This window comes from Bidens hawaiensis, unplaced genomic scaffold (assembly GCF_021521415.1).
Source record: "Bidens hawaiensis isolate Kalapana, Puna unplaced genomic scaffold, B.hawaiensis_p1.1 tig00003356_1, whole genome shotgun sequence".
NCBI classification, from domain to species: Eukaryota; Viridiplantae; Streptophyta; class Magnoliopsida; order Asterales; family Asteraceae; genus Bidens; species Bidens hawaiensis.
Genome location: NW_027491185.1, coordinates 103,141 through 247,319, shown reverse-complemented (window position 1 = coordinate 247,319; position 144,179 = coordinate 103,141). Strand labels below are relative to the sequence as shown.

General features: G+C 38.7%; 13 protein-coding genes and 4 pseudogenes across 13 annotated transcripts; 10 read left to right on the top strand and 7 right to left on the bottom strand.

Annotated features, from left to right (window-relative positions):
- Window positions 1-1,500: 1,500 nt before the first annotated feature.
- On the top strand, window positions 1,501-3,578 carry LOC143623192 (ras-related protein RABA3-like). Its single transcript, XM_077094154.1, has 2 exons — window positions 1,501-1,939; window positions 2,995-3,578. The coding sequence occupies exons 1-2, from the start codon at window positions 1,671-1,673 to the stop codon at window positions 3,440-3,442; spliced, it is 717 nt and encodes a 238-aa protein (XP_076950269.1). The 5' UTR covers window positions 1,501-1,670; the 3' UTR covers window positions 3,443-3,578.
- An 808-nt stretch (window positions 3,579-4,386) lies between these two features.
- LOC143623150 (F-box protein At5g07610-like) lies at window positions 4,387-5,118 on the bottom strand. The gene has a single exon (XM_077094122.1). It carries the CDS (start codon window positions 5,116-5,118, stop codon window positions 4,387-4,389), a length of 732 nt encoding a protein of 243 aa, XP_076950237.1.
- A 12,018-nt stretch (window positions 5,119-17,136) lies between these two features.
- Window positions 17,137-18,645, bottom strand: LOC143623191 (F-box protein At5g07610-like; annotated as a pseudogene).
- A 20,176-nt stretch (window positions 18,646-38,821) lies between these two features.
- Window positions 38,822-40,084, bottom strand: LOC143623243 (F-box protein At5g07610-like). The gene has a single exon (XM_077094193.1). It carries the CDS (start codon window positions 40,039-40,041, stop codon window positions 38,941-38,943), a length of 1,101 nt encoding a protein of 366 aa, XP_076950308.1. The 5' UTR covers window positions 40,042-40,084; the 3' UTR covers window positions 38,822-38,940.
- A 3,872-nt stretch (window positions 40,085-43,956) lies between these two features.
- Window positions 43,957-45,177, bottom strand: LOC143623190 (F-box protein At5g07610-like). Its single transcript, XM_077094153.1, has one exon. It carries the CDS (start codon window positions 45,142-45,144, stop codon window positions 43,981-43,983), a length of 1,164 nt encoding a protein of 387 aa, XP_076950268.1. The 5' UTR covers window positions 45,145-45,177; the 3' UTR covers window positions 43,957-43,980.
- Window positions 45,178-46,970: 1,793 nt separating this feature from the next.
- LOC143623149 (F-box protein At5g07610-like) lies at window positions 46,971-47,711 on the bottom strand. Its single transcript, XM_077094121.1, has one exon. It carries the CDS (start codon window positions 47,709-47,711, stop codon window positions 46,971-46,973), a length of 741 nt encoding a protein of 246 aa, XP_076950236.1.
- Window positions 47,712-50,928: 3,217 nt separating this feature from the next.
- LOC143623148 (protein TILLER ANGLE CONTROL 1-like) lies at window positions 50,929-57,856 on the top strand. Its single transcript, XM_077094120.1, has 4 exons — window positions 50,929-50,934; window positions 51,047-51,652; window positions 51,943-52,032; window positions 57,782-57,856. Exons 1-4 carry the CDS (start codon window positions 50,929-50,931, stop codon window positions 57,854-57,856), a joined length of 777 nt encoding a protein of 258 aa, XP_076950235.1.
- LOC143623241 (SUPPRESSOR-OF-WHITE-APRICOT/SURP RNA-binding domain containing protein 1-like) lies at window positions 54,270-60,252 on the top strand. The gene is made up of 4 exons (XM_077094192.1): window positions 54,270-54,384; window positions 58,049-59,070; window positions 59,140-59,384; window positions 59,462-60,252. Exons 2-4 carry the CDS (start codon window positions 58,082-58,084, stop codon window positions 60,118-60,120), a joined length of 1,893 nt encoding a protein of 630 aa, XP_076950307.1. The 5' UTR covers window positions 54,270-54,384; window positions 58,049-58,081; the 3' UTR covers window positions 60,121-60,252.
- Window positions 60,253-60,586: 334 nt separating this feature from the next.
- LOC143623147 (putative xyloglucan endotransglucosylase/hydrolase protein 30 pseudogene) lies at window positions 60,587-61,362 on the bottom strand (annotated as a pseudogene).
- A 1,422-nt stretch (window positions 61,363-62,784) lies between these two features.
- Window positions 62,785-64,000, bottom strand: LOC143623146 (F-box protein At5g07610-like; annotated as a pseudogene).
- A 9,063-nt stretch (window positions 64,001-73,063) lies between these two features.
- LOC143623145 (F-box protein At5g07610-like) lies at window positions 73,064-74,329 on the top strand. Its single transcript, XM_077094119.1, has one exon. The coding sequence runs from the start codon at window positions 73,064-73,066 to the stop codon at window positions 74,204-74,206; it is 1,143 nt and encodes a 380-aa protein (XP_076950234.1). The 3' UTR covers window positions 74,207-74,329.
- A 7,075-nt stretch (window positions 74,330-81,404) lies between these two features.
- Window positions 81,405-82,010, top strand: LOC143623144 (F-box protein At5g07610-like). Its single transcript, XM_077094118.1, has one exon. The coding sequence runs from the start codon at window positions 81,405-81,407 to the stop codon at window positions 82,008-82,010; it is 606 nt and encodes a 201-aa protein (XP_076950233.1).
- A 16,885-nt stretch (window positions 82,011-98,895) lies between these two features.
- Window positions 98,896-99,615, top strand: LOC143623143 (F-box protein At5g07610-like). The gene has a single exon (XM_077094117.1). It carries the CDS (start codon window positions 98,896-98,898, stop codon window positions 99,613-99,615), a length of 720 nt encoding a protein of 239 aa, XP_076950232.1.
- A 3,659-nt stretch (window positions 99,616-103,274) lies between these two features.
- On the top strand, window positions 103,275-104,877 carry LOC143623142 (F-box protein At5g07610-like). The gene has a single exon (XM_077094116.1). It carries the CDS (start codon window positions 103,483-103,485, stop codon window positions 104,875-104,877), a length of 1,395 nt encoding a protein of 464 aa, XP_076950231.1. The 5' UTR covers window positions 103,275-103,482.
- Window positions 104,878-107,032: 2,155 nt separating this feature from the next.
- LOC143623141 (F-box protein At5g07610-like) lies at window positions 107,033-108,238 on the top strand. Its single transcript, XM_077094115.1, has one exon. The coding sequence runs from the start codon at window positions 107,057-107,059 to the stop codon at window positions 108,236-108,238; it is 1,182 nt and encodes a 393-aa protein (XP_076950230.1). The 5' UTR covers window positions 107,033-107,056.
- Window positions 108,239-110,407: 2,169 nt separating this feature from the next.
- On the top strand, window positions 110,408-111,199 carry LOC143623140 (F-box protein At5g07610-like). The gene has a single exon (XM_077094114.1). The coding sequence runs from the start codon at window positions 110,408-110,410 to the stop codon at window positions 111,197-111,199; it is 792 nt and encodes a 263-aa protein (XP_076950229.1).
- Window positions 111,200-125,591: 14,392 nt separating this feature from the next.
- On the top strand, window positions 125,592-126,865 carry LOC143623189 (F-box protein At5g07610-like; annotated as a pseudogene).
- The last annotated feature ends 17,314 nt before the right edge of the window (window positions 126,866-144,179 follow it).

Below are 144,179 nucleotides of genomic sequence, written 5' to 3'. Positions count from 1 at the left end.
TGCATGTGGCTTCAAAGAGAAACATAAATACTGATCACTTTTCAAAGGCTTTGGTTTATATTTGTTAATTTGAATGGGCAATTTTGTCTCATTATTCTTTTTTTACATTTCAATTCTTTTTACAAATGTATATCAAACACCATATGGGTATTCAACGAAATTCATTAAATTCCGATTTAAATTCCATTTCTCTTGTCAATTTCAGTTCTAATATAATCCACGACCCAAACGCTCCTTAAAAGTTATAATTGTATGATTTGTATCATTTGCCAAAACGATTTCAAGAGGAAGGAAATGGGCTGAAATGACCAATTGGGCTTGAGGAAGTGGGACCAAGACCAAGGACAGACACAAACTTGTGATTTGCCGGTATTTAATTACTTACGTACGAGTACGATTGCCGGACCTTACCACTTTTGTTTTTGTCCTTTTGGTTTTCCACCGATTAATATTTTGTCGGTGCTATATTTCCTTATATTTTAATATCAAAATTTCTTACATATATATATATTTTTACAAATATTGAAAATTGTACTATTCTAACTTTCATTTTCTAATTATACAGTTTTTAGACAATCGTTTCATTATATAGAAACATAGATATTACATCAACATAGCAGGTAAGCGGGCAACAAGCTGCGCCGTCACCCCTTTTCTGAATTGCAAACCCTAACCTGCTAAAGACATAACACTGCCCCTTTGGAGTCGACACATTGCTATGCACAACCCGTTGGACCCTGGTTAGGAAACGGATAGCTTCCGGTGCAAAGGAGCCAAAGGTATCAAAAGCCAGAGGGACAAAAACATGTTGGTTCTCTTCGCAGGCTTTAACATGTTTCTCCACCGTTTCAGCCCTTTTCATTGCTTGCCCAGCTACAAACCCATTATCTCTCAAACCAGCTAAGGGAGATACCCGTGTGAGATCAACACAAGCGTGTTTTCTCCTGGCCCAACCAAAGACGAGCAAAATTTGTTGTATACTTACCTTTTTATAGACAAGTTAACTCATAAATCTATCTTTTTCTAAACCTATATCTTGTATTCATCAACAGTCTAAAAATATCAACTAGTTAAGAGCGAAACATGAGGCTGTATCGATTCCGCACCTTGCTGATTGTGTTTTGCTGTATTTTTTTTTTCTGATAACAAAAGTTCGTTTTGCTGGTCAAAAGAAAGTTTAGAGTGAAACAAATGTTCACACACCTTTATACCGATAAGCTACAAACCCTTTTATTTGAAAACAAATAAAGTAAAAAAAATGATAGATAAAAGAAAAATAAATCTAAACCAGAATCCATTGGTACTTGTTTTTGAACTTCTAACCAATTTTGTATTTATGAAAAGTTAGTTCTTGTGCCTTGTTTTAAATTTCGGTTTTTTATTATTAAAGTTCTAAAAGAAATGATTAAACTCGGTTATGTGGTGGTTGTTTGTCATAACAAAAAAGCTGCACAACTGGAAATCTTTTTACCTTTAATAATAATAATTGATGCAAGTCATAATAATAAAATGAAATACCATAAAGGGTAGTTTGGTGAATTAATGTTGGCGGGTATTTCGCCTTGATCAGTGATATAAAGATATCAACACAACAAAGTGACACTTACCTTCTACCTTAAAAACAAAAGACACCAACAAAACATTCCAACCTCTTATTTGTTTTGCTACATATGAATGTAGAGATGAATGGCGACGGTGGTGTGGCGGCTGATAATGTGGTGAAGAGGAGTAATGGTGAAGAGAAGATAGATTATGTGTATAAGGTGGTGGTGATCGGTGATTCAGCGGTTGGGAAAACGCAAGTGTTGTCGAGATTTACTAGGAACGAGTTTTGTTTTGATTCGAAATCCACCATTGGAGTTGAATTTCAGACGAGGACTTTGACTATTAAGTCGAAAGTCGTCAAGGCTCAGATCTGGGACACCGCTGGCCAAGAAAGGTAAATTTTACACTTCTTTTTGTAAACTAGGAGGGTTAAACGGGTTGTGCTTTTGGATTGAATCCGAACACGAAAATCATGAGCATGGTGTTTTTATGTACATTTTTTATTTTTACATATTATTATTTTAAAATAATAAATTTACAACAAAAAGTAAAGTATGGTTGTGTTTATAAATAACTATCACACTTAACTTGTCCATTCCACTTTTAAATTTTGATATAGATAAAATACATATTCTAAATAAATATAAGCATAAACAGGTCAATCAGTGAAACAACAATTTGTGATAAATAGGACACGTTTAGTTTAGTTGAACGTGTTAACGAGTTTGAGCACCCCAACATATAAATTTCGTGTTAAGCATATTTCTGTCATGGCGCGATAGTTAAAAGAAATCACATGACTTAATTGGATCTAAGACATTTATTTATTTTTTAATCTAAGTACTTTCATTAATAATATGTCAAGTTAATTAAGGGTGTTCATATGTTCATTTTTTAGCTTATTTGTCGAAAACCAAACCTAACCGCATTCAGGAAGTTCAAAACTAAACCGGAAGTGGATTCGCTTTTTCGACCAAATTAATAAATCTGATTTTTTTTTTTAGTTTTTTTACTGTTGTTTAAACTTTTCTTTTACTATTCTTTGTTTTCAGATTGGGTTGTGCCAAATAACATTGGACCAAATCTATAATTGAGTTGAACTAAATTAAATAACGATGATATGATCTTAGTTTATTCGGTTTCAACCGAAAATCAAATATGTAACTCGGTTCGGTTTAATCATTTCTAAAATGAACACCCTATCAAATATATAAATAAATACTGTACTTCCATTAAGTGTGATAATATAAAACGTTGGTAGACAACACGAATGATGTAGCAATGTCCTTAGTACTTCCATGTGCATATTACTTCCAGGCCATCCTGGTTCAGCCCCACTAGAATTATATATTTTTCAATTATTTTTACTTTAATTCAGTTTTTTTTAAAACATCATGACTTTAAAATTTCTTTTTTACACAACTAACATAATTTATGGGTTAATTATAGATACCGAGCGGTAACAAGTGCATACTATAGAGGAGCATTAGGGGCAATTTTGGTGTATGACATAACCAAAAGAGAGTCATTTGATCATGTGGCAAGATGGGTCGACGAGCTTCGGGCCCACGCAGATAACTCGATTGAAATCGCTTTGATAGGCAACAAAGTTGATCTTGAAGATAAGAGGGCGGTTCCATCTGAAGACGCGATAGAGTTTGCAGAGAATCAAGGTTTATATTTCTTTGAGACCTCGGCCCTCACGGGTAACAATGTGGAAGCTGCTTTTTTTAAGTTACTAGAGGAAATTTATTCTGTGGTTTCTAAGAAGAGTTTGGATCATGATGCCCGGAATATTGGGGATTCGGTAACACTTAAAGGGTTAAAAATTGATGTCAATGGAGGTCAGGATTTGGAGATAAGTGAGATGAAAAAGTTGTCATCGTGCTCGTGTTGAATCCAGCCTTGATTATGTTTCGCCTAATATGTGTGCTTAAATCATTTATTTTGTGATTTGTTGGTTATATAGAGTTTGAAGTGAATCACCAAACTACCGGAATCACACATGTAAACTACATATATTGTAATGAAAAATGCATTTATATATTGTATACAGGTATTACATGAGTAGTGTAACCAGACAACTAGCCAAATGACCATTAAGCAAAGCAGTGATATGACTGACAATTTTTTAGCCTTGTCTATAGGTGCCAATCCCTGGATGCCATTAACCTAATAAGACCTATCTAGGCATCTACACATTTCTCTTTCTAATTCACAATTATGGCCCAAAAAGATCTCAAGAGGTGCACAAAACGAGTTTGGTCAACAAAGTCAAGAACCAGGACGGGTATGAACGAGTTCCTGGTATAAGTCGGGGTATGATCAATTTAATCGGTTTGTCCGGGATAGGTCCTGGTTTTGACAAGGTAGAGATGGAACCGGTTCCGGGTACGGTTTCTTTGAGGAACCGACACCTGGTTGGTACCCATGAGTCCAGTACACCCGGGCCTGGGTCCGAAAAACTGGGTATTTTATGTTGACTACAAGAGGTTTAGAAAATTGAATTTTGTATGATGTTATGTATTTTATTTCTCTTTTTTTGCCCCCTCAAATAAGAAATCTTGGAACCGCCACTGCTAATGTAATTGGTTTAATTAAGATAAGCAATAATGAACACACAATATATCCCCTGTTTTGACCCATAATCCCGCTACCTCGTCAAGAATAACAAAACTTAAATCATTTCTGTAACATGCGGATTAAGTGCAGCTACTGCACCAGATGCCATCACAATTCTAACAAGCGCCAACTTAATGAACCAAAACTTTACTAACAATTTAATTTAAAACACAATCCATCACCTTGATCAAGATAATCATAAACATACCTAATTATCTTCTAGATAGAAGACAAGGTTTCAATGTAACGATGAACACCTATGAAAAGGGAGACGTTATTGTTACTAACTAACTCCTTAAAACTTTTGTCGTGAACATTGTACCTTATCATCTTCTCGGTAGTTACCAGCACCAAGAATGTATCTTCTTCTTTACCTCTAACCACATCAACGACTTCAAAACTATAGCCGAATTGATTGACCATCTCTGGAAAAGCACTCAAAAGCTCATCAAGCTGTATTCGATACTTGACAAACCACCCTGAATGATCCATCAACATCTCGTAAACAATTAAACTAGTTTCTTCACGTTTGGTTTTTGATATTAAGTGTAGATGACCACTCGATTCCCCAAAATACATTGTCGATATTTCATTAGACATCAACCCCTCCTGCATGGACGACGTTTGCAACCGTTCAACATCTATTTTGAAGTAACAAAAATTGCGATAACAGGGAGCCCAATAAACAGCTCCATTCCAGTAAACCGGTTGGCGGAAGAGCAGGTTCTGTACAGAGAAAGACTCAACACAAATCTTCCATTTCCCGGTATCAGACGAGTAGACTTGAACCTGAATCAAGTTCCCGTTGGGCTGTAATACAAACAACTTTGTAGTGCACACAATGGGTTTGATGAAACGCCAGAGCCATAGAATAGATGCGTTTGGGGACTGATGGGATGAATGCCAATTGCTTGGTGGTGGGATTGTAAACATAACATTCACGAGCACCATTATTGTGAATGGTACAACAAAGTAATAAACCGTTACAAGAATGCATGATTTTGACACAGGAATGACTAAAGTGGAAATCGAGACTACGGGAAGGAGGAGGGCTGCGGTTTTCAACATCAAATGGATAATACATACCATAACGATCAAATACACCAACAGATTTAGAATTATTATTAATATTGTTATCATAGCGGTGGGTGAAGCGTGTGTGAGTCAAAAGCGATCGCCAGTGTTTACATAACGAAGGATGGAGGTAACAGGAAGCCGTATAAGGATCTCGGTTAAAAGGTCTTCGTTGGGACCGATAATTAGTGCTACAGATTGAGTCGATTGAAGATCCGAATCCTCCATGGAAGCAGTGTTAGGGTTTTGTTTGTTTTTTTAAGCACAAGTCAGTCTCAAAACATAACATAATCAGTTACATTACTTGCAGGTGGAGAAGAGGCGACAGCGATGAGGTTGGAGGAGATGGTGACTGCTTCAAGGTGGAGTAGAGGAGAGAATCGATAAATTATATTAACAATGAAATTAGTCAAACATCGTATTCTCCAACCCTAATTCCGACTCAATTGACGCCTTTAATGCTTCACAACCAGGAAAATGAATCGTAGATTCAAAACTTGCTTGAATCTTGAGATACAAGCTGTTATTTGGGTGGGCTTTTGATTCATATCTGAAAAACACAATTATGGTAGTGGTCGTCGGAGATTGTGGTGGATTGTGTGTGGTAGTGGGTGTATGTGTGGTTTGGCTAGAGAGAGAGATCGGAACTTGACCGAAGAAGATGACCTGTGTGAGGAGGCTGCCACTGACCAAAGTGCCACTTGAGATAACATGAACTGACGCACCAGACCATCCTAGTTAAAATCTAATTTCTATCTTTTTATATTGTTTTTTTTTAAATCAAGGGTAGAGTAGTCTATTAATCAATAAATTTTAATAAAATGGATATATATGTAATTTATATGTTTAATGAAGGGGAAATATGTAATTAATTTTTTAGATTGGGTATATATGTACTTAATGATATTAAGAATCTATACATACTATTAAAGTAAGAAACAATTTCCACATGTCACAATTCTAGGGTGTCCACATATGATGTCACCTCATTGTCATGTCACCCCTTACCTTTCTTAAGCATTCCAACTCACCAAGTAACATATATCTAACCCATTAACCCATTTAAGCTTATTTTCTCGCGGGTCTTGGATATCCATTTAACCCATTAACCCGTAAATTCAAATACTATATTTTAGTTTAAACTATAACATTTCTTAATTTTTTACCCTAATATATCATGTTTTTCTCTCTTTCTCTAATAGCCGGATCTTCTTTCATCCTCTCCAGTATTCCGGTCAATCCAAATCTATATTTTTATTAATCATTTTCCAGTAAGTTTCTATTATATATTAAACTTCCGATTCCGATTGTTTATATATGTATTTCCGACAATATTATATTTTCTTCCGGTTATTGTTTCCTCTAATCTTTTTATGTTTCATTTCATTGTTAACTGATTTTATTAAAATCAATTTAGATTGTAAATAAAGAACGGCGATGTCTATAATATTTGACCGTGTTTACGTTTTTCCGGTTAGTATTGCCGGTAATTTTTTCCGGTTATGTATTATACTTATAACAATGATTCTTTTATATTTGTTTGTAATTTTTTTTATTTTTCGTGTTCTTTTGTTTGACATGTTGTTAATCTATGTTGTAGGTTAATCAAAATCGAAGATTTCATGGTTAAAAACGATATTTGTTATTTTCCGGTAAGACATTCATTTTTTTCGGTTACAAATTAAAAATCAAATGTTCCATAATATCAACATTAATATTCTACTTTATAATTTCATGTCAATGCCAAGACTAAAAGATCCTCATTTCTCTTGAAATTATACAAAAAAAAATCCGACATTCTATGGTCATTCTCACAATATCGTTTTTCCGGTAACACCTTTTAAATTTTCTGGTTATTAATTATAATTCAAAAATCCATAAAATCAATATTGATATTCGATTTTATTATTTCAGGTTATTGTCCAACTCATATTATCTAATTTCAAGGATTGATAATGACTTTATAAGATTTATTTTTTTATATCGATGTATATTTATTTTTTGAATAGTCATGTATATTCATTTTCATTAATTTGTTCATGTATATCGGAGATGTATTTTTTTCCGGCGTGCGTTAAAATACATATTTAATTATCCCATTAATACAAATTATTTAGTTTGACATTCCTTAATTGTTTAAATAACCGAATTAATATCATAATTATCCCATAATTTGACTTTCCACAATTGTTTAAATAACTTTCCTTATTTTAATTTATATACTATAATACTTTAAATATTCCATAATAATTATCCCACAATTTATATACTTTAATTATACATAATTTACATAATAAAAAGTTCTCATAAATTTGAATTTCTAATTAATGTCCATAATAATGGTTTGACCAACATTTACATGGAATATATATCAACATGTTTCCAATTTACAAGTTACCGTTCATACTATTACAAATTCAAAATTCGTTCTAAGTGTTAAAACAACTCATAACTTCAATTCTTTATTTTTGTTTACCTTACTATTATATAATTTTGACATTTTATAAAAAATTAATTTGAAATTAGTTATCCATAATTTACATAATAATAAGTTCTCTAAAATTAATGGTCCATAATCGGTAGATAATAATAAGTTTACTAATTTACATAAGTAAGTAAATGAAGGTCTCGAATTTCTCTATGGTATTGGTCTACATTTTTGGTATATTATTTAAATTTGAATTTCTATTTATTCTCGATAATAATTGTTTGTCAAACATAATTGTTTCTATATATGTATGACTAACATAAGTAATTAATTTATACCAAATTCAATGCTTTGAATTTGGTAACTTTAAACATTTTTGGTATATGATTAACCATTAATTTATAATTATGGTCCATATTAATAATAATGATTTGACTAAAATATATTATTTTATATACATTTAAATTTTGACTATATTGTTACACTTAAACAACTTAACCTAATCGTGTTTATATAGGTTAATAAGTTAAGGACCGTATACAATATATACAATATACAATATACATTTAAGTTTTTACTATAGTGTTAAGGACCGTATTTTCATAAATTACAAAAATATCTCATTCACATTATGTTTAATTTAGACATTATTAAAATTATACTTTACAAGTTCGTTATTATTTATATTTATCTTATAGAGTTATATTCTAATATTATATTCTAACAAATTTGTTATTATTTACAATAATTTACAATAGTTGCCAAATGTTAGAGATTGGTTTATAATTTACAATATTTACAATAAGTAATTTCAATTTATTTCCCCCAATTAAAATTCAAATTAACTTTCTGGTAATTGTATACATTATGGTATATGATTTAGACTTTATTTTGTAATAATGATAATTAATAATGATTTGATTATAATTTTCAACATTTATATGAACTTTACCAAAATAAGTTATAGACTTTAAATTAGCAAATCGAAATTCAAAATTATCTTCCAATCTATTTCAAATTTAAATCCAATATTATAATCTCTACAACTACTACGAATTATTTCGTACTTACGTTTTAAATATTACACGGGTCTGAAATATATTGTTAGTTCAAATATTATCATTTGGAACCTTATTGAACTATTACCCGTGTTTGAAAAAATTAAGTATATATTTTGCAAGTTCTTATGTTATTTTTTTTATATTTTCAAACGTGTGTAACACGGGCTCTAATCTAGATATCAATAATAACGATTATTTATTCCCATAAGGAAAAATTAAGTATATATTTTACAAGTTCTTATGTTATTGTTTTTATATATTTTCTTTTCGTAAAATAACTATTTGTGAACATGGAATGTTTTCAAAATTTATACATACTATTCCCATAAGGAAAAAGAGTTTTCTAAATAATTCGGTCAGAAATTCACAACTTCTCAAAATATGGCATTAAAATTACAAAATATCACCAAATGTAATTAGGGTTGGCATTAACTTTTGTAATTATCTCTATATTATTTAGTAAAATAAATTATCTTTATTTTAATTTTTTTCAAATTAACTAATTTGATTTTAATTTTTGTAACTATTTCTAAATAAGTAGTATTAATCAGTAAAATTAAAACTGGTTTGATTTTAATTTTTGTGATATGTCATTAACCTTTGTAATTATCTCTATATTATTTAGTAAAAATAACAGAACACAAGTTTATTGTTTTGATATTTTTTTATTATTCATAAAATTCAGTCATAACCTTCAATTTAATATATGTAACTTCAAAGTTTAATTAGAAAAATTTAATAAGAAAATATACATTTATATATTTCCGTTTTTAAATAATATCCTTAATTTATGCTTAATATATATAACATATTTTAACCTATTTTAAATTCAGAATTTGACCAATCTTTCAACAAAGTTTTAAAGGTTTTAATATAATGTTACATATATATTATGTTTTTAAATATGTTCCCCCGTGTGTAACATGGGTACTATCCTAACTCGTGTTTAATATGTGTGTTAAATGACATTTGGAATCTGAAGATTAAATTTAAGGTAACACTTATTCAATAACTTAGTTATGTAGTTGATTACTCTAAATTTTTACTTTCATTGTTCACTTTGTGTTTTCTGTTTAAGTTATTAGTTTAGTTCATAACTAGAAACTTAAAAGAACGTACAATAAACTTCCATAATCGTTTATTTTGTTTGTCAGGTTGTGAATGTAATTTGTTTTTTTGGTGAAATTTTGAAGAAGTTGATGGTTGTAAATTTGACTCCGACATGTTTAGATCTTCTTTTGGTCCCTCCATTTTATGTGTTTATTTAGTTTGTTTTAGTATTAAGCTTGTATTAAGATAATCAGAATAATCAATAGTTTGGTTACTAAGTTATGTTTATTATGTGTGTTTTTTTAATATGACAGTGAAAAAATATTATGACTTTGATAACCAGTTTGTTGCATTCTTTTTAAAAAGCATATGAATTCTTAAGATCGCGGTTATAAAGTTATGTTAAATTTTATGATTTTCTAAATGTTTTCTTGTAACATTTTATGATTGTCTATATTTTTTATGGTAATAATTACATTCATATATTTTGTTTTTAGTTTTACATAATCTTCTAGATATTAATGTTAACGTAAACTCATTATGACATACATTAACATTTTAATTTAATACTTAATCAGGTTGGTATGTTAAACACTGGTTGAAATTAGATAATACAGTTTAATACAGTTTAAAAACGAATCGGGGACTCGATTAGACAGAAAATTTTGAAGTTCATACTAGGATAATATTGTTTAAATATTTTCATGACTTTGCTAATATAGACAAGTTTGCATAACTATTAACTTTTTATGTAAACAATGTTACTCTATAATATTTTGTTTAGGCCATTTTAATGTTAATATATGGTTATCTATTTATGAAAATTTATGGTTATCTATATTGATTTTGTTATTTATCTATTTTAACCCGTGTGTAACACGGGTACTATCCTAGTGTGATATATGTAAATGCCCTATTTTATAAAATAAGCTTAATTTAGTGTTTTGTTTAACTTTTTTAGCCTATGTTTATAAGCTTATATAAGTTAATTTAAAGAAGCTTATTTGAAGATGTTTTTTAGCTTATTTGAATAAGCTTATTTGTTTAAGGTGGTAAATTACTCATTTGTCGTCAAATGATGATGGATTAATAATATTAATTAAAGCAACTATTACTAAACAAATTAAAGAATAATAGATTTAACAACTTATTAAGATGTATAATCAACTTGTAGAATATAAGCTAATCCAAACACTTAAAAAGAACTTATCAAATAATAAAAAATAAACTATAAGCTACTTTAAAATATAAGCATAAGCTAAAAAACAAAGCTAGGCCAAACACCCTCTAAGACAAGAGAACACACAAACATTTATTATTATTTTTTAATGAAATGTCTCGTAAAAAAAACACATTACATACTATCACGTTCACGCTGGTCTGAGTGGTGCAGACAAAGAGGTGGAGCGTAACTTCTAGAGAAAAACAAACACTACCTACCAATGTTTTAAAAACCGGTTCTTTACCCGTACCGGATTGGACTAAAATTAAATGGTATAACCGGTTGAATCGGGTTATAACGAATGTTCAACCGGTTGAATAATTTATCTTATAATTTCCTATAAATGTATCTTCAACTTTAAAAATAACCCAAAATTAAATGATTCATTAATTAAAAATAATCAAAAAGTTAATCCATATTAAAAAAAAGTAATACAAAAACACTCAATTTTAGAAAAAAGTCTTAAAATTTACACATTTCAATGTTAATTGTTGGATTAAAAGTAATATGGGTCTCGCAAATATCAAAAATTTCTTGGACTTAAAATCGATTTACTGGTAAAAACCGGTATTTTAGAAAAAACCATCGTGTTCGATGTTTTAGCAAACCAGGTTAACTGATTCAAACTACCGGTTTGAACAGGTTCTTAAAACACTTCACCTACCCCATGATGGTTGGTCTACACGAGTCATATAGGTTTATACAGATAGTATGCAGACAACTTTAAATGAGTGTTCTAAACAAGAGGGGCATTAATATTGCCCATATTAGTGGAGTGATATATTCACTGATAAAAAATTATAAAATTGTTGGTTTTAATGACGTTTTAGTTATTTATAAATATATAATATAGAATCAAAGCATTTGATATTAAGGTATAAAAAACATAGTATTAGAACAGATTGAAAATTAAGTGACCTAATCGAGACATATTAAAAGTTGAGTAATCTTATTAAAAAAATAATAAAAATGTACGAGTAAATTAATTAAAACACACTCAAAACTTGGTTACTATTATACGATATCTTCCCATCATAAAAAGTTACGTTTCATCCATGGGTATCTTATTATTAGAAAGATAATTCTTTCACCTCCGCGCATTAGTAGCATGAATAGTTAAGGGGGTTTAAAAGCCAAACAAGTTATGAACTACTTGATATTTTGTTTGTTAAAAGCTCAAATAAAGACAAAACATATTAAAGAATAATTGATATTATATAAAATAAAACTAAACTATATAATATATTACTTATATTAAATACAATAGCTATAACAATATAAACACATAATCATAAATATATATTAAAAAGGTACAATAGCTTGAGACTGAAAACTACTCTCAAGTCAAGTTCAAAATTCATAAAACGTTTGAAAAAATAATTTATTTGGGTAGGCAATTGAATCATGCAATCAATATATTATACATTGTTATGTGTTATCAAGCTTGGAAGGCGTGTCAGATGCCGACACGCAACTAAAAAGTGGAGAAAATTGTGATGTGGATACCCAAGAGGATAGCCATCTCGCGAAAACAAGAAGGATTTGGGGAAGAAGTGGAGGTGTGAAGTCGAGGGGAACACCATGTTGCTATTGTGGCATGATGTGGTGAACCCTGCAACCACAACACGTAGCTGCACGGCCTAAGTTTACAAAACTTCAACATAAGTTTGATACGATCACATAGATACATTTTACTATATAAAAAAAGGTTGTAATGTTTTCGATTTTATACTATCTTATAGATACATTTTACTTTATGACCAAACTTAAACATCTTGTCAACACAAATCAAAAAAACAAAAAAGTGCAGTTACTACACCAATGGCCATCACAACTCTAACATGTGCCACTTTAATGAACCAAAACTTTACATTTTAAAACAGAATACAACACCTTAATTAGAAAAACATAAACAGCCCTAATTGTCTTCTAGAAAGAAGACAAGGTTTCGATGTAACGATGAAAACTTACGAATTTAAGGTAGTTGTTTTTGGGACTACATAACTCCTTAAACCTCTTGTCGTGAACATTGTACCTTATCAGTTTCACGTTAGTTAACATCACCAAAAAATGTATCTTCTTCTTCCTTACCTCTAACCACATCAACAACTCTAAAAGCACCGCAACCAGTGGTGGACCCAGGATTTTTCACCAATGAGGCCCCAATTTTTTCGGCGTTTATATTTTACGGGTCAGTCGCTGTTAGGTTGGGTCGGAACGAGAAACATAATAGAAAAGAATTTCATAATAAGGTATTCACAAAAAATGTTTTCACAATTTTTGAGTTGTCGCATACCAATCATTTTCTAACATTATTCACATTTGTATCAATTTGCTTCATCAGAAAATTTACTTTTATTTCATAACTGTTAAAAAGCCAATACTAGACAACATCAACGTCAAACAAAAACCAAAACATCCTTGATAAAATAAGTACAAGAAAAATCACTCTTAAGTACTTGAGCAAGAAACAAGGATAAAAGATAAGACTAAAATCTACACATTTAACAACTTCGAAACAAACGTATCCAACATGTTAGGACTTAGGAGAACCTAGAAGCACCTTTTAGTCGTAAATAATTGAAAAAAAAAAACCTCAAAAACAGGATTTAGATACCCTCGAACCCGTAACCTATTGTATACTAATAAAAGAAAATAATTCTGGACACATGGCATTCTGAGGTTAATTCTCACCATCAAATTCCCGTCAAAATCACTTCTCTTCTATTGATGGAAAAGAAAAAAATTTTGGTTCTAAATATAGTATTGATTATTAATTCAGCTTACCGTATTAATTGATCAATCTCCATTTATTGAATTATTAATGCCATAATTATATTCTAAACATTTTTAATATGAAAAAATATTAATATAATAATTACGTGTCATAAATATATTTTCTTTAAATTGAAATGTATATATAAAAGAGTTTATGTTTAAAAAGTATATTAACATTCAATTTTTTTTAGACATCTTCATATTGAAAATAACTATAATATTTTTTTTTAAATATTCACTCTTAAAAATCATAGACAAATTTTCATTTTTATATATATTATAAGACTATTGTGATAGTTGAACACCAGTGTATTTATAAGGACAACATGAAGGCTGTTTAAAAGAGAAATATGGTGTCTTTTTTTTGTCTATGGTCGGGTATGGATATATAGCATTTTCGTGAAAGATTTTAGCTACATCTTTCGCATCTAAAAGTTTCATTGTTTTAAATATTGCTTCCAATGGCATTGCTTCATTATTATTATTATTATTATTATTATTATTATTATTATTATGTACTGATGTAGAACAACTCATTCTCAATTTAAAATTCAAATATATTTGATGATATAAAACGACTATATTTGTAATACATTTTTTTACATAATATAAAGTGACTTAATTATCTTTTTTATTTATTTTAAATTATTTATTGAAACTCGTACATTAATTTATCACGTGTAATACACAGATTTTTAAAGCTAGTTTACCACTACACCTAAATCATTTTGATAATATGGGTTCCATTTATTAATTTTTATGTGGTCCATGCAAAATTTAGCATACCACCTCTAATTTTTTTTTAAAAAAACATTGGTGTCCCAGGACCCCGATCCTCTTAATGTGGGTCCGCCCCAGACTGCAACACTCATATTGAAAGATCAAGCACGGGAAATCACCCAGAAGCTCGTCAAGCTGCATCCGATACTTGATAAACCACCCCGAATGATTTGCCAGCATCTCGTACACATTCATGCGCAAAATATCCTTATTGTGATCCATGCATAATACTAGATGTAGATGACCTCTAGATTCCCCAAAATACATTATCACTATAATTTTATCAGACACCAATTCCTCCAGTATGAGCAACATTTGCGACTGTTCAATATATAATTGAGGTAAAGGAAATTACTGCTACTTGGATAATAGGGAGCCCAATAAACGACACCATTCCAGTAAACCGGGTTGTGGAAGATGGGTTTTGGCGCATTGAAAGATTTGATACAAATATTCCATTTCCTCTTATTTGAATCTGAAACAAGTCTCTATCGGGCCCTAACTCACAAATACAAGCCATAGTCCATATGTTTTTCGGGAGCGATGGGATGAATGCAAATTGCTTGGTGGTGGGATTGAACACATAATATTCACGAGCATGATTGTGAAAGGCTGAACAAAGTAATAAACCGTTACAAGATTGCTCGATTTTAACACCGGAACGATTAAAGTAGACAACGAGACCATGGAAAGGAGGAGGGCTGCGGTTTTCAACATCAAATGGAACATATTACATATATTCCATAGCGACCAAATAGATCCAGAGGAGATTTTGAAAGGTTATTATTATTATTATTATTATTATTATTATTATTATGGCTTAAAAGTAATCGCCAATATAAAAATTGGTTGTGGCTCAATGGTAGAGCACTCACTTTACTAGTGAGAAGTAAGGGGTTTAAACCTTACTATCACCAATTTATATGGGAGATATGAGGGATGACCCTAGCTTGCCAGGGTTCGAGTCCTGATCTCACCCGGTTTTACCGGCTCCTCGCTGTCGTGCCGTTTGGCGGGCGCGGGGGTCGGGTTTTATCCGGTGAATCCCTCAATAGGTGGACCGCTAGGGGCTCCGTCTGTTCGGACTAGTGGCCGGCTCGGACTACCTTTTGCGAATGGGGGCCACGTACGGAGTACCCGGCGTTACTTAGTTGGCCGTTAAAAAAAAGCAATCGCCAATGGTTAGATACGGATTTGAAATGAAGGATGGAGGTAACAGGAAGCCTGAGAAGGATTTCGGTTAAGAGGTTATCGTTGGAACCGATTAGTGTTCCAGATCCTCCATGTTTATGTGTGTTGAAGAGATTGTATTTATAGTGTGTTTGATTTAGTGTATGTATGACGTTAAGTCTTAACATTAGGGTTTCAAGCGAGGAAAAAGTTAGGACATGGCTTCTATAAATGGACTGAACCGAATCGAATCGGACGAGACATTGTGAGTGTTCGTCCGCTAAGTTTTTATCGGACAAACGGGCGGTTCATGAACATTCTACCGAACGAAAATACGTGTCCATGTCCATCCATTTAGGAATTGAGTTTGTTCGTGTTTGTTTGTGTCCGTTCGTAAATATTGTAAACAAACACTAACATGCCCTAATAGGCACTAATGTACAAACGAACACTAAATGAAACTCATAAACATTCATGGATAAACGTACATGAACGATTCTAATGAACAAATAAACATAAGGGCATGAGGGCCAGATAATCAAGTAGAAAAACAATTAAATAAAACATATTAATTAAATAATTACATAATATTATACATTACAAAACGGACGGACATAAACCAACCTAATGGATATTACCAAACGTTCACAAATACTATTGAACGAACGTGGCCTCTATCAATGTTCGTTCATTAAGCTTACCTAACAAATATTTTTTGTTCATGTCCGGTTCTTTTGTTAAACGGACGAACATAAACGAACTTCTCGTCGAAAGGACCGTCGGACGTCGACGTCCACTTTGTTTACATCCTTAAAGGTTGAAACACCATAAAGTTACTTTGATAACATTTTAGTTTTTTTAATTTAGGATTTTTTGTTCCGAACGACATTAAGGTAGTATTCAACTAGATTCATGTTTTTTTTTATTTGAATCGGATGATATCAAATATGATCATTCAAGATGATTTCAAATTTCAGTGATCAAGATTCAAACATTATATGTGATTCAATTCGCTTCTAAAAGTTTTTGGTTTATTATGTTGTATATCACTTTAATTTATAAATTCTTAATTTCGTGCCTTATTTTACTGGTATGACAAGCAAACTGCAAACAAATAGAGACTAAGATGAGGAAATAAAACATAAAACATATAGAAATACTAAAAGTGTTTGTAATCATAGCCTTCTTAGTGATATGGAAGCGAAGCAAGTTAAAGTGGCGAATCAGAAAAGTGACATCCGCCATTTGAAATGGCGGAACACCCAATAAAAGTACCAAATCCTCCATTTCAAATGTCGGAACACAAGATAATTGTCCACCTCACCGACACAACCTGACATGCCCTTTATATAATCTGAGGTCCGACACGAAAGAGTCTACCATCATGATTGGCGGACAAACATCAAGCTAGACTGAAGGACATGAGAAGGGACACGGTCCCAAACAGTACATGTAAGTATGTAACATGCCAGATTCTTGCTTCAGAGGTTAGGATACTGAGATACCTCATTTTAATCAAGATATGCATGATGCTTAAATAGAATGATTGCTATATATGGTTGCTGATTAACTACTTGATAACAAAACTTAAAACAATCCAGTGATATCTAGATAAAGCACAGTTACTGCACCAATGGCCATCACAATTCTAACAGGCTGTTGAACCAAAAATTTACTAATATTTTTAAAACACAATCCAACACCTTAATAAGGATAAACATAAGCAACCCTAACTGTCTTCTAGAAAGAAGACAAGGTTTCGATGTAACGATGGTACCTTAAGAGACCATAGTAGTAGTTGTTGCACCTACATAACTCCTTAAAACTCTTGTCGTGAACGTTGTACCTTATCATCTTCTCGGGAGTTTCCAGCATCAAGAATGTATCTTCTTCTTCTTTACCTCTAACCACATCAACCACTAGAAAAACATAGCCGTATTGATTGACCATCTCCTGAAAAGCACTCAAATGCTCATCAAGCTGTATTCGATACTTGACAAACCACCCCGAATGATCCATCAACATCTCGTAAACAATTAAACTAGTTTCTTCACGTTCGGTTTCTGATATTAAATGTAGATGACCACTCAATTCCCCAAAATACATTGTCGATATTTCATTAGACATCAACCCCTCCTGCACGGACGACGTTTGCAACCGTTCAACATCTAATTTGAAGTAAAGGAAATCATCGTCATTTCGAAAATCAGGGGTCCAATAAACAGCTCCATTCCAGTAAACCGGTTGGCTGAAGTTCGGGTTATGATCAGAGAAAGATTCACCACAAATCTTCCATTTCCCGGTATCAGACGAGTAGATTTGAATCTGAAACAAGTCTCCAAGAAAATCTAAAAGAGTAACACAAACAACTTTGTAGTGCACACAATGTGTTGGATGAAATGCCAGAGCCATAGACCAGATGAGGTTCGGGAGCGGTGGGATAAATGCGAGTTGCTTGGTGGTGGGATTGAATACATAATATTCAATATCACCATTATTGTAAGGGGTAGAACAAAGTAATAAACCGTTACAAGATTGCTCAATTTTGACACCGGAACGATTAAAGTATAAGTTAAGACTGCGGAAAGGACGAGTGCTTCGGTTTTCAACATCAAATGGAATATATATACCATAACGACCAAATATACCAAGAGATTTTGAAATGTTATTATTATCATAGCGGTGGGTGAAATGCGTGTGAGTCAAAAGCAACCGCTAGTGTTTAGATACGGATTTGAAACGAAAGATGGAGGTAACCGGGAGACGGATAAGGATTTCGGTTAAAAGGTCATCGTTGGAACCAATTACTGCTACAGATTGATGATCGGAATCATCCTCCATGGAAGCAGGTCTGGGTTATCTTTAATTTGGGACTGGTAGGTTTCCCAGAGTTATTGAAGCTTAATTACGTAATGATTTGTTAACTTCTTGAATAATTCGTATATGGACTCTTTCATTAGATATGGTCAGAGTTTGTTTATAGGGACCTTGTTTCAGTTTAAAAAAAAATTTGAATAAATTGTTTTATAAGATCATGTTTTTAATTAATTAAAACCTTTAACAATAAAAAGACAAATTTTAGAAATGACATCTCACATATTTTTAAAATAATAACAAACAATTCATATATTAAAATGCACATAGTTATAAAATAAAAATGCACATGGTTATAGAAACAAAATCCGGTAACGTTTGAAAAGGTTGTCCCTATACAAGTCGTATATATGACACATGGTGTCCGGATATATTGCCTAGCGTCCAAATATCTTGTGCCAAAAAAATATGATAACAAGTCGAAAACTAAAGTTACATCATGGGTCCCAATCATGATGTCGGACTTTAGTCATATCTATTTACCCATAAGGCTATGTGTAGTGGAGGGGCTACAAAATAAGGTGTTTTGTACAAAGTTATATCCGAAATATTATTATACCTTTTTCCTTAATTATGTAAATCGTATAACCACATGTGATTATACGATTTACATAATTCAGATGTATGCCTAGTTCTGAAATGGGTTTTGATCAAAGATAACAAGGTGTGACTATGTCATGTTATATTGTGCGGTGATATATTCTAGAAACTTGCGTCAATCAAGTGTATCTGATATAATCCTTCAAGAATGTACTTTGATGAATCAGATGTGGATATCATAATCATGATAACCCTTCTCATAAAACCTTTAAGAAAAAATGTTTTGATTCCTAACTAGTTTTTGATTGAAAATATGTCTATTTCATTGTTGTGTTTGTTATTTGTGCAAATGAAGTCCCTCAAGACCTCAATCACGTATTCATCTAAACTAAAAGGCTAAGAAAAATTTATATGTTTAAAAAGTTTAGGGCCTAGTTTTTTCGAGCCTAAAACCCAAGTTGTTAACTACATTTATTTATGTCCAAATATACCTGACATAAATGTTCAATCATCAAACTTATAGCCAACTACATTAATTAGTTAATGCCAACCACGTAAGTAAATATCAACTACACAAGTTATTGACAACTACCATGAGTAAAATTTAGAGTTAATGTCCATTTTCGTCCCTGTGGTTTGCTGCTTTCGCCACTTCAGTCCAAAGTTTGAAATTTTGTCAATTTAGTCCTTATGGTTTTAAACATTTGCCAATTATGTCCTCTTGTCTAACGGCATCCAACTATGCCGTTAGTTTAAGGGGTATTTTTGTCTTTCTCCTGTTTATGTTTAGTTAATGGCCAGTTTTGTCCCTGTGGTTTGATATTTTTGCTACTTCAGTCCAAAGTTTGAAAATTTTTCAATTTTATTTTTAATTTATTCAGTTTTTTTTTTCTTTTTTTTGTCTATAGCCCTTAAGAGCATAATCCAAGCCCAAAACCATCGAGCATCGACCAAACAGGTTTACGTTTACTCTGTCGATAACAATAATCATACCTCCTCGTATTTAGTTTCTAGACATTTTCTAAACTCTCCCCCATGGTGGAATTCATTGGTAAAGTGGTCAAGGTAATTCCCTAAAACCGTACTATACCGATAAAACTAAAATCGTTTATTTAGTTAATGCATAATAGTTACGGTTTAGAGATTAACATATTGTAGCAAACATCTTGGTCGAAATCACATCAGGAGGTGGAATATCCAGCATTTCCATGTTTGCTCTAGAAATCGATACACTAGATCGCATGTGTGTTCTTTAAATTGTGGTGTTGTTCTTGAATTCTTTATACCGACTACAATTCTAGGGTTGAATTCGACGAATTCAAGAACAATACCAAGATTTGAAGAACACACAATGCGATTTAGTGCATCGATTTCTTGAGTAAACATGGAAATGCGGGATATTCGACCTCTTGATGTTGATTTCGACCCTGATGTTTGCTACGATATGTTAATCTCTAAACCCTAACTATTATGTATTAATCAGAGAAACGATTTTAGTTTTTTCGTGTAGTTCGGTTTTAGGAAATTACCCTGACCACTCTGCCAATGAACTCCATTATGGACTGATGTAGCAAAAAAAAAAATACTGAATAAATTAAACATAAAATAGAAAATTTTTCAAACTTTGGACTGAAGTAGCAAAAGTATCAAACCACAGGGATGAAACTGGCCATTAACTAAACATAAACAGGAGAAAGACAAAAATACCCCTAAAACTAACGGCATAGTTGGATGTCGTTAGACGGGGGGACGTAATTGGCTAATGTTTAAAACTATAAGGACTAAATTGACAAAATTTCAAACTTTGGACTGAAGTGGCGAAAGTAGCAAACCACAAGGACGAAAATGGCTATCAACTCTAAAATTTAAATACAAAGTACAACCAAAATGAGAAGTGCGAGAAGAATTATAATCCATTGATCTTAAATTTGAATGATATAGATTAATTTAAGAATAAAAATTGATGAAAAAGACATGAATGTAATAACTAATAACATACTTATGATAACTTTCTCTCTCCACATGCAAGACATATGTCAATTCCTCCCTAATTTAAAACGTCTATAACTTTTTCATACGTCATTTTTTTAGAAATTTTTTTTACCGTAATAACAAACGTTTTTTTTATCTTTAATATGAATATCATATTGTTATATAAAAATTAATGTCATATTGTTATTGTCTTCAACATTCGCTTAATTTGAGAAAAATATTGTCATGTTCAATGTGTATTACGTTCAACTCATTGTGTAATATGTAGTTTCCATTGTGTTTTACATTTAAGGTCATTGCATTATATGTATTTTACCGTTGTATATTACGTTTCAGGTCATTGTGTTATATGTATCCATTATTGTGTTTTACGTTTCAGGTTAACGTGTAATATGTATTCATAATTGTGTTTAGTATTAGATATTTATTGGTATTTTTCATTACATTTACATATTATTATAACAAAACGGTGTTATTAGTATTTAAAAAAAACACAATAACAAAGAGAAAGAAACAATGACAAAAAAAGACACAATTGTAAGTAAAAAGACACAATGACGTATTTTTTTTAAATTTTTATATAACAAAATCATAATCATATTAAAACAAAAAAAAAACGCTTGTTATTATGGTGCACTTTTTAAAAAAAATATATCATAAAAAAAAGTTACAGACGTTTTAAAATTATGAGAGAATTAACATGTGACTTGTATGTGGAGAGAGAAAATATGTACTATTACTTTTATACCATTTTTCCTTTGGTCTCCACTTGACACATGTCAATTTTTTATGGCTTCTCACGCTTCTTATTTTTTTGTCCTTTGTAGAATAACTCAATCCCTACTACCACATGGCCGGCTCCGAAAAGACGAATTTTTTTTGGGCCTTAAGTAAAAAAAAACATTTTTTTGGGTTTAAAAAATTTAATTATAAGTGGGCTTACTTACTACTTAGTTATGATTTGAGTTGTGTAAAAAACTTGTATATAAAAATAAACATAAAAATGTCTCAACTAAGACGAGAACCTACAACCTTTTGGTTAGATGTCATACATCTTTGCCACTAGACTAAGCTAGTAATTATGAAATTATGCTAAAACATTGGTTATACATAATTTTGTTTTTATAAAGATACATTAAAAAATTCTAAATTTTTTTTCGGGCCTAACGGGGTGTCGGGCCTGTGGCCGTCGACTACCCGGCAACACCCCTAGGCCGCCCTGTACTACCATATAGCCTCTTAATCCCCTACATTATAATAAGATAGTTAGGCCAGACCAACTCGACATGTCCGAGTTTATTACCAACATTCATGTAAACTGAAGAGGTAGGTCCCAGCAGAGCCCAGTTGGACCCGCAAGACTCACCTTCAAAAGAGACGTCTGCGCAGAAACCAACTGGATACGCAGGACCCACCATGCTCAGAGACGTGACGTCCTTACGCGCAGTACGCAAGCTGTTCTCCAGGAAATGCCTCCCAATGGTGAAGTACTCTGCCTGTTCCCGCAGCTGCGGATACAAGCCATTAGGGAAGGCCACCCGCGCAGCAAGGCTACACGCACAAGGCACTTAGCTCTCATTCAGTGTCACCTGAAGGAATGAGCAAAGCCGGGAACAATCCCGCACAAAGGCGGGAGGGGGAATACTCCCGCCCAAAAGCCAGTCCGTACGATACGGGAAGATCTTTTGTACTGTACCTGACGAGGTATGGGCAAAAGATCTGACTAAGGATACGACAGCTTATTGACAACAGTATGGCGAGCAGCATGCTCTTGTACTGTATGTCACTATTAGCCGCTGCCTACTCACCAACTCCTGTCATACCACGTGCATAGCCGGCAGTTGGTGGAAAAGGAATAGTACACAGCAGGCCTGGTCACTATCAGCCGCTGCCTACCCACCAACTACCAGCAGGGCACGTGCGTAGGCCACAGTTGGTAGAACAGGAATACCATTCAGCCGGCCACACCTCCTTGGAAACCTACCTTCGGCTATAAATACCCCAAATGGTATGATCATCTCATCTTATCATATCTCATCACATTATCATCATATTATACCTGATATCTGCTCTAGCAATCTCTTAATATACATTTATATTTAAAGAGCAATCTAGTCTGATTCTCACGCCGGAGGGTGGTCACAAGGAGGAACCCCCCCTTCTCAGTGACGAGCTCACGGTGTCTGTTTTGCAGGTTATCAGAAGAACCATCTTTGCCGGGTCTAACCCCTCGTGGGAAACATCTATCTAACCCCCAGGTTATCCGTAATCTGCCCCGAGGTCTGGTTAGTGTTTCTTCATTGGCGCCATCCGTGCATAAAGCTAGAACTTCATTTCTTTTCAGTTTTTCAAACTTCTGGAAAGATGGTTAAAGAAACTCCGGTAACCACAACCCCAGCTACTGGGGGGAATACCGGCTACACAGTCTTTACAAACACTACCCCGGTTACCCAAACCGGGGCAAGTGAAGTAAATTTTACGAACACTACCCCAGTTACCCAAGCTGGGGCAAGTGCAGTAAATAATCGCTCACTGGGATTCACCGATACCCAGTTAGAGAAACGAACAAGACTCCCCCGTCAAACACTCGATGAAGTTAAGGCATGGGCGGAGGCACGTCAGAAGGAATTCCAAGCTGAGTTGGACGAACGCTTGCGTTCCGTCCAACAGGTTGACGAATTCGAAGAATACTTGGACGATGACTCGGAGGAATCCGACACCGACGCGAACCCTCGCCATAGGGCAAAAGGGAAGTGTAAGGAAACAGACTCCCAACCGAGAAGGCGTTTTGGAGAAGCCTTCAAACCAAAAAACACAGGTGGAAATCCACGTGACTTCTCCAAAACATTCAGACCAACTGTGGCAAATGCGGGAACGTCCAAATTTGCAAGGGACATTGCGGAAGCAATCGCCCCAAAAAGTGCCAAACAGATGTCCAACATCGGCACTTATGATGGTATATCTGATCCAGACGATCATTTGAACAGATTCATAGCGGGGGCAACCGTCAGCAATTGGACGGAACCTACGTGGTGTTACATGTTCCAAATGACGCTTGTTGGGCCAGCTAGTGCGTGGTTCGATCGTCTACCGGTCAACCACATCTACGACTGGGCAGACTTCCAACAGAAGTTTAGCCAACACTTCAGCCAACAACGGAAGTATACCGAGGAGCAATGGACAATCCTCAAATGCTTTCGAGAGAAAGATGAATCTTTGCTAGACTTCATCACTCGCTTCAACTCAAAGAAGCTTAGTCTGGGAAATATCAGCGAAGATCTTGTTCGCGCTGCTTTCATCCAGGGCGCGAACGACCCAGAGCTCATCCGCACCTTAATGGGTAAAGATGGCATGCCATCCACATGGGATGCCATCATGACAGCAGCTAAACGCTTTGCGGAAACGGAGAAGCAACTGGGTAGAGATCTCCCACAGAGCACAAACCTCTACACCCAGAAAACAAGAGAAGACAACGTCCTTACCGCCCGATTAAACAAAAAGCGGAAGCTAGGAATTTGGCAGTCAAGGGTAAACTTTGACACCTCATCCGGCTTGCAACATCGGTTAGGCGGAAGGGATAACGTACAGTCAAACCAGAACTCGAGATGGACGCCACTCACCAAAAGCGTCACCGAGATATTCGCCACTGAGGAGCTCCCATGGCCAAAGGCTCCAATAATCCGACATCGTCACAATGCTGATCGGAGCAAATACTGTGACTATCACAGGACAAAAGGCCACAACACTGAAGAATGCATAGACGTGAAGGACATGGTCGAAGCATTTGTCTGAGATGGGACGCTCGCGCACCTCGTGGCGCAATGAACGGTGAGCAGGCTGATGTGTGTAGAACCCCAGCTGGGGAAAACACGAATAAAATTGCAGCTTCAATGTGGAGACTACATGCTGCGTAAAGAACGAGATCCCGAACCAGGTATCGGCTCGATGGCACTCCCATCCCAACAACATGGAAGGGAGCTCAATTACACAGTTTGCATGTAGATCAATTCCAAATTTGTAAAAAGGCCAAGAGCCACTTCTAATGGAAATGATTCTCCTTAGAACATCGACGCTGATGATTTTACATTTATACTTTTATGAACTTTCAACACTGATACCGGTTTTCACCGCATACATAAGTGTGAAAGTCGTTGCGTGGGGAAGTCGGCAAAACCCGCATAAACCCAAAAAAATGGCAAACCTTCACGCAGGTCAGTTAAGGGTAAAGTTTAGTCATCCCACTAAATGAAAGTGCCGGTCTATCCGCATGAATCATGATAGAGGAAACTGCACTAACCTATTAACAACCGCGCGTCGAACGGTTAATTTATTCAACACTGATGCCGGTTTTCACCGCATACATGTGCGAAAGTCGTTGCGTGGGGAAGGCGGCAAAACCCGCATAAACCCAAAAAACGACAAACCTTCACGCAGGTCAGTCATAGGTAAACTGTGGACAACTAAATGAAAGTGCCGGTCCTAACCGCACAAATCATGAGAGGAAATCAAACCTATTGACAACCGCGCGTCGAACGGTTAAGTTATTCAAAACAGAGAATTTCTAACAAAAGGATGAGGAAAACCTACACGCAGGTCAGATATATGTAAAGTTTAGCCATCCTACTAAGTGCAAGTGACGGTCCTACCCGCACAATCACGAAAGAGAAAGCAAAACTTCAACCTATTATCTACCACGTTCAAAGGTTAACTTATCCTAAACACTTAGAAATTTCAAAAAAGATGAGGAAAACCTCCACGCAGGTCAGATGGTAAAGTTTAGCCATCCTACTAAGTGCAAGTGACGGTCCTACCCGCACAATCACGAAAGAGGAAGCAAAACTTCAACCTATTATCTACCACGTTCAAAGGTTAACTTATTCTAAACACTTGGAAAATTGCTAATTTAAACTAAAGTATGCAAGTCATATAACGTTTATAAAGCAAGGAATCCAGTGAAAGTAGCGGTCTTACCCGCACAAAGATTTATATTTCATAATATTCATTACAAGAATGGCCGGGTAACTACCCGCCTACAAGAATATAAATCTATACAAGCTAAATCTATCCTAGCAGTGGGAAGGATCTTCAGGATCAAGCTTCAGGGCCACTTCCACTTGGACCAGCACCATCAGTAGAGCGTGGCAGTTCAAGGAAAGCTTTAAGGATAGCTAGCCCATCATCAGCAGCAGCAACTTCGTTTACCTTCTCCACCACCGGATGCGGGAAGGCGGCATACTGATTCACTGCTTGGTCGTATACAGCTTCAGTATCACATCAAATAAAGGGAAGTTGGAAGGCGGGATGCCTTTCTCAACGAACCCTAGACCAAGCAGGAAACCGGCCTTTTCCCCATCCTCATGAGAAGCGTTGAGGGCTGCGCTCATAGCATCGTCATAAGACGTCTCCGTGAAGACTCGATGCACAACCTACAAAAAAGAAAAAATATACAAGTATCAGAACCTTTTCTATTTACAAAGAAAAGCGTAAGGACATAAAAAGCATACCTGAGACAACGCTTCTCGCAGAAGCCATTCCTTGGCAACCAGAGCCTCCAGGAGGGCAACTTGAGCTTCGTTACGGGCGCGTTCGGCTTCACTCTTGTTGAGGTTGGCAAGCAACACTTCTTTAGCCGCAGCCTCTTCGACGCCCTTTAGCTTCCGCTCAGTATGGTCAAGCACCCCCCTCTGGTCCAAGATCTCCTGGAGCTTTTTGGCGTCTTCCATCGCCAAGGCATCATGAGCCTGCTGGAGAGCCTCTAATTTGGCCTTAAGCTCCTCATTCTCCACGCGTAGAGGCTCAGCAACAGCTTCAGCCTTGGTGGCCCTCTCGGTTGCGTTCCGTGCAGTTTCCTTAGCCAGCCGAAGCTGTTCATTAACAGCTTGGGCAGCCTTGGAACGGGCCTCGAGCCGGGCCTGAACTTCAACCTCGAGGGCCTTGAAGGCCTTCTCCTTTTCCGCAGCCACTGCGGAAAGCCTTTGGTTCTCTTCCCGGACAGCCCGCGCCTGAGCTACTTTTTGGATGCGAGCTGCTTTTAACTTGTCATTTTCACGACAAAGCAGCTCGACGCGCGGCTGCATCCGGGCCAGGAGAACCCGAAGCTCATTGGTTAGCCTACCCTCCTGGTAGCTAGCCATGGCTTCCCCCAACGCACCACTGGGAGCTGCGTGACGAGCCCAGTCCACGCACTCCACAGGCGTGCGAAGGGTTGTTCCTCGGCGGATGTTCCATCTTGGAACATACACTTCATTGGAATCCGACACTGCAAAGAACAAAAAGCAGTTAGGAAAAGATGATAAAAATATAAAAAGGCCAAAAGAACCCTACGCACCTGTAGGGTCAATAACAGGCCGATAGCCGCCAAACCCATCACCTGAACCCAAGGGAAATCCGTCCAAGAGGTCAGATAGATGGGAAGGAGGCAGAGGTTGGCGAGAAGCCCCATGCATACCTGAAGGATCAGCCGTCGTTTCCGATGACGGAGGAGGCATGGTAAAAGCCGCCGCGGTCGCCGCTGCGGATTCCGCAGCAAAAGTAACCGCCGGCTCAGTGAAAGATGCGGTAAAAATGGCACTGACGGCCGGCGGTGATGTCATCACAGCTGGAACAGTCGGCTCAACGGAGTGAGCAACTGAACCAGCGGAAGCAGGCGCAGGCGCAGCCGCCTGGGTCGTCGCCTCAGGTAGGCTGACCAAGCCTACCGTCATGGGCGGAGAGGTGCTCCTCCCCGCTCCACCCTGGAATGCGTCAACATCCACGCCTGCACAAAGAAGATAAGTGTTAATGATATTAAGCTATGAAGTTAAAAATAAAGTTTGTACTTACGGGTTTTCTTGAGCCTGAAAGTGCGGACAGGCGGGGACGAACCCGATGGAGCCGGCCTTTTTGCGCCGCTCACAGTCGTCATCCGGAGCTCTCCGGAGGTGACAGTCGCAGCCTCCGGAGCAGTGGTCCTATCACCACCCGGGTTCCCCGCCACCTCCTCGCTCTCGGCCTCTGAGTCAGACCGAGGCACCGGATCGGCAGTGGAGGCCACCTTCTCCTTTCCCTTCCCGCCGGCAGCCTTCTTCTTCCGCACCAACGGAGGACCATCTGCGGATTCCTCATCAGAACATAAGATTAGAGGAATTCCAGCAGAGGTTTCAACATTGAGGGGTCGAGGGTTGAATAGCGCCTTACCTGGCCGCCTGGCGCTCAGGATCTCGTGGCCTAGCGGGTAGACCTCCACGAACCGATCCGCCGTTTGTTCTAGGATGGGCAACTCGTTCTCGTCTAGAGCGCGAGTACCCATCCGAGCGGGACTGTCAGCCTCCCGCGGATACAGGAGCGACTGCAAGTCGTTCCCCTCTGAAATAAAAGAAAAGCAGTTAGAAGAGATTCTAAATCAACAAAAAGAAACAGAGCATACCGTAAGGAACAGAGTTCGAACCGTATTCGAGGACGATCGGGATCTTTCGCGCATCCGCATCCTTCCACACCCGGCTCATCCCGAGCATCACCATCCCGGACTCCGCAAACCGGTAAACCGGAGATTGGACTCGGGATATCTTCGAGAACCATTCCGCCTCCTGGTAGTTGGAGGCGTGAAGGCTGGGAAGTGCTTGCCCATTCTTGAATTTCATGGCAAGGGGGATGGCGCGAGCGGAGATGTAGAAGAACTCCCGCTTCCATGAGCGAAGACTGCGCTCGGTTGCGCTAATCTTCAAACCCTTAATCCGGGTTATCAGCGTATACCACCCCTGGATGCACCTCCAGGAGTAGAAGGTCATCAGGCGGTCGACAAAGGGCTCAATGCCCAGAATCCGGCACACCCACTCGAAGTGGCGAATCTTCGCAATCGCCATCGGGTGCACCTCGGTCAGGTGCACACCGTGCCTCTCCAGGACACGGTACACAAACTTTGTCAATGGGAACCTAAGATTCCCATAAACAAAGAATGCAGCATAAACCCCGATCTTGCCTCTGGGGGCATCATACACTGTCTGATGGGGTTCAGGAAACTCAGGCTCGAGAGACTCGAGCATGAACTTCCTGACGATGTACTGATACAGATTGACAGGCAGAGCACACTGGCACTCGCCAGCAGTCCTCTTGTCATCGGCAAACACCCCAGCCTCCTGGGCTGTAGATTCGAGATCACGAGAAGACATCTTGCAGATGAAAGAAAACGATTTCACGAGAATGCTCGACTGAAATGTGAGAATTCGCCGGAAATCGTTTTGAAGATGAAGAGAAGAGTGAAAGTGTGGATTACAAAGAACCCTCTCCCCCTTTATATACTAATCGCAATTAATGCGATGAATTTAATGCGGAAGAGAGAGAAATCGAAGGTGCAATGAAACTATGACACGTGGCAAAAAGCAAGCTGGCAACAGCTGTTGAAAGGACGCGTACCATTAATTTCGCGGCCACGCGCCCGAAAAATTGCGCCCACGCGCCTGAAAAGGCGTCTGGAATGACCATGTACTGTCACATCACCATAACTTTCTGCACGTCCTGACACAGTCAGAAGAAACCGTCGCACGACGTTTCAGAGGTTTGGACTGTTCTTATCCTTTCACCAACTCTTCGAATTTCAAAAAAATTCAAAAAGATTCAAAAGTAAGCGGGAAAATACCCCTTACCTTGGCAACCAAGTAACCATAAGACGGGTGCGGGTACAGTGTTAAGGCAAAACCCTTCACATACTTAGCACTTGCAGGGAATTGAAGCTAAGAATACCTCGGCAACCAAGTAACTATAAGACGGGTGCGGGTACAGTGTTAAGGCAAAACCCTTCACATACCCAGCACCCGCAGGGAATTGACGCCAGGAATACCTTGGAAGTAAAGTAACCGTAAGACGAGCGCGGGTACAGTGTTAAGGCAAAACCCTTCACATACCTAGCGCTCCGCAGGGAATTGAAACCAAGAAGGATCTCTGGGCAATGCTTGCGGAAACGGAAATAACATCCCTGCATAGCGGGAACGTCGAGAACTACATTGTTTGAAGCTCCAGGGTGGAATTGGTGGTTTTAACATAATTGATCACTATGTTCAAAACTACCAAAACCTCATGGAGAATCCACACAAGTGGGACTCAACGCTCCTGACTTGCGAGGAGGTTACAGACCTACCCGCATCATACCCAAAGATCAAGCAGGAAACTCGGGAATTTCTGCAAGTGACAAGGACTTCCGCGGGAAGAATCCCCATGGAAAACCTTAAAAAACCCTTTTCAAAACCCTTTGCTTAAGTCCAAAAGTTCACCTCACTTTATTAAACATTCATGAGAAGAACATTGGATTGGGGGGACTTGAAGAGGTAGGTCCCAGCAGAGCCCAGTTGGACCCGCAAGACTCACCTTCAAAAGAGACGTCTGCGCAGAAACCAACTGGATACGCAGGACCCACCATGCTCAGAGACGTGACGTCCTAACGCGCAGTACGCAAGCTGTTCCCGCAGGAAATGCCTCCCAATGGTGAAGTACTCTGCCTGTTCCCGCAGCTGCGGATACAAGCCATCAGGGAAGGCCACCCGCGCAGCAAGGCTACACGCACAAGGCACTTAGCTCTCATTCAGTGTCACCTGAAGGAATGAGCAAAGCCGGGAACAATCCCGCACAAAGGCGGGAGGGGGAATACTCCCGCCCAAAAGCCAGTCCGTACGATACGGGAAGATCTTTTGTACTGTACCTGACGAGGTATGGGCAAAAGATCTGACTAAGGATACGACAGCTTATTGACAACAGTATGGCGAGCAACATGCTCTTGTACTGTATGTCACTATTAGCCGCTGCCTACTCACCAACTCCTGTCATACCACGTGCATAGCCGGCAGTTGGTGGAAAAGGAATAGTACACAGCAGGCCTGGTCACTATCAGCCGCTGCCTACCCACCAACTACCAGCAGGGCACGTGCGTAGGCCACAGTTGGTAGAACAGGAATACTATTCAGCCGGCCACACCTCCTTGGAAACCTACCTTCGGCTATAAATACCCCAAATGGTATGATCATCTCATCTTATCATATCTCATCACATTATCATCATATTATACCTGATATCTGCTCTAGCAATCTCTTAATATACATTTATATTTAAAGAGCAATCTAGTCTGATTCTCACGCCGGAGGGTGGTCACAAGGAGGAACCCCCCCTTCTCAGTGACGAGCTCACGGTGTCTGTTTTGCAGGTTATCAGAAGAACCATCTTTGCCGGGTCTAACCCCTCGTGGGAAACATCTATCTAACCCCCAGGTTATCCGTAATCTGCCCCGGGGTCTGGTTAGTGTTTCTTCATAAACAAAAACGCTAAGGAAAATTTATATGTTAAAAAAGTTTAGGGCCAAGTTTATCGAGCCTAAAACTCAAGTTTTGTTTTGCAAATATATTGGGGCGACCCTAGTTGTTGTATAGTGTTTGTTGCTAAACAGGTACTACATGAGTTGGAGAAAAGGTATATTATGGAGACCACGTTGAATTGAAACCACAAGCGTATGGAAGAAATAGTTCAAATTCTTATAGTAAGGAACAAGAAGAAATTGAGACCGGAGGGGGTAGACATCACACAAAAACAAGAAGAAATTGGAAAAGATGCGGAGGTGTGAAGTGGCAAGGAACACCACACCGCTACTGCGGTATGACGCGATGAACCCCAAAACCATGACGCATAGCGTAAGCTTACACAAGATCACCACAAGTTCAACGCGATCCTACATATAAATTTTAGAAAAAAAATTCAAATGTGTTCGAATTTATATTTTCTTGCGATAAGTGAAAGATAAGGACAACATGTAGATAGAGTAAACTTTGCCCTAGCATTCTAATAAATCAGCAAATGTATGTACTCATTAAATTATATTTATTTTAATGATGTACATAACACAAGAGTCCACCATCATGTTCATTGGCATGGACAAACATCATGCCAGACCGGAGGACGTGAGAAGGGATACCGTCCCGAATAGTACATGTACCAAGGATCACTAGTCAAGAACTGATATATGCCGGATTCTTGCTTCGACAGTTAGGTTAGTGAGAAACCTAGTTCACTTAAATCAAGATTTGCCTGCAAATTATCATGAAACAAAATATTTTATCATTTTGCTTTAGTTTCTCTATATGGGATTTGCAATGAGGTTCCAAATTAATTGCATGGCTACCTTTAAATCTTTAATTAAAATAATGACATTTGCAATTTGGACTAAGCCTATAATTTTCTATTTGTTTTCTGGGTCAAGTTTGGTGATATGCTTGAAGAGTTGCGGAGTATTTCTAGTCTAGTAAATGCTTCTATTCTCTTCAGGAGACAAATTTATATGTTTAGGTTAATACTCAATATCTAGTACGCCTTTAACCGAATTGATGTAAAGATATAACATGCTAGCTAGCAGTTTCCCATGAGTAATTTTTTAAAGAAAAAAGATATTATAAGTAACGTGTTGTCGAGAAATTTTGGAACCGCCAGTGTAAGTGTAAATGGTTTAATTATGATATACAATAATCAACACACAATATATCCCCTGTTTTGACCTATAATCTCGCTACCTCATCAAGAACATGATATGCTTGAATGATTAGTTGATTGCTATGGTTTCTGATTAACTACTAATTTATAACAGAACTTAAACATTCCCCATGATATTTGGATCAAGTGCAGTTAAGTTACTGCACCAACGGCCATCACAGTTGAAATACAAAGGATCTGTTAAGAGTCAAACATGTAAGAGAACCATGAAGCCTTTCAGCTACCAGCTCATCATTGGGATATCCTTATTCCTTAATATCTATGAATTCTAGAACAAAGAACCAGACAGAACTTAATAATATGTTGAACAAAGTTTTCAACAAACACAAAACATTACTAATATTTTAAAAACATTCAAACACCTTAATAACGAAAAACATAAACAAACTTAATTGCCTTCTAGAAAGAAGACAAGGCTTCGATGTAACGATGAAAACTTGCAGATTCAAGGTAGTAATGTTTTTTACTATATAACTCTTTAAAACTCTTGTCATGAACATTGTACCTTATCATCTTCTCGGGAGTTACCAGCACCAAGAATGTTTCTTCTTCTTCTTCTTTACCTCTAACCACATCAACCACTTGAAAATCACATCGTAACGTATATTCCATTTCCCATAAATTGAATAAATTGTTTTATAAGATCATGTTTTTAGTTAATTAAAACTTTTAACAATAAAAAGACATAATTTAAGAAATGATATCCCAAATATTTTTTAGATAAACAATTTATAAATAACAATGCACAAAGTTATAAAATAAAAATGCACATGGTTATAGAAACAAAATCTGGTGACGTCTGAAAAGGTTGTCCCTATACGAGTCGTATACGTGACACAGAAGCACGCGTAACCAATTTATTGTTGCACATTGATGAAGGCCTTTGATTAAACTCCAGTCTCGTGTTCTTTGTGTAACTTAAAGATGGAGACATGAGGAATTCTTCCTTTAATGACATTATCCATGACCGTGCTTTACTCGTGAAGCCTCCCAGATCAAGTATTAAGCCCTATACACTAGAGATGCATAAAAACCGGTTCCTTGACCAGACCCCGAACCGGTTTGAAAGAAACCGGTTTCAACCCGATTGAACCCATAGATTCAGAACCGATTCATAACCTTTGCCATTAAAACAGGCTACAAACTGATTAACCCAAACCAACCCAATCAAACCCAGTCAAAGCCTGAACCGGTTTTGGCTTTTTGTTGACCATCATCTCCGCTGGGAAGGGAAGCACTTGAAGCTGTTCAGCATCTAACATTTATTGGTTAAAAAGAAAAAGGTGCAAACTGTAAGACATATTGTGAAACAACAAGATGATTTGAAGCCATGGGACAAGATGCATAAGTCAAGGTTTTCATCATTTATTGGTGGTCTTGTGCGCCTCTTCTCTTCTTTTGCTGTTGGCGCTGACCCGAACTGTTTTGGCTGATAAACGAAGCTATCTCTAATTGATTATTTTCTTATAGATTTCGTTTTCAATTGCAAGAACTATAGGTTAATAGTTGAAGAAATAATTGATGTGTCTTTGTTTTCACAGGTGAATTTGTGTATGTTTTTATATGACATGTGTACAATTAACACTTTTTTCCCTTTAAATTTGTGGCTTAGGTTATATACATAAAATTATCAAACTAATCTAGTCTTCTAATTTTGTACCGCGTTATTTGTTTATGTTTTTCTATAGGTAAATTCGACTCATTTTCTTATAAAATTTGGCCATTGGAACAGTCACTGCTAGTGTAAGTGTTTTAATTAAGATAAACAATAATCAACGCACAATGCATCCTCTGTTTTGACCCACAATACCGTTACTTTGTCTAGAACATGATGTCGAAGCATGAAATGAATCTGACCTGATCCATGACGATGTTTCCACGGATTTTCGAGATGAACGAACCACGTCTTGATCTTCTTCTCCGGTTGCTTGAGACCTGCAATGGTTTTTCGGGGGTGTGGAGGTGACTGCTAAGAAATCTCAAAGATCTCTTGTTTACAGACACAAAAAAGTGGTGGTGGCTCTTATTGAGCATGACCACCTAATAAGGAGGTGGAGACCTCCTTATATAGAGAGCCTCATGGCCACCATCATGGTACCCTAATGGGCCTAGCCCAGTTAGGATTACCTCCACAAAACCCCCTCAGGCCAATAACATTGTATTAGTCTATATAATAAAATAAGCCAAACATAATAAATTTAGGGTCGTAAAACCGGGTTTAGTACCATACCCCTACAAGCCCCCCAAGTCCAGCGTTGCTCCTGGGCGCGCAAGCGTTTAGGTGGAGCGCTGGACCTTATGAGGTGTGTTAGGCCATGAGGCGGTTTTTTCCCTTTTCTTCGGCCTTGTCTTTATTGTCTTTGAGTTTTGGGAGGTTTTCTTCATGATGGTGACATGTTGCGGTCCTTATGATAATGATGGTGCCCTGGCATAAATAAGATATAGCACGCATCATAGTGGCGCGAGGCCTGATAAAAGATGGAGCGCGCATCTCGATAATAATGTAACATAACTTGCGCGCGAGGCAGCTTACGAGTTATGAGAATAATAAAGCCTGCGCGCGAGGCGACTTACGGATCTATGAGAATAATAAAGACTGCGCGCGAGTCGACTTACGAGCTATAAGAATAATAAAGCCTGCGCGCGAGGCGACTTGCGAGCTATAAGAATAATAAAGCCTGCGTGCGAGGCGACTTGCGAGCTATAAGAATAATAAAGCCTGCGCGCGAGGCGACTTGCGAGCTATAAGAATAATAAAGCCTGCGCGTGAGGCGACTTGCGAGCTATAAGAATAATGAAGCTTGCGCGCGAGGCGACTTATGAGCTATAAGCATAATCAAGCTTGCGCATGAGGCGACTTACGAGCTATAAGAATAATAAAGCCTGCGCGTGAGGCGACTTACGAGCTATAAAAATAATAAAGCTTGCGCGCGAGGCGACTTATGAGCTATAAGAATAATAAAGCTTGCGCGTGAGGCGACTTACGAGCTATAAGAATAATGAAGCTTGCGCGCGAGGCGACTTATGAGCTATAAGAATAATAAAGCCTGCGCGCGAGGCGACTTACGAGCTATAAGAATAATAAAGCCTGCGCGTGAGGCGACTTACGAGCTATAAGAATAATGAAGCTTGCGCGCGAGGCGACTTATGAGCTATAAGAATAATAAAGCTTGCGCGCGAGGCGACTTACGAGCTATAAGAATAATAAAGCCTGCGCGTGAGGCGACTTATGAGCTATAAGCATAATAAAGCCTGCGCGCGAGGCGACTTACGAGCTATAAGAATAATAAATCCTGCGCGTGAGGCGACTTACGAGCTATAAGAATAATAAAGCTTGCGCGCGAGGCGACTTATGAGCTATAAGAATAATGAAGCTTGCGCGCGAGGCGACTTACGAGCTATAAGAATAATGAAGCTTGCGCGCGAGGCGACTTACGAGCTATAAGAATAATAAAGCTTGCGCGTGAGGCGACTTATGAGCTATAAGAATAATAAAGCTTGCGCGTGAGGCGACTTACGAGCTATAAGAATAATGAAGCTTGCGCGCGAGGCGACTTCTGAGCTATAAGCATAATAAAGCCTGCGCGTGAGGCGACTTACGAGCTATAAGAATAATAAAGCTTGCGCGTGAGGCGACTTACGAGCTATAAGAATAATAAAGCTTGCGCGTGAGGCGACTTACGAGCTATAAGAATAATGAAGCTTGCGCGAGTTGCGGCTTACGAGCTATAATAATAATGATAATGATTGGCCCACAAGGGCCTCTTCTACGCAGGATGACTATCCCGGCTTGTCTTCAAAATAATAATGGAGGCACAAACGGCCATAGTAATAATGTTATGGTGCTTGTGCGACTCGTAGCCGAACATTGGCGCGTGGCCGTTTGGGATATTGTTAGGCTCCCGCCCTAAGATTCGGATGTATTCCATCGCGATAATGCAGTGGTGGTATACCACGATAGTCCCCTAGTTCATTGCTGCTAAATGAGGTTGTCCTTATCCTGATTTGGGATTAGACTATTCTCATTTGCTGTGTCGCTGGCGCATAGGCTTTGGCTTTGTGTTATACGCCACGCGCAGATGTTGCATGCGCGTGCGCGTAGACTTTATGTCCCGCGCCACGCGCAGATGTTGCATGCGCGTGCGCGTAGACTTTATGTCCCGCGCCACGTGCAGATGTTGCATGCGCGTGCGCGTAGACTTTGTGTCATGCGCCATGCGCAGATGTTGCGTGCACTTATGTGATATGCGTGAGCATGTGATGCGTGAGCATATGTGATGCGTGAGCATATGTGATGCGTGAGCATATGTGGTGCATGAGCATATGTGATGCTTGAGCACATGTGGTGCATGAGCATATGTAATATGCGTGAGCATGTGGTGCATGAGCATGTGATATGCGACTGCGCTCAAGCATCATGGTGGTGCGCATGTTGAACGGAGCGGAGCCGCGTTCGGTCTTGTATTCGGCGCGAAGCCGTATGGGTTTATGAGGATTCCCAACCTTTAAGTTTGGCACTTGGCCTGATGGGTTTATGAGGATTCCCAACCTTTAAGTTTGGCGCGTGGCCTGATGGGTTTAGGAGGATTCCCAACCTTTAAGTATTGCGCGTAGCCATATGAGATATTATGAGGATTCCCAACCTTTAAGTATGGCGTGTAGCCATATGGGATATTATGAGGATTCCCAACCTTTAAGTATGGCGTGTAGCCATATGGGATATTATGAGGATTCCCAACCTTTAAGTATGGCGTGTAGCCATATGGGATATTATGAGGATTCCCAACCTTTAAGTATGGCGCGTGGCCTGATGCGCGCATGCACGGCGATGGAGTGGTGACTCGCGAGCGCGCGTGCGTGGCGGAGGTCTCTTGCGCAAAACCCACACGGTGGTTTCCGCGGTGGTTTCCACGGGCGCTCACGCATGTCGGCGGAATGGTGACCCGCTGGCGAGCATGCGTGGTGGCAGTCTTCTGCGCAAAATCCACATGGTGGAGGTCTTTTGCGCGAAACCCACATGGTGGTTCCCGCGGCGGCACATGCATGGCTGCGGAGTGAGAATCCGCGGGCGCGCGTACATGGCGGCGGAAGTCTGGTAATTTTTGGATCTGCAATTTAAGAGTTAGATCTGCAATTTTAAACCTAAAATCCAGGTCTGTAATCTAGATCTAGATCTGTAAATCAGATCTAGATAGATCTGAAGCTCGGAGCGGATTTAAAACCATCACAGATCCGGAGACTTGATCATTCGAATCAGGCAGTTTCTTTTTGCACAGATCTGGAAGCCTCCTTTAGATCTATGGATCTTTTTGAGCTTTAATAGAACAAGCCTTGAAGCCTTTTTCTGTAAACTTCCAGATCTGGGTTTTTCCTGGGAGAGATCTGACAGCCGAGACGAAGATCGAATGGTAGTTCGTTGCGGTCCCACGGATGGCGCCAATGTCGAAGCATGAAATGAATCTGACCTGATCCATGACGATGTTTCCACGGATTTTCGAGATGAACGAACCACGTCTTGATCTTCTTCTCCGGTTGCTTGAGACCTGCAATGGTTTTTCGGGGGTGTGGAGGTGACTGCTAAGAAATCTCAAAGATCTCTTGTTTACAGACACAAAAAAGTGGTGGTGGCTCTTATTGAGCATGACCACCTAATAAGGAGGTGGAGACCTCCTTATATAGAGAGCCTCATGGCCACCATCATGGTACCCTAATGGGCCTAGCCCAGTTAGGGTTACCTCCACAAAACCCCCTCAGGCCAATAACATTGTATTAGTCCATATAATAAAATAAGCCAAACATAATAAATTTAGGGTCGTAAAACCGGGTTTAGTACCATACCCCTACACATGATATGCTTGAATGATTACTATGGCTTCTGATTAACTACTTCATAACAAAACTCAAACATTCCCGTGATATCTTGATTAAGTGCAGTTACTTACTGCACCAATGGCCGTCACAGTTGTTTAGATGCATATTAATTCTATAACAGATAACTAGTCAATTTGGTTATTAAAAGATGCATATTGTTGTGTAAAAAACTAAAAATCATAATTAGATAGCAGGTTCTAATAATCAAATCCCAATACACCGCCTTCCTACATCCATAACAGAGGCGCATACGCGATTCAATTATATATAAATCTGAAAATTGCAAGTGAAAGAATTTCTCTTGCTCGATAAAAATAGTTTTCAACGAACACAAAACATTATCCAGATGAACTCACATGCCTTACGCAACATATTTTAAAACACACATTCAAACACCTTAATAACGAAAAATCAAACAAGCCAAGTTGTCTTTAGAAAGAAGACAAGGTTTCAATGTAACGATGAAAACTTGAGCGTTGATAAAAGTCGTCGTCGTCGGTTAGACTATATATCTCATTAAAACTCTTGTCATGAACATTGTACCTCGTCACCTTCCCGGGAGTTACCACCACCAAGAATGTTTCTTCCTCTTCTTTACCTCTAACCACATCAAGGACTCCCGATTCATAAGTGACCTTGTAAAGGGAACCCGGAAGGTCATCAAAAGGTACTCGGTACTTGATAAACCACCCCGAACGGTCCCTCAACATCTCGTACACATTCAGGCTCGATATACCATCTTTGCGGTTGGTTTCCGATATTAAATGTAGATGACCTCTCGATTCCCCAAAATACATTGTCGATAACTCGGCAGACACCAGCTCCTCCGGCACAGGCAACATTTGCAACTCTTCAACATCTAATTTGAAGTACAAGAAATTGTTATCTAGATAACCGGGAGCCCAATGAACGGCTCCATTCCAGTAAACCGGGTGATAGAACTCGCATGGATGCGCAAAGATAGATTCAATACAAATCTTCCATTTCCTTGTTTCAGACGAGTAGACTTGAATCTGAAACATGTTTTTACGAAGCTTTAAATAATAAACACAAACAACCTTGTAGTGCACACACTCAGTTTGATGAAGTGCCAGAGCCATAGACCGGACATATTTCGGGACCAGTGGGATGAATGCCAATTGCTTGGTGGTGGGATTGAACACATAATATTCACTAGCATCATTGTGAAAGGCACGACAAAGTAATAAACCGTTACAAGATTGCTTGATTGTGACGTGGGAACGATTAAAGTAGAGTTCGAGACTACGGAAAGGAGGAGGGCTTCGGTTTTCAACATCATATGGAACATATATATCATCGGAACCAAATACACCAACGGATTTGGAAACGTTAATATTGTTATCATGGCGGTGGGTGAAGTGTGTGTGAGTCAAAAGCGATCGCCAGTGTTTAGATACGGATTTGAAACGAAGGATGGAGGTAACCGGGAGACGGATAAGGATCTCGGTTAAAAGGTCTTCGTTAGAACCGATAATTAGTGCTCCAGAATGATGATGATCGGAATTCTCCATGGAAACAATGTTAGGGTTTTGTTTGTTGTGGGTATGCTGCTTGACGTTCATTCTATTCTATTATATTTAACCATTTTCTTTTATTAATTTTTTTTTTGCAATATCTTGATATTTTTCTTTTATATTTTTTTGGATGGCCAAATTTATTTTATTAAAAAATGGAAAAACTCTAGAATTACATTCGGACACTATGGTGCAGTTTATTTTTTCAGAGATAAAATGTCTGCTATCACATCCGCAAACATTTATAGAAGAAGATGTGGATTAAACCTCTGAATTCTGAAAGAAGAATATTATTTGTTTTCTTAAGCACAAATCAATCTCAGAACATAACATAATCGTTTACATTACCTGTAGGTAGAAAAGAGGCGGCAGCGGTGAGGGTGGAGTGGAGGAAAGGATCGATATTGTGATATTAACAGCTATATATCATGTTATTGTCTCCTCAAGTGTTGTTGTTTAACGATTTATATTTTTTCACCCGTGTCGTACACGGGTCAATAACCTAGTTTATCATAAAACAAAAACAATAATTTGAGTTGTTAAAACAAACGTTTACAAATTATTTAAGACATTTAAGAAATGAAAATAACAATAATAAAAGAAAAACTTATTATAGTTAGTATATAATATAGATAATCACATATATAACATCATATACTTATAATATAACATATACAATATATATACTTATATACCTGTAATTTGAAGAAGTGATATATCATAATTTACAATATTAAATATATTTGTTGATTTGTTGAACTTGGATGTTAAGATACACACATATACAACACTACACGCACTAAGTTGTTGCTTTGTCACGTTTTTAACTTATTAAACAATCATAAAATGCGTGGCTTAATTTTGATTAGCTCATAATATATATACATATAAGTGTTCAAGCTTAAGAAAGAACATAAATCTTACAAAAGCATTGAGTGAGTTGAGTGTTATTTTGAGGGCAGCGATGGTTGATGGAGTGCATGACTAGATGAGTGGTGAGTGGTGAGTGGTGAGTGGTGGCTTTATTAGATTATGCAATGATGACTCACGGCCGTGCTAGAAATAAACTTAATCCCTACGAACCGCCGTCAAAATCCTGACGATCCGTTGTGTCTCGAAGTTCGTGCCGAGCCCCATTGTTATTTCAACTCCCAACAAGTCTCCCGAGCCTCGAAACTCGTGTCATCAAGTTGGAATCCTGATAGACACCGACGTATAGTTGAAGTACTACCCGGTCATCTTTATGCATTATACTTGAATGCCCGTTTTAAGGTGATAGCTATGTTTAAGTTATTTTATTATTATATGACTTAGACCTTAGTCGATGGTATCTTCATCAAATTAAGTGTAGACATAGCTTTTATATGCTCAAGTTAAAGTCAAATAACGTTTCTTCATGATTAAGAAACATAAGATTTACATACAAAGGATGATAATTATAACAATGTTTCTTTGTGATTAAGAAACATAAAGTTTTATATATACAAGGGTTATGGTTAATTAATATTACTTGTCAAGGAAGAAACATAAACAAAAGATATTTTTTCATGAAGAAGAAATGTAGTATATATAAGATAAATAAACATAGGGACTAAGGGTCCAACTGCTTTATAAAAGAAAGTGACATATCAAGGTTAAAGCTATGCGAAACAGACTAAATGTCTAAAGCTAGATCATTGATCTAGTATTTATAAAAAGTTACTCTAGTACTATAGGTCCGAGGTAACGCTCAACCATAAACCAGCGAACTGCACTTATCATAATAAAGGTGAATACGTCCAACTATTTACAACTTAATAAATAGAGTCATTAAAATGTTTACATGGGATTATGTATCCTTAAAGCGTTATAAACAAATGTAATCGCTGACCCGTAGCCTATCGTATACGTTTGTATGGATCCTTACATATGTGGGTAGACAGTGGGCACACCGCACCACGCCTGGTTATGCATCTGCCACGTTGGGCCGGACCTAAGTTATGTTCGAGTGGGGATAATCTTGTGTATATTGGTAGTAGTTAAGTTATCTCGAATGCTGCGGTGTTTGCTGAGCGGTTTCGAGTTGAGCTGGAGTTTGTAATGGTTATTCAGACTTTTAGAACTTGATTGTTTCCTGCGCCACGTTAAGTATTAAAATATTTTGTGTCAACGTGTTCACCAACGTATAGCTGACGTATTTTTCCCAATATTTCAGGAAAACTAGTATAGTAAAGGTAACAAGGATTAGAGTCATTCACGGAGTTAGAAGCTCGTTGTATGAAGATGGCTCAATTTTAATTATTAAAATATTGTAAACATGTTTATCAATAATTTTTAAATCAGACACTTGGATATTCATTATCCAAGAAGTTTTCAGAATAAATTAATATTTTTTTTTGCAAGTACTCAATTACTTAATATCCGAGAAGTTTTCAAATTAAATAAATATTTTTATTCTAAACAAAGTCTTCCGCTAAAAGCAACTCGTAACTCTGATTTATTTATAAAACATGTATCAATTAATGGTCACACGCCTAGACCCTGAGTAGAGGTGTGACAGAAGAGATGAGAGAAGATGGTGGTGATACGGTGACAATGTGGAGGTGATTTGTAAATAAAAACACATACCATTGTGGGTGCTCAATGACTAAATGACTAATGTGACCGGACAACTAACGAAGTGAGAAATGAACATTTGATGATGCACGAGGTTTAAGTCCAAGGCTCTAAGAAACATGTGATATGATTGGAGTTAATTGTTTCCATATAACTTGGACATGTTATTTGTTTTAATTGATCGTGTTCGTGTACATTTTATAAAACTGGTATTTTTTTTGTTATTGGAAAGCTAGACAATTTGTTCACCTCAGTTCATCTATATGCTATTTTTATATCACATTAGTAGTATGACCAATTAGGGGGGTGTACACAAGCCAAACAAATTATGAAATGCTTGAGGTTTGTTTTCTAATAGTTCGAATCAAGTAAAGCCTTAATAAAAAGATTGTTTAATAAATGATTCTGAGCCGAACTTCACTTATCTTATCAAGCTAAAGTAGGCTTGCAAGCCTAAACATGGTTACTAAAGTAAAGTTTTAATACATGCCACTTCATTGTAAATCGTTTGGATGTTTCTATGAAATATAAAAGAATATATATATTTTAAATATTAAATAATAATTCATACTATATACAAATTTATGATACACATAACTGAATACTCCAATATACATTATTTATAATAATATACTATAGTTATCAATATATATCATTATAATTATAGATACATCTCAAGAAAGTGAAAAATAAATAACATAAGGTTATAAAATTACTCCCAAGTCAACCTCACCAAGAAACGTTTAGAAAGATAACACTTGGGTTATGTCTATTTACTTGCCCAAGTGCCCATCCATATACACATCATAGGCATCATAGCAGTGGTGGCTCACTTTATAGTTTGAACTTAAAAGAGATTGAATTTTTTGTATGATTTAACGCAATTTATTTCCCTTTCTTTGCGCTCGCTCACGAGAAATTTTGGAACCGCCACCGCTAGTGTAATTGGGTTAATTAAGGTAAACAATAATCAACATACAATCCCTTGTTTTGACCCATTCGCGCTATGCTTGAATGATTGCTAGAATTTCTGATTAACTTCTTTGTAAGAAAAAACATTCCCGTAATATATGCATCGAGTGCAATTACTGCACCAATGGCCATCAGAGTTGTTTAGATTGGAATACAAAGGATCTGATGTTTAACTTTTCTAACATTCAAGAGTCAAAACATGTAAAATAACCAAGAAACCTTTCAATTCAGCTTCTTGCTTATCATATGCCCATCCTTAGTTGCCTATGAATTCAGTAATTAGATAAAAGGTTCAAACAGGCCTTAATGAACCAAAGTTACTAATATTTAAATACCTTAATTAAAAACATAAACAACCCCACTTGTCTTCTAGAAAGAAGACAAGGTTTTGATGTAACGATGAACACTTGGGAGTTCATACTCACAGGATTCGTTTTTGTCTATATATAACTCCTTTAAACTCTTGTCGTGAACATTGTACCTTATTAGCTTCCAGGGAGTAAACAACACCAAAAATGTTTCTTCTTCTTTTTCACCTCTAATAACATCAACGACATGAAAAACACAACGGTATGGATAAAGATAGTTCCCGAAATCATCCCGGCTCAGATATCGAAACTTCAAGGACGGGAAGACACTTAGAAGCTCATCAAGCTGTAGTCGATACTTGACAAACCACCCCGAGTGATTCCTAAGCATCTCGTACACATTCACGAGCAAAATATCTTCTTCACGATCCACGAGTAATATTAAATGTAAATGACCTCTCGATTCCCCAACATACATTGTCAATATTTTATCAGACACCGTCCCCTTCCCCTTCGGCAACGGCAACATTTGCAACTGTTCACCATCTAATTTGAAATACAAGAAATTGCTACTTCGATTAAAGGGAGCGGGAATCCAATTAACGGCTCCATTCCAGTAAACCGGGTTGTGGAACTTGGGCTTCTGCGAAGAGAATGATTCGATACAAATCTTCCATTTCCTTGTATCAGACGAGTAGACTTGAATCTGAATCAAGTCCTCATCAGTCTCTAAAGCACGAATACAAACAACTTTGTAGTGTATGCAATCTGTGTGATGAAATGCCAAAGCCATAACATTGTGCCCTCCGGGGACCAGTGGGATGATTTCCAATTGCTTGGTGGTGGGATTTAATACAAAAAATTCACGAGCGTCATTGTGAATGGTAGAACAAAGTAATAAACCGTTACAAGATTGCACGATTTTAACACCGGAAAGATTAAAGTAGAAATCAAGACTATTTTCAACTTCAAATGGAACATATGTATTTCCAGCAAAAATACCAGGAGTTTTTAAAAGGTTATCATACCGGCGGGTTAAATGACTGTTAGTCAAAAGCGATCGCCCGTGTTTACATACTGATTTGAAACGATCGATGGAGGTAACAGGGAGGCGGATAAGGATTTTGGTTAAAAGATCGTCGTTGGAACCAATAAATGCTCCAGATTGATGATTGGAATCTTCCATGGAAGGCTGCGAGAAGGTTTTCTTTGACTTGGTCGCCATATTTAGGGTTTCCCTTGTTGTGATCAGGCATTCTATTCGTATTTACAAATTACAAATACGGCATTTTAGATAATTTTTGTTTATCAAATTCTATCAAGATTCATGTTATATCGTTTGGATCTTGACACTTTAGTTATTTTTAATGCCTCAACATTTAATAATGCTAAAATTTAATTATACAAAAATTACATATTAACCATTTTTTTCTTTCTAATTCACAATTTATATATATACATTTTAGGAGATTTGTGCGGTAGGAGTTGTACCTAGGACTTTAAAAGTGTGTACAGCTGACCTCATCTCACTTATTTGTTGCGTTATATTAAAAGACAGTATTGGAAACTCCATATGTTGGTTTTGATTCCCAGCCTTTTTTTTTATATGATTTTGATAAACAGCATCTTTAGTTCTTTACCCCCTTCTCACACGTGGCCAAAGTTTTGTAATTTCTATTTAAATTCTTTACATCTAATGGTGTCATGTACGTTCGCGCAAGCAATTTGGCATGCCATCGTGAGTTGGTGTAAGGTTCCGACTTCTTTCGCTTTTTCGACACGAGACATCTTGAAATTACATAAGCATTATCGGTTTTCCAAACAAAGTGGGAAACTCTTTCATGCGGTAGGTCTAACGGCAATGTGGTATATTTGGAAGACTAGAAATGAGGTGTTATTTGAAAGGAAGAAGGTCAATGTGAACAATGAACTGGGTGAAATTAAAGCGTTGAGTTTTTTCTAGGTGCGTCACCGATCAACGCGTTCGAACATTACTTGGGGAGGTGGCGCGTGTTTAATATAAATAGGATCTAAGAAATGGGTGCTAAGTGAATCGGGTGTAATTTTACTATGGAGGTGGTGTAACTTTGTTGGACTAGCAACTTGCTAGGTCGATTGTTATATTTTGTTTAATAACATTCTCTTGATTGGTCATTCAAAAAAAATATTTACATTGATAAAATGTTAAGATGCTTACATTTAACTAAAGCACACAAGTTTAATGAGCAAATAAAAGTTTAAATAAAGAACATACACTTCACGAGTTGTTCATTTACTCACAGTTTTATTATCCATCAATAATATATGAAGATTTTATGAATTATTTAGGTTTTAGGGTTTAATAGTTTAGCCAATGATTTTGAATAAAAGATAACGATGTAACTAACCGTCATTACATTTTGATGTGCATAGCCGAGCCACTACCACAACGAACCGAGCACGTGTAGATTTTCATCTAAGCTTTGTACAAATTTTATTCAAGTCGTTTTTGTTTATTAAAGCACATGGGTTACTATAGTGAGTGCCGGTAACGTAAATAGCCGACCGAGTTCCCAACTTCCCATCGTTACCCCGCTACAACATAATATCTGCATTAAGTGCAGTTACAGCACCGATGGCCAATTGGCCATTACAGTTGTTTAGATTGGGTTGAAATACAAAGAATCTGTTGTTTGACTTCTGCCTTTAAGTCAATCATCATAGACATATGCCCGGTCTATGAATTCTAGAACAGAAAACCAGTCAATTTGGTTATTAAATGGTGCATATTGTTGTGTAAAAATCATAATTAATAACAGGTTCTAATAACCACTCCCAATACACCTTCCTACGACCATAACATAGGCGCACAAACACAAACCATACGCGGTCCAATTACGCCAAAATATAAATTTGCAATTTGCTAGTGAATAAATTTCACGTGCTCGATAAACAAAGTTTTCAACAAACACAAAACATTATTCAGATGAATTCACATGGCTTATGCAACATATTTTAAAACACACATTCAAACAGCTTAATAATTAAAAATCAAACAACCAAAGTTATCTTTTAGAAAGAATACAATGCTTCAATGTAACGATGACAACTTAAGGTTTTCACATGAAAGGTGTATGTTGACGTATCATCATTAAAGTCGTCGTCGGTTAGACTATATATTGGATTAAAACTCTTGTCATAAACATTGTACCTCATCACCTTCCCGGGAGTTACCACCACCAAGAATGTTTCTTCTTCTTCTTTACCTCTAATCACATCAACAACTCTTGAATAAGTGACCATGTAGGGGAAACCCAGAAGCTCACAAAACTTTACTCGATACTTGAGAAACCACCCCGAACGGTCCCTCAACATCTCATACACATTCAGTTGCAATATTCTATCGTCTACGTGTCTGGGACGTGCTATTAAATGTAGATGATCTCTCGATTCCCCAAAATACATCGTTACTAGACGTAGATGATCTCTCGATTCCTCATCATCATTATCAAATTTCTCATCATCAGACTCCAATTCCTCCGGCGCAGGCAACATTTGTAACTCTTCAACATCTAATTTCAAGTAGAAGAAATTGTTATCTAGATAAACAGGAGCCCAATGAACGGAACCGTTCCAGTAAACCGGGTGGAAGAATTCGGATCCACACGCAGAGAAAGATTCAATACAAACCTTCCATTTCATTGTCTCAGGTGAGTATATTTCAATCTGAAACATGCCTTTTGGAGAGTCTAAAGCTCGAACACAAACAACTTTGTAGTGCACACAATGTGTTGGATGAAATGCTAGAGCCATAGTTAGGGCGTCTTCCGGGACGGATGAGATGAATGCGAGTTGCTTGGTAGTGGGATTGAATACATAATATTTACGACCGTCATTGTGAATGGCATAACAAAGTAATAGACCGTTACAAGATTGCTCGATTTCGACATGGGAATGATTAAATTAGAAACCGAGACTACGGAAAGGAGGAGGGCTTGGGTTTTCAACATCAAACGGAACATAAAAACCATACTTACCAAATAGACCAACAGATTTGGAAACGTTATTATTATTATTATTATCATACCTGTGGGTGAAGTGCCTGTTAGTTAAAAGCAAACGCCAGTGTTTAGATACGGATTTAAAAAGAAGAATGGAAGTAACCAGGAGTCGGATAAGGATTTCGGTTAAAATATCGTCGTTGGAAGCGATTAGTGCTACAGATTGATGATGATCAGAATCCTCCATAGTTGGAAGAAGCAGAAGAGATTTGGGGGTTTATGATCGAGTGTTGAAGAGAATGTATTTAAGGACTGTGTTAGATTTAGCTTAACATTTGGGTTTCCAAGGCAGCATAAAGTTCGAAATTAGTGCTCCAGATTGATGATGATGATAGGAATCTTCTATGGGAGAAGAAGATTTACTCGTCACTTCAAACTTTTAAGCCAAAGTTCCTTCGTAGCTAAGTTATTTAGTTACTTTACTTGCTTTAATTGGCTTTTGTTCAAAGCTTTAAGGTTTGTTATTTCTTAATCGTATTAAATTATAAATTCCTAAACTATAAACTACTTTATATATTTACTCTGTTTGCTAATTTAATACGATTAAGAAATAACACGGATGAAGACTTTTTTTAAGAACTCACCCAAGTTTTCCGTTACAACGTTCGGATGGAAACGTGGACGAGCATGGACATCACTAAAAAGCAAACTCAACCAAATTTTCAAGCTAAGTAGCACGGGAATGGGTACGGGATCAGGATACGAGAACGTTACGTTTACAGGAAACGGCAAAAATTAAAAATCCAATATACGGGCAGGGGCGGACCCACATAGTGTGGATCGGGGTCCCGGGACACCAATGTTTTTTAAAAATTTATTAGAAGCGGTATATTAAATTTTTTGAGGACCCCATAAGATTTAATACTTGGAACCCATACTATTAATGTTGATGTGGTCTGGTGGAAAGTCCCTTGTTTTATCTTTGAAAGGTCATGGGTTCAAGTCTTACAAGGCTCAATTTTTGGTTTTTTGTGTTAATTTTTAGTGTTAATCAATCATTTGATTGCTAATGTTGCAATGATAACTTTGAAAATATTCAAACACCTCTAAAATACATATCATTGTTTTCAACTTTATGCATGGTTTTCTTTAGAAACATTCAAACACTTTAAAATATCAGTTTTATTTTTCACTAGTTTAAGTTAATGGTTTTCAACACATGCTTATGAAAGGGTGGATCTAGGTTCTATCTCAAAAATGTTTAAGAAAGGGAAAACAAAGTGTTTATGTGTCAACCCGACCCATTTTGACCCGTTCAGGTAGTGATGATTGAAAAGAAAGTTTTATTATGATATTGTTTTTTATTATGTTCTTCGCCTCGACCCGACCTGAACAACGACCGACCCGAAAAATTTGAACACCGAAAATATGGGACCCCATTGGCAAAAAATCCTGGGTCCGCCACTGTATACGGGTACGGCAAAAAATATATATATAAATACAAATATATAATAAATAGCTATTTATATTTTTTTTATAAATTTATAATGCCAAATTTAAATCTTTTATGTATAGATTTATAAGTTTAAGAGTCATATGTAGACCAGTAAAGATAGCGGGGAGTTAATTTTGTGAAATACGCAAACTAATTTTACACGTTCTTGTTTAAAAACAATCAAGTTACAAGGACCAAATGTAAACTATTGAAAAAGAAACGGGTTAATTGTTAAAACACTTAAATTTATTTAAACCCTAAAAGTAAAAAACAATACCCTACCGCCGTCTTCTTTCTTTCTGACTTCCGTCAACTAATTCCGGTAAAAATTGCAGGCATCGGCGTTGGATTTTCCACCGGAAACCGTTATATGGTCGCCAGGAAATGATCCAGAAACTCGAAACTTCGAATAAGCCGTACCAAGCTCAGAGACGTATTACGGTCCGCCCCCGATTTCCAGAAACGGTCGGGAAACGTTTCGGCGGCGTTTCATATGCGTATCTGTCCCATGCACGTCCCCAGGACGGGGACTCCACATGCTTAGTGTATCATAGTTTTCAAGCATGGACATCACTAAAAAACAATGGAGACATGGACGAGCACATGAAAAGCGGATGTATGCCCCATTGGAGAGCCCGTCCCCTATTGGATTGCGAGGGGTTTGTCCTTAATATCAATGTCATATTTATCCATTTTATTAAAATTAACCGACTATTTTACCCTTAATGATCTAATTAACGACTATTTTACCCTTAATGATTTAATTAACAACTATTTTCACATATCCCCATTTCTGGTGGTTTTAAAAAATATCAAAATTCGAACTTAGAAATGTGTACGTCCCCTTAATTGATTAAATATGTAATAAGAGAACTTAGAAATATGTTATCTGTAAATGCCCCTATATTAAATTTGATCGAATGAGAAAAAAAAAACCATTTGAAATGTGTATTTTTGAACCACCGCTTGTATGCACGTTACTTCTTTTAAAAGCCCAGTAAAAGAAGAAAAGAACTTACAAGAAGCAAGAGACCCAAAGTACATATAAACAAAGAAAATAAATAGACTGAAGGACCAAACACAAAGTTACATTTAAAAATTGATAAAATTAAACTTGCATAATTTCTTTCACTTTAATGAAGATCTTTTAATATGACTTTTACTTTTTACCCAAAAGAATGAAGTTATTTTAATTTTGTTAATCACCTCGTGTGAACAACATATACATACATATTTACATTCATAATCAATCCCTATCGTTTCAATATATATTATAACGATACCAACACATTAACCAACAAATTCCAATCAATTTATCAAGAAAAAAATAACAAAAAGATTTCGTACATACGTGTCACTATACAAGAAGCCAACCACGTTAGCCCCCCTTCCACTTTGGTTCATTTTTTCACCTAAACCCTATTATTATTAACACTTTGTTCGTTGTCGCCACCATGCACCTAATAAATAAAACATATCCTATGTTCCTACTTAAATCTTTATCAACTTAAACTTCATTCAAAAAACAAGAAAAATGAAGGTATTCAATGGTTAATATTCATTATATATCTACATGTTATTAAGTTTATATATCATATAACTAAATACTTCATTTTGCATTTTACATTTTGCTTTTTTTTGTTAACTTGTAGATCTTCGGTTGGGTTCATCATCAATTTGTTCATAAAGGTGCTAAGAAGGATATCGATAATTATGACAAGGTAGCACTACTTGAAAATGAAGGATTTGCCGGTGCATGTGATGGCTGGAAAGAAGGTATACTCACCATTGGCACGTTGGGGCACGATCTTTTTCAAGATCTTAAGCCGAAAGAAGACACATTCGTGTGTAATCAAGTGTTGTTCATTGATGACAATGATGATGATGAAGAAATGGAATCTCCATTGGTGCAAAAACCTTCTTCTAATCATGGGCTTGATCATCAAGAAGATCATGTTGCTAAAGATGACAAGTATCAAGAAGATGAAATTGTTGTGAAAGATGCAACTAATATTAAGAAGAGTGGAGAGAGAACAACTCTTGCTGACTTGTTTCGGGCAGATTCTGAAAGTGATCACTTATTCAAGAATGATGAGCTAGTTAATGATCGTATGATCAAAGTTTCGTATCATAGCAGTAGTAGCAGTAATAGTATTAGTAATAAGGACGATGAATCCATCAAGAGTTTCTTGATCACAAAGACAAAGAAGAAGCTCGGAAAAGATGGTTTAGCTCAACCATTCTGGAAAACAAAACAAGTGAGTTTCTTATTTGAACACTATAAGATGCACATACCTATCGTATTCGAGTTAAGGATCTTAATTTGTGTCTAATCCCATTATTGCATTACCCTCACTAGGCATGCTTAATCGTGTACCTCTCACTTCATCAATAATAATAACGCCCAAAACTCGTTATTATTTGAGACGATGTATTCTTGTATATCCTAACATCTTGTGCATACATAAAACAATATGAGACTTTCCTAAGGTGTCATGTCTTGTTACTAATTTCTTTTAATGTGGGTTTATGCTATTTATGTTTACAGTTGATGAGAAAGATGTTGAGAAAGAAGATCCATCCAGATATCGGGAATCAAAAGAAAGGGAGTCCATCCATCGTCAGTCAAGAAATAGATGCTTGATGAATGGGTCTTCAAAACTCATGGTATTATTGATCTAAGCAGTTAATGCAGAAAAAATATCGGATATCGGTTATTGTGGTGGTATATCGGTAAAATATTGGTAATTTTAATATCATGATAAATTCATATATATATATAACAATTTAACACTAATAATTCAGTATACTCTCCGATTGTTAACAAATTAACCTTTTGCAACTAGCAAAACACTAACAATGTTAGCAAGTAGGAGGTTAGGAACTAATTAATACTTTAAAACACTAGCATTGAACATTAAAGATTGATAATTAAGACTTAAAACACTGATATCGGAAATATCGGTGATAACAGTCAAATATCGGTGATATATCAGTCAAATACCAGTCAATGTCACCGCTATTATTTGTTCTGGTATTCTGATCAATATTTTATCAAGGGACCGATAACCGATATATCAGTGCTATCTCAGCAATATCGACTACATAGTTATAGATAAATATTGATCACCTCACATGATTATGTAAACGTTGTGGGCTAACTTATGTTTTCTATGTTTTGACTCAGAAATTTTAATAATGGGCGCAATTAAGGAGTACGTGATTAATTGCCCTGCATTTGCTATTATTTGTTAGTTGATTTTAATAATGGGCGCAATTGAGGAGTACGTGATTAATTGCCCTGCATTTGCTATTATTTGTTAGTTGTCTGTACGTTTCATATATTTTTGAAGTTGAACAATGTAAGTCATGTTATGTATCCATGTTATTAGCTTCTCGATTTGTATTAGTTTTGATCAATGGAACGATCTAGTGCATCTTTGTATTACATTTGGTTTAGTATGTTATCCTCTCTTGTTAACAACGAAGCTTAAAGTATTTTGTTAATATATGGGCTATGGACTACCACATTCCTAAACCTTTTTGGACGTCTGAAACGAATTCTAAGATACATATTTCGCAAACAATTTTTTTTTTGTTTACCTAAGAGATTGAAAAGTTTAACTAACAACTCTAAGTTATGTAAAGAGGCATGAATATGGAATTGAGTTGTTTCATAAGGTGAGAAGTGAAGTTAGTATGACTTGAAGATTTAGTGACCAAATTTGAGAAAATTATGCATGAGTGATCTAATTGGAATACTTTTAAAAATTGGTTATTGTTCTATGAGATATTCCCTTCTATATCTATATATGATTTTTCTAAGTAAGATATGATAACGGGTAATAAATTGCTTGACTCTTACAAATATTATGAGTGATGAGAGGGCACATAACTACATAGACGTCCGATCAGCAGGAGAGTCACTCGCTCACTTACCATGTGTTATGATATGTGATTTTTTAAAAAATAGTTTTAACAATTAAAAGATTGATAATAAATAATAATAATAATAATAATAATAATAATAATAATAATAATAAAAGTTAAATGGCTACTTATAGAAGAAAAATGATAACTCATCAGTGCAAGCATACTCAAATAACGCCTAATCACATACCCCTACGCAAAGACGACGTGACATGCTGTATTCCACAACCCCCCCCCCCCCCCAACCCACCCCGGCTCCCACCACCACTCCTAGGGTTATTCAAACTGCTCGCTCGACAATTACTCGAAAAATGCTCGTTTGATTTTGGCTTGGGTTGGAAATGAGTTGTTCGGTTCGGTTCGGTTTGAAAGCAAGCCAAGTATGAGCAAAGCCTCACTCGGTTCAGTTCGGTTTGTTTTGCTCGAATTGTTTTTTAATTTATTAATTTTGTATATTTTTTATGTATATGTATAAAAATATATTGTTTTTAAAATTTATTTTATAGCTGCTTGTTTTATATATGTTTTCTTGTTTATTTTAAGTTTTAAACACTTTAAAGTTGAAAGTTTATACATTTTAGAGTTCAAAGTCTTGAATTAATGATATTTTGAAGCTTTAGAAATTTAAAGTTGAAAACTTTGTATGAAACCAAGAACAATCAAGCCAAACCAAGCCGCTTGGTTTCAAACCAAACCAATTTCAAGCAAAAAAATATCGCTCGTTTATTTAAATTCAACCTGCTCGGTTTAACTTGCTTTCTAACCAAACCAAATATAAGCAAAATTTTTTTCGATTCAGCTTGATTCGAACCACTCCCTTGATTTTTAACAAATATATAATCCCGTATTTTTCTTTATTTTTATTTAATTTTATTTTATATATTCAATATTATTTTTCTGAATTTTAAAATGCAATATACCTGAAGCCTCCACAACAATCAAGCCCTCCGCCGATCTTTGCTTCTCCGACCACCGGAGCTCCAATTTATTCATTCCGGCAAATACGACTTTGAGATCTTCTTATTGTATTACAATTACAAGCCCTAATTTCTACTATCAAGTGAGTACCCATGTTTTTAGGGTTTTTATAAACGATCTGATTGCATTAAATTTGGTCATTTTTCTCACATCTGCACCGAATTCAGCAAGGTTTACAGCATTTCGTGTATGATTAAGTTATTATTTTGGTTTTAATATTGCCTTAGCTTTATTGTATGAGCTTTAATAGTTTATGTGTGATGTTTCACCTGTGGACATATATAATTAGTAGGCTGCAATTTAGAACATAGGGTTTAACACTTAAAATGTTAGAACAATAAAGTTACAAATTGGTTTGGAATGCTATGTTGCTTAATCATCTAATCTAGGGTTGGAAATGGGTCGAGTTGAGCGGGTTATTTTGGTAATTGGTTCGGGTTGGGACTGGTTTCGGGTCAAAGCAGGTTGGTATATGTAACATCCCGAAATTTCAAGATAATATTAATTATATTACTTAATAATAGAAGGAAAGTTTACCCGGGTTATCAGGAAATAAATAAAAGAATAGGAGTTGGTATGGGTCGGGCTAGTGTCGGGTAATGGATGTGGTTTATGGACTTGGATTAATAGAGATGGGTTAAATGAGAATGGGCCTTAGGTCCATGGGATTTCAGGGATATAAATATCCCCTAAACCCAAAATATCTTTCATTTTTCACCAAACTCCCTAACACACACACCACACACTAACTTCGCCGAACCGGGCCGAGCCAAGGGAAGAATCGGGCAGGTCCAAGAGAAAAAGATTAGTGTGCTAGCAGGTTAACGAAATCCAACAAGCTAAAAGGTATGATTCTTGATCTTTGAGGTTTAAAGATCCAAGCTTTTTAGTGTATAAGCGACCAAAAATGGTCGGGAAGCGTAGTGGGTGATATTGAACCATAGCAAGGGTGTTAAATCGCTCAAAATGCTGAAAAGAAACCGAACAGCGGCTGTCTGGGCAACTTCGCCTTCATCTGGGCAACTTCGCCTTCATCTGGGCAACTTCGCCTGCAAGCTAAGTTCGCCTGATGAACTTCGCCTGCAAGCTAAGTTCGCCTGATGGCAACTTCGCTGTAAAGTTAAGTTCGCCTGATGATAACTTCGCCTAAGGTTTAACTTCGCCTGAAGCTAAGTTCGCCTAAGGTTTAACTTCGCCTGAAGCCAAGTTCGCCTGAGGTTTAACTTCGCCTAAAGCCAAGTTCGCCTGAGGTTTAACTTCGCCTAAAGCTAAGTTCGCCTTAGGTTTAACTTCGCCTGAAGCTAAGTTCGCCTGAGGTTTAACTTCGCCTAAAGCCAAGTTCGCCTGAGGTTTAACTTCGCCTAAAGCTAAGTTCGCCTAAGGTTTAACTTCGCCTAAAGTTAAGTTCGCTTAGAAAATAAATTAAAAACCTAATGGAAAATGTGTTAAGACAGTTAATGTAAATAAAATTTTTCCAAGCTGACCTGGCAGCTCGACCCCAGCCAAGGGCTCTGCCCCTTGGACCCTGCTAGGGGCTGCCGCCCCTAGACCCCGCTGCCAGGGGCGCTGCCCCCGGACCCCCGTTCGTTGTGGGTAGTAGTTAAGACTCGAAAGATGATATGAGTAGTGATAGTTGTTTGATACGTGTACTTGTTATACAGTCAGCCGTGCACAGCTGAAGAAAAGAATTACGATTAACGGTGAACGTAACCGTGTTCAGGTGAGTTTCTAGCCCTATTCCTTGTTATGTTTTCGGGGCTGTGTGCATACTCGATGTGTTGTTAATACATTTATCCTAAGTGATAAGTGTATGTCATATGTGATATGTGTGATAGATATAAATGATTGTTTGTCGGTACGCGAACGATCTTCGGATATTGCGCGTACTGTCAGGTTAAAAATAAAGGTACGAATATTATATATCGAAGATGTATGAATATTTCAAATGAATACTTGTCGGGGCGTGAACGATCTTCGAATATTGCACGTAACGACAAGGGGTATGGTTGTTAAATGAATGAGGTAAAGAATGCCTAGAGTGTTCTTATGTTATAATGTAAGTATGTGTATATAGGTACACGAATGGCATGTGAGTTCTACGTTCGACATAGTAAGTTAGGATGGCAAATCCCTCTAGCTTCTGTCGGACATAGACTCGGCTGGTGATGGCGTAGTTAAGGACTGCGAGCCTTATACGTGAAGTAGATGATATATGTAAACGTAGATAAGGACTGCGAACCTTATACGTAATGTAGATAGGCGTCAGCATAGGAAAGGACTGTGAACCTTATACGTGCTGTATTTTGTAGCATAGGGGAGGACTGCGAACCTCGTACGTGCTATGAATTAGGTTGCAACATAGGGAAGGACTGCGAACCTTGTACGTGTTGTGGATGTATTTCAGCATAGGAAAGGACTGTGAACCTTATACGTGCTGATTTTGTAGCATAGGGGAGGACTGCGAACCTCGTACGTGCTATGAATTAGGTTGCAACATAGGGAAGGACTGCGAACCTTGTACGTGTTGTGGATGTACTATGGTATAGGGAATGACCGCGATCCTTGTACGTACCATAAATGGTGAACATAGGTAAGGACTGCGAACTTTGTACGTGTTCACGACCTTGAGTACAGGTATAGACGGTGAACTATGAACGTACTCTCGGTAGACTGAGGTTAGTAATTGTAGATATGTATGTATGTATGGTAGCAAGTATGTATGTAGAACAGAAGGGTAACTAGTGAAGTATGGATATGTATCTACGGATATGTATGTGTATGTATTGTATGGCGTTCGATTAACTAGAACTCACTCAGCGTAGCTGACTTTTAGTATGCGCGCAGGTGAGCTGATTATAGAGTTAGCATGAGGATGACACACGGCATGGATTGAACGGCTGGCATCTGAAGAAAGAAGTAAAGATGTTTTAAATATAAAGTTTTGTGTTATGGTATCAAAGAAAAGATTTAATGTTTTGTAACAAATGATTGATGTTTTATATTCCGCGAAAAGTTTTAATAAACTCTGATTTGAAGAACTGTGTTTATGAGTAAATCCGACGCTAAAGTAGGGTCACCGGGTTCGGGGCCTTACAGTATAACATTTGTTTTTTTTAACTATTGTAAACTTCAGCTTTACTTCTTGTTTTCGACATTGGTTACGTGTGTTCTGACATTGGGTACGCACTTTCTGGTGCCGGTTTTGCATACCACGCCTGGGAAAAGCGCAAACAGTGGCACGTAACACGGGTAAACCTGCCTCGGCACGAGTTAAATCCAGCGTTTCACACGAGTAACCGGCGTTGATTACGCACCTGGAATTGGTTATGCGTGTTTAATTCCAGTTACGTGCACGTCGTTCCTTACGCGTATTTTAATGCCATTTAAGCGCATTCTGAAGCCGGTTATGTGTGCCAGATTGGGAAACGCACGTTTGGCGTTACTTAACACACGTAACCCAGCTTCTAACTCAAAGCCGGTTACACGCAACGTGTAACTGGCTCCGCACGAGTGACCAGATCTGGTTACACGTGACGTCGGTTATACGTGTTTAATGTTGGTTACGCGCATTCCGGTGCCATTACACACGTTTAGGTGCCACTCACGGGTGCGGCGTTGGTTACACGTGTTTAACTTTGGTTATGGGTGCTCAGGTGTCCAATAGTATAGTTATCTTTATCATAGTTCATAGTTATACGTTAGTGTCATTGTTTCTTAATCAATGTGTTACTTCTACTTCATGCTAGGTATCTTTCAAGAACAAATCTTGTTGAAGATTAATGGACCGACAGGGCCATGATTATGCTGCAGCCGCTGCCGCCGCCATGGCATTTGCACAGCAACAGCAACAAGCCGCCAACATTCAGCAGCAGCAGCAGCCACCGCCTTACGGTTATCACCCACAACATCAACAATTCCTACCTTCAGTTCGCGGCCCTCCTTATCTACCACCACACCCTCAAATCCAACAATTCCCCCGACACCCCCTCATGCAACCGCCACAAATCCACCCTCACCCCGCCCCCCATCTCCACCTTCTCCACCAACAACCACCACCATCTTTCCCGCCACATATTCCACCTCAATTCCATAACCCAAACGATGCACCACCACCACCTGCTGCCCCACCATCCGACCCTGAACAACAAAAATGCATTGATAAACTTGTCGAGTACGCTGTCAAAAATGGGCCCGAGTTTGAAGCTATGATCCGGGAGAAACAGAAAGATAATCCCGCTTATAGTTTCTTGTTTGGCGGTGATGGCCATGGTTACTACCGCTACAAACTCTGGTTAGCCACCCGCCCACCTGGCGCCATGTTTAACCAACCGCCTTTCCCTTCGCCATCTGTTAACATGATGCACACATCTAATCCTGTTATCTACAACTCCCCACATTTACCCCTGGGTCCTGGTGCACATAAACTGCCTCAATACCAATATCTGCCATATTATGAACAACAACAGCAGCAGCAGCATCAACTTTCTCAGCCTTTTGGTCATGGTCGGCCCGAGTTTGACCAGTCTTCTAGACCTTTCAAAGGTCTATCTGGCCCACTTCCGGCTGACGTGGCTGCAGAAATGAATAATGTGGTCAACAGTCTCACAGGCACCAAAGAGTCCATTAAAGGTGCCAAAATGTGGTTCATGCAGAGATCGCCATTTGCACCTGCTTTGGCAGAGGCACTTAGAGACAGAGTGTTTTCACTTGATGACCCTGAAAGACAGTTGCATATTATTTACCTTGCTAATGACATCCTATTTGACAGGTATTATCGATAATTTTATTATTTATTAATGGTTATGAAGTTTTGTTGATTCTTGATACTTAACTGCAGCTTGCAAAGACGTGTGAATCCTCATGAGATTGACAACGAGGCGCTTGCGTTCAGGCATATTTTAGGTTCCATGCTTGCAAGAATTTACCACAACCCGATAAACAAAGATGAAAATCAATCACGGTTGCAGAAAATTGTACAATTTTGGGCATCAAAAGAAGTTTATGATCCCGATACTATCCGCGCACTCGAGAATGAGATGCTGAATGGCCCACTAAACAAGACTGACTCGACTATCATCCCAGGTAAAGTCAAAATCAAAGTCAAACAAACATGTACAGTAGTTATGTTAATTGGTTATTTACTTTGCTATTTTGTTCAGGACAAAATGTGGTGCATTGGCAGCCTGATAAACAAGATTATCATGATACACAAGTGCCACCTGTATTACCACCATCTATCCCGCCTGGCGGTTATGGTGGTCCTGTTCAACTGCCAACTCAGCCTCATGTCCTGGCACCGCCAGCTGCCACTGAAAAAGTATCGCCCTACCCTTTATTCCCACCAGGTTTGATTCCCGGAATGGTTAGAAAGATGCAAATCGGTAGTGGTGTACCGTATTCTCCAATGAGCCCGTTAGATATCCCGACAGTTATACCCCCGTCTACAATAACCCCATCTGAAGTTCTGGAAAAAGTTTCAAAATTTTTTAAGGAAATTGGTGAACCGAACCCGTCTGAGGGGCCCATGCGGGCTGATGGTAGTGATGATGAAGACGAATATGAACGAGAGCCTGTGGTTCGTAAAGGCGGTGCGTGTATACCTCCACCGGCTAATTTACAGGTGGACCCGGAGACTGGGATGTTTGCTGATGGGAGTGTAGAGAAGAAGCCCGGTTCAAGTGGGTCGGGTCGGTTGGGTCTCGGGGCGACGGCTAACCCGAATGAAGCGAGTCAGTACGATGATGTTTATAGTTCGTATAGGAAACAGAGGAGCACGAATTATCATTCGTCCATGAGTGCTAGAGCTGCTACTAGGTGAGGTTGGTATGTTTTGGTTTTTAATGTCAAGATAAAGAAGTTATTGCAATTGGTTTAGTGTGAAATTGTTAAACTCGGATTTCAATTTTGCTAGCGGTGTCGAGGATTACATTGTTGTGTTTAGTTTGTTTTCATTTTAGTTAGGGTTGTGAATGGCTTCTAATTTATTTTTATTAACCACACATATCAGGATTTGAACCCTTGACCTCTTAGACAAAGGGTAGACACCTTATCGCCACGATGTCCATTGGGGACCTCTTTATTTTATTGATAATAGTAATCCCAGATTGTTAATTAACGAATTAATTAAATTGGGAAGAAGAGAAAGAGCGGGCAGAGGGAGGGGGGTTACATATTGTCATCTTGTGAACGAACTCGATTATTGTTTTCATTTAAAATCTATTAATAGTAACACAATTGATAAATATATATATATATATAGAACCTTGTAGGTAAGGTTTTTACTACTATATGAACCTACTACTTGCCCCAGATATTGGTGCTTCGACGGGCGGGAATACAGGCGGCATTCCTGGACCGTTAACCTCACACTCGGGTAAAGAATTCGGGTATCGAACCCCATCATCACAATATGAATATGTCATACACCATCCTCTAAACCATTTCATTGTAAGTCTTTCATCTGAAGAAAGTTCACCACTAGGAATATCAACATTGCACTCAGCTAGCGTTGACCCAGACTGGTCAATACGACACCCATTTATGACAAAAGAGTAATCCGTAACAAACGGGTCACGTTGCAAATCGACCCTATACTCGCCTTTGTGTGTAACCCAGGCCAACCCGTCCCAAATGGTGCCATACAAATACATAGGCTTGGATGGAAACTCACTACCCATAGTCCCATACCTTCAACATTCTCCACTTCCCTTATGGGCCATTCATCCACATAAAAAACGACCCGACCCGAATTCCACAGAATACTATAGTTGTGAAAGTCTTTAGAAGGGTCAAATGGTAACGTGTATCTTTCTTCTCTCCCTTTATTAATGCTTCCATTACCATAAACATTGGTTTGAAGAACCCACTTTTCACCATCAATATGTCCAAGAAACTCAAAATCAATCTCGTCCCGCTTCGGTTCATTGTTTTGAAGATAGAAAGTAGCAACAACACCACCCGAGTAGCTATTGTTTGGTAGCTTGATAAAGGAAGTGAACAAGCCATGATTGTATGTGTATCGTGAAATAAAACCCGACCCGTGTGGTGACCTCTGGTCCATGGAGATTTGAACAGATTTACCATCATTGGATGGTACGATATTTTGGTTACCGTAGAGTGGGGAGAAAGCTTCGTTAAAGGGGACGATCGAGAGATTGAGTGAGATAGAAGGTTTGAAGGTTGTGATGATGCAAAGAATTATAAGTTGTAGATAAGTAGAAAACAACATATTGATCTATATTGTGTTACAAATGACAATGAATCTCATAAATGATGATTGTGTATGTATATAGCAAGTTGTGCCTACATTTATGAATATTATTGGTGTGTAATTAAGGAAATGAGTAATAAGTTTAACAAGGAAAGTAAGGATATAAAATGGGAATATGAACTGGAACAAAAGACATACAAATATGCAAGGATGCATGCTCTCCATGAATTTCAACAACCTGTCATTCACTATAATATTTCACATCCATTACTCCAATATTTCGCTCATTCACGACCTACTAGTCTAGCGGTATGGTGATGTGGTGATGGGTTTTTAGGTCTTAAAAATTGTCGTTAAAAAATGTAACATCTAAACAACACCTAACTATGCATTTGCAAAGTTTTGAAAACACGCCACTTTTATAAAGGGAAAACACCATACCACTGGTCCACACTTTATTTGTGACCTCACTTGCATAACAACTTTAGAAAGGACGTTAGATTTATAACTCTTTTCCACTAATATTTATGTATATAATTGAGCCATTTTATTCATAATGTGTGTTAAATAAATATTTATGAATTGTAGCTTATTCTTTGACAAATGTTAAATCCAATACACAAAATCAGGGAGATTGAGTACAAGAGACTAACAAGACACAATTCGGATAAGAAGTGAACTACCTACTCTACCACAACCTTTGTCAAATCAAACTACATAAGACTAAGCGTACTGGGCGACATGTGGGGGCGACTTTTGGGCGAGAACACCCCCCTCCCCCCGCCCGAAATGAGGGGCGATAGGGGGGGGGGGGCGAGAACTTTTTGTCGCCGGTGAATGTATGTGTGTTGTGTGTGTATTGTATGTATATATATTTATATTATTATTATATATGTTTGTGTGTGGTGTGTGTGTATATATATATATATATATTAGCCTACAACACCATTACACCCCAAAAACAAATGCCTATCATTTGCTGACTGGGCATCACGTGTAACAATTCGTCCAATTTGTAGCCCCTCCACTGCGCATAGCTTAATGGCGGAACACATTGATCTGTTGTTCGACTTTTGACTTTTAAGAGTGAAGCATGTAAGAAAGCCATGAAGCCTTTTGGATTCTAAAACATGTTCAAATAACATTCTCAAAACTACATTACTACTTCCTACACCAAAAACAAAGGCGCAGAACACAAACACGCAGTACTTTTAAACCAGAAGTTTACCAATACATTAAAACAATTTCAAGCACCTTGATAAAAAAAAAACATAAACAAACCTAATTGTCTTTCAGAACGAAGACAAGGTTTCAACGTATCGATGAACATACACATAGCCTTCTTTAAAACTACCCAACTCCTTAAAACTCATGTCGTGAACATTGTACCTTATCAACTTCATGGGAGTAAACAACACCAGGAATGTTTCTTCATCATTTTTACCTCTAACCACATCAACGACTTCAACAGCACGTAGATATGAATCGCCCACGCCCCCAAAGTCATCTTCATAACGATAATGATAAATCATGCACGGGAAATCACCCACAAGCGCATCAAGATCTACCTGATACTTGACAAACCACCCTGAATGACGTGTCAACATCTCATACACATTCACGCGCTAATATTGCCTGTGTGAAATACTAAATGTAGATGACCTCTAGACTCCCCAAAATACAATGCAAGTATATCATCATACTCAAACGCCTCCGGCACAGGTAACGTTTGCAACTGTTCAACATCTAACTTGAAGTACAAAAAATTCTTACCTTCGTAAACAGGAGCCCAATGAACGGCTCCATTCCAATAAACTGGATCACAGCCGACGCGGACGCCGACTGTCTCCACAACGAATGATTTGCTACAAATCTTCGATGTCCTCGTATCAGACGAGTAGACTTGAATCTGACACAAGTTCTTGTCAGGATCTAAATCACGAATACAAACAACCTTGTAGTGCACACAATGCGTTGAATGAAATGCCAGGGCCATAGGCCAGATGAATTTCGGGACCGATGGGATGAATGCCAATTGCTTGGTGGTGGGATTGAATACATAATATTCAATACCACCATTGTGATCAGCATAACAAAGTAATAAACCGTTACAAGATTGCTCGATTGTGACATTGGAACGATTAAAGTAGTGATCAAGACGACTACCAAAAAGAGGAGTGCTTGGGTTTTCAACATCAAACGGGAAATATAAAGATATTGCAGGGGGTTCGTACTTTGTATAACCGCAACCAAAACGACCAAGAGGAGATTTAGAAAGGTTATTATTATCATACCGGAGGGTGAAGTGTTTGTGAGTCAAAAGCAATCGCCAGTGTTTAGATACGGTTTTGAAACGGATGATAGAGGTAACAGGAAGCCGGATAAGGATTTCGGTCAAAAGGTCTTCGTTGGAACCAACGCGTGCACCAGATTGGTCATCGATGGACGCCTGCTTAATTTTCTTAGTTTTCGATCTGGTGTTGACCATTTTTTTGACTTATTGTTGAGGAACACGTATGTATAATTTATAGAATGTTTCTCGGGAGAATGAAGACTAACAGGAAGTGGTGGGAACCCTAAAAAGGCTTTTGCTTTACCAATTATTATTATTATTATTATTATTATTATTATATACACTACTTTTTATCCTCGTATAACGGGGTTGTGTTATATTAATTGTTTTTTATATTTATTTATTTTTTAAATTTTTATTTTTTTATTGTGTGAAAGTTAATAATATATTTATGGTTTGATGATAAATTGTTTCACAATTAAATAAGATGTTATAACTCAGTTTAAAAGTTATATGAGTTTGATAAGATTCAAGATCCGTTTATGTTTTTTATTATAAAATTTGTGTTTTTTAATTATAATAATATATATTTTTAAATAAATCAAATATTAATTTTTAATATATCCATACTTTATAGGATTTTTATATTAAATATTTGATGAGATTAGTTTGTAACTTAATGAGATGTTATAACGCGTTTAAGAAACATCTGGATTTGATGCGACCCATACCCATGAATTCGGGTTAAATGCATGAGAAACATCCATTTAAAAATCAAGCAAATATGGTGACTCCAAAAAAAGAGGGAGCGGCCACATTGCGACACGTAGGATTTTTATAGTTTCGTTCATATATATTATATAGATCATTAGATGAGACCCAATACCCGTTTATTTTTTACTATAAAATTGGTTTTTTAATTATAAATAATATATATATATATATATGAAAGTTAATTTTTATCTTTAATAATGTTTGTTCTAATATTTCTTTATTTTTTGAATTTATATTTTTTTATTGTATGAAAGTTACTAATATACTTATGGTTTAATGATAAATTGTTTCACAAATAAATGAGATGTTATAACCCGGTTTAAAAGCTATATGGTTTTGATGAGACCCAAGACCCGTTTATTTTTTTCACTATAAAATTGGTTTTTTTAATTATAAATAATATTTATGAAAGTTAATAATATACTTTGATGAGACCCAAAACCTGTTTATATTTTTTTACTATAAAATTGGTTTTTTAAATTAGTAATATATATATATATATATATATCTTTTTAAAATAAATAAGATATTAATTTTTAGTATATCCTATTTTATAGGATTTTTACATCAATAATTTGGTAAGAATAATTTTTTATTTAATGAGATGTTATAACACGTTTAAAGAATATCTGGGTTTGGTAAGACCCATACCATGAATTCGGGTCAAATGCATGAGAAGCCTCCATTTAAAAATCAAGCAAATCTGGTGACTCCAAAAAAAAGGGAGCGACCACATCGCGACACGTAGGATTTTTATGTCTTCGTTTATATATATTATAGATATTAAAAGCCATGGCAGGTGTCGCAAGCCTTCTATTGGGCCAAATGGCAACCCATTATTGGGTCACACCAATTTTTTTTCTTTATTTACGGTAACGTAAACAATGTAACGAAAACCGACCGAAATGGCGTAGATTTACCGCTTTGACGCTTGAAACCAACAATGCTCAGGTATTATCAATGTTTGAGTTTCATCGACTGAGGCCACCCCATTGGACGACCTCAGCATTTTTATTTTTCCGAAAAGAAACCAATCGAATTCACCCATCTCGATGCCCTGGCTTGACAAAGCTCGGGTTAATCAACGTCTGAGTTTCACCAACTAAAACTACCCCATTGGTCCATCTTAGTTTTTATATATTTTTTGTTTTTATTTTGTTTTAGTTCCAGAAACGTAATGAACGTGACCAAAACCGACAGAATTTGCTTTCATTCACCGTCTCAATGTTTAGGTTTACCTACGCCCGAGTTTAATAGACCGAGTAAACGTCGTTTTAAATTTTTTAATTTTTAGAAGTTAATTTGAGGAATTTTGTTTTTTGGGAGTTAATGCTCGGGTTTAACCAACATTGTATATACCATAACAAACGTAACCAATACCGAACGAATTGTGTTGACTCACCATCGTAACGCTTGGGTTTTACCAACAAGCAGATTTCACCAATATATGGGTTTCAACGCTCGGGTTTTACCGACCCATACACCAACCAACCGATTTTACCGCGCAACGCTCGGGTAATGTGTAATTATAAAGTCTTTTCGTGTTGTTTTTTTAAATAAAAGTCACTACGAATGAAGTGGATGAGATTTACATGAGGTTATGTGGTTTTAGACTTAAAACTATATGGTTGGTTCCTATGATTTACAATTTTTGCACGCTTACTCTCAATGATTTAATAATTACACAATTGATCCTAATGATTGGGAAAATATTCACAATTAGGCCAGATAGTTACATTTTCATAACATGTATGGTCCTTTGTATCTTATTAAATCTTCTAAATAAGTCCAAATAAAATTACTAACCTACCCTCTGTATTAAAATAAAAATCAATTGATAAAAGACTTGTGAGACCCGCACACCGTTAATAAAAATCTGATGGATCTTTTGTCAATTGATTTTTATTTTACCTTATTTTTATTAATGATTTATGCATTTATTTTTTATACCGACGGTAGTTTGGTAATTTCATTTGGACTTAACAAGAAACTTCAACGCCGTCAGATGGTGAGGACTATTTGTGAATATTTTTTCAACCATCGAGGTCAATTGTTTAATTATTAAACCATATAGAGCAAGTGTGCAAAAATTGTAAACCACGGGACCAATCATGTAGTTAACTCTGGTTTTTTAAGTAGTTATTATTTAATCATAAATGTAATATATCTTGTCAATAGCAAATTTGAACCAGTAGAATTGTGATGCAGCTTGTTGTCTAAGTATATAAGAAATCAGTTAAATCGAAATGAAATCGATGATAGGAAAACTACGATGAAACAAAAGATAGATCAAATGTATACAATGAAGATCGATACCAGATTCTTTGAGAAAGATTAGGAGAACGATGAATACCAAAGTATTAGACAGATTAGAAGAATGACGTCCATTAAAACATATTGGTCAGAATTTGGATTAAGTGGATCCGCATGTTTTTGACAAAAAGAAGAAAATATTTGAGCGGGAAAATAATCCCAAGGCTTTCAAAAAGGTTGTGTCAAACTTGGTTAGTTTGGATGTCCTTATCTAATACAAGAGCTTGAACATGAGATTCTCTTATCGAGTTCGAGCTAGCTAACGAGCCTAAACGAATATATCCCTTTATAAAATATGTATGTATCTTTTAAATATTTATATTTGTATTATATTATAAATAAAAACTATAAAAATAATTAAAAATGTATATAAATTAAGTTTTAGTTATAAATGGTAAATGAGAGGAGCCCGGGTCTGCTTAAAAATCTCACGAATTCAGAGTTCGAGCTTAAAAAGAGCTCAAAACAAGCCGAGATTGAGCTTAGTCAAAGCGGGGTAAGCTTGAGCTTAGTCAAGCTCAGGCTCAGCTAGTTTACACCCCTAATGTCAATATCTTAGAAATTCGAATTTATAACCATTGTTAGTTCAGCTGAGGAGATTGAAATATTTGTATTATGTAATGCTATTTATTTAACCAAATCCCATTTAATCTGACATGTTTGTCGCCCTCACTGAATAATTGAAATAGTAAACAAGATTCAGCACACAAGAACATAAAATCCCATTAACCACAGTAAATAACATGATATATGTGTGAAAGACTGCTAAAGGGTTTCTGATTAACTACTTTTAATTACGACATAACTTAAGTGACTCCGGATTGTGATAGGGCACGATGCACTGGCAACCGGATACACAAGATCTTTTAATTGGTTAGGTCAAGGATAGTGGGGCGCGGCCCGGTGTGGACGGCGTGGCCGGCGCGCACATCACTACACCATTCTCGTGGTCAGGGGCGCGGACGAGGAGGGTGGCCGGGACTGCGGAGCTTGAACGAGGGTTGAACAAGGGTTGAATCAAAAACTTGGGGGTGGATCAATCAAGCCCCACTACACCCTATGGGGCCTGATCACGAGCCACATCAGCACCTACGTGTCGTAAATGTATTGGCTACTTGGGGCTTGATCAAGCCCCACTACCCCCAATTTGTAGCCCCTCCACTACACATAGCCTTAGCCTTATTTACTTTGCTACTTTGTTCAGGACAAAATGTGGTGCATTGGCTATTACCACCATCAATCCCTCCTGGCGGTTATGGCGGCCAATACAACTGCCAACTCAACCTCACGTTGTGCCACCGCCAGCTGGCACCAAGAAAATGTCACCCTACCCTTTATTTCCACCCGCTTTTGGTTCCGAGGATGGTTAGAAAGATGCAAATCGTAGTAGAGTACGCACCATACAACATTAACGAGGAATCACTACAATGTAGTAATGAACATACCAATCCACCAGGCGTAAATAAATCGTGATACCACAGCCTCCAGTAAAATATATGAAATCAAAATTTACAACTTTTCACTAGAAAATCATTTTTCATAGCTCACACAATTTCATTGTTTAAATTATATAACCTTATGATTACCATTGTGTTACAATCACCAAGATATTAGATACATATTTTACCACAACCTTTGTCAAATCAAACAAAATAATGCCAGAACACATAGATATGTCATATGTTGTTTAACTTTTGACTTTACGGAGTCAAACATGCAAGAAAACCATGAAGCCTTTCAACTTCTTGCTCATCACATGGGCATACTTAATAGTCTAAAGGATTCTAATACAGGTTCTAATAACAACCTCAATAGTCAATACTACTTCTTAACTACACCGAGAACAATAGCGCAGAAAAACAAACTAACACGCGCCACATTAATAAACCAAGAGTTTACTAATACTTTAAAACAAACTCACGCACATTGATAAAAGAACATAAACAAACATAATTGCCATTTAGAACGAAGACAACGTTTCAATGTAACGATGATAACGAATAAATAGCATTTCTTCTTTGTAACTATGCATATGTTTGAAACTCTTGTTGTGAATATTGTACCTTATCATCTTCCCAAGAGTTAATAGCACCAAGAATGATTCTTCTTCTTCGTTTCCTCTAACCACATCAACGACTTTGAAAGCATAACGGTATTGAGGGACCATATTCGGGAACGCACCTAGAAGCTCATCAAGTTGTAATCGATACTTGACAAACCACCCCGATTGATCCGTCAACAGCTCGTACACATTCATGTGCGAAATATATTCTCCGCCATCCGTGTAAAATATTGAATGTAGATGATCTCTCGATTCCCCAAAATATAATATATCATCAGACATCATCCCCTCTGGCATAGGCAACATATGCAGCCTTTCAACATCTAATTTGAAGGATAAAAAATTGCTACTTCGACGCATGGGATAGGTATCCCAATAAACAGCTCCATTCAAGTAAACAGGGTAGTAGAAGACGTAACTCCTCGCAGAGAAAGATTCGATACAAAGTAATAAACCGTTACAAAGTATTACTTGGTGGTGGGATTGAACACATAATATTCACGAGCATGATCGCGAAAGGCATAACAAAGTAATAAACCGTTACAAGAATGCTCGATTCTGACATTGGAACGATTAAAGTAGAATTCGAGACTACGGAAAGGAGGAGGGCTTCGGTTTTCAACATCAAAGGGCACAAAAGTTCGACCAAAAAGACCAAGAGATTTAGACAGGTTAATATTATCATACCGGAGGGTGAAGTGTCTGTGAGTTAAAAGCAATCGCCAGTGTTTAGATACGGATTTGAAACGAAGGATGGATGTAACAGGAAGCCGGAGAAGGATTTCGGTTAACCGGTCATCGTTGAAACCGATAACTAGTGCTCCAGATTGATGATCGGAATCCTCCATGAAGCCAGGTTAATTTGGGTGCTCGCTAGGGTTTCTTAGGTGGAAGTGGGACGTGCAACCTTTTATTTTGTAACAATAAAAAGCATTAATCAATGTGCCTTGCCAATCAACTAAATAAAGTAATTAACCATAACAAAATGGGTTGTAGAAACTAGTGTTTGGTTGTGCTTTTGTTGTTAAGAGGTTGGTTTTAACAAGGGTGAGATATAGTTTGCTTAGTTTATATGCTTCTCTTAATTTGATTTTTTTTACCTTAAATAGTTACAAAATTAGAATTATTTTCTTAAGAAGTCTTGGTGCATAGATTTTCAGTGAAGAGTACACATTCTTTCAATAGGGGTGTGCACGGTTCGGTTCGGTTATTAGCAATAACCCAACCTAACCGATCGGTTATCGGTTCGGTTAATTTCGGTTAATAACCATTTTCAAACTTGGGCTAAATTTTGCTTAAAAATACATGATTAATGTTTAAATACATGAAATGAATGCATAACCACATGAAATGAAGGTATAATATATGAAATTGAGATATTAGTATATGAAATGGAGATATAAATACATGAAAATGATAGTATTAACTATTAATACATATAATACATAAAATAGAGGGGGGAAAGGCTTGAAAATATTAAAAAGTGAAGAGTTCGGTTCGGTTCGGTTAATTTCGGTTAATTCGGTTATATCGCTTCGGTTTTGTCGGTTTTCGGTTCGGTTTCGGTTAACGATTCAGTTATTGCTCACCCCTAACTTTCAAGGCTGACTATGAGGCCCCGATAGACCCGATGATTTTTAATAAAAATTATATATTTTTTTTGAATTTTTATTTTTCATGTTCTCGGAGACGGCCCTGCATAATTCCGCCGGGTAGTGATATCTTCTGCTTGTCAATACTATTCTTTCTCGTTGCTTCTCGTTGCATGTCTCTTGCTAGTAATTTTGTTTCCCATCTCACCTTTGGAGGTCAGATTTTACAGAACAGTTGTTTGTTTGTTATTTTATACCAACAAATTTACAATTAAATATGCAAATCAAATAAAATTTCTGAATCTTGATTTGTTAAATCTTCATGCAATATCATATCATATATGAAATCAATTCAAATGATCAGAAAACACGAATCCTGAATTAATTTAAGACTAAATTGGACACAAAGTAACTTTAAAATGTTTCAACTTTGAACCGACCCATTTTGGCCTAGCCTTTCAACTTTGGCCCATTAATCCACGATCACTAAACCTCTGATTTCCATTACGTTTTCCGTCATGCAATTGTAAGCCAGAAATCCTAAACGTGCTTCTTGCATGCTTCCATGGGGGATTCCGATAGTCAATCTGTAGCACGAATCGGTTTCAACGAAGACCTTTTAACAGAGATCCTTATCCGGCTTCCTGTTACCTCCATCCTTCGTTTCAAATCCTTATCTAAACACTGGCGTTTGCTTTTGACTCACATACACTTCAGTACTTCACCTGCTGCTATGATAATAATCATAATAATAATAACATTTCTAAATCCGTTGGTCTATTTGGTAGCTATGATATATATGTTCTCTATGATGTTGAAAACCGAAGCCCTCCTTTTCGTAATCTCGATTTCTACTTTAATCGTGCTTATGTTGTAATCGTGCAATCTTTAACGGTTTATTACTTTGTTTTGCTGATCACAATGGTGCTACAGAATATTATGTTTTTAATCCCACCACCAAGCAATTGGCAATCATCCCATCGCTCCCCAAATACGTCCGGACTATGGCTCTAGCATTTCATCAAACAGAGCGTATACACTACAAAGATGTTTGTATTTGTGCTTTACAAACCGACCGGGACTTGATTCAGATTCACGTCTACTCATCTAATACAAGGAAATGGAATATTTGTGTTGAATCTTTCTCTGCACCTAATCCAGAGTTCTGCCACCCGGCTTACTTGAATGGAGCCGTTTATTGGGCTCCCTTTCCCTTTTGTGGAAGTAGCAATTTTTTATACCTCAAATTAGATGTTGAACAGTTGCAAATGTTGCAGAAATTATCTGTAGCAAACTGGATTCAAACTCGCGCCAAATCTAAGCTGAGATGTAAAACTTAAATATTTCTCATGAGCCAACCAACCATGCTTCATTTATATTTTTAAAGGTGAAACATAAATCCTATACAATGGTGTCAATCGTGTCAGGTTGGCGGGTTGACGGTTTGATGGGTTACGGGTTGGCGTGTTGAGATTCCTCAACCCTAACCCAACCCATATATTTATTCGTGTCGTGTCGGGTCGACCCATTTTAATTCGTGTCGTGCTTCGGGTCAACCTATTTTTACGTTCATTTATGAATATGAGTTCAAGTGACTTAATAACAACCAGGAGAGCCGGTGTGATAAACGAGTGCTTAGAAAAATAAAAACAAAAGGTTAAATTTAATAATATACATAATAACATATCTTATGGATTCATAAGATATAAATACTAAAATACAAAAAATAGTAAGAATATTTTGTATTTGTATTTTAAAAAAATCAAAATGGAAGGTTGTGAATCTATACTAATTAAAAAAAAGAGAATGCTAACATCAGTTGATCCTTATTAAGTTAGTAAGAAACAAACATTTTAAAAAGCAATGTAGTAAGTTTGATTCTCATCAACAACATATTTTTTATTTTATCATTCATAAAGGAAAGTGTAAAAATGGAAACTTGTATACTTGACAGCCTATGTAGAGGGTATAATCAAATGATTGTGGAAAAGTTGTTTTACTTTAATAGATAGTACAGGTAGATTTTAACAAGATTTTAACAACTAATTACTCTTACTCATATGAAACAGTTTAGTAATTTATGATATATCAAATTATCTTTGTGTACCTCTTATTCATAATTAAGAAACTTGGTTTTCACATATTTATCACATATAAGAACAAACGAATGAAAATGATCTATGAATAAATAAATAGAACTAATAAAATTAGAATGTTAGAGGTGAAGAGTAAATAAAAGTCTTTTAAAATGAAATTAGTTTTATTTTTAAAGTTAATAAATATACGAAAAATTAAAAATCTAAGTTTTTAACTTTAAAATTCAACACTTATTATCTCTAAAATCAAAATATTAACTTCTCTAAAATTCTTAAACATGTTAACAAGTCAACCCACATTATAACGAGTCGTGTTCGGGTTGACCTATTTTTTAAACGGGTCAAGTTCAGATTGACTCGTTTAAGAAAATGAGTCGTGTCAATCGACTCAAAACCCAAATCCGATCCTCCCAGGGTTTCCATGGAGGATTCTGATCTTCCATCGATTCAATCAGCAGCACTAATCGGTTCCAACGACGACCTTTTAACCGAAATCCTTATCCTTATCTCCATCCTTCGTTTCAAATCCGTATCCAACCACTGGCGATCGCTTTTGACTCACAGATATTTCACCCACCGCTATGATAATAATAATAATAATAATAATAATAACCTTTCAAAATCCCTAGGCACTCTCGCTCGTGATACATACATCCCGTTTGATCCTGAAACCCAAAGCACTCCTCCATACTGCAATCTCTATTTCTACTTTAATCGTTGCCATGTCAGAATCGTGCAATCTTGTAACGGCTTAGTCCTTATTTACGCCGTTAACAATGGGACTCTTGAATGTTATGTTTTCAATCCCACCACCAAGCAACACGCATTAATCCCACCCGTACCCGGTGGCAATCTCCGTTTTTTCGCCTTGGCGTTTCATCAAACAGAATGTGTACACTACAAAGTCGTTTGTATTCGTACTTTAGAGCCGGATAAAAATATGTTTCAGATCCAAATGTACTCGTCTGACACCGGGGAATGGAAGATTTGTGTTGAATCTTTCTCTGCGAAGAACCCGACCTTCCGCCTACCGGTTTACTGGAACGGAGCCATTCATTGGGCTCCTGATTTTCGAAGTGACGATAATTTCTTGTACTTTAAATTAGATGTTGAACAGCTGCAAACGTTGCCCGTGCCGGAGGGGTTGGTGTCTTATGTAACATCGACAATGTATTTTGGGGAATCTGGTGGTCATCTACATTTAATATTACGCAAGGATTACGAACATAACTTTATGTGCGGGAATGTGTACGAGATGTTGAGTGATCAGTCGGGGTGGTTTGTCAAGTATCAAGTACAGCTTGATGGACTTCAAGGTGCTTTCCCGGATATGGATGTCTATCAATACGATTATGAGCTTTCTGGTTTAAAAGTCGTTGATGTGGTTAGAGGCAAAGAACACGAAGAAGAAGGAACATTCTTGGTGCTGATAACTAACGGGAAGTTGATAAGGTATAATGTTCATGACAAGAGTTTTAATCTGATCTATAATCACACCGAAGGCTACTTTTTCGAAGATTCCTCAAGTTGTCATCGTTACATTGAAACCTTGTCTTCTTTTTAAAATACAATTGTGCTTGTTTAATTTTTTGGTATGAATATGTGTTTTAATATATGTTGCATCAGACATGCCAGTTCATCTGAATAAAGTTTTGTGTTTGTTGATAACTTTGTTTATTAATATGTGTTTTAATATATGTGGCATGAGGCATGTGAATTCATCTACATAAAGTTTTATTTTTTGATAATTTTGTTTATTGACAAAATGGAAATTCCTATAGTTGCAGTTTGCAAATTTATATTTGGCTTAATTGGCGAAGAAGTCATAGCGGGATTAGTTGTTAGAATCTGCAATCTAAATATTGATTTTTATGCAACAATAAGCACTTTTGAATAACCAAATTGTCTGTTTTTATGTTATAGAATCCGTAGACTGTTAAGGAATAAGAATGCCCATATGATGAGCAAGAAGCTGAAAGGCGTCATGGTTCTTTTAGATGTTTGTTTGACTTTTGAAAGTCAAAAGTCAAACAGCGGATCTTCTGTATTTTAAACCAATCCGAACAAAATATTTGTTGTTTACCTCCATCTAATGTTGGACTTGCCTAAGTTTTGTCATAATCAAAACTGTAGCAATCTTTCAAGCATATCATGTTATTCATGGGGGTAACGGGATTATAGGTAAAAACAGGGAACATACTTTTTTCAAGCGTATCATAAACTTGCTGAAAACATTCGTAAAAAAAGCGAAAGAACTGCATAGAGAGGTTGTAAATATAGATGGGATATTGGAAAAGTTAAGTTTGAGAAAACTGGTAAGGAGGTTATGCAGGTACACTGTGTTTCAGTTGTGTAAGTTAGCTGAGAAGAGTGGAATCATTGATGCTGATGTTAGGGGCGCAGGTGAAATGCGGGCTTGATCAGTGTTTAATGAGGCCCTTTATTTGTTAATACTATTGCGTGTGTTATACCAAAAAAAACTAAAAAGAAAAAAAATCATGAATCTTCAACCGTTAAAATCTTATATGATAAAACCCTATATAATAAACATGATACGACCCACCTACCTTGACCCGACCCATAAAGGCGCGCGGAAGCTGCAAGTCACGTTTCCATATCCTACGCTTTAACTCTGCATTTTATGCCACTATCACTGTGAAGAAGTTTGTAAAACCATCTGTTTTATCTCCAACCAAAACAGATTGTGTGCACTACAAAGTTGTTTGTGTTTATGCTTTAGAGCGGGACGGAGACTTGTTCAAATTCAAATATACTCATCTAATACAAGAACATGTCAGGTCTTCTTTGCGCAGAAACCCGTTTTATGCGACCCGATTTGAAGTTATAGTCATTTCACTCATGGAGGATTTATGATCAATCTGGAGCATGCGTTGGTTCCAACAATGACCTTTTAACCGAAATCCTTATCCGGCTCCCCGGTACCTCAATCCTTCGTTTTAAACGCGTATGCAAATATTGGTGATTGCTTTCGAGTCACACTCATTTCACCCACCAGATATCTTTGCGAAAACTCCTGGTCTTTTTGCTCGAAATACTATAAATGTTCCTTTTGATGTTGCAGACCGAAGCACTCCTCCTGTCTGAAGTCTTGATTTCTACTTGATGAGCTTCTGGGTACTTTCCCGAGCATGGTCCACCAATACGATCATGATTTAGAAGACGTTGATGAGGTCTATAAATATGATTTTGAAGTCGTTAATGTGGTTAGAAGTAAACAAGAAGATGCATTCTTGGTGCTATTAACTCCCGGGTGTATCATAAGGTACAACATTCACGACAAGAGTTTGAAATAGTTACAATAGCTATTACTCCTTTGAAGTCTCAAGTTTTTCATCGTTACATCGAAACCTTGTCATCTTTCTAAAAGACATTGAGGTTTGTTTATGTTTTTCGTTATTATGGTGTTTAAATGCATTTTAAAGTTGTTAGTAAAGTTATTAGCAACAAACGAACACATACACAAATTATTGAACAAGAATCTCAACTTGACTGGGCTTGGGCCCGGCCGCCCGCACCCATTTCTTCTTTGACTTCAAATAATAAATCGGGCCAACAAGGCCTACGAACCCAACAATCAAACCATGGGTAGTCTTGATTAAAAGCTAATCTACAAATCATCTGAATCAAAAGCAGCAGTATTACTAAAAGCCCTAAATTCGTTTTCATAATTTGGTGCTTGAATTTGCCAGTAAGGGGTTTTTGGTTGGACCAACATTTTCTAGTCCTGGTTTGGTTGAATGGGTGAGATCTTTGCCAACAGTGACCGGAGAAGCGTCAATTTCGTTGATTCAAGTTATGTGTATCAATTAATATGAATTAAAATAACCCGAGTCGAATAAACCGGAACTTGGCTTATTCGACTCGATAAACACTCTTATCTACTAGTTGTCATATGTTATCTTCCTCAAAAATATATTCAAATAACAACAAAATAAATAAAAATATAAAATAGGAAAAGAGAAAATCATCAGGGGAGTGAGCGAGGGTACCTTATATCTCGAACGCATCATTATTGTCGAGTCATCATCGTTATATCTCCAATCTATATCGCGTTTTCTATAGAGTGTATAGCATTTTATTTTCGAACAATTATTTTACGATTGAACCATTTTTTTTATATTATAATTAACAATACTCTAATATCATGTTGTTTTATTGGGCTTTCGTTCAAGGGGTAGTCTGCTCATCTTTAATAAGTTAGAGGTCTCATGCAATCATGCGTACGTCTTATTGGCTCTCTAATTGTTCACCTCAGGCTTAGGGAGCACGCTTAATCAAACCTAATCCTTATGGAGGACATCGATCATCAATCTGGAGCAGTAATTGGTTCGAACGAATACCTTTTAACCGAAATCCTTATCCGCCTGCCCGCTACCTCCATCCTTCGTTTTAAATCCGTATGTAAACACTGGCGATTGCTTTTGAGTCACAAACACTTCACCCTCCGGTGTGATAATAATAGCCTTTCTAAATTTCCTCTTGGTTATTTTGGTCATGGTTATTCAAAGGAACCATAAGGACCCCTCGCAAAATCTTTATATGTCCCGTTTGATGTTGAAAACCCAAACACTCCTCTTTTTGGTAGTCGTCTTGATGCCTACTTTAATCGTTCCGGTGTCACAATCGAGCAATCTTGTAATGGTTTATTACTTTGTTCTGCATGTGACAATAAGGGTGATATTGAATATTATGTTTTCAATCCCACCACCAAGCAACTCGCATCCATCCCACCAGTACCTGGAGGCCATAACCGTTTTATGGCTCTGGCATTTCATCAAACACATTGTGTGCACCACAAGGTTGTTTGTATTCTTGATTTATACCCTAGAAAGGACTTGATTCAGGTTCAAGTCTGCTCGTCTGATACAAGGACATGGAAGATTTGTTTCGAATCTTTCTCTTTGCCAGATTCCGTCTTCTACCACCCGGTTTACTGGAACGGAGCCGTTTTTTGGTCTCCTTTTTCTAAATATAAGTTACTGCAATTCAAATTAGATGCTGAAGAGCTACAAATGTTGCCCTTACCGGTGGAGATGATGACTGATAAATCAAGTTTTATGTATTTTGGGGAATCCAGGGGTCATCTGCATTTAATATATCGCACGGAGGGCGAAGAATATATTTTGCACGTGTATGAGATGTTGACGGATCATTCGGGGTGGTTTGTCAAGTATCGACTACAATTTGATAGGCTTCTGCGTGACTGCCCATTCTTATTCTTACAATATGACCATGTAGACCATAGTTTTTTTCTAGTTGTTGATGTGGTTAGAGGTAAAGAAGAAGAAGATTCATTCTTGGTGCTATCGACTAAAGAGAGGATGATAAGGTATAATGTACATGACAAGGGTTTTAATGAGTTTTATAGCAGAAACGACGGCACCTTGCATCCCTCAAGGTGTCATTCGTACATCGAAACCTTGTCTGCTTTCTAGAAGACAATTAGGTTTATTTATGTTTTTCTATTAAGAAGTTCTAATGTGTTTTAAAATGTTCAGCAAAATTTTTGTTTATTAAGTTTAGGTTTATATATCTAATTATTGATTTTTATGAAATAATATGCACTTTTTAGTAACCAAATTGTGTGGGTTCTTTTTTCTTTTCTAGAGTTCATAGATCATTAAGAATGCCCGTATGACGAGCAAGAAAGATCCTATGTGTTTCAAAACTCTATAAACAACTGTGTGCAGCCTCAGTTTCATTGCCCATATTAATTAACAAACCTAATAGGTTTCCCACATTTACTAAAAAAACTTTCAAAATATGTACTTACTACCCCGGTTGTGATTACCATTGGTGCAGTAACTGCACTTTATTCAGATATCATGGGAATTATTAAGTTTTGTTCTAAAGCTGTTAATCAGAAACCATATAACTCATTTAAGAATATCATGTTCTTGACGGCCTGGCGAAGCAGGCAGGTTGGGTTGGGTGCCAAGTTAAAATAGGCTCATGCCATACTTAACTGGTTCGGGCCAAAATGAGTTGCTTTAGAAATTCATTACTTTAGTTTGGTTTAAAGCAAAAAAAATAGGCTAGATTATATTATCATCATGGTTGCCCTTAGTCGATCAATAGCCATTTCAACTCCATTCTATCTGCATCTGAACAACATGCGCCTTCAAATTCTATTTATCCCAAGAAAGAACATAACCATTCAAGCTACTTCAACAAACGGATCCAATCCATTCAAATGTAATTCGGTTAGATCACTTTTATAGTTGTGATTGATCCAAAATGCTACGCCAAATAAAAAAATTTGTATATAAGCTAGATAAGCAGTGATTTTACTTTTGCTTAATATGTGTAGATGCTCAATAGACACGTCTTTGACTTTAAATATTTCTAGAGCACTTACTAACTTCTATACATGGAACTGATGGAAACATATAGGTATGTGAGTATGAACCGTGTATATAGCATTAGACTTGTACCCCTAATCTACAATGGAAAAGAAGAAAAAAGTTTGTCAATATAAAACAAATGACTTTCACCATGACAAATAGATATGCCAGTAAACATGAGCGGATCAGGGGTAGCTCCCCTTCAAGTTTCTTAGCGAAGAACATTTTTAGTACAATTTTTTTCCTTCTTCGTTTTATGTATTGGCTACCTCGAACAAAAATTTTTAAGCCCGTGCTTTCCCTCTACTTTTCTTTATAGGTCCCCCACTGTCAGTGAAGGTGGATACCAACGGTTGTCCATCATCCATACTATGTCAAAAACCAGGTCATGCGCAACGCAATTTCCAGCGGATATTACCTAGAGATCACCCATGAGTTAGTCAACGACGAGTTACCAATAACTCTTCCAATACCAAACGCCTTTTTATCATGGTTACTTTGAAAATGTATCGATGATTGTCCCTGTTGGTTTGGGTTATGCTACAAAAGGAGTTCTTGCCTATACTGTTTAAAAAGGATATCAATATATGGTGTTTTAAAACTTTAGGCATGATGTTACACGTTGACACGATGAAAAGATAATGACTTTTGACACCATAAACAGAAATTTTAACCTTGTGTCAGGCAGTACGGGTCAAGGGAGGGTCTCAGGTAGACAGTTTAAATTTACTATGCACAAGAATTAATTAAGCTTTGAAGATTAATTAAATTAGTTTGTGACATTTTAACAACAATGAACCACCCAACCCAAGGTTATATATTACTTCTAATTCCTCTTCGTTTGAGTTTATTGACTTTGGGATCTATTTGGTCAGTGGGGTTGGTGTGTTCACTTCCTCTCGCTCTTTCACAGCGGGGTTCACCCTAATCTATATATATAACTAATTTTTTAAAGAGATATGATTCGCAACTATTATATGTCTAATGTTCAATATTGAAGTCGTTATAATTCAACCAGAGGTCGTATAATTTATCGACTCCCGTGACAAAGATTCGAAAGATTAGGTGTCATGAAATGATAAATGAAAACTATTAGTCCCACACGAAGTTTGTGAATAGGTGATTGTCTGATAATGAGCAAAGAATATCCATCTATCTGCAAATGGGGATGAATTGGGCCTTTTGATACAATCAAATATATAGGCCCAAGGGCGCTAATAGGAGCATCCTCTAGGCAAATACTTTTATGCATACCTCTTCTAGTTTATCCACGCCATATTTTATTTAGATAAAATGATACACACTAGCTAATAGTCCGTCAAGTGCTACATCATAGGCGCATTGGGAATGAAGATAACTGTAACCATACACATAAAAAATGGCATATTATAGATTATAAGTACATAACCCAAGACCATAGCAACTTAGGGCAGAACAAATCTAATAATTCTTTGATTCCAGTTAGCGCAACCATAATGGGCTACAAACCCAAGGTTTGAATCCATGTGGTGATGGACGGTGGAGTTGGTGGGTGGTTGACAGTGAGTGGTTGACGGTGGGTGGTGGCGGCGGCGGACGGTGGGTGGTGGTGGTGGCGGACGGTGGGTGGTGGTGATGTTGGACATTGGGTGTTGGTAGGATGTTAATAAGTGTGAGGACGGTGGATATTAGCTTATTTTTTAAATTCAGTAGTTTTCGGATCTTTAAAAAAAAACAAAACCTTACTAATTTACTACTGTTCGATCAACGTTGAAGGGCTAATATGCTAATCGTACACAAGTTTGAGGTCTCAAGTGTCGTTTTGACTCTCTCTTGACAGCTTAGGGTTAATAATAACTCTAGTGTTTATGATAATATTCAAATGATCATTACCATGGAGGATTCCAGTCATCAATCTGGAACCCTAAAAGTGTCGAGGGCCATGGATCATCAATCTGGGAAACGAATCGGTTCCAACGAAGACCTTATATCCGAAATCCTTATCCGGGTCCCAGTTACCTCCATCCTTCGTTTCAAATCTGCATGTAAACACTGGCGGTTGCTTTTGAGTCACAAACACTTCACCCACCGGTATGATAAAATTAACCCTCCTAGATCTCTTGGTCTTTTTGCAATCACTTATAAAATCAACTATTCAACACATAAAGCTAGTAATGTTGGCGATATATATGTCCCATTTGGTGTTGAAAACAAAATCACTAATCCCTTCTGTAGTCGTGGTCTAGATTTCTACTTCAATCGTTCCCCTGTTAGAATCGTGCATTCTTGTAACGGTTTATTACTTTGTTATACCTTTCAAAATGGTGCTGGTGGATATTATGTTTTCAATCCCACCACCAAGCAACGGGCACTCATCTCATCGGTCCCCAGCAACATCCGTTCTATAACATCCGTTCTATGGCTCTAGCGTTTCATCAAACGGAATGTGTGTGCTACAAAGTTGTTTGTATCCGTGCTTTAGAGCCTGACGGGGACTTGTTTCAGATTCAAGTCTACTCGTCTGATACAAGGACATGGAAGATTTGTGTTGAATCTTTCTCTACGCAAATATCCAAGTACGAGTACCCGGTTTACTTTAATGGAGCCGTTTATTGGGCTCCCGATTATCATAGTGGCGGTAATTTCGTGTGCTTCAAATTAGATGTTGAAGAGTTGCAAATGCTGCCCTTACCGGTGGAGATGATGCCTTATGAAAGAAGTATAATGTATTTTGGTGAATCGAGAGGTCATCTACATTTAATATTTGACACTGATGGTGAAGAACATATTTTGCGTGTGAAGGTTTATGTGATGCTGAAGGATCGTTCCGGGTGGCTTGTCAAGTATCGAGTACAACTCAATGGGCTTCTGCGTGATTTTCCGTGCATTGTCTCTCAATATCAGATTCTGGATGATTTCGGGAAGCGGAATATCCACACCAAAATGATTTTGATGTCGTTGATGTGGTTAGAGGTAAAGAAGAAGAAGATACATTCGTGGTGTTGTCATCTAACAGGAAGATGATAAGGTATAATGTTCACAAAAAGAGTTTTAAGGAGTTATATAGGTGCGACAACTACAACTTGCATCTCTCAGGTTTCCATCGTTACATCGAAACCTTGTCTTCTGTCTAGAAGACAACCAGGTTTGTTTATGTTTTTTCTCTTAAGGTGTTTGAATGCATTTTAAAGTATTAGTTTATATCTGGACATACATATGGTACTAAGTTGATGGTAAAACTGGAAGGTTTGGTAATTTGTGTTTGTTGAAAACTGAAGAGGTAGGTCCCAGCAGAGCCCATTTGGACCCGCAAGACTCACCTTGAAGAGGGACGTCTGCACAGAAACCAACTGGATCCGCAGGACCAACCATGCTCAGAGACGTGACGTCCTTACGCGCAGTACGCAAGCTGTTCCCGCAGGAAATGCCTCCCGATGGTGAAGGACTCCGCCTGTTCCCGCAGCTTCGGATACAAGCCATCAGGGAAGGCCACCCGCGTAGCAAGACTACACGCACAAGGCACTTAGCTCTCAATCACTCAGTGTCACCTGAAGGAATGAGCAAAGCCGGGAACAATCCCGCACAAGGGCGGGAGGGGGAATACTCCCGCCCAAATAAGCCAGTCCGTACGATACGGGAAGATCTTCTGTACTATACTTGACGAGGTATGGGAAAAAGATCTGACTAAAGATACGACAGCTTATTGACCACAGTATGGCGAGCAGCATGCTCCTGTACTGTGTCACTATTAGCCGCTGCCTACTCACCAACTACTGCCATACCACGTGCGTAGCCGGCAGTTGGTGGAAAAGGAATAGTACACAGCAGGCCTGGTCACTATCAGCCGCTGCCTACCCACCAACTACCAGCAGGGCACGTGCGTAGGCCACTGTTGGTGGAACAGGAACACTGTTGCAGCCGGCCACACTTCCTTGGAAACCTACCTTCGGCTATAAATACCACAAATGGTATGACCATCTCATCTTATCTTATATCATCATATTATACCTGATATCTGCTCTAGCAATATCTTAATATACATTTATATTTAAAGTGCAATCTAGTCTGATTCTCACGCCGGAGGGTGGTCACAAGGAGGAACCCCCCCCCCTCTCAGTGACAAGCTCACGGTGTCTGTTTTGCAGGTTATCAGAAGAACCATCTTCTCAGGGTCTAACCCCTCGTGGGAAACATCTATCTAACCCCCAGGTTACCAGTAGCCTGCCCGGGGTCCGGTTAGTGTTTCTTCATTGGCGCCATCCGTGCATAAAGCTAGAACATTTTTCTCCATTTTTTCAAACTTCTAAGATGGTTAAAGAAACTCCGGTAACCACAACCCCAGCTACTGGGGGGAATACCGGCAACACAGTTTTTACAAACACTACCCCGGCTACCCAAGCCGGGGCAAGTGAAGTAAATTTTATGAACACTACCCCAGTTACCCAAGCTGGGGCAAGTGCAGTAAATAATCGCTCACTGGGATTCACCGATACCCAGTTAGAGAAACGAACAAGACTCCCCCCCAAACACTCGATGAGGTTAAGGCATGGGCGGAGGCACGTCAAAAGGAATTCCAAGCTGAGTTGGACGAACGCTTGCGTTCCGTCCAACAGGCTGACGAATTCAAAGGATATTGGGACGATGACTCGGAGGAGTCCGACTCCGACGCGAACCCTCGCCATAGGGCAAAAGGGAAGCGTAAGGAAACGGACTCCCAACCGAGAAGGCATTTTGGACAAGCCTTCAAACCAAAAAGCACAGGTGGAAGTCCACGAGACTTCTCCAAAACATTCAGACTGAACGTTGCAAATGCGGGAACGTCCAAATTTGCAAGGGACATTGCGGAAGCAATTGCCCCAAAAAGTGCCAAACAAATGTCCAGCATAGGCACATATGATGGTATATCCGACCCAGATGACCATTTGAACAGATTCATAGCGGGGGTAACCGTCAGTAGTTGGACGGAACCCACGTGGTGTTACATGTTCCAAATGACGCTTGTCGGGGCTGCTAGAGCGTGGTTCGATCGTCTACCGGTCAACCACATCTACGACTGGGCAGACTTCCAACAGAAGTTTAGCCAACACTTCAGCCAGCAAAGAAAGTATACCGAGGAGCAATGGACAATCCTCAAGTGCATTCGAGAAAAAGATGAATCTTTGCTAGACTTCATCACTCGCTTCAACTCGAAGAAGCTAAGTCTGGGTAACATTAGCGAAGATCTTGTTCGCGCTGCCTTTATTCAGGGCGCGAACGACCCAGAGCTCATCCGCACCTTAACGGGTAAGGATGGCATGCCATCCACATGGGATGCCATCATGACAGCAGCAAAACGCTTTGCGGAAACGGAGAAGCAACTGGGTAGAGATCTCCCACAGAGCACAAACCTCTACACCCAGAAAACAAGGGAAGACAACGTCCTTACCGCCCGATTAAACAAAAAGCGAAAGCTAGGCATTTGGCAGTCAAGGGTAAACTTTGACACCTCATCCGGCTTGCAAAATCGGTTAGGCGGAAGGGATAACGTACAGCCAAATAAGAACTCCAGATGGACGCCGCTCACCAAAAGTGTCACCGAGATATTCGCCACTGAGGAGCTCCCATGGCCAAAGCCTCAAATAATCCGACATCGTCACAATGCTGATCGGAGCAAATACTGTGACTTTCACAGGACAAAAGGCCACAACACCGAAGAATGCATAGACGTGAAGGACATGGTCGAAGCATTTGTCAGAGATGGGACGCTCGCGCACCTCGTGGCGCAATGAACGCTGAGCAGGCCGATGCGTGTAGAACCCCAGCTGGGGAAAACACGAATAAAATTCCAGCTTCAATGTGGAGACTACATGCTGCGTAAAGAACGAGATCCCGAACCAGGTGCGTATCGGCTCGATGGCACTCCCATCCCAACATGGAAGGGAGCTCATTTACACAGTTTGCATGTAAATCAATTCCAAATTTGTAAAGAAAAGGCCAAGAGTCACTTCTAATGGAAACGATTCTCCTTAAAACATTGACGCTGATGATTTTACATTTTTATGAACTATCAACACGGATATGCCGGTTTTCACCGCATAATTACGTGAAGTCGTTGCGTGGGGAAGGCGGCAAAACCCGCATAAACCCAAAAAACGACAAACCTTCACGCAGGTCAGTTGAAGGGGAAAAGTTCAGTCCCATTAAATGAAAGTGCCGGTCTATCCGCATGAATCATGAAAAAGGGAACTGAACACTAACCTATTGACAACCGCGCGTCGAACGGTTAATTTATTCAACACGGATATGCCGGTTTTCACCGCATAATTACGTGAAGTCGTTGCGTGGGGAAGGCGGCAAAACCCGCATAAACCCAAAAAACGACAAACCTTCACGCAGGTCAGTTGAAGGGGAAAAGTTCAGTCCTCCCATTAAATGAAAGTGCCGGTCTATCCGCATGAATCATGAAAAAGGGAACTGAACACTAACCTATTGACAACCGCGCGTCGAACGGTTCAAAACAGAATATCCTCAAAAAAGGATGAGGAAAACCTACACGCAGGTCAGATATGGGTAAAGTTTAGCCATCCTACTAAGTGCAAGTGACGGTCCTACCCGCACAATCACGAAAGAGGAAGCAAAACTTCACACCTATTATCTACCACGTTCAAAGGTTAACTTATCCTCAAAAAAGGATGAGGAAAACCTACACGCAGGTCAGATATGGGTAAAGTTTAGCCATCCTACTAAGTGCAAGTGACGGTCCTACCCGCACAATCACGAAAGAGGAAGCAAAACTTCACACCTATTATCTACCACGTTCAAAGGTTAACTTATCCTCAAAAAAGGATGAGGAAAACCTACACGCAGGTCAGATATGGGTAAAGTTTAGCCATCCTACTAAGTGCAAGTGACGGTCCTACCCGCACAATCACGAAAGAGGAAGCAAAACTTCACACCTATTATCTACCACGTTCAAAGGTTAACTTATCCTCAAAAAAGGATGAGGAAAACCTACACGCAGGTCAGATATGGGTAAAGTTTAGCCATCCTACTAAGTGCAAGTGACGGTCCTACCCGCACAATCACGAAAGAGGAAGCAAAACTTCACACCTATCTACCACGTTCAAAGGTTAACTTATTCTAAACACTTGGAAAATTGCTAATTTAAACTAAAGTATGCAAGTCATATAACGTTTATAAAGCAAGGAATCCAATAAAAGAAGCGGTTTTACCCGCACAAAGATTTATATTTCACAATGATTCATTACAAGAATGGCCGGGTAATTACCAGCCTACAAGAAAAAAAATCCATACAAGCTAAATCTATCCTAGCAGTGGGAAGGGATCTTCAGGATCAGGCTTCAGGGCCACTTCCACTTGGACCAGCACCGTCAGTAGAGCGTGGCAGTTCAAGGAAAGCCTTAAGGATAGCTAGCCCATCATCAGCAGCAGCAACTTCATTCACCTTCTCCACCACCGGATGCGGGAAGGCGGCGTACTGATTCACTGCTTGGTCATAAACAGCTTCAGTATCAACATTGTACAAAGGGAAGTTGGAAGGCGGGATGCCTTTCTCAACGAACCCTAGACCAAGCAGGAAGCCGACCTTTTCCCCATCCTCGTGAGAAGCGTTGAGGGCTGCGCTCATAGCATCATCATAAGAGGTCTCAGCAAAGACCCGATGCACAACCTACAAGAAAATATACAAGTATCAGAACCTTTTCTATTTACAAAGAAAAGCGTAAAGACAAGAAAAGCTTACCTGAGACAACGCTTCTTGAAGAAGCCATTCCTTGGCAACCAGGGCTTCTTGGAGGGCAGCTTGAGCTTCATTACGGGCGCGATCGGCTTCACTCTTGTTGAGGTTGGCAAGCAACACTTCTTTAGCCGCAGCCTCTTCGACGCCCTTTAGCTTACGCTCAGCATGGTCAAGCAACCCCCTCTGGTCCAGGATTTCTTGGAGCTTTTTGGCGTCTTCCATCGCCAAGGCATCATGAGCCTGCTGGAGAGCCTCTAATTTGGCTTTAAGCTCCTCATTCTCCACGTGTAGAGGCTCAGCAACAGCTTCAGCCTTGGTGGCCCTCTCGGTTGCGTTCCTTGCAGTTTCCTTAGCCAGCCGAAGCTGTTCATTAACAGCTTGGGCAGCCTTGGAACGGGCCTCAAGTCGAGCCTGAACTTCAACCTCGAGGGCCTTGAAGGCCTTCTCCTTCTCCGCAGCCACTGCGGTAAGTTTTTGGTTCTCCTCCCGGACAGCCCGCGCCTGAGCTACTTCCTTAACGCGAGCTGCTTTTAACTTGTCGTTTTCACGAAAAAGCAGCTCGACGCGCGGCTGCATCCGGGCCAGGAGAACCCGAAGCTCATTGCTAAGCCTACCCTCCTGGTAGCTAGCCATGGCTTCCCCCAACGCACCACTAGGAGCAGCGTGACGAGCCCACTCCACGCACTCCACAGGGGTGCGAAGGGTTGTTCCTCGGCGAATGTTCCATCGTGGAACATACACTTCATTGGAATCCGACACTGCAAAAAACATAAAGCAGTTAGGAAAAGATGATAAAAATATATATAAATGGGCCAAAAGAACCCTACGCACCTGTAGGGTCAATAACAGGCCGATAGCCGCCGAACCCATCACCTGAACCCAAGGGAAATCCATCCAAGAGGTCAGGCAGATGGGAAGGTGGCAGAGATTGGCGAGAAGCCCCATGCGTACCTGATGGATCGGCCGTCTTGGCCGATGACGGGGACATGGTAGCAGCCGCCGCGGTCGCCGCCGCGGATTCCGCAGCAAAAGTAACCGCCGGCTCGGTGAAAGATGCTGTAAAAATAGCACTCACAGCCGGCGGTGACGTCATCTCAGCTGGAACAGTCGGCTCAAAGGAGTGAGCAACTGAACCAGCGGAAGCAGACGCAGGCGCCTGGGTCGACGCCTCAGGTAGGCTGACCAAGCCTACCGTCATTGGCGGAGAGGTACTCCCCTGCGCTCCACCCTGGAATGCGTCAACATCCACACCTGCGTAAAGAAGATAAGTGTTTAACGATATCAAACTATGAAGATAAAAGCTAAAGGAAGTTGTACTTACGGGTTTTCTTGAGCCTGAAAGTACGGACGGGCGGGGATGAACCCGATGGAGCCGGCCTCTTCACGCCGGTCACCGTCGTCATCCTGGGCTCTTCGGTGACAGTTGTCACAGCCTCCGGAATGGTGATTTTATCACCACCGGGATTCCCCGCCACCTCTTCGCTCTCGGTCTCCGAGTCAGACCGAGGCGCTGGATCGGCAGTGGAGGCCACCTTCTCCTTCCCCTTCCCGCCGGCAGCCTTCTTCTTCCGCACCAACGGAGGACCATCTGCGGATTCCTCATCAGAACATACGATTAAAGGAATTCCAGCAGAGGTTTCAACATTGAGGGGTCGAGGGTCGAACAGCGCCTTACCTGGCCGACGGGCGCTAAGGATCTCATGACCTAGCGGATAGACCTCCACGAACCGATCCGCCGTTTGTTCTAGGATGGGCAACTCGTTCTCGTCTAGAGCGCGAGTACCCATCCGAGCGGGACCGTCAGTCTCCCGCGGGTTCAGGATCAACTGCAAGTCGTTCCCCTCTGAAACAAACAGGAAAGAAGTTAGAAGAAATTCAAAATCATCAAAAAGAAACAAAGCATACCGTAAGGAACAGAGTTCGAACCGTATTCGAGGACGATTGGGATCTTATGCGCGTCGGCAGCCTTCCACACCCGGCTCATCCCCAGCATCACCATCCCGGACTCCGCAAACCGGTAAACCGGATATTGGACCCGAGATATCTTCGCAAACCATTCCACCTCCTGGTAGTTGGAGGCGTGAAGGCTGGGAAGTGCTTGCCCGTTTTTGAATTTCATGACAATGGGGATGGCGCGAGCGGATATGAAGAAGAACTCCCGCTTCCATGAGCGAAGACTGCGCTCGGTCGCGCAGATCTTTAAACCCTTAATCCGGGTTGTCAACGTGTACCACCCCTGGATGCACCTCCAAGTATAGAAGGTCATCAGGCGGTCGACATAGGGCTCGATGCCCAAAATCCGGCACACCCACTCGAAGTGGCGAATCTTGGCGATCGCCATGGGGTGCAACTCGGTCAAATGAACACCGTGCCTCTTAAGGACACGGTAAACAAACTTTGTCAATGGGAACCTAAGATTCCCATACACAAAGAATGCAGCATAAACCCCGATCTTGCCTCTGGGGGCATCGTACACCGTCTGATGGGGTTCAGGAAACTCAGGCTCGAGAGACTCGAGCATGAACTTCCTGACGACGTACCGATACAGATCGCCAGGCAGAGCACACTGGCACTCGCCAGCAGTACTCTTGTCATCGACTGTAGATTCGAGATCACGAGACATCTTGTAAAAGAATAAGAAAACGATTTCGGGAGAATGCTTGCCTGAAAAGGTGAGTATTCGCCGGAAATCGCAAAGAAGATGAAGAGAAGAGTGAAAGTGTGGATTACAAAGAACCCTCTCCCCCTTTATATACTAATCGCAATTAATGCGATGAAATTAATGCGGAAGAGAGAGAAAACGAAGGTGCAATGAAACTATGACACGTGGCAAAAAGCAAGCTGGCAACAGCTGTTGACAGGACGCATACCATTAATTTCGCGGCCACGCGCCAGAAAAATCGCGCCCACGCGCCTGAAAAAGCGTCTGGAATGACCATGTACTGTCACGTCACCATAACTTCCTGCACGATCTGACACAGTCAGAAGAAACCGTCGCACGACGTTTCAGAGTTTTGGACTAGTCTTCTTTCCACCAACTCTTCGAATTTCAAAATTCAAAATTCAAAAAGATCAAAAAGTAGGCGGGAAAATACCCCTTACCTTGGCAAACAAGTAACCGTAAGACGGATGCGGGTACAGTGTTAAGGCAAAACCCTTCACATACCTAGCACCCGCAGGGAATTGAAGCCAAGTAAAACTTGGCAAACAAGTAACCGTAAGACGGATGCGGGTACAGTGTTAAGGCAAAACCCTTCACATACCTAGCACCCGCAGGGAATTGAAGCCAAGTATACCTCGGCAACCAAGTAACTATAAGACGGGTGCGGGTACAGTGTAAAGGCAAAACCCTTCACATACCTAGCACCCGCAGGGAATTGACGCCAGGAATACCTTGGAAGTAAAGTAACCGTAAGACGAGCGCGGGTACAGTGTTAAGGCAAAACCCTTCACATACCTAGCGCTCCGCAGGGAATTGAAACCAAGAAGGATCTTCTGGGCAATGCTTGCGGAAACGGAAATAACATCCCCGCATAGCGGGAACGTCGAGAACTACGTTGTTTGAAGCTCCAGGATGGAATTGGTGGTTTTAACATAATTGATCACTATGTTCAAAACTACCAAAACCTCATGGAGAATCCACACAAGTGGGACTCAACGCTCCTGACTTGCGAGGAGGTTACAGACCTACCCGCATCATACCCAAAGACCAAGCAGGAAACTCGGGAATTTCTGCAAGTGACAAGGACTTCCGCGGGAGGAATCCCTATGGAAAACCTTAAAAAACCCTTTTCAAAACCCTTTGCTTAAGTCCAAAAGTTCACCTCACTTTATTAAACACTCATGAGAAGAACATTGGACTGGGGGGACTTGAAGAGGTAGGTCCCAGCAGAGCCCATTTGGACCCGCAAGACTCACCTTGAAGAGGGACGTCTGCGCAGAAACCAACTGGATCCGCAGGACCAACCATGCTCAGAGACATGACGTCCTTACGCGCAGTACGCAAGCTGTTCCCGCAGGAAATGCCTCCCGATGGTGAAGGACTCCGCCTGTTCCCGCAGCTTCGGATACAAGCCATCAGGGAAGGCCACCCGCGCAGCAAGGCTACACGCACAAGGCACTTAGCTCTCAATCACTCAGTGTCACCTGAAGGAATGAGCAAAGCCGGGAACAATCCCGCACAAGGGCGGGAGGGGGAATACTCCCGCCCAAATAAGCCAGTCCGTACGATACGGGAAGATCTTCTGTACTATACCTGACGAGGTATGGGAAAAAGATCTGACTAAAGATACGACAGCTTATTGACCACAGTATGGCGAGCAGCATGCTCCTGTACTGTGTCACTATTAGCCGCTGCCTACTCACCAACTACTGCCATACCACGTGCGTAGCCGGCAGTTGGTGGAAAAGGAATAGTACACAGCAGGCCTGGTCACTATCAGCCGCTGCCTACCCACCAACTACCAGCAGGGCACGTGCGTAGGCCTCTGTTGGTGGAACAGGAACACTGTTGCAGCTGGCCACACCTCCTTGGAAACCTACCTTCGGCTATAAATACCACAAATGGTATGACCATCTCATATTATCTTATATCATCATATTATACCTGATATCTGCTCTAGCAATCTCTTAATATACATTTATATTTAAAGAGCAATCTAGTCTGATTCTTACGCCGGAGGGTGGTCACAAGGAGGAACCCCCCCCCCTTCTCAGTGACAAGCTCACGGTGTCTGTTTTGCAGGTTATCAGAAGAACCATCTTCTCAGGGTCTAACCCCTCGTGGGAAACATCTATCTAACCCCCAGGTTACCAGTAACCTGCCCGGGGTCCGGTTAGTGTTTCTTCAAAAACTTTGTTTAAGGAGAAATGGAAATTTAGTTTGTTTGTGCGCCTCTGTTTATTAGTTTGTGTGCTTGCGGTGCAAAAAGAAAAAAAATATCTAATTATTGGTTTTCATACGACAATATGCACTTCCTAGTAACCAAATTTGCAGGTCTTTTGTTCTAGAATTCATAGACCATTAAGGATGTGCATATGATGAAAGGCTTCATGGTCTCTTGCATATTTGACTCTTGAAAGTCAAACAACGGATGTGTGTTCTGGTGTTATTTTGTTCTATTTGACAAATGTGTTGTAGAATAGGTTTTTAAAATCTTGATGATGGTGACATAATTAACATGTTTGGCTAGCTGATAATCATAGTGCAACATTTTATTACATGTGTTAAACCACTACTATGAATGTAGCAGAGTGTCATTGGAATGACCAAATCTTTACCAGAAAAACTACCCGCTCAAATAATAAAGAGCAAACCGAGATGATGCAGCAGTGTTGGACTGTTGGTAGATAAAAAGTGTGATAAGTTTTTGATAAGCTCTCACTAAATTTAGAAATAAGTGGAGGCCACTATAAACGTCTAAAAAACGTCTGCGCAAGCTCTTTTGTCTACTTCGCGCAGGCCACGCTCAGATATTGCCTTTTGCATATTGTTGGTTTTTTCGAAGATATTTCATTAAAAAAATGTTTGCGCGAACTCATCGTGGTGCATACTTGGCTCATCAACTTCTAAGATATTATAAGGTTTGCGTAGGGTTAAACACCAACGCCACCACAATCCATCATCCGTTACCACCACCGTCCATTGTCTACCACCACCACCCATCGTCTGCCACCTACCACCATTGTTTACCACCATCACCCACCACCACCACTATCCACCATTGTCCATCACCACCGTCCACGACCACCTTCCACCACCATCGCCACCTACTACCACCGTTCGTACACCATTAGCAGTTTATTTTAGTAGTCTACAGATGTTAAAAAACAAACAGGTTTTTTCTTGCATACTAAAGATGTTTGATCCACCTCTTTTTCCACAGATGTTTGCAGATATAGTACGAAAACTGAAGACATTTTATCTCTAAAAAAACAAACATTGCCTTATAGTCTCATGCATGAAATGAAATGAAGGGAAGTAAAATATTTTACTCTTCATAAGGATTGTCCTCGTACCTGCAGTTTCACAAACAAGCACATCACCAAAAGTCTCGTTTTGTAATTTGTTTTTATTAAATAATTTTACTAATAAGGTATATTCCATAATAATAAAATGAATTCTTAGAAACAATACGAAAAACTTTATAATTAAAAATAAGTGGAATGACTATTTTGGTCCATCACTAATAGAAAACAATACATTTTTCTACAAATTTCCTACTACAAGTAATTCCAATAAATTTCAAACGACATTTTAACATAAAAAAAAAAAAACTAGCCATAATTTTTCTACAATATTGCAACAACATTGTGACAACACAATATTGTTACTAACTTTCCAATAAAAATTATTTATTTATTGTTAAAATTAAAAATTATTTATTTATTGTTAAAATTAATTTTTTTGTTAGAATTCCGTTGGAATGTTGTAGCAAACATTTTGTAGGAAAGTTGTAGGAAGTTTGCAACAACATATGTTTATAGCATTTTTGTTAGAAAAGTTGTTGAAAAACGGTTAAAAATGATTTTTAAGCATATAATTTTCCAACGTAACATTTTTGCTGGAAAAATGACGCTGGAAAAATGTTAGAAAGTTGGTTTTCCAACAAATTTCCTACGAAATCCGTCATAGAAAAATACCTCATTTTCTAGTAATGCATGTGGTTTGTTAATTTTAACCATTTTGGTCCACCTTAACAATTTGAATCACTAAAGTTTTAATATGTAATAATTTTAGTCAAATTGATAAACACCATCCAATTTATTTGTTAAAACTTCATGCATGCCCCGTTTGAGGGGTATTTTCGTTCACTCTTATTTCAAAATATCCCCCCACCCACCATCATCATTCATGCAAATCGATTTAGGGGCCTTATAGCGGAAAGAAAAGCTCGCATGAAGTTGTATCACTATTTGGACATGGTTTGCCGGAAATGCGGGATTCCCAGGAAAGCTCTTCAGATCACCAAGAATTGTGATTGAATAACCCAGGTCACCGATCATCGAAAATCTATTGGTCCGTGAACTCTTCTCTGGAAAAACATATTTTGTCGGTAAACGATCTCTAAACCCTAGCTATTGTCGGCATTATTCGATCCACTGTCTGAAATGTGTTAATTTAATCTAGGGAAGTGCACGATTGTGACACCCCGCTGGTTCATCCGCCATCTTCATTGTAGTATTACCATTTAGTCCTCTGAGGTCGACTGGGTCTGTTAGGAAGCCATCATTAGCGTTTGTTTTGCAGCACCACCACACAGTTGACGTCATGGTTGTTTGTACGGGTGCCCACCGTAAGGCCCCAAATAACTTTTCGGCCGGTGGCAGATTTATGGTGGTGGAAGGATTCAATGGTTTTGGAGTTTTAACTAAAAGTGTTTGTGGTATCTCAATACTTCATGATGACTATTGAAAACTAAACCCCTTTATACAGTGGAAAAAATATAAAGAGATAAGAGTTAAGTGTCATTTTAGTGCATGTGGTTTGTCTAATTACGTAACTTTGGTACCGATTTTAAATTTATTGCAAATGGCTACCTCACTTTTCTCAAACTTGCCATTTTAGTACTTTTTTCTAACCCCGTCTAACCTTGTCCGTTAAATCGAGGGTAATTTAGTAACTTCACTATTTTATTTATATTTTCCTTTTCTTTAAAGGTCTTCCCCCTTTTAATTCTTTCAAAACCCTAAATCCCCTTTTACTCCAGATTGAAGATTAAACCAAGATTGAAGATCAAGTTGTGATGCCACCATCAACAACTACTAACCACCGTAGGTCATCACCATCACCGGTAGCCACCATCTCCGACCTCCACCATCGCCGGCCTCTGTCTCTCTTTCTCCACACCAGATCTAGCCAAAAACCACCGCATACTCATTAAAAACTCTAATCTAGTTTCGAAAACGGGATAGGGTGTCGGAATCGACAACTCTTGTGGTCGTTTTCTCGCTGGAAAACCTGCAACTGTGGTGGTGGTGGTGGTGGTGACAGACAAAGAGAAAGATGATTGTAATCCTCCTCTCTCGTCACAGGCTATGGTGGAGGTGGCCGACGGTCCATGGTGGTGACGAGGGTGGAGGTGGCCGGGTGTTCATGGTGGTGATGAAGGCTTGAAGATGACATGTTCTATCTATTCTTTTCATGTTTTAAATATTAGATGTTATTCATAAATTTAGAGAAGATGGCATAAAAGATTGAAGTACAAGGGTTAGAAAAAAAGTAAGATAATCAAAAGAGAGGAAGACAGTTTTAAAAGAAAAGAAATAAATAAAATAACAAAGTTATCGAATTACCCCTCATTTAATGGACAAAAGTTAAACGGAGTTAGAAAAAGTACTAAAATGGCAAGTTTGAGAAAAATGAGGTAGCCATTTGCAATAAATTTAAAACCGGTACCAAAGTTGGATAATTGAACAAACCAGAGGTATTAAAGTGACACTTAACTCTTTTAAATTATAACAAATCTAATATCTAACCATATCTTCTAAACATATAATTGATATGAAATATAATGCTAATAAATATAAGTATAATCTCTAAGATTAACAAAATGAGGATGATCACGTGAATAAAAAGAGAAACATGGATGGATGGAAATACCCCTCACGTGGGGCAAACATGAGGGGTTTTAAGGGATAAGTTAGACAATGTTGGTCAATTAGACTAAATCGTTATCAATTGAAACTTTAATGACTAAAATTGTTAAAAGGGTTTAATGATTGGACCTTAAGAGTTACAATCAACAAACCACATGTATCAAAATAGAAAACATGAAAAGATATCCGTAAACCAAAAAACTTTTTGGGTAGAATCAATGTTTTAAAAACCGGTATTTTATTTGTACCGGATTGAACTAAAAATGGTACAACCGGTTGAACCGGGTTATACCGGGAGATTCAACCGGTTAACTAGTTTACCTTATAATTTCCTATAAATGTAAATTCAATCAAAGAATAACCCAAAACTAAATGATTCCTATAAACAAAAATAGTCCAAAAGTTATGCATATTAAATAAATAATGCAAAAGCACTCAATCTAAAAAAATAGTTATAAAATTTACACGTTTGAATGTTAATTGTTAGGTTAAAAATATTTTGAAAAAAATGTGGGTTACAAATATCAAAAATTTCTCGGGCTTAAAACCGGTTTGCCGGTAAAAACCGGTATTTTAGACAAAAACCGCCGATACAATGTTCTAGCAAACCGATGAAAAAAATATTGGACTTAAAATACCGCCATACTGTGTGAAATTCGGTTTAACTGGCCGGTTTGAACCGGTTTTTAAAACAGTAGGTAGGAATGTAGGATATGAGTAATTTTTTTTATATATCAATTAGCAATCTTCGAATATTTTGCTGCCGTTCGTCAACGTATTACAATACTCAACTTTCATAAGTTGGAGGTCTCTAAGTGTCTTCTTGCCATTAGGGTTTGTCAAGGAGTACGCTTAATCAAATTAACAACTTCGGTGCTTATGATAAACTTTGTATGGAGGCTTCGAATCAACAATCTGGAACAATAATTGCTTCCAACGCAGAAGTGGCCAACAAATCAAACAAAACCCTTAAAACCTGCTTCTCCCAGGCTTCCATGGAGGATTCTGATTATCATTAATCGACTCAATCAGGAGCATTAATCGGTTCCAACACCGAGATCCTTATCCGGCTTCCTGTTACCTCCATCCTTCGTTTCAAATCCGTATCTAAACACTGGCGATTGCTTTTGAGTAACAGTCATTTAACCCACCGGTATGATAATAATAACCTTTCTAAAACTCCTCGTCTTTTTGGTCGCCCTCATTTAACCCGTTATTTAAAATCTGATGCTCATCTTGCTGGCGATATTTATGTCCCGCTTGATGTTGAAATCAGAAGCACTCCTCCTTTCCGTAGTCTTGATTTCTACTTTAATCATTCTGGTGTCAAAATCGCGCACTCTTGTAACGGTTTATTACTTTGTTTTACCATTCACATTCATGGTGCTAGTGAATATTATGTTTTCAATCCTACCACCAAGCAATTGTCAATCATCCCAACACTCCCCAAAGCCATCCGTTTTATGGTTCTGGCATTCGATCAAAAACACTACAAAGTTGTTTGTATTCTTGGTTTAGATCCTAGCAAGGACTTTTGCCAGATTCAAGTATACTCGTCTAATACGAGGAAGTGGAAGATTTGTATTAAATCGTGGTATATTGGTGAAAAAAAAGAGAAATATGGTATATTGGTGAATTGGTAACCATTTCCATGGTATTGTGAAAGATAGTAGAGAGAAGTGAGGTATGATGTGGCGCTCACGTGACATTATAAAGTAGCAAGCAATATGGTATCCATACCTTTTAGTCTTAGATGGTAAATGAAAACTATCAGTCCCACACGAAGTTTGTGAATAAGTGATTGTCTGATAATGAGCAAAGAATATTCATCTTTCTGCTAAAGATGATGAATTGGGTCTTTTAATACAATCAAATAGAAAGGCCCACGAACGCCTTATTCTAGGAGCATCCTCGGGGCAAATACTTTTAAGCATACATCTTCTAGTTGATCCAAGTCGTACTCTATTTTAATAAGATATATGATACACACTAACTAATAGCTCGTCAAATGCTACATCATAGGCGTATTGGGAATGGAGATAATTGTAACCATATACATATAAAATGGCATATTATAGATTATAAGTTCATAACCCAAGCCCATTTCCATTTAGGACGGAACAGATCTAGTAATTCTATGATTCCAGTTAGAGTAACCACAATAGGCTACAAAACCCAAGGCTTGAATCCATGTGGCAAGAGGCAAACTTTTTAATCACAAATCTCCTTGTTGTGAAGGTAGAATTTGTCTTTAAAGTTTGTAGGAAGTTTGTAGAAGCAAACTAGAAACAATCTAATGATATGGTCATTTCTCTCACATGCACACATATTTATAATTTTAATATTTTTATTGTGGTTTGTGGAGGTTTGTTGTTTTGGAAGAAAATAAGATTTTTGAGAAAAGTTTGAAATATGATGTGACGATGACGTGACGGTTTGTATGAGTTTATTGTTATAGATTTTCTTAGTAAGAGGGATCTTGAATCAAGAAACAGAACCTAGAAACTATAAAGGGTATCCTGAGCAATTGCAATAATCGGATTCATTTAAAAGATATTATTGGATAAATTGATAAGTCGGAGACTAGCAAGCGAAACATGTGGTTTCTTGGTCACGATAAGCTAAAGCTAAAGTTCCATTAAAAGCGTTTTCACGGGTAAAACCTCCTCAAAGTAAAGCTTTTATTGTGTAGATTAAGCTATACAGGAATTCTTGAGCCTAAGAGGAATTCTTGAGCGCAAGAACTTTTGTGAATTATATCATTTTCACTATTCAACCATGTGTGCCACATGTGTTTTCGCTTTGGCAAAATTACTTTTTATCTTTTATTTAACAAACGTAGACACGGGCATGTTACATGTATAGAATACAAGAGTAATTTTTATAACTCAATTAGCAATCTTTTAATAATTTACTGCCGTTCAGTCAACGTTGAAGGGCTAATATGCTAAGCATACACAAGTTTGAGGTCTCAAGTGTCGTCTTGACTCTCTCTTGACGGTTTAGGGTTAATAATAACTCTAGTGTTTATGATAATATTCAAATGATCATTACCATGGAGGATTCCAGTCATCAATCTGGAACCCTAAAAGTGTCGAGGGCCATGGATCATCAATCCACTCAGTCGGGAACACGAATCGGTTCCAACGAAGACCTTTTAACCGAAATCCTTATCCGGGTCCCAGTTACCTCCATCCTTCGTTCAAATCTGCATGTAAACACCGGCGGTTGCTTTTGAGTCACAAACACTTCACCCACCGGTATGATAAAATTAACCCTCCTAGATCTCTTGGTCTTTTTGCAATCACTTATAAAATCAACTTTTCAACATCTAAAGCTACTAATGTTGGCGATATATATGTCCCATTTGATGTTGAAAACAAAAGCACTAATCCTTTCGGTAGTCGTGGTCTAGATTTCTACTTTAATCGTTCCCGTGTCACTATCGTGCAATCTTGTAACGGTTTATTACTTTGTTATACCTTTCAAAATGGTGCTGGTGAATATTATGTTTTCAATCCCACCACCAAGCAACGGGCACTCATCCCATCCGTCCCGAAAAATATCCGTTCTATGGCTCTAGCGTTTCATCAAACGGAATGTGTGTGCTACAAAATTGTTTGTATTCGTGCTTTAGAGCCTGACGGGGACTTGTTTCAGATTCAAGTCTACTCGTCTGATACAAGGACATGGAAGATTTGTGTCGAATCTTTCTCTGCGCAGATATCCAAGTACGAGTACCCGGTTTACTGTAATGGAGCCGTTTATTGGGCACCCGATTATCGTAGTACTAGCAGTAATTTCTTGTACCTCAAATTAGATGATGAACAGTTGAAAATGCTGCCCTTACCGGTGGAGATGATGCCTTATGAAAGAAGTATAATGTATTTTGGGGAATCGAGAGGTCATCTACATTTAATATTTAACACAGATGGCGAAGAACATATTTTGCGTGTTAATGTGTATGAGATGCTGAAGGATCGTTCAGGGTGGCTTGTCAAGTATCGAGTACAACTCGATGGGCTTCTGCATGATTTTCCGTGCCTGGTCTCTCAATATCAGATTCTGGATGATTTCGGGGAAGTGGAATATCCACACCAAAATGATTTTGATGTCGTTGATGTGGTTAGAGGTAAAGAAGAAGATGATACATTCGTGGTGTTGTCATCTAACAGGAAGATGATAAGGTATAATGTTCATAAAAAGAGTTTTAAGGAGTTATATAGGTGCGAAAACTACAACTTGCATCTCTCAGGTTTCCATCGTTACATCGAAACCTTGTCTTCTGTCTAGAAGACAACCAGGTTTGTTTATGTTTTTTCTCTTAAGGTGTTTGAATGTGTTTTAAAGTATTAGTTTATATCTGGACATCTGGTACTATATTGATGGTAAAACTGGAAGGTTTAGTAATTTGTGTTTGTTGAAAACTTTGTTTATGGAGAAATGGATGTTTATTTACTTGAAAGTTTATATTTTGGCATAATTGGAATTTTTGTTAGTTTGTTTGTGCGCCTCTGTTTATTAGTTTGTGTTCTTGCTGTGCAAAAAGGAAAAAAAATCTAATTATTGGTTTTCATACGACAATATGCACATTGTTGTATCCAAATTTATGACTGATGAGCAAGAAGCTGTTCTGGCGTTATTTTGTTCTGTTTGACAAATGTGTTGTAGAATAGGTTTTTGAAATCTTGATGATGGTGCCATATTAATTTGTTTGGCTAGCTGAAAATCATGGTGCAACATCTTATTACATGTGTTAAAACCACTACTATGAATGTAGCAGAGTGTCATTGGAATGACCAAATCTTTACCAGAAAAACCGCTCAAATAATAAAGAGCAAACTGAGACGATGCAGCAGTGTTGGACTGTTGGTAGATAACAAGTGTGATAAGTTTTTGATAAGCTCTCACTAAAATTAGAAATAAGTGGAGGCCACTATAAAGCTACTTATCACATAGTCTCCATGTGAAGTTGGAGACAGGGGCGGACCCACCTTAGTGGGATCGGGGTCCCGAGACACCAATCGCTTTTAAAAATCTAGTAGAGACGATAGATTAGTTTTTTGAAGGACCCCATAAAAATACTTAGGTGGAACCCATTGTATTAAAGTTTTCTTTAGTGTAGTGGCATATCATTTATCTTCCAACCCAAATGTAACAAGTTCAAGTTTCACCAAGGGTGGTTTTCAACATTTTTATTTTGTTTTTCTAATTTTTAACTAAAACATAGTGTTTTTAAGGATGGTTTCAACATTTTTATTTTTATTTTCTAATTTTTAATTAAAACATAGTTTTTAATTTTGTTTAAAAGCAAAGCTTATTTACGTTTTTCTACATTTTTATTGAGTATTTCTAAATTTTATATAAAACTTAGGGTTTTATTTGGTTTAAAAGCAATTATTTTATGTGTTTTTTTATTAAATTCTAATTTAAACTTAAGGTTTTATTTAGTTTAAAAGAAATTCTTCAAAGATAATGTTATAGAAATCAACAAACAATTTAAGGAAAGTTAGATAAGTTAGAAAGAAAGTTTGAGTCTTTACATTATTTAAACAACACTCGCCTCAACCGACCGAAACGACGACTGCCTCAAAAATTCTAATGCTGGTAGTGAATAATGTACACGGAAAAAAAGGGATCCCATTGGATGAAAATCCTGGATCCGCCACTGGTTGGAGACAAAGAAAATCAATCACCTTAGAATAGGAAAATGGATCAAAAAATACAGGTAAATTGAATTTAAATAATCTTAATTATGGATTATTGGCAAAATAACATTCTCAACTAATGAGTTGAGCGCTGACGGTTTTATCTATTAATATATATGTATAAACGAGTCGTGACTAACAGAAATTTAACTTCGTTAGAGTTATGATGATGTGTCATGCATATGTCGCAAAATCACACTTTTCTTATATATATATATATATATATATATATATATATATATATATATATATATATTGTTTTTAAAATAAATATATACTGAAAAAAGTAAAAAGTATATTTAAATATTGTGATGTAGTAGGTTGTATTCATTGTACTAGACTTAGGTGGTGTTTGTTTTTTTAAAAAACGTCTGCGCAGTTTCTTTTGTCTGTGTCGCGCAGACCACGTGCAGATATTGCCACTACTAGAAAACAATACATTTTCTACAAAACGTTCATACAAATTTCCTACGACAAGTAATTCCAATAAATTTTAAACGACATTTTAAAAAAATGCTAGCCATAGTTTTGCTACAATATTGCAACAGCACCGTGACAACACAATTTTTCTATAAGATTTTATTTGGAATTTATATTGCATTTTTGTATTTATTTTTTGTTAAAATTAATTTTTTTGTTAGAATTTCGTTGGAATGTTGTAGCAAATATTTTTGTAGGAAAGCAGTAGAAAGTTTGCACTAACATATTTTTGTTGCAATTTTGTTAGAAATGTTGTTGGAAAACGGTTGAAAATGGTTTTCAGGCATATGTTTGTCCAACGTACCCATTTTGTTGGAAAATTGTTAGAAGTGGGTTCTCCTACGAAATCTGTTGTAGAAAAATGTCTCATTTTCTAGTAGTGAATGTGGTTTGTTAATTTTAACTATTTTGGTCCAATCGTCAACCCCTTAACAATTTGAATCACTAAAGTTTTAATATGTAACAATTTTAATAAAAATGATAAACACCATCCAATTTTTTTTGTTAAAATCCCATGTACGCCCGTTTGAGGGGTATTTTCGTTCATTAGGATTCCATTCCTGCAAATCGATTTAAGGGCCTTATAGAGAAAACGAAGCTCGCATGAAGTTTTATCACTATTCGGACCTAGTTCGTTGTAAATGCGGGATTCGCAAGAAAGCTCCCCAGATCACCAGGAATTATGATTGAATAACCTAGGTCACTGTCATCAAAAAACTATTAGTCCGTGAAAACTCTTCTCTGGAAAAACATATTTCGTCGGTAAACGATCTCTAAACCCTAGCCATTGTGGACATTATTCGATCCACTATCTGGAATGTGTTAATTTAATCTAGGGAAGTGCACAACAGTGACACCCCGCAGGTTCATCCGCCGTCTCTGATCCCTAGCTGCCACCACTCTCCAACTTGTTCACACCAACGCCATCGTCTACATTGTAGTATTACCGTTTAGTCCTCTAAGGTCGTTGGGGACTGTTAGGAAGCCATCGTTATCGTTTGTTTCGCAGCACCACCACACATTCGACACCATGGTTGTTTGTATGGGTACTGGCCATAAGGCCCCCAAATCGCTTTCGGCTTGTGGCCGAATTTATGGTGGTGGTGGAAGGATTTTGATGGCTATGAAGTTTTAACTAAAAGTGTTTATGGCATCCCAATGAAATAAACCCGTCTTTACAATAGGGAAAACATACAAAGAGATAAATCAAAACAAATATCTAACCATATCTTCTAAACATATAATTGATATGAAATATACTTCCAGTAAATATAAATATAATCTCTAATATTAACATAATGAGGATGATCACATGAATAAAAAGAGAAATATGGGTGGATGAAAATACCTCTCACGGATGATTGGTTACGTAGGGACCGTTTCGTTTTTGTAGGTTGGTCCGGCCTATTGCTCTTTCCTTGTGCCTATTTCGCCGTAGGGGGTTGGTTCACGGGTACAACCTTTGTAACTTCATGGTATACTCATGGATTGACCAGTTCCTATTTGAAATGCTGCAATTTCTTAACCGCCGCAGTTTCTACTCCTGCGAATAGTTTAGCACATTCTTTGTTATTACTATGGGGTCCTGTTGGGCAAGCATGAGGGGTTTTAACGGATAAGTTGGACGGTGTTTGTCAATTGGACTGAAATCGTTATAAATAGAAACTTTAATGACTAAAATTGTTAAAAGGGTTTAATGATTGGACCTTAAGAGTTACAATCAACAAACCACATGTACCATAATAGCAAATTACATGAAAAGAAATCCGTAAACCAAAAAACTTTTTGGGTAGAATATGAGTAATTTTTTTTATATATCACTTAGCAATCTTTGAATATTTTGTTGCCGTTCAGTCAACGTGCGTTGAACTTGAAGGACTACAATACTCATCTTTTATAAGTTGGAGGTCTCAAGTGTCTTCTTGCCATTAGGGTTTATCAAGGAGTACTTTGGTGCTTATGATAATCTTCTATGGAGGATTCGAATAAACTATTTGGAACAATAATTGCTTCCAACGCAGAAGTGGCCAGCAAATCAAACAAAACCCTTAAAACCTGCTTCTCCCAGGCTTCCATGGAGGATTCTGATCATCATCAATCGACTCAATCAGGAGCATTAATCGGTTCTAACGAAGACCTTTTAACCGAGATCCTTATCCGGCTTCCTGTTACCTCCATTCTTCGTTTCAAATCCGTATCTAAACAATGGCGATTGCTTTTGAGTAACAGTCATTTAACCCACCGGTATGATAATAATAACCTTTCTAAAACTCCTCGTCTTTTTGGTCGCCCTCATTTAACCCGTTATTTAAAATCTGATGCTCATCTTGCTGGCGATATATATGTCCCGCTTGATGTTGAAAACAGAAGCACTCCTCCTTTTCGTAGTCTTGATTTCTACTTTAATCATTCAGGTGTCAGAATCGCGCACTCTTGTAATGGTTTATTACTTTGTTTTACCATTCACATTAATGGTGCTAGTGAATATTATGTTTTCAATCCTGCCACCAAGAAATTGTCAATCATCCCAACGCTCCCCAAAGCCATCCGTTTTATGGCTCTGGCATTTGATCAAAAACACTACAAAGTTGTTTGTATTCTTGGTTTAGATCCTAGCAAGGAATTTTGCCAGATTCAAGTATACTCATCTAATACGAGGAAGTGGAAAATTTGTATTAATTTTTTCTATGCGCCAAAAGCTATTTTTGACAACCCGGTTTACTGGAATGGAACCGTTTATTGGGCTTCCTCTTGTCAAAATAATTTATGGTACTTCAAATTAGATGCTGAACAATTGCAAATGTTGCCCTTACCGGTGGAGATGATGTCTTATGAAACAAATATAATGTATTTTGGGGAATTGAGAGGTCATCTGCATTTAATATTTCACACGGATGGGGAAGAATATGTTTTGCAAGTGAATGTGTACGAGATGTTGATGGATCATTCAGGGTGGATCGTCAAGTATCGAGTACAACTTTACGAGCTTTTGCGTGATTTTCCATGCGTTCGTCTTCATTACAAGACTCCAGGTGATGGTGATTTCTGGGGAATGGGACATCTATACCAAAATGGTTTTCAAGTCGTTGATGTGGTTAGAGGTAAAGAAGAAGAAGATACATTCTTGGTGCTGGTAACTCGAGGGAAGATGATAAGGTACAATGTTCACACAAAGAGTTTTAAGGAGTTATATAGGTGTGACAACTACAACTTGCATCTCTCAAGTTTTCATCGTTACATCGAAACCTTGTCTTCTTTCAAGAAGACAATTAGGTTTATTTGTGTTTTGAAATGTTCAGTAAAGTATTGGTTTATTAAGGTGGTGCCTGCTAGTTTGTTTTATTCACCTCTGTTGTTCAGGCTGTAGGGATTGCTTATTAGAACATGTTATCTATCTACTTATTAATTTTTGTATAACAATATGCACTTTTTTAGTATCCAGATTGTGTGGTTTTCTGTTTTAGAATTAGTAGTATTATTACCCGTGCAATATCTGTTTCTTCATGGTAAGAGTGGGTAACATGATCAGTAAAAAAGGTTTATAGGCCAAAAAGAACAGACACGTCAAATGAAGAACATCAACACGAAAGCAATGCCGAATGCTTTGGTTATCGATTATCATTTTTGCCATTTTAAAAGAAAAATAGATTATCATTCTTATTTTCTGGATCATAACTCAATGGAAAGATTGTTGTGGTTTCCAGTTCACTGCTCGTATTAATTGACAAACCTAACAGGTATCCCAAATTTACTAAAAAGACTTTCAAAATATGTACTTACTTGTGATGGCCAGTGGTGCAGTGACTGCACTATAATCTAGATATCACGAGAATGTTTAAGTTTTGTTATAAAGTAGTTAATCAGAAACCATACCAATTGTTCAAGCATATGATGTTCTTGTCGGTCTGGCGAAGCGCGCAGGTTGGGTTAGGTGTAAGGTTAAAATGGGTTCAGGTCATACTAGGTTCGGGTCAAAACAAGTTGCTTTTAATAATGTATCATTTCGGTCTGGACTAAGACAAAAAATAGTCGATTCAATAGCCATTTACTCAACTCCATTCTCCCTGCATATTTGCTCCAGTAAACAAATTAAAGGCAAAGACCATGGTGTACGTGGTGGTTGTAGTGGTAGTTGTGTCTATGGCGGTGTGGCTGCATCAGTAGGAGGGTGGCGCTGGCGGCATTGGCGTTTTAAGATGCGTTGGGGGTGACGAACGGTAGATTGTCAGCAGGGCTGTTCAAAAAGCTCGGGGCTCGAAGCTCGGGCTCGCTCGCTAAAAGCTCGAATAAAACTAGGTGAGTTGGATCATTTTTGTAACCGAGCCAAAATCGACCTAGGCTCGGCTCGATCATGGCTCGGCTCGTAGGCTCGATCTTAATCTCGTTTAACTTCAAAATCGAGTTAGAGTCTTAGTTGAGTTGTCCGTTTAATTTCGAGCCCGAGCTCGAAACCACCTGGCTCGACTCGAGCTCGGCTCATGGTGACAACAATGGGCGTTAGCAGGTATTATCGAGTTACCCATTTTGACCCGTTATTTAATTTGAATCAACCTATATTGACTTGTTGTGTAATTTGAGTAGACCCAAATTAAGCAATGTGCTAATTTTTTTAAAACCCAATTAAGTCAGCCCATTTATTAGTAATAAGATTGGTAATTGTTAACAAGGACAAAATGTTCACTTTAAGTCCTTAACAAGTACAAAATGTCCATATGGAGTAAATATTTGAGTTCCGATATTTATTGACTGATCTGGACCAAGTATTTAAGTTCTAGTTGGTGTATCACTTTTAGGCTTCGATCTTAACATAGTACTCGAGTATGAAATAACAAAAGGATGGAAGAATGCGCGAGTCTCGTTTCTATATTGATAGTAACTCAATTTGTACCCCGCGACGGTGAATTAACACGCATTCGTTTGCTATGTGTTAAGTTCGTTACAATCTCTACACTAAATTTAAAAAAAAGTAATATGTCAACGTAGAAAACAGTATCGACACTCTTATAGCTTATAATAAGAAAATTAACGTAGTAAAATATTAAATATGGTATTGGTAACACTTATTTCATAAAAAATATTTTAAAAAACCATCGCTAAACATAAAAGGTAAATTATGAGACGTTCAAGACAGTATCGAGACACATATACGATTAAAACAGTAGCGGAACTCGCATAACTTATGATAAACAGTTTAATATGTTTTAATAAGCAAATATGGTACTGGAAAAGAAAAGAATTTAACATCCTTGAAAAAAAACATACGGTACTTGAACAAAACAATATTGACACTCGTGTGACTTATAAAAATAAAAATAAAAGTAAAAAACCAGTAAGGGCTACTATGCTAATCTTACATAAGTTTGAGGTCTCAAGTGTCTTCTTGCCTTGGCTCTCTCTATGGATTAGGGTTAATCAATCCTAATTGCCGCCACAAATTTACAACTTTGGTGTTTATGATAATCTTTGTTTGATCAATGATCATCCTCCATGGAGGATTCCAATCTTTAATTGACAAAATCAAAGAAACTTGCTTCTTGCAGTCTTCCATGGATCATAGATCATCGAATCAGTCGGGAACACGGATCGGTTCCAGCGAAGACCTTTTAACTGAAATCTTTATCCGCCTCCCCGCTGCCTCCATCCTTCGTTTCAAATCCGTATGTAAACACTGGCGATTGCTTTTGACTAACAGTCATTTCACCCACCGGTATGATAATTATAATAACCTTTCTAAATCTCATGGTCTTTTTGCAAGCAATTATAAATTCATCTTTTCAGAATCTATTGCTCATCGTACTGGCGATATATATGTCCCGTTTGACGTTGAAAACCCAAGCACTCCTTCTTTCGGTAGTCTAGATTTCTACTTTAATCATTCCAATGCCAAAATCCTGCATTCTTGTAACGGTTTGTTACTTTGTTATGCCCGTCGCAACCATGCTTATGGACATTATGTATTCAATCCCACCACCAAGCAGTTGGAAATCATCCCATCTGTCCCCAAAGGCGTCTGTTCTATGGCTCTAGCATTTCATCAAACACATTGTATGCACTACAAAGTTGTTTGTATTCTTGATTTAACGCCATACGTAAACTTGTTTCAGATTCAAGTCTACTCGTCTGATACGAGGAAATGGAAGATTTGTATCGAATCTTACTTCGGATCTTTCTATATGCCAAAACCCATCTTCCGCCACCCGGTTTACTGGAATGGAGCCGTTTATTGGGCTCCCTCTACTCAAAATAATTTATTATACTTCAAGTTAGATGCTAAACAGCTGCAAGTGATTCCCTTCCCAGCGGAGATGATGTCTTATGAAACAAGTATAATGTATTTTGGGGAATCAAGAGGTCGTCTACATTTAATATTTCACACGGATGGCGAAGATTACGTGTTGCACGTGAATGTGTACGAGATGATGACGGATCATTCGGGGTGGTTTGTCAAGTATCAACTACAACTTGATGCGCTTCTGCGTGATTTCCCATGCTTGATCTCTAAATATGAGGCGTCTGTTGGTTATGGGTCCTGGAAACGTGATTTTCAAGTCATTGATGTGGTTAGAGATAAAGAAGAAGAAGACACATTCTTGGTGTTGTTAACTCCTTTTAAGATGATAAGGTACAATGTTCACAACAAGAGTTTTAAGAAGTTATATGGTAACGAATGTTACTTAGTTAATTTCTCAAGTTTTCATCGCTACATCGAAACCTTGTCTTCTTTCTAGAAGGCAATTAGGATTGTTTATGTTTGTTTACAAATACTAGTAATGGTTTGCGTTTGTTTCAAACTTTGTTTATTATCAAGTTTTATCTGCTTTTTGTTCTAGAATTCATAGACATTAACGATGCCCATATGATGAGCAAGAAGCTGAAAGGCTTCATGGTTCGCTTACACGTTTTACCCTTGAAAGTCAAACAACATATATGTGTTCTGGCATTTAATTGTTTGATTTGGCAATGGTTGTGGTAGAATACGTATCTAATATCTTGTTGATGGTGCCACAATTAACTTGATTTAGTTAGGTTAACTGTTAACATACAAAATCAACTTGAATAGTTTTGCCGATAATAAACCGGAAAAAAAGTAAGAATAATGATCTAGAATCTCACTGGAGGTTTGAGTAGTTTAATCTATATCTACTGAAATCCCACCCAAGTTTTTAACCTCTTTTGTATTACGATACAATTTGTCGATAGAATCGACAAATAGAAGTACCTATGAGAAGAAGAAGAAGAAATAATCTTAATTCACCGATACCATGTTGTTTCTCATCGACTTGTTTACAATACCCCTATACTACTCAACAATTACGTTTCAAGCCCCTCTAATTTTTGTTACCCTACGCATATTCTTAGCAACCCAAAACACACAACATGAGACGCGATGCCATATATATGTTACCATGCATTTTATCATTCTTAACGCAAAAAGCGGATTGCCAAATGTTTTAAAATTATTGAGTGATTAGTTGTATACTGGTTAGACACATTAATATAATAGCACATTGCAAGTGAAGGTTTGGGAACTTAGATTGAAGCTTGTGAAATTTGGTTCGCTTTACCTTAATTATATATAATATTATAGAATTTCACAAATGAGAATCATGTATAATATTATCTATGTAAATATGACACATTCAAAAACATTGTTAAAGAAAGTCTTTTAAAATGTTTAGCTAGTTGATATTATATCATGGGACAACATTGTATTACATGAGTTAAACCACTAGACTAATGAATGTAGAATGTAGCACGGTTACATTGGAATGATCTAATCTTTACCAGAAAATCGGCTCGCTCAAATAATAAAGGGTAAAATGAGACGAGACGCGGCAGTGGTGTTGGTAGATAAAGGCCGCTAGTACGTGCTACCACATGTTTGATAATGGTAAAATTAAAGGGGACGTTGTAAATATGTAAAACGCGATAAGATATATAAAGGTTTGAATATGTAAAACCTTGAAGACCTGTCACCAACAAGGCCACATGGTACCAATTTGGCATTGCATGGGCCGGGTTCTTGTCTAATACCCATCGGGCATTTGTCAACTAGTTATAAGTCGAGTATCGAGCATACCGGCATGTATTAGATATATACATTAGTAAATTGAAGAAGTGTTTGCATGATCCATAAAGTAAATTAGAAAAGATCGATAAATTAATATTCAAAAGTATTTTTAAATGTTTTTCAAAGAACGCCTAAGTCAAACTCTGAAACCAGTGTAGGCCCGGTTAAAACAATATCGTCTACTCAGAGAGGGACAATGAGACTTTTCAAATTAAAAAGTGTGATGCTTAAACATAAACATAAAAAAAATCATTCTAAAAATTAAGTATTAGACTTATTTAAATAAAGGTTGAAAAAGTAATAGACTTTTCATATTTAAGTATTTAACACCATGTATAAAGTTGTAAGTTTGTGATCTGGGTGAACTTTTATATTTTATAAAAGTATAAATAACAAACTAGAACGATTTGGAAAACCTATAAATCAAACAAACCCAAATCCGCTTCTCACAGGTTTCTATGCATGGAGGAGGATTCTGATCATCAATCTGGAGCACGAATCGCTTCCAGCGATGACCTTCTAACCGAAATCCTTATCCGCCTTCCTCTTGCCTCCATCTTCCGTTCCAAATCCGTATGTAAACACTGGCGATTGCTTTTGACTCTCAGACATATCACCCACCGGTATGATAACCTTTTAAAATCCCCTGGTCTTTTTGATCACACACATGTAGCCCCTTTAAAACCTATAAAACCTATATATATCCCGTGTGACGTTGAAAGCGGAAGCACTCCTCCTTTCGCTAGTCACGATATCTACCTTAATCATTCCAATGTTAGAATGGTGCAATCTTGTAACGGTTTATTACTTTGTTGTACTTGTCACAATGGTGGTAGTGAATATTGTGTTTTTAATCCCACCACCAAGCAACTGGCATTCATACCATCACTCCCCCAAAAACATCTGTTCTATGGCTTTGGTATTTCATCCAACGCATTGTGTGCACTACAAAGTTGTTTGTATTCGTGTGTTAAAGGCTGCTGAAGGTTTGTGTCAGATTCAAGTCTACTCATCCAATACAAGGTCATGGAAGATTTGTGTCGAGTCTTTCTCTGCCCATTATCTCAATTTCCGTGACCCAGCTGTTCATTGGGCTCCCAGTTATCTAGATAACAATTTCTTGTACTACAAATTAGATGGTGAACAGTTGCAAACGTTGCCTGTGCCAGAGGAGTTGGTGTCTAATATTGAAATATCGATGTATTTTGGGGAATCGAGAGGTCATCTGCATTTAATACCTCACTATATACAAAACATTCGCAAAGAAGATATTTTACACTTAAATGTGTACGAGATGTTGAGGGATCATTCGGGGTGGTTTTTCAAGTATCGACTACAGCTTGATGCGCTTCTGGGTGATTTCCCGGAAATGATCTTTCAACATCTGGATAGAAATTATTTCGGGAACTCAATCCCTTTATACCTATGTGGTTTTAAAGTTGTTGATGTGGTTAGAGGTAAAGAAGAAGAAGAAACATTTTTGATGCTGGAAACTGCATTGAAGATGGTAAGGTACAATGTTCACGACAAGAGTTTTAAGGAGTTATATAATTACGAAGAGTACTCCATTGATTTCGAAGGTGTTCATCGTTACATCGAAGCCTTGTCTTCTTTCTAGAAGACAGTCAGGTTCGCCTATGTTTTTCTGTTAAGGTGTTTGAATCTGCTTTAAAATATTAGTTTATATCTGGTACTTAGTTGATGATCAAACTGGAAGGTTTAATAACGTTTTGTGTTTGGAGAAATGGAAATTTGTTTACTTGCAAGTGTATATTTTGGCTTAATTGGAATGTGGTGTGGCTTCTGTTAGTTTGTTTGTGTGGCTCTGTTTATTTGAACATGTCTAATTATTGATATTTATACAACAAAATGTTTTGTTTTTTTGTAACCAAACTGAAAGGCTTCATGGTTCTCTTACATGTTTTACTCTTGAAAGTCAAAAGTCGAACAACGGATCCATGTGTTCCAGCATTATTTAGTTTGATTTGACAATGATTGTGGTAGAAATGTAGAATAGCTATTTACTATTTAATATCTTGATCACAAGTAACTTGAATCAATCAGGTTTAATGTCATCTGCTAACACACAAAATCAACTTGAATAGTGTGAAGATAATGATCTAGTCCCGTACCATGTTATAAAGTCGTGTCTCATGCCCAACCCACTAACCATATGGTATTTATCGGGTACCGAATATACCCGTGAGTATTTGTTATATACATTAGTAAACTGAAGAAGTGTTTGCATGATGGATAAAGTAAATTAGAAAAGATGGAAGTAGAAGTGTTTTTATTTTGTTAGGAAGTGATATTAATCCCGTGTTGGTCTATAGATAATTGTCAAACATTGTGCTCTTATTTAAATTACATATATTATATTATACTAAGCATTAAAAATCTCCTGGAATTTGAGATTAAGAAACTCCTGGAAGACGGATGAGAGATTTAGGAAATTAGCTAAAATGAGAGCAAACAAGTGTTTTCCAAACTTACAAAAAATTCATTAACTTTTCTATTTTCTTAACTCACAATCACTCTTAATCTTTTCCTATAACTTATAAAATCCACTCACAAAAATTTAATGGATACGTTGGAAATGCTCTAATACATGATTTTAATTTGGGCTTTCTTAAGTTTTGTGAACCATTATGTTGGTGGTTTTCCCGATCTTTAAAGATATGGGGAAAAAATCATCATTACTCCACAGTGGTGGCATATGACAGGCAAGTGTTGTAAAGTTGAACATAAACTGATATACGTATGTTATTATAAACAGGTAACAACCTAAGTACCAACCTAGACTTAACAAGCAACATGCGTGAAAAAGGATGATGGTGATGTGGTTTGGTACTGACATAGTGGCATGGACCAAAGTAGGGGTGGCTTAGTATTGTCACTACTATTGTATGCATGGGTTCATAATATCATCATGTTAAAGTTTATTTTTTGTACAAATGGTATTCAACTTAAAACGATATTATTTGGAATGATCATTAAGTAATGTTGTGTCACATCTGATCAAAATAGTACCAATGGCAATGGGCTTTCCTATTTGATGAAACTTTTTGTATAAATTGATAGGTTGAGTATAAATATAAATTCTTCAAAAAATAGCAAAAGTTTGTACCAGTTTGGTCAAACAATGGTTGAAGCATGTTTAAAATACTCTCTTAACTTAAGTATTTAAGAACCATTAGTTTAAATTATTTAAAAATTTGGTGGTTTAATTATAATTGATCAAAAAGGCAAAAATAGCAAAAGTGTGTATAATGAAAATGTTTAAATGAGAATTGTTGAATAGTGAACACTAAAATAAAGTCATAGTAAAGAAGAGCTAAGAGAAAATAAAAATACTTATTTTTCGGGAGGATTAGGCATTCGTCAAATGAATCAAGTGAATGAGTAAATCGGTATATTGTTTCGGGTAATTAGGTCAGGTATACCCTAAACCCATATCCATATATACCCTCAAAAGTTTTTTTTTTTTTCCTTTTCCTTTTGCCATCCCTTGCCCTTATTAGAATCACATTAAGCATGTGCGACTTGACACCAATGCACAGAAAGATCCACTTCAAGGGCGGATTTATAAAAGGAGGATAGTTGTCACGTAACAACGGCATAGATTATATGTTACATATGTAAGGTGACAACTTTTATTCAGAAAATGCCATCTAATACCTATAATCAGCTATCAAGCATTGTAGAATTTTAACATTGGAAGCTTGTTACATAGTCATTACCTAAGCCCAAAAAATAATTGTGAACAAGCCCAATTAGAGAGAGAAATTTCTTTATTTGAAATGTAGTATTAGCTTAAACCAATATATCTTCGTTTTCTAAAATATAAAACTCAACTATCCAAGCGACTACAACTATCAAATCAAATCAAATCCATTCGAGTTGTACTTCGGTTAGATTAGTTTTATGGTTGTTCTTGGCCTAACGTGAAGCGTTAAATGGAAAATTAATTTATAATCAAGATTAGCATCGATTTTATTTTTGCTCATGACGTGTAGATGCTCAAGGGACGCTCCCTAGACTTTAAAATTTTTAAAGTATACACTAAATATTATACATGATATTTTGGAAAGTAGACTTGTACCCAAAAACATAAATGAAAAAGAAAATAAGGCTATCCTTGTAAAACGAATGACTTTCAATCGAACCTTTCTAATTCTAGCCTTGAAGTTTTCTTTCATTATTAATTAGCATTATTAATTTTTGGCTGATAGTCATTTAGATATCATTATATTGTTGGCAATTCCGGATTGAAAACCCATTGTGTAGACTAGTAGCTAGTTTTCTTTAGCTGATTCTTCTTTAGTGATCTAGGATGACTTTGTAACCGATACAGCTCTCTTAGTCCTGACTATTTATTTTGTTTGATTAATAGACACAACTTTATTCGCATAAAAACATATAATATCAAATCTTTTATCAATAAAACCCGTAATATCATATATGTACAACATTAAGAACACTTATATATTCATATTTACTCATTTATTTGAACACAATATTTATAATATGATTATTATACTAGTCGCATTCTCTCTGAATCAACCCGTAAACGTCAGAATTTGAAAATAATAGATTCAAAGTATATCTTTGATATTATATTTTTTTTAATTAATTAAATGAATATAATACTGTAACATTTGTATAAACTTATCCCTATCTAACGATAAGCCTTAATGTCACTCAATGAAAATATACCTGGAGATTAATCCAAAATCTGGTGGATCACCAAGGGAGGCTTCAACTAGGTAATATCCATATATGCACCAGTGAAGGTAATTTGATGCCATGAAGCATTTAAAACATATATTTATATAAATATATAATTAATATATACCAAATGTTTTCATTTCAGAACAAAAAATATTTATTTCATTTACTTGTCCATACTATCCATCGTCTATTACTTTCCTTCCTTAATTCCATCACCACATACAAGCGGACCCTAACGCTGTGTTCCCGAGTTCATTTATCGAAAGAATGGAAATGAAAGGAAATGAAAGTTTTTCCTTTCCATTCTACTTTTTTCCTTTCCTTTCCCTTTCACTTTCCTTTCAATTTGGAAAGAAACACTTTCCTCCCATTTTAAATTTAAAACCTTCTCCTTTCCTTTCCTTTCTTTCCTTTAATGAATCTCTGGAACACCATTTTTGTTATTTCCTTCCAACAAAAAAACTTAGAAACACACTTTTTTGTTCTTTCCATCCATTTCCTTTCCTTTCTTTCTTTAAGTCATACTCAGGTTCACAGCGTAAATCTCCATCTTAGCCGCAATTCCATGCTATTTATGTTAAAGTTGATTCTTCTATGCTAGCTTAACCATGACGTGCTGGGTGGTGTTCATAGACTTAGTTTAAAAGTTAGACAGATAAATATCATAGTCTGACTTTTTTTTTCGGTGATGATCTTGCGAGGTGTTTGAATATCATTAGGCGATAGGCGGAATCTGAAGATTCAGATGATTTTTTTTTAACTTAAAATTCATGTAACGTATTTTGAACAAGAATGTTTTTTAAACTGATATTTAAGTCCTTGTTTTTTAAAAGTTAATAATTTAATCAAAGAAAAAATTACAATTTGTGTCCTTTTGAATTAGCTAATTTATGGAATGGGTCATTTTTAAAATTTAGTTTCACTATTTATCCTTTATATGGATTTTTGGCTCGTTTTTAGTCATTTACACTAACGAATGTTAGGTTCTCCTGTTAGATCACCTCATGTGTTGTGCACATGAGGGTATACTAGTCTTTTTACCATTGAAGGTCATTTGTGCAAATAATTAATACTGTAAGACTAAAATTAAATTTAAAGTTTAGCTTTTAAATACACTTAATTTTATTAAAAAAATATATATGTTAAATAAGATAATGGGACCCACCATCAAAACCCATCTTCTTGAACTTAAAACCCTAATTCATTTCCAACAACTGACATCTTTTTGACATTGGTGGTGGTTAAACTGATGATGTGTATGCTCATATTCAACACAACAAACATCAAATTTCTACCACAAACTCAAAACGGTTCTTTCTCTCTTGTGCCACCCCATCGCCACCCACCACCATCAACCGCCGCCTCTGCATTTCCGACCACCACCGCTACCTCATCGCTCACCATGGTAGATCCGAAATCGTGGATGAAGAAAAACCGGTTTAATCTCTTAATATCATCTCCATATCTGAAAACAAGCAACCCCCCCCCCCCCCTTCCTATAACCGAACCCAGCCATCGGAACTACGGGTTGGCCGTGATTGAAAAACGATGGGTGCAGATTTGGTGATGCGAGGGTGAAAAGAAGTTAATGGTGGTGGCTGCGGCGGTGAAGTAAAAATGGTGGGTGAAATGAACAAGTAGGTGGAAGAATAAGTTTTAACATATTTTGAGTTTATATAAGTTTATATATATACTTTAATCAGATTTTAAAGTAAAATCTGATTAAAGTATATATATAAACTTATACTTTAATCAGATTTTAATATTTTATGCCCTGCTTGCGGTGCGCACATATAATGTATATATGTGCGAACCCTTGGGTGGGCAAAAGTAAAATTGCACTAATTTTGACGTTATTTTACTAATCACGTGAAAATAACGTTAAAAGTGGCGGAAGGTTAATCAGGCATCATGTGGTGGCGTTGATAGCCGAAAGACAAGGGCACATGCACCAATCAGCCGGTGTCCCGATGATTGAGTGTTATGTGTCTTATGTCCAAGGCTTGATTCAAAACTACTATCGAGCCGGGGGTCTCACCGGAAGCAGCCTCTCTATCCCTATGGGATAGAGGTAAGGCTGTCTACATCTTACCCTACTCAGACCCTACCATAGCATTGCTATTGGTGGGATATACTGAGTACGATGATGATGATGATGATGAATCAGATTTTAATATTTCTAAAATTTAAAAACAAAACTTTAAAATTAGTTATTGGCACAATGGCCCTTCAATAGTGAAAAGACTAAAATGCCCTCATGTGCACAGCACAAGAGGTGATCTAACTGGAAAACCTAACATTCGTTAGTGTAAAGGACTAAAAACGAGCCAGAAATCTATATAAAGGATAAAGAGTGAAACTCATTTTTAAAAAAGACTCATTCCATAAATTAGCTAATAAATTTCAGTCACGTAACAAGCTATTTTTTATCAACTGAAAAAACTGTACCAATTATTGGTCATACATCCCAGACCCCTGACTGAGATCGGGTGTCACATGTTTCATAGAAACAAGGTCATGTGTGACAGGACTCATAGAAACAAACGACTGAAAGGCCATGAAAATCTTTTATCAAATGTGACAACCGAAATTTTCCATAATTTTCATAATTTTAAAAGTAATAGACTTGTTTAAATAAAGGGTTTATAACAAGATGTAGGGGTGTTCTTCGGGTTTCGGGTTTTTCGGGTCGGGTTCTTCGGGTTTCAAAGTTTTAAATCTTAACCCGAAACCTAACCCAAATCTCTCACGGGTTTTTCGGGTTTGGGTTTTTTCGGGTTGGGTTAATCGAGTTTCGAGTATCCAAGAAAACAAAACATAAAACAAAAAAAAACAAAAAAAAACAACAATGCTAAAATTAAAACAACAATTATTCTTTGCTTGTAAGCAAATAATTAAATAATAAACCATAACTTGATAAAACAATCCAAAAGAAAAGTAAAACTAACTCGAACTATAATCGTCTTCAATCAGGCGTGATTTGGTTTTTCGATTACGGTTGCGATTAGTAATAAACGGAAAACATAAATTAACAATAAACAATCGATTAGGACCAGATTCGGATAACGTTAGTGGCTAAGACTAAGCCATTTAAACCTAAAAATATATTTAATTTCAAAACTACAAAGTTTATTCGGGTTGACCCAAAACCTATAAATCAAACCCGAGAACCAACCCAAATTACTTTAGTTCTGGTTCGGGTTAGCCTTTTCTCGGGTTCAGGTTTTTTTTCAGGAGGTCGGGTTAGTTCGGGTTCGGGTACGTGTTTTTTCAGGTTACGGGTAAAAGTGACGGCCTAACTCTAAAATGTAATCTTGTTTATAGACTTTTCTATTTAACAATTAACACCATAATAACAACACCTAACTCTAAGCTTGAGAGACGACGTAGAACTTTTTGGGAAACCCTTAAATGTCGAGCAGCTAGCTTCCATGGAGGATTCTGATCATCAATCTGGAGCGCGAATCGCTTCCAACGAAGACCTTTTAACCGAGATCTTTATCCGGCTTCCTGTTACCTACATCATTCGTTTCAAATCTGTATCTAAACGCTGTCGATTGCTTTTGAGTCACAAACACTTCACCAACCGGTATGATAACCTTTTAAAATCCCCTGGTCTTTTTGGTCGTAATCTTGTACCCTACGGAACCACCTTAAAACTGTTAGGATTAAACGCACACAAGAACCGAACACACACGCGAAAGCAATAAACGACACGAGGATTAACGTGGTCCGGTCTAAACTGACATACGTCCACGGGTGGCAACTAGGTATTTTTTTTTATTGAGTGACGACGATTACAAGTACATAACGTTAAATATATATAGAGATACACTTAGGGTTTGTATCTTATTAAACAAGAAATCTAAACTGGGCCGGGCTTCGGTCTGCACCCTACACCCATCTGCCCTTTGGACTTCAAATGATAAACCGGGTCACACAAGGCCTACGAACCCAACAATCTCCCACTCGGAGGCCTTGAGTACTCTCGTCGGCACTCCTCAACGTACTTCTGTAATCTAAACATCTTCTATTTGCCACCGCCTTCTCATCAATCAACCTGAAGGCCCGTTGAAGCTCCCTGGAGCTCCAACACGTCAGTCACGGCTAAAACTGCCCCTGACCCGTTCTCTGTCCCTACCGGCTCCCACTGAAACAAACTACCGGATCCTGAGATACCCTGAGAACAAACACTCTCCATATTCAGCAAGTAATTCACTGGAGAGACTTTAACAGCCGGAATACTGGTTTTCTTAATCCACTGTTGACCTGGAACTGTAACTGAAACACGACCTATGCTCCTACTGTCACGATATCCTCCGACTGATTTAACCTTCCTAGCTCGTTCATCCTGAATCTTCACTTTGGCTTTGTGTTTGTTACTTGCCAAACGAACCTTCTTCTGCCCATGAGATTCTGTGAACCGGACTTTGTTTTTCACCAAAACTGAAACCACTCCTTTCGGTGACATATCGACCATATACAACGAACCCATTTTCTTGCCACGAGCAACCACGAGATTCCCTTTGACTACCTTCCACTGCCCATTCCCGAACTTAACATCGTGCCCCTGGTCATCCAACTGCCCAACTGAAATCAAATGTTTCTTTAAACTTGGAATAACCCTCACGTCTTTCAAAGTCCAAGAAGTACCTGCTGAAGTTATCAAATCAACATCTCCCATACCCGTAACCTCTAGAATATCATCGTTCGCAAGTCGAACCTTTCCAAAATCCCCAACCTTAAGATTCTTCATCGTTTCACTACAGTGAGTGGCATGAAACGATGCACCAGAATCCATCATCCAAGCATCAACGTTACTCTCAACACTAAGAACTAAAAAATCATCACTACTGACTCTGTCATCTGTGTCGTCTTCTGTAACGTTCACCCATCTTTCTTACCATTTGGACATTGATTTCTGAAGTGTCCCTTCTCTTTACAGCCCCAGCATTCAATATCTTTACGAGTCATAGACTGACTCCTCTTCCTGCTCCCACTGCCTCATTGTTTATCCCTTCCTCTACCTTCTGTGACTAATATATTACTTGATGATTCACCTGAACTTCTGCGTCTTAAATCTTCTCCAAGAATCAAATCCCGAATCCCATCAAAAGTAATTTTTGGAGACGAACTACAAACCGCAGTCACTGTTTGCGACCAACTGTCCGGCAAAGATGATAATAACAACAAGCCTTGAACTTCATCGTCAAACTTAATGCCGACTGACACTAAGCGAGAGAGGTTCGAATTAAGATTATTGATATGCGTTGTAACTGACCCACCCTCTTTCATTCGAGTTGTCACTAGCTCTCTGATAAGATAGACCTTATGCGCTGCCGAAGGCTTCTCATACATGTTGGATAGTGCATCCATCATACCACGGGCTGTGGTTTCTTTCATGACGTTAAATGCCACATCTTCCGACAACGACAGTGTAATACAAGCCCTGGCTTTCTTGTCTAACTTCTTCCATTCTGCTTCTGACAACTTTTCTGGTTTTTCATCCTCAAGCACTACATCCAAGTCTTTCTAACAAAGTAGCGCTTCAATCTGCATCTTCCACCAACCAAACTTATGTCCGTCAAACTTCTGTATCGAAACCTTTCCATCTTCTGCCATGACAATGACTAAAACGAAAAACTGGATAAAACAGAGACAGACACAATAATCACGCGGGCCTGAACTTAACGACTGTTCTACTGAACTCTGTTAAATAATCAACCTATTTTAAACGCAACGGAATAACAAATTGAAAATCGGAAACTGAAACTTTGAAACTGAAACGATAAAACCAGACAAACGCGGTTGGCACTGGTTTTGATTTCTTTAACGCTTCTTCTGATTAACAATTCTTCAACGAAAAATAGGATCTTGATTCAACTATTTTTGACTCGTACTTTGCAAAATAGAATCTCGACCCCCAAATAAAATATAAAAGGCCAAACTGCCAAAAAAAACCCACAAAACTCAAACAAAACAAGCCTACTGCTCTTTATTTGTGGCACAAACTAAATAAGTTGATTTTGCCAAATATGGGCTGCTAGTTTACGTCCCAAAGGTAGGTAGGTCAAACCAAAAAAATTTTGGTCACAATTCTCCACGTTTATGGGAAAACTAGACAAAACAAAAAGGGTCTTATTCTGCAACGGCACACGATGGTGGATGATAATATTGCTTTCAGAAAATAATAACATAACCTGATAATAACGATCGTCGGCGACTGCTTCTAGCGGCGCTACTACGGCAACAAGAAATAACGGCGGCGACGGCGGAACCCTAGCGACTGCTAGCGGTGACGCGGCGGCGTAAGAAACGGTTCAACGAGTTCTTCGTGTGAAACAAACCTAAGCTCTTGATACCACTTGTTAGGATTAAACGCACACAAGAACCGAACACACACGCGAAAGCAATAAATGACACGAGGATTAACGTGGTTCGGTCTAAACTGACCTACGTCCACGGGTGGCAACTAGGTATTTCTTTTATTGAGTGACGACGATTACAAGTACATAACGTTAAATATATATAGAGATACACTTAGGGTTTGTATCTTATTAAACAAGAAATCTAAACTGGGCCGGGCTTCGGTCTGCACCCTACACCCATCTGCCCTTTGGACTTCAAATGATAAACCGGGCCACACAAGGCCTACGAACCCAACAAAAACCAATATGTGTTCCCTTTGACGTTGAAAGCCGAAGCCCTCCTCCTTTCCATAGTCTTGATTTCTACGTTAATCGTTACTATGTCGATATCATGCATTCTTGTAACGATTTATTACTTTGTTCTACCCGGCCTTACTATAATGGTGATATTGAATATTATGTATTGAATCCTACCACCAAGCAGTCGGCATTCATCCCATCGCCATTGGTCCCCGAAGGGCAGAGTGCTAGTGAAACCATGTGTTCTATGGCTCTTGCATTTCATCCAACGCATTGTGCGCACTACAAAGTTGTTTGTATTCGTTTATTAGAGAATGACAAGAGATTGATTCAGGTTGAAATCTACTGTCCGATACAAGGACATGGAAGATTTGTATAGAATCTTTCTCCATGCATCAACCCGATTTCCGTGAAGCGGTGTACTGGAATGGAGCCGTTTATTGGGTTCCCTATAATCATGACAACAACAGTAGTGTCTTGTACTTCAAATTAGATGTTGAACAGTTGCAGATGTTGCCCGTGCCGAAGGGGTTGATGTCTGATGAAAGATTAATGTATTTTGAGGAATCCAGAGGTCATTTACATTTAATATCACAAACCATTCGCGAAGAATATATTTTGTGCTTGAATGTGTAAGAGATGTTTAGGGATCATTCGGGGTGGTTTGTCAAGTATCGACTTCAGCTTGGCGCGCTTGTGGGTGATTTTCCGGAAATGATCTTTCAATATCAGAGCATGAATGATTTCAATAACACTTTTTATACATACGAATGTGATTTTCAAGTCGTTGATGTGGTTAGAGGTAAAGAAGATGAAGAAACATTATTGGTGCTGTTAACTAGCAAGAGGATTATGAGGTACAATGTTCACGACAACAGTTTTAAGGAGTTATATCGTTTCAAAATGTATTCGTATGAGCACGCAAGTGTTTATCGTTACATCCAAGCCTTGTCTTCTTTCTAGAAGACAATCCGGTTTGTTTATGTTTTTCCTTTAAGGTGCTTGAATGTGTTCTAAGATATTAATTTTGTATCTTAAAAGGTACTGAGTTGATGATCAAACTGGAAGGTTTAATAAAGTTTGTTTTTGTTGAAAACTTTGTTTATGGAGAAATGGATGTTTATTTACTTGCAAGTTTATATATTGGTTTAATTGGAATGTGGCTCATGCTAGTTTCTTTGTATGCCTCTGCGCCTCTTAGACCGTTAAGGATGCCTATATGACGGCTGATGGTTCCGGGTTTGGTAAACAAAGGTCATAACCGGGTCGGGTAGGAACCGGTTACAGGTATAGTCGGGTATTTGACCGAGTTTTCTGGGGTTTAATATTTGGGTTTTGGGTAGGATTGGGTCGGGTAAAGGTAGAACCAGTTCCAGCGCGTCCGGTCAGGTCCAGTTCCAGATACAGGTAGGAACCGGTTCCAGGTCAGGTCGGGAACCGGTTATTTTGTGCACCTTTAGACTTCTCTTACATGTTTGACCCTTGAAAGTCAAAAAGTCAAACAACAGATCTATGTGTTCAGGCATTATTAAGCTTGATTTGAGAATGGTTGTGGTAGAATAGGTATTTACTATCTAATATCTTAATTGATGATGGTGCCACAATTAACTTTATTCAACTAGGTTAACTGTTGTGTTAAAACTCAAAATCAACTTGGATTGGATAGTGAGAATAATATTCTAGAAATAAGGACTTAGCTAGTAATTGATGCAGCAAACAGTTGAAATTATAGATTTTCACAAATGTGAATGTATATTATCTAAATCTAACACATTCAAAAAACTTTGAACAAGTTAAAGAAAGTCTTTAACATGTTTAGCTACTTGATAATATATCATGGGACGACATTGTATTACATGAGTTAAACCACTTTACCAGTGAATGTAGAATGTAGCACGGTTACATTGGAATGATCTAATCTTTACCAGAAAATCGGCTCGCTCAAATAATAAAGGGTAAAATGAGACGAGACGTGGCAGTGGTGTTGGTAGATAAAGGCCGCTAGTACGTGCTACCACATGTTTGATAAATTTTTGATAATGGTATAATTAAAGGGGACATGTAAATCATGTAAAACGTGATAGGATAACAGTTTGTTGGTTTAAGACGCCCCCACCTTGAAGACCTATCACCAACAAGGCCACATGGTACCAATTTAGCATTGCATGGCCGGGTTTTGTCTAATACCCATCGGGCATTTGCCAACTGATTATAAGTCAAGTATCGAGCATACCTGCGTGTATTAGATATATACATTAGTAAGATTATAGACAAGGATAGATGCCTTGACAGCAATGAGATGATGGAAAATGGGCAATTCAACAAGACGAAAGCAGTGAACCATGCAGGGTACTTCGGTAAAATGGGTTGTGCGGTTAGTTTAGAAGAATAAGGTAGCATTATGTATGTAGGAATGACAAAAAAAGTGGAATGAATCATTGCGAGGAAATGAAAAAAATGGATGTTTGGTTGGTAAATAACAAGAATAAGCGATTACACATGGAATCTCATTCCATCAAAACCATTTATTCCACCCCACTTCCACCCCTTTTTTATAATTTCATTCTTCTTCACCATACTCTATTAACAGCATATTTGACAACCACCACCACGGTCACCCCCCCACCCCTGACCACCACCACCGCCATCGTCGTCACCACCGCCGCCACCACCTGACCACTTCTACCACCACTAGCTTACCATCAACCACCACCACCACCACAACCACCGTCGTCACCACCACCACCACTACCTAACTACCTTTACCACCACCAGCTGACCACCACCACTTTAGTTCCATCGGATCGCCGGCGCCACCACCACCATCACATTCTTTCAATCACCGTCACCACCAACTGACCACCACCTCATCGACGCCACCACAGAGGCGGATGGAAGCTTAAGTCAGGGAGGGCATAGACCCACTCAACTTTCACAAAACCCTTAGTAATTTCATATTTTTGTAATGTTAAATCTTGTTAAAAAAATATTAGGTCCCCTTAGTTTTCTTTTACGCCCCTAAGTTCTAAATTTCTCTCAAAGTCTCAACGCTCAACCCAATCAACAAGCCTAACCCAATGAAAACTCCCTTTGTTAGTGATCAAATGAGAAAAATAGAAGAACAAAAACCTAACATAGACGGTTCAAGCGAGCTAGTCATCGTCGACCATATTCCGATCGAAATCAAAAGGGTTAATAGGTTTGGTATCTTTTGGTGAATTAGAGTAGTCGCATTATCGCAAGTATCCAATTAAAATCAACCATGATATATCAGGTTTGTATGGTTTGAGTAATTGAGTTTTTATGTTGAATTAAACTGTTGAAGTTCTAATCCATATGTTAATTATAAATTTTTATTGTTGTTTTAAGTTTTTATCTTTTAAATTTAGTAGCTCAAGTTATATATAAAATAAAAATGAAAATGATTGAATTTTGGCTTAAATATGTTGTTTGAGAGGTATCATGGAGCATTTTTATAATTTAAACTCTGGACCTAACTTAATTGATTCAGATCTTTCTTGGTTAAGAGTTTTAGATTATCAACCTTGTCAAAGAGATGAGATACGAAGAAAGTGTTGCTTATTGTTTTAACCCACTGAATAAAATTTATGGATCCGTCACTGCGCCACCACCACCTAGCTGCCAACACCATTGCTATATAACAACCTCTACCACTATCGCCATTGTCATTTTTAATTTTGGTAATTTTTTTTAAGTAAGGCTATTTTAGTCATTTTTTCTCAGTCCTGCATTTTTTGTAGCTACCAAACAATATAAGGTAACGATTCATTTTATTCACATAGGTTAACCAAACAAAACAAAGTAATGATAATGATTTATTTCATTCACTTGTTCATTCTATCCATCGTCTATTACTTTCCTTTCTTAATTCCATTACCACATACAAGCAGAACCTAAATCTCCATCTTAGCCACAATTCCATGTTACTTATGTTAAAGTTGATTCGTCTATGCTAGCTTAACCATGACGTGTTGGGTGGTGTTCATAGACACAATTTAAAAGTAAGATTGGTGAATCTGTATCTTCAGATAAAAATCGTAGCTTGACTTTTATTTTCGTTGATGATCTCGCGAGGTGTTTGAATATCATTAGGCGATAGGCGGAATCTACAGACTTTGATGATTTTTTTTGTAACTTAAAATTCATGTAACGTATTTTGAACAAGAATGTTTTTTAAACTGATATTTAAGTTCTTGTTTATATAAGTTAATAATTTAATAAAATAAATTTCCGTTATGTAACAAACTATTTTTGATCAACTGAAAAAAATGTACCAACCACTGGTCATACATCTTAGACCCCAGACTGAGATCGCGGTGTCACATGTTTCATAGAAACAAGGTCGTGTGTGACAGGACTCATAGAAACAAACGACTGAAAAGCCATGAAAATCTTTTATCAAATAGGACAACCCAAATTTCCCATAATTTTCATAATTATAAAAGTAATAGACTTGTTTAAATAAAGGGTTTTATAACAAGATGTAATCTAGCTTATAGACTTTTTTATTTAACCACCATAATAACAACGCCTAACTCTAAGCTTGAGAGACGACGTAGACCTTTTAGGGTTTTTGGGAAGCCCTAAAAGTGTCGAGCAGCTTCCATGGAGGATTCCGATCAGCAATATGCTACAGTGCTTATCGGTTCGAATGAAGACCTTTTAACCGAAATCCTTATCCGTCTCCCGGCTACCTCTATCCTTCGTTTCAAATCCGTATGTAAACACTGGCGATTGCTTTTGAGTCATAGACACTTCACCAACCGGTATGATAACCTTTTAAAATCCCCTGGTCTTTTTGGTCGTACTCTTGTGACCTACGGAACCACCTTAAAACCAATATATGTTCCCTTTGACGTTGAAAGCCGAAGCACTCCTCCTTTCCGTAGTCTTGATTTCTACTTTAATCGTTCCAATGTCAGAATCATGCATTCTTGTAATGGTTTATTACTTTGTTCTACTGTTCACAATGGTGATATTGAATATTATGTATTCAATCCCACCACCAAGCAATCGGCAATCATCCCATCGCCAGAGTGCTAGTGAAACCATCTGTTCCATGGCTCTTGCATTTCATCAAAATCATTGTGTGCACTACAAAGTTGTTTGTATTAGCGCTTTACAGCCCAACGGGAACTTGATTCAGGTTCAAGTCTACTCGTCCGATACAAGGACATGGAAGATTTGTATAGAATCTTTCTCCGTGCATCAACCCGATTTCCGTGAAGCGGTGTACTGGAATGGAGCCATTTATTGGGTTACCTATTATCATGACAACAACAGTAGTGATTTGTACTTCAAATTAGATGTTGAACAGTTGCAGATGTTGCCCGTGCCGCAGGGGTTGGTGTCTGATGAAAGATTAAGGTATTTTGGGGAATCGAGAGGTCATCTACATTTAATATCACAAGCCAATTGCAAAGAAGATATTTTGCGAGTGAATGTGTACGAGATGTTGGGGGATCATTCGGGGTGGTTTGTCAAGTATCGAATACAGCTTGACGCGCTTGTGGGTGATTTTCCGGAAATGATCTTTAAATTTCGGTGCATGGATGATTTCAGTAACATTTATTATACATACCAATGGGATTTTCAAGTCGTTGATGTGGTTAGAGGAGGAGAAGAAGAAGAAGAAGAAGAAGAAGAAGAAGAAGAAGAAGAAGAAGAAGAAGAAGAAGAAGAAGAAGAAGAAGAAGCATTCTTGGTGCTGGTAACTCCCAGGAGGATTATAAGGTACAATGTTCACGACAAGAGTTTTAAGGAGTTATATCGTTACAAACAGTATTCCTATGAGCACACAAGTGTTCATCGTTACATCCAAACCTTGTCTTCTTTCTAGAAGACAATCCGGTTTGTTTATGTTTTTCCTTTAAGGTGTTTGAATGTGTTCTAAGATATTAGTTATTATCTTTTAAGGTACTGAGTTGATGATCAAACTGGAAGGTTTAGCAAAGTTTGTGTTTGTTGAAAACTTTGTTTATGGAGAAATGGATGTTTATTTACTTGCAAGTTTATATTTTTGCTTAATTGGAATGTGGCTCATGTTAGTTTCTTTGTATGCCTCTGCACCTCTAGACTTCTGTTTATTAGAACATGTTCATCTTATTATTTTTGTTCTAGAACTCTTAGACCGTTAAGGATGCCTATATGACGGCTGATGGTTCGGGGTTTGGTAAACAAAAGTCATAACCGGGTCAGGTAGGAACCGGTTGCAGGTATAGTCGGGTATTTGACCGGGGTTTTCTGGAGTTTTATCTTTGGGTTTTGGGTAGGATTGGGTCGGGTAAAGGTAGAACCAGTTCCAACTGGTCCGGTCAGGTCCAGTTCCAGATACAGGTAAGAACCGGTTCCGGGTCAGGTCGGGAACCGGGTATTCTGTGCACCTCTAGACTTCTGTTACATGTTTGACCCTTGAAAGTCAAAAAGTCAAACAACAGATCCATGTGCCCCAGCATTATTAATTTAGCTTGATTTGAGAATGGTTGTGGTAGAATAGGTATTTGCTATCTAATATCTTGATGATGTTGCCACAATTAACTTTATTCAAATAGATTAACTGTTGTGTTAAAACTCAAAATCAACTTGGATTGGATAGTGAGAATAATATTCATAAAAAAGGAGTTGGTAATTGATGCAGCAAACAGTTGAAATTATAGATTTTCAAAAATGAAAATCTTTATTATCTAAAATTATAGATTTTCACAAATGAGAATGTATATTATCTAAAACAATGTGTTTTTCAAACTCAATCCCATACATTCAAAAACATTGTTAAAGAAAGTCTTTTAAAATGTTTAGCTAGTTGATAATATATCATGGGACAACATTGTATTACATGAGTTAAACCACTAGACTAATGAATGTAGAATGTAGCACGGTTACATTGGAATGATCTAATCTTTACCAGAAAATCGGCTCGCTCAAATAATAAAGGGTAAAATGAGACGAGACGTGGCAGTGGTGTTGGTAGATAAAGGCCGCTAGTACGTGCTACCACATGTTTGATAATGGTAAAATTAAAGGGGACGTTGTAAATATGTAAAACGCGATAAGATATATAAAGGTTTGAATATGTAAAACCTTGAAGACCTGTCACCAACAAGGCCACATGGTACCAATTTGGCATTGCATGGGCCGGGTTCTTGTCTAATACCCATCGGGCATTTGTCAACTAGTTATAAGTCGAGTATCGAGCATACCAGCATGTATTAGATATATACATTAGTAAATTGAAGAAGTGTTTGCATGATCCATAAAGTAAATTAGAAAAGATCGATAAATTAATATTCAAAAGTATTATTAAATGTTTTTCAAAGAACGCCTAAGTCAAACTCTGAAACCAGTGTAGGCCCGGTTAAAACAATATCGTCTACTCAGAGAGGGACAACGAGACTTTTCAAATTAAAAAGTGTGATGCTTAAACATAAACATAAAAAAAAATCATTCTAAAAATTAAGTATTAGACTTATTTAAATAAAGGTTGAAAAAGTAATAGACTTTTCATATTTAAGTATTTAACACCATGTATAAAGCTGAAAGTTTGTGATCTGGGTGAACTTTTATATTTTATAAAAGTATAAATAACAAACTAGAACGATTTGGAAAACCTATAAATCAAACAAACCCAAATCCGCTTCTCACAGGTTTCTATGCATGGAGGAGGATTCTGATCATCAATCTGGAGCACGAATCGCTTCCAGCGATGACCTTCTAACCGAAATCCTTATCCGCCTTCCTCTTGCCTCCATCTTCCGTTCCAAATCCGTATGTAAACACTGGCGATTGCTTTTGACTCGCAGACATTATCACCCACCGGTATGATAACCTTTTAAAATCCCCTGGTCTTTTTGATCACACACATGTAGCCCCTTTAAAACCTATAAAACCTATATATATCCCGTGTGACGTTGAAAGCGGAAGCACTCCTCCTTTCGCTAGTCACGATATCTACCTTAATCATTCCAATGTCAGAATGGTGCAATCTTGTAACGGTTTATTACTTTGTTGTACTTGTCACAATGGTGGTAGTGAATATTGTGTTTTTAATCCCACCACCAAGCAACTGGCATTCATACCATCACTCCCCAAAAACATCTGTTCTATGGCTTTGGTATTTCATCCAACGCATTGTGTGCACTACAAAGTTGTTTGTATTCATGTGTTAAAGGCTGCTGAAGGTTTGTGTCAGATTCAAGTCTACTCATCCGATACAAGGTCATGGAAGATTTGTTTCGAGTCTTTCTCTGCCCATTATCTCAATTTCCGTGACCCAGCTGTTCATTGGGCTCCCGGTTATCTAGATAACAATTTCTTGTACTACAAATTAGATGGTGAACAGTTGCAAACGTTGCCTGTGTGTAACATCCTACTTTCGGTTATATTAATAAAATAAAGTTCGTTTATTTTATAGCGGGTCGTTACCGGTTTAGTTGAATAGAATACGAGATGGACTTGTGTTGGGTAAATGGATATGGGTTATGGACTTGGGTTATGGAGGAATGAAGGAAAGACCATGGGCTTAAGCCCATGATCAAAAATATATATACCCTTAATCCTCCATTTAATTCATTTACACATATCCCTTACACCATCCAAAACACACACTTAAGATTCTCTCTCTAGTTCTCTCTCTCTCTAAACCGATATCAAGAAGGAAACCGAGAACCGACCCGAGGTAATGATAGTATTTTATTGTTTGAGCTTAAATCCGTTAGATATAATCATGAAACGACGAGCCGACACCGTTAAACCGTTTAAGTCACGAGATCCGGGTGGATTTGGGTATAAACCGAACCTATGATGAGCTTAGGGATCACCCTAGCTCAGATCTGGATCGAACGGGGCGAAAAACAGCGAAAAACGAGTTAAAACTCGTTTTTCCGGTGAGTTCGCGTTTTTCCGGCGGCTTTCCGGCAATGGCGGCGCCGGAAAAGTTAATACGAGGTTACGGGTGTCAGGGAATGTTCTGACATCCCCTGACCTAACCCTAGTTCGCTAGGGAGTAATTGACGAATTAGAAGCAATTCGCTAGCTGATTCGTCTAAGGGAATATAACGAACTAGAAGCGATTCGCTTGCTGATTCGTCTAAGGGAATATAACGAACTAGCTTTGATTCGTGTACTAATTCGTTAAGGAAAGACTGACGAACTAGCTTCAGTTCGTTAAGTCCGATTCGTATGTCGACCAGTTCGTTATAAGGTTTAATTCGTTATGAGGACTGGTTCGCTATGAGGGTCCAATTCGCTAAACAGGCCAGTTCGTTATGAAGTAACAAATTAACCAGTTCGTTATGAAGGACAGAAGTAACGAATGAACACCAATTCGCTAAGGAGCATCTTAACGAATCAGAACTTTGAAAGAATGACAGAACAGTCCCTGGACTTAGAAAAGAATGATTTAATTACAATTAGGCCCTTGAACTTTTAAGTAGCAAATTAATTAACGATTCAAAATGTTAATGGAAAATGTGTTACGACAGCTCGACCCCAGCCAGGGGCTCTGCCCCTTGGACCCCGCTAGGGGCTGCCGCCCCTAGAACCCCGCTGCCAGGGGCGCTGCCCCCGGACCCCCGTTCGTTAAGGGTAATGAATAAACTAGAAAGACGATATGCGTAGTGATAGTTTATTGATACATGTAATTATTATACAGTTAGTCGTGCACAACTCAAGAAGGGAATAACCGTAAACGGTGAACCCAACCGCATTGAGGTGAGTTTCTAGCCCCACTTCCTTGTTATGTTTTCGGGGCTGTGTGCATACTCGATGTGATAGTTAATACACTTATCTTAAGTGGTAAGTGTATGCCTTGTATGATTTATGTATGATGATTGTTTGACCGTGCGTGAACGATCTTCGGATATTGCATGTACCGTCAGGTGGTAGATAAGATATGATCGATAAGTATGATGAAAGATATGATGTGTGTATGAATATATGATGTATGCATAATGTATGTATGTTATGATGATGGTACGTGAACGCTCTTCGGAGATTGCACGTATTGTCAAGGAAAGTATGTATGAACAGGTACGGTACAGTCACACGAACAAAGGGACCAGACCCTAATAATATCTGTGATGGTAGGGACCAGACCCTAATAATATCTGTGATGTTAGGGACCAGACCCTTATAATATCTATGAGGTTATAGGGCAAAAGGCTCTTAAAACGTATGATTATGTATGTAAAGGAAGTATGAAGGTAAGAATGAAAGTATATGCACTTACGTGTGTATGTAAGAAAGTTAAGAGGTTAAGTATGAAATGTAAGATGGTATTGTATGATTATGTGATTAACTAGAACTCACTCAGCGTAGCTGACTTTTAGTATGCACGCAGGTAAGTAGGATGAGGCAGCTCGCTTGAGGAGACACGTGGCACTGAATAAGGGGCTGGCATCGGAAGACTCAAGACGTTTAAGTTTAATGTTTTGTTTATTTTGAAAGACAAGATGTTGTTTTAAGACAAGAGGTGTTTTGTTATGAAATGTGTTATGAAAGCTTTTATATTCCGCGAATGTTTTAATTAACTCTGATATTTAGAACTGCGTTTATGAGTAAATCCAACACGAAAGTAGGGCTACCGGTAACGAGGCCTTACACTGTGCCGGAGGAGTTGGTGTCTAATATTGAAATATCGATGTATTTTGGGGAATCGAGAGGTCATCTGCATTTAATACCTCACTATATACAAAACATTCGCAAAGAAGATATTTTACACTTAAATGTGTACGAGATGTTGAGGGATCATTCGGGGTGGTTTGTCAAGTATCGACTACAGCTTGATGCGCTTCTGGGTGATTTCCCGGAAATGATCTTTCAACATCTGGATAGAAATTATTTCGGGAACTCAATCCCTTTATACCTATGTGGTTTTAAAGTTGTTGATGTGGTTAGAGGTAAAGAAGAAGAAGAAACATTCTTGATGCTGGAAACTGCATTGAAGATGGTAAGGTACAATGTTCACGACGAGAGTTTTAAGGAGTTATATAATTACGAAGAGTACTCCATTGATTTCGAAGGTGTTCATCGTTATATCGAAGCCTTGTCTTCTTTCTAGAAGACAGTCAGGTTTGCTTATGTTTTTCTGTTAAGGTGTTTGAATAAATATTACTCCGTAGTTTATATCAGGTACTTAGGTTTCGAGAACTCGATCAAACTGGAAGGTTTTGTAACGTTTTGTGTTTGTTGAAAACTTTGTTTTTGGAGAAATGGAAATTTGTTTAAAGTTGCAAGTTTTTATTTTGGCTTAATTGGAATGTGGCTTCTGTTAGTTTGTTTGTATGGCTCAGTTTATTTGAACATGTTGTCTAATTATTGATATTTATACAACAATATGTTTTGTTTTTTGTAACCAAACTGAAAGGCTTCATGGTTCTCTTACATGTTTGACTCTTAAAAGTCAAAAGTCGAACAACGGATCCATGTGTTCCAGCATTATTTAGTTTGATTTAACAATGACTGTGGTAGAATAGCTATTTACTATTTAATATCTTGATCACAAGTAACTTGAAGGGTATAAAGTCGTGTCTCATGCCCAACCCACTAACCATAAGGTATTTGTCAGATACCGAGCATACCCACGACTCCACGAGTATTTGGTATATGCATTAGTAAATTGAAGAAGTGTTTGCATGATGGATGGATAAAGTAAACTAGAAAAGATGAAGTAAATATCTCCTGGAATTAAAGATTAAGAATCTCCCGGACGACAGATGAGATTTAATGTTTAAATGAGAATTGTTGAATAGTGAACACTAAAATGTAGCAATAATAAAGAAGAGTTAAGAGAAAATAAAAATAATTTTTTTTTGGGGTAAATGAGTATGTTGTTTCGGGTAGATATACCCTAAACCCATATTCACTTCAAGGGCGGATTTATAAAAGGAGGACCGTTGTCACGTAATAACGACATAGATTATATGTTACATATGTATCTGACATTCAGGTGACAACTTTTATTCAGAAAATGCCATCTAATACCTATAATCAGCTACCAAGCATTGTAGAATTTTAACCTTGGAAGCTTGTTACATAGTCATTACCTAAGCCCAAACAATAATTGTGAACAAACCCAATTTGAGAGAGAAATTTCTTTCTTTTATCAATTTTCCGGACAATGCATTTTATCCAAAAAGAAGGTTTTCTCTTTTTTACTTGTTTTTTTCGTTATTTGTTGCTTTGCCTTCAAATATTTGAATGGGCGTGTCTTCTTTGCTTTCTAAAATATAAAACTTATAAAACTCAACTATCCAAGCGACTACAACTATCAAATCAAATCCAATCCATTCGAATTGTAGTTCAGTTAGATTAGCTTTACAGTTGTTCTTGACCTGACGTGAAACGTCAAATGAAAAATTAGTTTATATTTAAGATTAGCATCGATGTTACTTTTGCTCAAGATGTGTAGATGCTCAAGGGACACGCCCTTGACTTTAAATTATTTTAGAGTATTGAAGAGGTAGATCCCAGCAGAGCCCAGTTGGACCCGCAAGACTCACCTTGAACAGGGACGTCTGCGCAACGACCAACTGCTCCCGCAGGACCCACCATGCTCAAAGAACCTTACGCGCAGTACGCCAGCTGTACCCGCAGGGAAAGCCTCCCAATGGTGAAGTACCCCGCCTGTTCCCGCAGTTGCGGATACAAGCCATCAGGGAAGGCTACCCGCACTAACAGCAAGGCTACACGCACAAGGCACTAGCTACTTCAGTAGTCACATGAAGGAATGAGCAAGGCGGGAATTCTCCCGCCTAAATGAGCCAGTCCGTATGCTTCTGGAAGATCTTTTGTACTATACCTACTAAGGTATGGGCAGAAGACGATTTGACCAGAACAGCCCGTGAACCAATCACAGGGTGACAGCTCACCGACAACAGTACGAGGAGGAGCACCCTCTAGTACTGTTTGTCACTATTAGCCGCTGCTTACTCACCAACCCTTACAATGGGACGTGCGCAGCCTACAGTTGGTGGAACAGTGCGTAGCCGGCAGTAAAGGAACAGTGTACAGCCGACCTTGTTACTGTTGGCCGTAGCCTATCCACCAACCAGCATGGCCTGTGCGTAGTCCACTGTTGGTAGAACAGGAATACTATTCAGCCGGCTGTACCTTTTCGGAAACCTACCTTCGGCTATAAATACTCCAACACCTTGGAATGGTAAGGACATCATCTGATATCTCAATCTTATCTAGCAATCTCTTAATATACACTTATATTCAGAGCAATCTAGTCTGATTCTCACGCCGGAGGGTGGTCACAAGGAGGAACCCCCCCTTCTCAGTGACGAGCTTACGGTGTCTGTTTTGCAGGTCCCTTGAAGAACAACCTTCTCTGCTGGACCTCATCCTCGTGGGAAACATTACTTAAACCCCAGATTATCTATAATCTGCCCAGGGTTCACTTAGTGTTTCTTCATTGGCGCCATCCGTGCATAAAAGCTAGAACTAATTCTTAGTTTTTTCAAAATTTCTGAAGAAATGGTTAACGTTACTCCGGTCCAAAGGCCAGTAATCGACCAAGAAACCCCGGTAACCACAACCCCAGCAACTGGGGGGAACACCGGCGGTTATACAAATCTTACGAACACTACCCCGACTACCCAAGCCGGGGCAAGTGCAGTAAATATTCCACTGGGGTTCACTGATGCCCAGTTAGAAAAACGAACGAGGGTCCATCGCCAAACACTAGATCAAGTGAAGGCGTGGGCCGAAGCACGTCAGAGAGAGTTCCAAGCTGAATTGGATGAACGCTTGCGTTCAGTTCAACAGGCTGACGAATTCGGCAGTACTCGCCAACATCTCAATATGAACAGTGAGTGCGAGTACTCAGACGACGAGAGGGAAGAATCTGATACCGACGCAAACCCTCGCCATAAGGCGAAAGGGAAGCGTAAGGAAACGGACTTCCAACCGAAAAGGAATTTTGGGGAAGCTTTTAAACCAACGAATGCGGAGAGAAACCCGCGTGACTTCTCCAAAACCTTTAGACCAACTGCTACAAATGCAGGAAAGTCAAAGTTCGCAAGGGACATTGCGGAAGCAATCGCCCCAAGAAGTGCCAAACAAATGTCCAACATTGGCACTTATGATGGTCTATCCGACCCAGACGACCACTTGAACAGATTCATTGCGGGGGCAACCGTCAGTAACTGGACGGAACCCACGTGGTGTTATATGTTCCAGATGACTCTGGTTGGAGCGGCCAGGGCATGGTTCGATCGTTTATCGGTCCACCACATATATGATTGGGCGGACTTTCAGAACAAGTTCAGCCAGCACTTCAGCCAGCAGAGGAAATATACTGAAGAACAGTGGACGATCCTCAACTGCGTTAGAGAGGAGGATGAATCTTTACTAGACTTCATCACTCGCTTCAACTCCAAAAAGCTAAGTCTCGGCAACATAAGTGAAGATCTTGTTCGCGCCGCTTTCATCCAGGGCGCCGAATACCCAGAGCTTATCCGCACATTGACGGGTAAGGATGGCATGCCATCAACATGGGATGCCATCATGACGGCGGCCAAGCGCTTTGCCGAGACGGAGAAGCAACTGGGAAGGGATCTTTCCCAGAGTACACACCTCTACACGCAGAGGACAAGAGAGAACAATGTTCGGATCGCCCGGCAGAACAAAAAGAGGAAGCTAGGTATCTGGCAGTCAAGGGTAAACTTTGACACCTCATCCAGCTCTCACCCTCTTGTTGGCGGAAGAAATCACACACACCCTTCAAGCCAAAAGCACCGGTGGACGCCACTCACCAAAAGCGTCACGGAGATATTTGCCACTGAAAAGCTACCATGGCCAAAAGCTCCAATGATCCGGCAGCGACCTAATGCGGATCAGAGCAAATCCTGTGACTTCCACTGGACAAAAGGTCATGGTACGGAAGAGTGTACATCCTTGAAGGATATTGTTGAAGCATTCGTCAAGGATGGAAGACTGGCACACCTGGTGGCATCAATCAAGAAGGGAGGAAGGAACGACAACCGGTACCGAGGCAACGGACGAAAGCCCGTGGACATCAGCATCAACATGGTTCATGGTAAGATCAGAGGAAGAAAAAGGCGAACGCCAGAACCATGTGCGTGGAAGGAAGCTGAGGTGCGCTTCCCGCGAGTGCCAGGAGGACCCAGCAAAGAAGGCCCTATCGTCATCAAAAGCCAGCTAGGGCACTACATCACTTCTCGCACTCTTGCTGACAACGGCGCCTCGTCAACGGTGATGTACAGGCAGTTCTTCGACAAGCTAGATGACGAAGACAAGGAACGCCTGGAAACGATATGCGCCTCGATGGAAGGGTTTGATGGCAGCACAAACACCCCCCTGGGTATCCTATCTTTCCCCGTCACTCTTACGGATGGGAAACACTCCCGCACAGAAGATGTGGACTTTGTCGTGATGAGGAAGCCACACCACACATACGACATTCTCTTCGGGAGAGACGGGATGGCAAGATTCAACGCCGTGGTATCCTCAGTCCACGGCATGATGGGATGGCCAACAGCTGAGGGTGTAGCGATGATCACCGGCATTCCCCAGGTATGCATCGCATCTGTCTCATCTAAACCCAAACCAAAGATGGCTAAACCAACCATCACCGAACCAGAAAGATGGGCCTTCAACGGCAAGTACCCTGACCAGGCCGTCTCCATTGGCCCAACAATTGTTGATCCCACACGCACCTTACTCAAGCGCTTATTACAAAAAAACGCTGACATCTTCGCGTGGACACCAGCTGACATGACTGGTGTACCCCGAAGTAAGGCAGAGCATAAGCTCAAATGCGATCCGGCTGTTACGCCGATCGTACAAAAGCGCAGAGTAATGGGGCCAGAACAAACTAACGCGTGTAGAACCCAAGTTAAGGAACTCCTTGACGCAGGCATCGTACGCGTTAGTAGATATCAAACTTGGGTTGCAAATCCCGTCATGGTACCGAAGAATAACAAACAATGGCGCATGTGCATAGATTTCAAAGACTTGAACAAAGCATGCCCCAAAGATTGTTATCCGTTACCCGAAATTGATCTTAAGGTGGACTCGTTGGCACCGTTCCGCCTTAAATGCTTCCTGGACGCGTATAAGGGGTACCATCAAATCCACATGGCCGTTGATGATCAGGACAAAACCGCTTTTCGGACGCCCGATGGCACATTTTGTTACCAAATGATGCCATTCGGACTTAAGAATGCCGGGTCCACATACCAACGCCTGATGGACAACCAGTTTCATGCCCAAATTGGGAGGAACTTGGAAGTCTACATGGATGACTTGGTCATCAAAAGCCCTGACCCAGAAGCGATGTTGAAAGACATCGAAGAGACTTTCAACACGCTCAGGAAGATAAACATGAAGCTCAACCCGAGCAAGTGTGCCTTTGGAATGGAAGAAGGGAAGTTCTTGGGGGTCATCGTCACTAAAGATGGCTTCAGAGCGAACCCTGAAAAGGTCGAAGCCATTATCAAAATGGAATCACATACTACCATCAAACAGGCTCAGACACTGAATGGACGACTAGTGGCACTTAATCGCTTTTTGGCAAACCACGCGGATAAGTCGTTTCCCTTCGTGTCAACATTGAGAAACTGTTTAAAGAAAACGCACTTCCGCTGGACACCAGAAGCGGAAGCAGCTTTTCAGGAAATTCGGTCACGCTTGATCGAACTCCCAACGCTGACAGCACCAAAAGCGGGAGAGGAGTTAATCCTATACCTTTCTGCAACTGATAGAGCAACCGGGGCAGTCCTGCTAGTAGAACGAAAAGGCATCCAGATGCCAATCTATTATGTCAGCCGTATCCTAATAGACGTAGAAACCCGGTACTCTACCCTCGAAAAATTAGTCTTAGCACTTATACACGCTTCACGCAGGTTAAGACGATATTTCCAGGGTCACCCAATCACCATTCTCTCCAACTTCAAACTTGCAAACGTTCTAGGCAAACCCGAGTTATCGGGACGCCTAGCCAAATGGGCAATTGAGTTGGGGGAATACGCGATAAAGTATAAGCCAAGACCAGCCATAAAAGGCCAGGTTCTGGCCGACTTTATTGCAGAAGTGCCTGTATCGCGGGAAAAAGAGTGCCAGGAAGAGGCTCAACCCTCTCCAGCACAAGACATCAATGATGTCTGGCGACTCTACACTGATGGAGCAGCCAGTAACGAGGGTTCAGGCGCAGGGCTGAAACTAACCAACCCAGCAGGCCAAGAATACACTTACGCTATTCGACTGGATTTTCCAAGTACGAATAACGAAGCCGAGTATAAGGCATTCTTGGCTGGGCTGATAATTGCGCGTAAGATGGGAGTGAAAAACTTGGAAGCCCACGTGGATTCCATGTTAGTAGCCAATCAAATCAACGGGACGTACACGGCCGTGAACGACACAATGGCCCTGTACCTCGCACAAGCAAAATCCCTTATGCGCGATTTCAACGACTGCAAAGTCATACACGTCAAGCGAAGTGAAAACAAATCTGCGGATGCGTTAAGCAAGCTTGCATCATTAGCCTTCACCCACTTAGGAAAGGATATCCGCATTGAACTCCTCGAGACACCTTCGGTCCCGCACAAGGAAATTTGTGTCATCCAAACCGGCACGGAAACGTGGATGACACCAATAATAAAATACCTTGCGGCAGGTACACTACCAGAGTCAAAAACACAGGCAAGAAAACTACGCTGTAAAGCACTGAATTATCAACTCATCGATGACATCCTTTACAGACGTAACTTTCTTGGCCCACTCTTAAGATGCGTGGACAACCAAGATGCTGACTACCTCCTAAGGGAAGTACACGAAGGCATCTGTGGAGTACACGCAGGTCCCCGCGCTGTTGTAGCTAAGCTAAACAACGCGGGATACTTTTGGCCGGGGATGCATACGGATGCGCTGGCATACATCAGAAAATGCAGGTCTTGCCAGCTTTACGCACCCAACACGCACCGCCCGAAGAATGAACTTGTTCCAGTCACTTCTTCATGGCCATTTCAGAAGTGGGCCATCGATGTGACAGGCCCATTCCTACAGCAGCAGGAAATGTTCAGTTCCTAGTGGTAGCCATCGACTACTTCACCAAGTGGATAGAAGCAAAACCCTTAGCCCAAACAACCGCGAAATATATCAAAAAATTTATTTGGGAATTTATTATTTGTCGTTTTGGACTTCCACAGAATTTGGTGAGCGATAACGGCACCAACTTTGCTGACAAGAAGCTACAACAGTGGCTGAAAGAACTTCAAATCACCCACACCTTTACCTCAGTGGCACACCCGCAAGGTAATGGTGAGGTGGAAAGAGCAAATAAGAGCATCGTCGAAGGCATAAAGAAAAGACTCTTGGAACACAGATCCGGCTGGGTGGACGAGCTTCCGCACGTCCTTTGGGCAAACAGAACGCTGAAGAAGGCCAGTACGGGAGAAACCCCGTTCAGTCTCACTTATGGCACTGAAGCCATGGTCCCGGTCGAAATTGGTTTACCCTCACCAAGGGTCTTGATTCAGCCAGAAGACAATGATGCGGAAAGACGGTTGGACCTTATCCTAACCGAGGAACGCAGAGACTTAGCCGCAGTGCGTGAAGAGAACTACAAGCGACAAATGCAAAAGTACTACAACACGCGGGTAAAACTCTGCAACTTCAATGTAGGAGACTACATACTACGTAACAACGAGGCTTCGAACCAAGAACGCCCAGGAAAGCTGGCCCCGGTCTGGGAAGGGCCATACATTATCAAAGAAGTCCTGGGAAAGGGCGCATACCGGCTCGAAAGGCTTGATGGCACTCCCATCCCAAGAACATGGAATGGAGCTCAATTACGCAAATGTTATATGTAGATCAATTCCAAATTTGTAAAGAAAAGGCCTAGAGCCACTTCTAATGGAAATGATTCTCCTTTCACAATGTGTTGATAGCCTTACCTTTATACTTATGAACTTCCCACACTGGTGCCGGTATTCACCGCATAAATGGGGGAAGAAGTAAGTCGTTACGTGTGGAAGGCGGCAAAACCCGCATAAACACAACGCTAAAAATAAGGAAAACCTACACGCAGGTCAGATGTAAGTAAAGTTTAGCAATCCTTGTAAGTGCAAGTGACGGTCTTACCCGCACAATCACGAGCAAGGAAGCAAAACTTCAACCTATCATCTACCACGTTCAAAGGTTAACTTATTCTGAACACTTAGAAAATTTCAAAGGAAAAAATGAGGAAAACTTCCACGCAGGTCAGATACAAGTAAAGTTAAGCCATCCTACTAAGTGTAAGTGACGGTCATACCCGCACAATCATGAAAGAGGAAGCGAAACAAACTTATAATTTACCACGTTAAAAAGTTAACTTATCTAAGTACTAAAGAAATTACTAAGTTAGATCAAAACATGCGTAAAATAAACAAGGCAAAGAACAAACACAATCTTTATTTCATCAAATTCAAATATTACAAAGATAGCTATACAAAAGCAAAAATCTACGCTAATGGTGGAAAGGGATCTTCAGAATCAAGCTTCAGGACCACTTCCACTTGGACCCGCTCCATCAGTAGAGCGTGGTGGTCCAAGGAAGGCTTTAAGAATAGCTAGCCCATCATCAGCAGCAGCGACTTCGTTCACCTTCTCCACCACAGGATGCGGGAAGGCGGCATACTGGTTCACTGCTTGGTCGTAAATAGCTTCAGTATCCACATCATACAAAGGGAAGTTGGAAGGCGGGATGCCTTTCTCAACGAACCCTAGACCAAGCAGGAAGCCGGCCTTTTCCCCATCCTCATGAGAAGCGTTGAGGGCTGCGCTCATAGCATCGTCATAAGACGTCTCTGAGAAGACCCGATGCACAACCTACAAAGAAAAAATACAAGTATCAGAACCTTTTCTATTTACAAAGAAAAGCGTGAAGACATGAAGCTAAACATACCTGAGACAACGCTTCTCGAAGAAGCCATTCCTTGGCAACCAGAGCTTTTTGGAGGGCAGCTTGAGCTTCGTTACGGGCGCGTTCGGCTTCACTCTTGTTGAGGTTGGCAAGCAACACATCTTTAGCCGCAGCCTCTTCGACGCCCTTTAGCTTACGCTCGGTATGGTCAAGCACCCCCCTCTGGTCCAGGATTTCTTGAAGCTTCTTAGCATCCTCCATCGCCAAGGTATCATGAGCCTGCTGGAGAGCCTCTAATTTGGCTTTAAGCTCTTCATTCTCCAGCCGTAGAGGCTCAGCAACAGCTTCAGCCTTGGTAGCCCTTTCAGTCGCGTTCCTAGCAGTCTCCTTAGCCAGCCGAAGCTGTTCATTAACAGCTTGGGCAGCCTTGGAGCGAGCCTCGAGACGGGCCTGAACCTCAACTTCAAGGGCCTTGAACGCCTTATCCTTCTCCGCCGCCGCGGCGGAAAGCCTCCTATTCTCCTCCCGGACAGCCCGCGCCTGAGCTACTTCCTGAAGGCGAGCTGCTTTTAACTTGTCGTTTTCACGACAAAGCAGCTCGACGCGCGGCTGCATCCGGGCCAGGAGAACCCGAAGCTCATTGCTCAGCCTACCCTCCTGGTAGCTAGCCATGGCTTCCCCCAACGCACCACTGGGAGCAGCGTGACGAGCCCACTCCACGCACTCCACAGGGGTGCGAAGGGTTGTTCCTCGGCGAATGTTCCATCGTGGAACATACACTTCATTGAAATCCGACACTGCAAAAAACAGAGCAGTTAGGAAAAGATGATTGAAAAATATAAAATAGGCCAAAAGAACCCTACGCACCTGTAGGGTCAATAACAGGCCGATAGCCGCCGAACCCATCACCTGAACCCAAGGGAAATCCATCCAAGAGGTCAGGCAGATGGGAAGGTGGCAGAGTTCGGCGATACGCCCCATAAATACCTGAAGGATCGGCCGTCGTTGCCGATGACGGAGGAGGCATGGTAGCGGCCGCCGCGGTCGCCGCTGCGGAATCCGCAGCAATAGTAACCGCCGGCTCGGTGAAAGATGCTGTAAAAATAGCACTCACAGCCGGCGGTGACGTCATCACAGCTGGAACAGTCGGCTCAAAGGAGTGAGCAACTGAACCAGCGGAAGCAGGCGCAGGCGCCTGGGTCGTCGCCTCAGGTAGGCTGACCAAGCCTACCGTCATTGGCGGAGAAGTACTCCACTGCGCTCCACCCTGGAATGCGTCAACATCCACGCCTGCGTAAAGAAGATAAGTGTTAATGATAAAGCTATGAAGTTAAAGAAAGGAAGTTTGTACTTACGGGTTTTCTTGAGCCTAAAGGTACGGAGAGGCGGGGACGAACCCGATGGAGCCGGCCTCTTTGCGCCGATCACCGTCGTCTTCTTGGGCTCTCCGGAGGTGACAGTCGCAGCCTCCGGAGCGGTGGTCTTATCACCACCGGGATTCCCCGCCACCTCTTCGCTCTCGGTCTCCGAATCAGACCGAGGCACCGGATCGGCAGTGGAGGCCACCTTCCCCTTCCCCTTCCCGCCGGCAGCCTTCTTCTTCCGCACCAACGGAGGACCATCTGCGGATTCCTCATCAGAACATACGATTAGAGGAATTCCAGCAGAGGTTTCAACATTGAGGGGTCGAGGGTTGAATAGCGCCTTACCTGGCCGCCTGGCGCTCAGGATCTCATGGCCTAGCGGGTAGACCTCCACGAACCGATCCGCCGTTTGTTCTAGGATGGGCAACTCGTTCTCATCTAGAGCGCGAGTACCCATCCGTGAGGGACCGTCAGCCTCCCGCGGGTTCAGGAGCGACTGCAAGTCGTTCCCCTCTGAAATAAACAGGAAAAAAGTTAGAAGAAATTCAGAATCAACAAAAAGAAACAAAGCATACCGTAAGGAACAGAGTTCGAACCGTATTCGAGGACGATCGGAATCTTTCGCGCATCCGCCTCCTTCCACACCCGGCTCATCCCAGCATCACCATCCAGGACTCCGCAAACCGGTAAACCGGAGATTGGACTCGGGATATCTTCGAAAACCATTCCGCCTCCTCGTAGTTGGAGGCGTGAAGGCTGGGAAGTGCTTGCCCGTTCTTGAATTTCATGGCAAGGGGAATGGCGCGAGCGGATATGTAGAAGAACTCCCGCTTCCACGAGCGAAGGCTGCGCTCGGTTGCGCAGATCCTTAAACCCTTAATCCGGGTTATCAATGTATACCACCCCTGGATGCACCTCCAAGTGTAGAAGGTCATCAGGCGGTCAACATAGGGCTCAATGCCCAGAATCCGGCACACCCACTCGAAGTGCCGGATCTTGGCAATCGCCATCGGGTGCACCTCGGTCAGGTGCACACCGTGCCTCTGCAGGACACGGTAAACAAACTTTGTCAATGGGAACCTAAGATTCCCATAAACAAAGAATGCAGCATATACCCCGATCTTGCCTCTGGGGGCATCGTACACGGTCTGATGGGGTTCAGGAAACTCAGGCTCGAGAGACTCGAGCATGAACTTCCTGACGACGTACTGGTACAGATCGACAGGCAAAGCACACTGGCACTCGCCAGCAGTACTCTTGTCGTCGGCTGTAGACTCGAGATCACGAGACGACATCTTGCAGATGAAAGAAAACGATTTCGAGAAAAGGCTCGACTGAAAAGTTGAGTATTCACCGGAAATCGTTCAGAAGATGAAGAGAAAAGTGAAAGTGTGAATTACAAAGAACCCTCTCCCCCTTTATATACTAATCGCAATTAATGCGATGAATTTAATGCGGAGGAGAGAGAAATCGAAGATGCAATGAAACTATGACACGTGGCAAAAAGCAAGCTGGCAACAGCTGTTGAAAGGACGCATACCATTAATTTCGCGGCCACGCGCCCGAAAAAACAGGCCCACGCGCCTGATAAAGCGACTGGAATGACCAGGTACTGTCACGTTACCATAACTTCCTGCACGTCCAGACACAGTCAGAAGAAACCGTCGCACGACGTTTCAGAGGTTTGGACTGTTCTTATCCTTTCACCAACTCTTCGAATTTCAAAATTCAAAAAGATTCAAAAGTAAGCGGGAAAATACCCCTTACCATGGCAACCAAGTAACCATAAGACGGGTGCGGGTACAGTGTCAAGGCAAAACCCTTCACATACTTAGCACCCGCAGGGAATTGACGCCAGGAATACCTTGGAAGTAAAGTAACCATAAGACGAGTGCGGGTAAAGTGTCAAGGCAAAACCCTTCACATACTTAGCACTCTGCAGGGAAT

Bases quoted from the DNA above. Each gene is read 5' to 3' on its own strand.
- LOC143623192 (XM_077094154.1), top strand. From the start codon at position 1,671: ATGAATGTAGAGATGAATGGCGACGGTGGTGTGGCGGCTGATAATGTG. The intron at 1,940-2,994 runs GTAAATTTTACA...GGTTAATTATAG, and splicing joins GACACCGCTGGCCAAGAAAG to ATACCGAGCGGTAACAAGTG.
- LOC143623150 (XM_077094122.1), bottom strand. From the start codon at position 5,118: ATGGTGCTCGTGAATGTTATGTTTACAATCCCACCACCAAGCAATTGG.
- LOC143623243 (XM_077094193.1), bottom strand. From the start codon at position 40,041: ATGGAGAATTCCGATCATCATCATTCTGGAGCACTAATTATCGGTTCT.
- LOC143623190 (XM_077094153.1), bottom strand. From the start codon at position 45,144: ATGGCGACCAAGTCAAAGAAAACCTTCTCGCAGCCTTCCATGGAAGAT.
- LOC143623149 (XM_077094121.1), bottom strand. From the start codon at position 47,711: ATGGCTCTAGCATTTCATCCAACACATTGTGTGCACTACAAAGTTGTT.
- LOC143623148 (XM_077094120.1), top strand. The intron at 51,653-51,942 runs GTGAGTTTCTTA...TTATGTTTACAG, and splicing joins CATTCTGGAAAACAAAACAA to TTGATGAGAAAGATGTTGAG. The intron at 52,033-57,781 runs GCTTGATGAATG...ACTCAAAGCCGG, and splicing joins TCGTCAGTCAAGAAATAGAT to TTACACGCAACGTGTAACTG.
- LOC143623241 (XM_077094192.1), top strand. From the start codon at position 58,082: ATGGACCGACAGGGCCATGATTATGCTGCAGCCGCTGCCGCCGCCATG. The intron at 59,071-59,139 runs GTATTATCGATA...ACTTAACTGCAG, and splicing joins AATGACATCCTATTTGACAG to CTTGCAAAGACGTGTGAATC. The intron at 59,385-59,461 runs GTAAAGTCAAAA...TATTTTGTTCAG, and splicing joins TGACTCGACTATCATCCCAG to GACAAAATGTGGTGCATTGG.
- LOC143623145 (XM_077094119.1), top strand. From the start codon at position 73,064: ATGGAGGATTCTGATCTTCCATCGATTCAATCAGCAGCACTAATCGGT.
- LOC143623144 (XM_077094118.1), top strand. From the start codon at position 81,405: ATGGCTCTAGCGTTTCATCAAACGGAATGTGTGTGCTACAAAGTTGTT.
- LOC143623143 (XM_077094117.1), top strand. From the start codon at position 98,896: ATGGCTCTAGCGTTTCATCAAACGGAATGTGTGTGCTACAAAATTGTT.
- LOC143623142 (XM_077094116.1), top strand. From the start codon at position 103,483: ATGGAGGATTCGAATAAACTATTTGGAACAATAATTGCTTCCAACGCA.
- LOC143623141 (XM_077094115.1), top strand. From the start codon at position 107,057: ATGGATCATAGATCATCGAATCAGTCGGGAACACGGATCGGTTCCAGC.
- LOC143623140 (XM_077094114.1), top strand. From the start codon at position 110,408: ATGGTGGTAGTGAATATTGTGTTTTTAATCCCACCACCAAGCAACTGG.